The sequence below is a fragment of the Candoia aspera genome, chromosome 16, assembly GCF_035149785.1.
Source record: "Candoia aspera isolate rCanAsp1 chromosome 16, rCanAsp1.hap2, whole genome shotgun sequence".
Taxonomy (NCBI): Eukaryota; Metazoa; Chordata; class Lepidosauria; order Squamata; family Boidae; genus Candoia; species Candoia aspera.
In genome coordinates this window covers 9,638,242-9,782,420 of record NC_086168.1, presented here as the reverse complement: position 1 = coordinate 9,782,420, position 144,179 = coordinate 9,638,242, and the positions used below count along the sequence as shown (strand labels likewise).

General features: G+C 42.8%; 1 protein-coding gene across 2 annotated transcripts; it reads left to right on the top strand.

The window, feature by feature from the left end:
• The first annotated feature begins 49,970 nt into the window (after nt 1-49,970).
• On the top strand, nt 49,971-106,224 carry BRINP1 (BMP/retinoic acid inducible neural specific 1). Of its 2 annotated transcripts, XM_063316178.1 has the most exons (8): nt 49,971-50,464; nt 69,123-69,390; nt 85,609-85,799; nt 91,458-91,627; nt 94,063-94,168; nt 98,628-98,864; nt 99,216-99,438; nt 104,537-106,224. In XM_063316178.1, exons 2-8 carry the CDS (start codon nt 69,173-69,175, stop codon nt 105,675-105,677), a joined length of 2,286 nt encoding a protein of 761 aa, XP_063172248.1. In that variant the 5' UTR covers nt 49,971-50,464; nt 69,123-69,172; the 3' UTR covers nt 105,678-106,224. The 2 variants fall into 2 exon arrangements, with proteins under 2 accessions (XP_063172248.1, XP_063172249.1); XM_063316179.1 differs by lacking the exon at nt 49,971-50,464 and having other exon boundaries at nt 69,080-69,390.
• The last annotated feature ends 37,955 nt before the right edge of the window (nt 106,225-144,179 follow it).

Sequence of the window (144,179 nt, the reverse complement as noted above, 5' to 3'; positions counted from 1 at the left end):
GAAGTGTGGGAAGCTGGGGGGGTGGGGGACGGGGAGTACAGACTACAGGAGAGACAACTGTATAAGGAAAGACAGAATAATCTCACACACCTACCTCCATGAAGTGGAGCTCAGAATTGCTTCACAATCTACCTATAAACATTTCAACGTTTTTATCCTTTTGGAGAAAATTGAAATTGATTTTTGCCATCACATTGAGGAGGAATGATTAAAAAAAAATGCCGAAGAATATTTCTGCATAGCATTCATTTACATGTTATCTATACAGGTAGTCCTTGCTTGCCAACTGACTTGTTTAGCGACCATTCGAAGTTACAATGGTGTAAAAGAACAAACAAGTTTTGCGACTAGTCCTCATATTTACAACTAACACATGGAAGTAAAATAGCAAGTCGTAGTCACGTGATGTCTCAATTATGGCAGTGATTCACTTAACGACTGCATGGGAAGTGACATCATAAGCCCATCCCATTCACATGATTTTCTGCTCAGCGACCACGGCTCTTAGAGACAGGGTTGCTGGTCCCAATTGTGGTTGCTAAGTGAGGACTACCTGCATTGGAATGGAACAAGCTCAAAGCCAAAATTGGCAGAAGGGGTAGATTTGTGTTTTTTTCCACAGCAGTGTGTATGTGTATCCCTCCGGGGGGGGGGCATAGATAGAAGGAGCCTCCATCCAGTGACCAATTCCAGATATCAAGGATCATTAGACATTTGGTACTCACGGAGGTATCAGTCTATGGACCCTCTGTGGATAACCCCTAAGTCATTTTCCTGCAACTTTAATATTTAAATTGCAAAGTCATCCTTGTCAACCTGCCAATAACTTTGGCAGGAACCTGTCAGAAGGCTACCCCACCTGCATTCAGATCAAACTAGGCTCAATGACAATGACATGCTGAAGGGCTGGCATTTGGAAGGGCATGCTGAATCAGGACCTTTGATTGGAAAAAGGGCCTAATCATGATGGAGGAAGCTGATATGGCCAGGTGAACCCAGCTACTCAGCTGCTGTCATCTTGAGACTGCACTACACACTTGCCCCTTTCCTTTTGCAGAATAAATTATGTGCCTTGGGAGCAAGAGGAGAACTTTATTTAGTTCTTTTTGGTTGATTGGTTTCCCAAATCTGGAAAAAAACTGTCTTCTTCTCTGGACAACAGTTATCCTAATGAATTAGAGATCACCTAGGGCTCATTGATGGCATCGCCCACCAGGAATCACAGAAACCTGGTTAGTCCTTCACCCAGCAGGATAAAATAATAATAGGTATCCCAGTCAACTGGAGATCATGTAGGGCTCATTGACTCCTTCATCTACCAGAATGAACTGAAAATATTCCAGTGAAATGCTCACTGATCCTGTCCTCTGCTAGGGAGAACTAACAATCAGTTCACACAGTATCAACTGAAACAGGAATGTCTTAGAAAATACATTTATTTCCCTTTCTCTCTCTATCAAACTTGGAAAAGGCTGCTTTGCCCCAGAGAAACTGAGCTGAATTCTTGTTCACCCCCATCCCCCATTGTCACTGGTACCTGCAAGATTGGCTTTCCACAAAATGTGTGGAGAATTTCGGAAGACAGTTACGTTCACACCTAAGCAAAATGATAGCACAGTGTTGGCCAGCACAGTACAACCAGGTAAAAGAGTAGCTAAAATGTAGATGCAGCCATTAAAGGAGAAAATTCAAAGATCAGCTAATCCTGCGAATGACAGCTCCATCACATTAGCTATTTGTACAGAGGTATCATTTCCCGAATAGGGAAAAACACTCCTTCTGCCTCCTCCATCCTCTTTGATATTGTCCTCTTTGCCTGCTCATTAGAGACAGGGTTCCCACAACATGTTAAGCTTGATCAGTTTTAATCTTGCTTAATTTCTCAGCAGCATTATGTGCTGGGTGAACCCAGATCATTCTGGCTAATGTATGGTTGAAGGTAGTGTGTGAATCCAGACAGTGAGTTAACTCAGGGAACTGGTGAAATGCTACTTTAATCTTAGGAGTAGTCTTGCCCATATTGGTTTCTGATGTAGAGGAAAATGCATTTTGCTTGCTCTTGCAAGTATTGTGGGGGGACATTTGAAGGAGGATGCCAAACTCTAAAATAGGTCAAAGTGTGCTCATTCTGGACAGATGGGACTGTCTGCCTTCACAACAAACTGTATCTTGAGCACAGTCCCATATTCTTCAAACAGATGTAACATCCCCTAAAATAATGGCCCTTAGGAGCGGCTCATCATTCCAGTTTCTGGAAAGTAGCTGTCTTTATTTCAAAATTCATTTGGGAAAGGCTGTAGATAAAGAGAGTACGGTACCTGCTTTGAATGCAAATGTGTCTGAACAAATCCTTGACATCTGCAGTGAAAGGGATCTGAGGTTAGAAGGATGAGAAAGAGCGCCCAAGGTCTTATAAAATGATGGCTGCTATAAAAAGATGATGCCATGCAAAGTGGACCAGAGCTTAAAACTTCACACAGTGCAGAGATTTTCTCTTGGAATTCTCCATCCTGCTTTAAAGAGGAGAAACTTGATTGCAGCCCAGCACAGCAAGGTCCTCCTTTCTCATAGGGGAGGAAAACGCTATGCTCAGCCAAGCCGAGCTTCCATTTCTGACTTTTCCCTTCTTCTCCCCCAGGTCGAAAACAGGATCTGCAACTTCAAAACCTGAAACTTTGCCCATGTTACCTACCTTGGAATATCAAGTACATTATAGCATACAGGCGAAGAAAGGTGGATCATTGAGGCTAGGTGAGATGATCGAAAAACATCTACAATGCCTGGCTGAAATGAGGGTCACCCAGTAACCCAGCTTTCCATGGGGTACTATGATGGTTCAGAACTGTGGCTTTGGAAGAGGCAAACAGAATTTGGGAAGGAAGGGCTTCTGTGAGCTTCACTCATTTGCAGAGGAGCTTGAAGGCTGAGAAATTTCACATAACCCCTGAGTATGTCTACTAAAAAATGAAATAAAAATCCATTCCCTGTAATAACCTAGTTGATGCTTCATCTTTCTGTCTGTACTGCCCTTTATTAGTATTTTTTTAAGGACCAATTAGGGTTTGATTTGCCATTTCAAGGGACATGTGTAGATGTCAGATGGAGCTTGCGGGCTTTGTCATTCTCAGGATGCAGCAGAAGTTCAAGACCCAGCTTCCTTTGCACTCTATAGCCTCCATTTGCCTGTCCATCTCCATCTCCTCCTCTCCCTCCCCCCCCACCCCCAGGATTGCCATTCTGGTGAGTCACTCAGTGCCTGTCAGCTCCCCCAGCAATTACCAACACAGCCTTCTCTTGTCAAAGCTCTTAAGGTGGTCTCACGCTGGGATAAATAAGCTGCTTAGCAGCTTGGAAAGAAACGGTATTTAAACTTTTAATATCTTTTTTTAGCTCCTTTTCCTAGTATACCATTTCTCTTTGTGCCTGCCTGTGATCTCCTGAGGGACACCACAGTGTGGGCTGTCTCTTTCGTGTCTCAGTGGGAGAAAGTGGGTGGTGAACAAAATACGCCAGAAGGAGGGATGTGGTCCACCCCTGGTGCCTCTCTTGATTATCTCTGGAATAAAAGAAAATGATTTAAGGAACCATGGAGAGATTTCATGGAGGTGAGACGTTCTCCAGTTGAGTTGAAGCATGTTGTCAGGGCTTTGGGACAACTGCCGTGTCATGCTCATTCTCTAGAGGGGTTATTTTCAGAAGAAGCCCCTTATGTTAAAGAAGGAAGTTTCTCCTGGAAAAATCCATCCTACTGCAGTCATTTCTGATTCTGAACTAATATCCCAGCTTTAGGAAGTAGGCACACAAGGCTAGTTGAAGGTCTACCTAAGAAACAGAACTTTGAGTTCTGGATCATTCATGAGTACAGCTTTCTTCCTGAACAGGAAGTCTCAAAGGCAACTCTTGTTGGGCAGCAACTGGCTGTTAGGTGCGGAGGCATTCTGTGAACCAGCTTCAAGAGTCCAATCATTGGAAGATTGCTTCACTGGATTTTACCGATAAGCTTAATTCATCTGAGTAGCGTTAGCTAGGGCCTGGAATTAAAGTTTTTTTTATCTTTCTTTGGGGTCATCTAGTGGTTATCCAGACCTTGGTAGCCTTGACATGATAGCTCAGCAGTTCCCATAAGGTGCAAATACTCTAGCACTGTCAACTAATCCAGCCAAGTAACCATGAGTGATGATTTAGCCTAAACACCTAAGTTCCTTTGGAGCTAAAATAACTCTTCCCAGTTAGCCATGGCGACTGCCTGGACATGTCCCTGTGGTTTTCTGGGCAAGATTTTGGAAGTGTTTTGCCCTTGCCTTAACCATTACACCAAGGTAGCTTTCTTTTCACATCTTAGCTAGCGTTATCCTGGTTTTCTGTTAGGGACTCTTCTGGGTGAATGTCCATGAATACTGGATAATTTGTAGGTGTCTGGTCTCTCCTAGTCTTAAACTGATTGGGTTCTGCTTCCCCCTACACCCCCCGGCTCTGTTGCCTCTTCAGCGGAAGCTGCAACAACATCTGGTTATATATTTTATTATTTTATTTTCCCCACCACTTTTGTAAAACCACTTAAATGCCATCTTCCGACAATTGCCCACTGAAGAAAGAAATGAATAGGAACATTCCCACAGGGGTCCCTGTCTTAAATGAAGCCTTTGTTGTTCTAAATTGTTACTCAAAGCAGTACAAGCCTTTGAAAAACCTGCTGTGTTGCCGGAAACCCGCTGCCAAGGGTTTGGGGATTCAGAGCACCTCGCTGAAGCTTGCCAGCCCAACCTCTTCTTCTGGAGGTGGGAATTCTGCAGGTTCAGCAATGAGAATAACTAATTCCTCCAGACTTTCTTCTGTAGGGCAAGGAAGACAGTAATCTTATAGAGGGCTGTCACAGAAAGGGCAGGGCTAGATTTCTTAGCCCATTCTTTTCCCTGAAATGTTTTTTGGGTGGGAGGAGAGCTTTTAAAATTGTAATATACTTGCATTCAGCCAATCCAAGATTTAACACCTCTGTTCGATTTGATGGCTGGAAACGTTGCTGGGATATTGTGTGGCATTATTGGATGTTCTGCCATCAAATGGAGTAGCGCCATTGGGGGATAGTGGGAGCTCCCAAGGTTTGCAAGAACTAGGATCTACTTGCTAGCTGCTTGCAGAATTAACCCATTTTCCAGCTTTGCCCAACGCTTTCAGTGATGCACTAACCAACAGCCTGAATGTGCCCAACATCATTCCCCAAACCAACCAGGATTGAAACTAACAAGCTTATCAAGTTGCATGGTTGAGGCTACCAAGTCTTTTACTGACCTGGTTGAGTGTGTTGCTGGAATTCAGATGTTCTCTGTTTCCCCTCTCTCCCCCCACTTTCTATAGTTCCTATAGTGCAGCAATCTTGTGCACCCTGATGCACAACCAAAGGGGGCAATTGAGCAGGCCAAGGGTGAGCATCAAGGTCCTTGTTTTAGTATTTATGGATGTAATTGGGATTTCAGCAGTTGCTGGCAAACTGACAGTCAGCTTCTAACTAGGTGAATGAGAGACAGAAGTGACACCCTGACATATCCTGCTCACAATGCAGCCTGGCATTTCCACAGCATTTCCAATAATCCCTAACCTTCTGCTGACATCTCCAGTGTTTAATTGGAGACTGTGCCTGAATTCCAGCAACATCTGAATTCCAGCAACACACTCAACCAGGTCAGTAAAAGGAAGGACCCAGAAGGCTGTTGCACAGAGAAAGGACCCAGGGATGCCCGACCCAGCGGTTGGTTCCTCTTTCATCCTGAAGATATGGCCAAGGAAGTTGAGCAATTGTGGAGCATTGTACTCAGCCATCAATTTAGGATTTGGTTTTACCCCCCGCTCTGATGGGATCCCAGAGCAATACCAGGGTAGTAAGGCAATTCCTGTTCTTGGGATTAGCAGTGGAAGAGAAATATAGCAGGATGGGAAGGAGGAGGAGGAAGGGAAGGAGGAGAAAAGGAGACATACGTGCCAGCAATTGTGTGGGGCGTGTGGAAAAGCTGCAGTTGTACCTGGAGAAGGAGAAGACTGATTTTTTCCCCCCATTGAATATGGTGAGGGGAGGACTGTGGGACTACAGAACAATTCCTAGTCATCTAAGCCTTGCTGTGTCGCAGCACTGACTACCCAACTCTATTACAGTAAAGAAAACACACCCAACCAAATGATGCCCCACTTATTCAGGCTGTCAGCTCGGTGTCACAAGAAACGGATCATTTTGCTTCTTTCCATAAAAACAACAACAGCATACCAGAAAGTGTGGCTAGTGCTCTCTTATCCTCAGTGGCTGGGCTTCACAGCGAAATTGTGGTAAGAGAGGCAGTCAGGGGTCAGCTTCCCCTACATGAGAAAGTCTGGATGTATCTTCGAATCTTACAAAGCATCTCTGTGGATCAACAGAACGTGGCAGGGAACTTGCCTGTCTCCAGGAGTCTGAAAACAAGCTGCTGGTGTATTACGGTGTGATTGGGCCAGCCAGGACAAGATTCTCTTGAAGTTATGCAAATCACCAAAAGAAGATACAGATTTTATAAGGGAACTGCAAACCACACAGCATGAGAAAAGAGTAGGTGTCCAGTTAAGCCTCCAGTGCTATAAGGGACATTTGGAAGTATGAAAAGTCAGATTTTTTCCCCTTCCAGACTAGGATGCATGAGGCTAAAACCATCCGGCTTCCTTTCTTTCAGAGCTGAACCAAAGCACAATGTCGAAAAATAACGCACAAGCAGTCTGCTGTAAGTATTTATTCCCTTTGATGAATAGTCTGTTTTACTTCATTATTGCCTTCGCATCCTCTGACACTTTCAGCTGATTGAAGCCATTTTGAGAGTTTCTTGGAAAAGCTGACGTAGATGCTGTGCTTTTCCTGTGTTTCCCACCACAGAAATCTTCAACCAACCACATACTTCACCCATACTTTACTTGTCATGAATTCACCAAGTACCAAGGTGTGCCGAAGTCATGTCTACACATGAGATTCATGTGATCTAAGATCCAAATTGGCCACCAGAGATTCTGTTACTCATGAGGTCACCTCTGTTAAGCACAATCAGGTTTAGTGCTCGGCAAACACGAATGAGCTTGCACTGATATTTGGTTTTCCAAAGCTGTTTTCCAATGTTTCATAGACTGAAGAATAACCGCACACATGACTTTTTTAAAAGACAGATGGGGGAACCAGCATGCCTCCAGATGTTGCTGAACCATAACTCCCAGCAGCTCCAACCAGGAGGGCTGATGGTGAACAAAGCTGGGAGTTTTACTTCTGTAACATCTGGATGAGCGCAACCCACCTTTGTTCTAAAGTAAAAAAAAAATCAGTCTCTCATATCACTTATGAAATATAAAAATCAGCATTGACAACCCTGTGAGTAATATTAAGAAAGAAAAGAAGAACAAAAGGAAGGGAGGAGGGAGAGAAGAGAAGAGAAGGGAAGAAGGAAAGGAGATGAAGGAAAGGAGAAGAAGGAAGAAAGATGTAGCTTGGTGTGGGGAAGATATGGCCAGAATGCTTTTATTGTAGGATGGTCTGGAGCATTCAGCAAGTTATGCTCCTCCTTTCTGTTTTGTGGTGAACATGAGTTTAGGATGGTGTTGGGGAAGCATCAAGGGGATGGACCAAGGGTTAGATCTTTCCATCCACTGACTCACCTTTCCCTTCTTATCCTTCCAGCTGCTTAATAAATTCCTGTCTCAGTTGCCCCCCACCCTGGGCTTCTGTGTCCGCTGCATTCATTCAAAGCAGAGACCTCTGAGTGTCAAAACCAATCGATTTCCATGTTAGCCACCCACCCTGAGTGCCCTGCTCATTAGAAACAATTTACATGCCTCACATCAGTATGACAGCTGTAGTGAGGGATTTGTTTAGCTAATTCTGAGTAATGGAGAAGAGCAATTAACCACACTAACACTGATGATCCCTAGCACAGCAAGGTGAGGGCTTTGCATTATGGTATACACCTGTCGTGGTTGACTCTTGGGTCTTCCCTGTCCAGATCCCTGGGTCTCTGGCTGCCACTGAACAAGGAGTTCAGCATTATAATCACAGGCCTAGGATGTTAGAACAGGATCCTTGGTAAAAAGAAGGGGAAACGAAAACAGATGCTCTGCGCACACAGGATTATATTTTTGGAGCTCTCTGTGGTGCTGAAGCAACTGAAACATAGAGGCACCTGCCTTCATCCAAATGGTGATAACGAAAACTTCTGTTGCTGTGCACCGGGCCATGGATTCATCTCTCATTCTTATGTCAGTAACAAGGGTAAGGTGCAAAACTATTTCATTCAAAGGCAAAGACTTTCACTACAACAAAAACATGGCAGGAAATCACCCAAAGGTGCAAAAGACATAAAATAAAGGCATCGGGACTGGATCCAATTATTCTGCTTCCACGTGTAGTCAGTCATGGCATTTAAAAAGTTGGCCCTCCCAAATGAAATTAAAAGGTGAGGAAGCTGCTCCTTATGTCTTTGTTGCATTGTAAAGATTAAGGAACATTGGCATATGCTTTGCACAAATTATTTGGCTTCCTACTTCTACGACATGACCTACTGGTAGCATTTTAGAATCACACATAATTTTAAGCCACACGTTTCTTACGCTTTGGGCTATTTTTAAAGTGGGGAGTGATATACCCATGTTTTAAATACTTTAAAGATAGTCCTATGGCTAGAAGCATTCCATTACTTCTTAGGGAACCCGTTACCTTGTCAACCTGCTGATGTGAAGTCTAAAATTAAAAAAAACAAAAAACAAAAACTAACATCTCAACGTGACATAAATGACAGAGCCTGGGGGCTTCGTAATGTAGAGAGCACACAGACAGAAGCAATGTGTAATCAGTCCTAGTTGGGATGTCCCCATCCCAGGGGGAAGAAAAAAACTGAAGTTTTTGGGAATACTTGCCCAGTATTTGTGAATTTTCCAGAGGACTTATGGAGAGTTTTAGTATTATTATTCATTAAGGATAGGGACTGTCTCTGAGCTGGGCCAACACTCTATGGATATACAGCTTGACAAGTTTTGGCTGCTTCACCAAGTTATTTATTTATTTTATTTATTTATTCTTCAAACTTCTGTTACCGCCCATCTCCCCCAAGAAAGGGGGACTCTGGGTGGTTAAGTCATAGTTAGTTATGAACACCACCACTGCCTATGACAAATTTAAGTGCTGGCTAGTGTCTTAGTGTGTTGTGCTATGCCAGTGCCTTGTGTGAGCCAGAAAGCAGGTTTGGTAAGAAATCAGCTGAACACAGCCTAATTCTCAGGCCATGAGATGCAATCCTGGGTACACCAATCCTATCCAGAAATGTTGGCAATGAATCTGGAACTGGGACAGAAAGAATATCCCCTGCCACTAATAAGTTAAACCAGCAATAAACACCCAATAAATAATAACATTCTAAAGAAGTCAGACAGTAAAAATCAATGCTAGCAAAACTCCCTAAATTTCCCAAATCTCTGGTGCTGAATTTAAAGTCTGTGCAAGCGACTATCCACCCTCTGTTTTCATTTGTTTCTGAGCAAAACCCACTTGGGCCAAAAATAATGAATTCTGGAAATCCCAGTAAAGTCACACTCAGAGCTGAATAAAGCCCCAGCAGATCTTAGCACTGACTTAATTGGGTTAAGGTATCAGCCTTGAGCAAGAGACTTTAATTCAAAAATATTTGGGGGAGGGTGTCAGAGCAGTTTTGACTGTGTATAGCGAGATACACAGAAACAGAGTGAGAATGAAAGACAGCTTGTGATTCAAGGAGGGCAGAATTCTGAGTCATAGATGTTTTCCAGTCCAAGTTATTGGCATACTTTGCCCTCTGAATGATGAAGATGCCAAGCGGTTGGCACCATAGATACAGATCTCTCATGGTAGAAATCCCTAGCGGAGTGATGACTTCCTTTTTTTTTTTTTTGACACATGCCCTCACAATATATTGAAGGCATTGATGTGTGTTCCCAAAACATGGACAGTCGATAAATATGAAATAATAATTGATGATTAGGCAGGATAGATTAGAGAAAGAGGAGTGTCATGATGTAACTTGAGAGAGAGAGGTTAAAATATAATTGTACTTACAGCTGCTGTAAAGAATAGCCAAAGCTGCTACTTTATACCTTTATAGCTTTCTTTATATCGTTCTCTTTTTTCTACTTCCTTTTATTTATTTATTTATTTTTCTGATTGCAGTTTTAGCTTTTTCTGTTATTTCTCTTTCTTTTTCACTTTCTCTCTTCCATTTTATTTTTTTATTTATAAATTTATTCACCGCCCATCTCCCCCTCATGGGGGACTCTGGGTGGTTTAGTTCTTATTATTCCTTATTATATTATTTTAGTTCTTACTATTGCTGTTAAAACTTCCAATAAAAATTATGTCTCTATCTCTATCTCTACCTCTCTACTTCTCTACCTCTCTCTCTATAAATAGATAGATATAATATGAAATATGCAATAAGAATACGTTTCTGTTTTTTAATCTGAGTCTCAGGGTAGCATCCATCAGTTGACCTCAGTAGAAGTAGGGAAGGAATCAAGGTCTCTGCTTGCCATCAACTGCTACTTTTACTAAGCATAACTCCTCATCTGTGGCAAAGAGAGAGAAGAAAAGCTAAACACCCCTAGCCTTAGTTTTCTGTAATTACTGTTGCTAATGATTATCATTCAGCCTTGCCCTTCATTTTGTACCACATGGAAGACCATCTATCAAGCACAGAAGGTCTACAAAATCCAGACCATTCGCCATCACCGTTTGCAGCTCCCATTGGCCAGTTAGAAATGTCTGCTGCAGAATGGCCAATACACGTAACTGAGTCAGTTCCAACATAGCTGTCACATTTGGATGACAAACCAACCTTGGTTAGTGTGAACCGTGGCTGGAGTTTGTGTGGCTTGCTTTGCAGCTTTGCATTGTGCAAGCCAAGCCCTGTTTGCTTAGGTGTTGAATCAGTACATTGCACAAGCCAGAGGAAGGGTTTAATTCAGGAACCAGGCAAAATGTGGCGTGTGACACCAGTCGCTAAAGAGCGTGAAGGTGTAGGCTGCCTTTCTTTAACGTACCTTGACTCAGATTTGATATTGCCACTGCGGGCCAACCAATGTTGCTCTGGGAGTTTGGCCTAATTCGGCCTAATTCTGCACTTCTGTTTGCCTCTCAGAGGGAAACTGGATTTCAAAAGGGAGAAAGGCTACTGAATTCAATTTATGCTGTATTTTTTTAATACATTAAACTTAGTGTCATTTTTTGCTTCTGTTAAATGTTCTTTTATTAGAACTACCATATCTGGGCTGCAACAACATCTGTACAGACAGCAGGAAAAAGTGAGTTTCCTGTCTCTCTATGCTACCAGTATTATTTTTTATTTTATTATTCAAATCGGTGTGCCGCCTGACTCCCAATGTCTCTGGGCATTTCACAACAACTAAAACAAGGAAAATGTGATAATAACCAGATGGTGGTGGTGGTGGTGGTGGTGGTGGTGGTGATTGTATTGTGTTGTGTTGTTTTATTGTTTTGCTTTATGTACTTTTTATTGTATTGTTTTATTGTATTCTAATTCATATTTTATTTCTGTTTTATTGTAAACCACCCAGAGTCGCTCTCTGAGATGGGCGGTGACTAAATTTGATATATAAATAAATAAATAAACCCCTGAGGTCATCAATGCCTTTCCTGATTAAACTAAACAATCGAACAAATCAAAGACACGGTTGCTTTCGTCAGACGTAAGAACAAGACAAACGTTGCCAGCCGTGTTCCATTAGCATCGTGTGATAATTTCTCATTCATTTTTACAGACACTCCAATGAAATATTCTCCGAAAAGCATTAAACATTGCATGCAAATGAGGGCAGCAGTTCTCTTCCCCTCCCCTTAACAACAATTCATTATCTCTTGATAATATTTGTAAGTAGATCTGTCTTAGAGAAACATGCAGCGACAGGGAGAGGGAAAAACAACAAAACAAAAGAGAGCAAAACCCCAACAATCCTAAAACAAAGGCAAAAAAATGCAGAAGAAAAAAAATCTGCATAGGAATTAATTCTGAAGGAGTTTAATTTCCCTCTAGAGAATAACCAAGGGGAACTATCAAAGTCAAAATGCACTGATATGCTACTTTAGCCTACATTTGGCATCTCCCCCCTCCCCTTGCTCAAAGATGTGGATTTAATTCAAACAAATGCTGCCGATGGAACAGAAAGCATATTCAGGAGAAAGGGTAGGAGTTAAGTGGGAAAAAAAATCTATAGTTTACTAGGCATTTGTTATAGCAACGTAATGTTAGGAAATGAAAGAGCCCTATGCTCATACTTTCCAGTCTGCGTGGATTAGCTCTGCCACTGTAGGGATGGCAGAGGGCAATCTCTTATCTCGGGCATCTGTGGGATGTATTCTGTCTTTGCATGGAGCTGTCATGAGCACTGATGGTGAGCAGGAGGGGGCCCCTATCCAGGGGGGGAAACGCATGCGTAGTAGCGAGGAGTTGAGCTGTCATTCAAAGAGACCCAGAACAGACCCGCCTTGACTTTTGGGGTTTATCTGTCTGGGTTTTCCCACACTTCTTCAGTTTGGTAGGATTTTCTGTGTACTGTAGCAGTAATAAAATATTAGAGACCTATTCCTCGTCTCAGCATGGTTCCTGCTTGTCAGGACAGGACAACAGGTTCTTTACTCTCTCTATATAACTAACTAACTAACTAACTAACTAACTATATATATATATGGTAAGTTAGTTAGTTAGTTCGTTAGTTAGTTATACTGGGCATTGCTCACTTTTAGCCTAAGGTAATGCTTGATCCCAGCCCCCATGAATTGTGAGTCAAACCTTGGGGCTTAGCAATAGGTGTGAATCAAGTCACTGTGGCTGGCTCAACACATTATGCTTTAAAAAACCATGGCTGTCTGCAAGGGGAGAAGAGTATCCTACATCAGGGTCCTGGAAAACATACCCCATTCAGGCTCAGATGGGTGAAGGAGGGGTTTTCTCCTACACCTTATCATCCAGCACATGATATTGTTAGGACAGTAGGAAGCTCATCATTTCAGGAGAGAGAGAGGGAAATTTATGGCATCTCTGAAACTAACCCGTTTTATGTTATCATCAGATTTATGGATCTGGCTCACTAGTTCAGGACTTTTGCAATCTTCCCTCTCTGAAACAAGCGATGTGCCCTAGAGTTTACCACCCCTTCCTTCTTCTCACTTCCTGGTTGCCCCTTCTCATTTTTTTTCTCCCTGGCCTAGACAGGAAGTATCATCAAGCAACTTACTGATCCAATCAGACTTGCTCTGACCAAATCTTCCTGATCATGGTTAGCGACTGTAGTCTATCAGTTTGAGGTCATCTGGCTCTCTCTTCATTTAGGGCTTCTGATGCATCTGTTGGCCTTGATCTTTCCTCAGGTCCTGACTTTGATCTTTAGTTCTCCATCTCATCTGCTGCTTGTCCTCAGTAGTTTTGACTGAACTCCAGACAGATTGGTGGATGGGGTTGTGAGTAGGAGTGGGAAATGGCAGCTGGTAAAATTGGATGGTAGGTCTATTCTGTTGAAAATCTTATTAGTACAGTCAGATGGCAGAGTGTAAGGTTGTAGGGACAGGATTATATACATGTAATAGTGTTATTTTTATGGTGGTCATAAATATATCATCATGTATATTGGTTTTATAGCAGTGAAAGACTTTGTATTTCTAGGTGCGAAGATTACTGCAGATGCTGACTGCAGTCAGGAAATCAGAAGATGCTTAATTCTTGGGAGAAGAGCAATGACCAATCTCGATAAAATAGTTAAGAGCAGAGACATCACACTGACAACAAAGGCCCGCATAGTTAAAGCAATGGTGTTCCCTGTAGTAACATATGGCTGCGAGAGCTGGACCATAAGGAAGGCTGAGCGAAGGAAGATCGATGCTTTTGAACTGTGGTGTTGGAGGAAAATTCTGAGAGTGCCTTGGACTGCAAGAAGATCAAACCAGTCTGTACTCCAGGAAATAAAGCCAGACTGCTCACTTGAGGGAACGATATTAAAGGCAAAACTGAAATACTTTGGCCACATAATGAGAAGACAGGACAGCCTGGAGAAGATGCTGATGCTAGGGAGAGTGGAGGGCAAAAGGAAGAGGGGCCGCCCAAGGGCAAGGTGGATGGATGATATTCTAGAGGTGACGGACTCGTCCCTGGGGGAGCTGGGGGACTGACAGGAAGCTCTGGCGTGGACTAGTCCATGAAGTCATGAAGAGTTGGAAGCGACTAAATGAATAAACAACAATATTGGTTTTATAGCGTTGGAGTCTTTTCCATTTGTCTTTTAGCTTAAGTGTTAATTTTAACTGGAGTTGGACCAGGCTCTGGAGTGCAGCATGTTGTAAATAATTTCTTTGTCTCTTTTGTTTACTTGTATTCTTCAACCATGATTGCACATTTGCCCCATCACACCTAATTCCTGGCTTTCCAGGGATTATTGCTCAGTTTTTAAACAAGAGTCCTTCCTAACTTAAAATCTAGAACAGCCTTCCCCAAACTTGGCACCATCCACCAATGTATCTGGAGTTCAGTCAAAACTTCAGGTTTCTAAATTCTCAGCAGGGGTTGTGCTGTTTGTAGTAATCCAGGATTTCAGGTCCACCCATCTGGAAAGCAGGAAAAGCTGATTAAGATGTTCCTTCCATTCATTCCCATGAAATCACAGTGATGGCTAATGATGTGCCTCCTGGAGTTGAGGGTGCTCCATCACTGGAGGTTTTCAAGAAAAGATTGGACAACCATTTGTCTGAGATGATATAAGGATTCCTGCCTTGGGCAGGGGGTTGGACTAGAAGACCTCCAAGGTCCCTTCTAACCCTGTGATTCTGTGATTCTGTGATAAAGGAATCCAGAATGGATTTTTAGCAGAACAGATTGCTATAGTTCTTCAGGGGAGAACTGAATAGGATTGGCTAAATGTCAGTTTTGCTCTTGTCAAAATATTGCTATCCTATCCTAGGAAAGGAAGGAAGGAGGGAAGGAAGGAAGGAAGGAAGGAAGGAAGGGAGGGAGGGAGGGAGGGAGGGAGGGAGGGAAGGAAGGAAGGAAGGCAGGAAGGAAGGCAGGAAGGAAGGAAGGAAGGAGGGAGGGACTTGGAACATAATTTTTCAGTTGCAGTGTGCATGAAAAAGCCTACTATATAAAAAAGTATGTAGCAAACAATTACATCACAGGATTTTTCAAAACATTTTCTTGAAGAAATTATGTCATCAACGACATGCATTTGAAAAACTGATACCAAGCCTGTACTTGTTCGTGAAACTTTCAAATGAAAGTAGATCTGTATCTTTTTGCAGTTTTAAATTCCATAAACCAAAGGGGCGGGGGTGGTGGTGGTCAGAATGCTGCCCTACTGACACAGAGAGTAAAAAGAAATGGCTGTATGCTGATTCACACATCTCCACTGATGGTCTCCTTGGAATTCTCTGGCAATAATAATGACACGTCACTGAGTGAGGGAGGGGAATGTTAAGCAGCAAGGCAAAACTTTTGCAGAATGAAATTGTGCAAGTAAGCAAACCATCCTTCTTACAACAATGGAGAGAGGAAGAAGACAAAATGCATAAAAGGCCAAACAATATGGGGTGGGGAAAAGAAAGTGCATGCTTAAAAAAAAGGGTCAGGATAAATAGCATAAAGAAGAGGGGAAAGGAAGAGCAGTAGAGGGAGTCAGTGGAACTCATAGCACAGGGGAGGCTGAAAAACAAGGCCATGGAAATGAACAGAGTCCCTTTTCAGCAGCTGCTGCACAGCTTTTCTGACACTTTTAACATTGCCTCTGGCTGTGGAATCCACTTCTGCAATATCCTGGAGCAATCCCCCCCCAGGCGGCGTTCCTTCATCTTGCTGTCTACAGCTAACCCGGTTTTTCCAGACCTGCAAACCTTAGCGATGTGAGCGGACCCCCAAGAAGAGGCCGGATTTAATGAACAAGCATGAATACTTTGGGAAACTTTTCACAATGCCAGAAATGCTGTCTATAAACATACCAGGTGCATTGTCTTGCCGGAATGAATGAGTGAACAGTATTAGAAAATTGGCTTTCTTTCCTTCCTAGATCAAGTGGGAAGATGGGTTTCCTTTCTAGCAATGGTCCCTGTATGGCTCCTGGCCAGTAGGGGGCACTAAGATGTCATGAGAAAAAAAATAGTTACACCCAAGTTTATGTGGGGGGTAGGGAGGAAGTCAATAAAGAACCTAAGAAACTCTTAATGATGCTTAAGGAGTTAGATGCAACAAAGAAGCTTTAAATCTATGGAATTGTATCTGCTTTACATGCAGAAGGTCCTACATTCAATCCCCAGCACCTCCAGCAATAGAAAATTGGATCAGGTTGATGTCACCATTTGAACTGATTCAAGTCAGCTCTCCAATCTGATTTGAAGAATTGGTCCTGCTTGTCTAGCAGCAGGCCTTCCTAATTATTCAGACTGAATCATTGGCTCCCAATTTGATTTGACAAATCAATCTGATGAATTAAATCGTCAAAACTTGGCTGGATTGAGTGAGGAAGCTTTGCATGGCTCCCACTGATGACACAAAGCTAGGATCAATGCTCGGTCTGGTGCTTTGTGGAACATAGTGACCAGGAGACCAACATAGCTGGAGAAGTTGGAAGCTTGAAGCTATAGCAAAAACAAACCGGGGAGAGACTCTGTGGCTCTGTTCCCTCAACAGACATAACGCAACTTGTCACTGATCCAAACCAATGTTCTTACCAGTGGTACTAGCAGCATAAAGCCATACATCTTGGTAGCAGCTCTTCCTTCTGTTCCTCAAGGTTTTTCCTTCTGCCCATTACATCAGGTGACCTGAAACAGGCAATAAATCCTCCTGTAGGCAAAATACATGATCTAGTCACTGAGCAAGTCACTCTTTTGTCATCTTATATGGAAGGAATGGGAGAAAAAATAAAGGAAAACACAGACTCCTAATGAGATCTGGGGGAGAATTAAAAACAGATGGAATTAAGGATAGCACCATGGGAGTAGTAACTAGAGATGAACAATCATTCCAACTCCAGGAGGAACTTTTCAGACTTTCCAAATAATCCGGTCTCCCTCAGCTGCCAAATCAAATAGTTCTCATTTACTTAGTTTCCCCCTTGTAGGAGTCTGTGTCCCTTCCTCTCCTGGAACCCACTCTCCACCTCAGCTGTCCTGAAGCAGCTGATTTCTTGCAGGGAATACAGAAGAGCATAATTGGGATATAATTAATTGGAAGAATGGGTTGTTTTAAGTGTTTCCAATACCCCAGTCCCTATAATTATCTGCAGGAAACCTGTTCGTTAACAACCTCTGCTTGCAATACATGCTTGCAATGTGTGTTGACAATGCAAGATTCTTTTCTGAAAGGGTTGAGATAACAGGGGAACTCTCTTTGAGGTTGCACAGCTCTGTTTACTTCCTGGATTTGGGGAATCACTGAAGTAAAGCAAATGTTTCATTCCCCTGTCTCTTGAATAAATGTGTATTTTCTGGAATGGAAGCCAAAGCTAATGGGGAGCGGAGGGATATGAAGAAATGCCTTCATCACAAATCTTTTTGAGTAGAAGGAATAAAATCAAGTGCCTTGATTTTAGTTGGCTTTCATTTTCATGATTATTTGTGTGTCTCATTGTGTGAATTTTCCTCCCCAACAACCCATCTGGAGAGGCCATTCATGTTGTCCTTGAGTTTCATGATGGAAAACAGTTAGATTAGACATGAAATAAGTGGACAGATTAGACCTCAGTTCTCTTCTCTCTCTCATTTTTTTCTTTCAATTGTAAATCTTGCATTTGTAATATTGGAATAATAAATAACATTTTACTTTCTCTGTTCGTTGTAGGGCTAGACAAGGCTGGAGAATTTTGAATGTTCAGAGAGAACAATGTGTTTCTCCTTCTTCTCCTTCTCTCTCCTTCTCCTTCTCCTTCTCCTTCTCTCTCCTTCCCCTTCCCCTTCCCCTTCCCCTTATCTATCTTCTCCTTCTCCTTCTCCTTCTCTCTCCTTCCCCTTCCCCTTCCCCTTATCTATCTTCTCCTTCTCCTTCTCCTTCTCCATCAACATCATCCCTTCTTCTCCTTCTCCTTCTCCTTCTCTTTCTCCTTCTCCCCTTCTTCTCCCCTCCTTCTCTCTCCTTCTCTCTCCTTCTCCCCCTTCTCTCTCCTTCTCCTTCTCTCTCCTTCTTTCTTCTTCTCCTTCTCCCCTCCTTCTCCTTCTCCTTCTCTCTCCTTCTCCTTCTCCTTCCCCTTCCCCTTATCTATCTTCTCCTTCTTCTCCCCTCCTTCTCCTTCTCCTTCTCCTCCCTCCTTCTCCTTCTTTCCACTTAAAATGAGACCTGCCTCGCCTTGCTGAGCATTAGTAACACCACACCAGGAAGTGATGTGATATGCGTTCCAATAAACTTTCCTTTATGCTCCTTGAGTTCTTCCACTGCCTGGAACTACATCTGGTGACTCAGGTGGCTGGGTTTTATTGATGGAATACAGCAGGTGTCCTGGTTAGTATTGGGAGGGCACTGAGGTAGGGGAAGATTGGTTGGGACAGCCAGGGCACTGGACTGCAGAAGAATTCCTCCAAGAATCTCAGATCTTTCTCAGAAGGCCCAGCTGAAAGATCACCTATGTCCCTAAAACTGAAATCTCTTCCTACATGTATGTGTAAAAAACAATTTATGGACATATACTCTCAATGAATACTCCTCTTTTTGTTTTTGTGCTCATGGATTTGCATCAGTTTCTAAACCTTGGGAGAAGAGCAATGACACATCTCGATAAAATAGTTAAGAAATCACACTGACAACAAAGGTCCGCATAGTTAAAGCAATGGTGTTCCCCGTAGTAACATATGGCTGCGAGAGCTGGACCATAGGAGGCTGAGCGAAGGAAGATCGATGCTTTTGAACTCTGGTGTTGGAGGAAAATTCTGAGAGTGCCTTGGGACTGCAAGAAGATCCAACCAGTCCATCCTCCAGGAAATAAGGCCAGACTGCTCACTTGAGGGAACGATATTAAAGGCAAAACTGAAATACTTTGGCACATAATGGGAAGACAGGACACCCTGGAGAAGATGCTGATGCTGGGGAGAGTGGAGGGCAAAAGGAAGAGGGGCCAACCAAGGGCAAGGTGGACGGATGACATTCTAGAGGTGACGGACTCATCCCTGGGGGAGCTGAGGGTGGTGACGACCGACAGGAAGCTCTGGCGTGGGCTGGTCCACGAAGTCACGAAGAGTCGGAAGTGACTGAACGAATAAACAACAACAACATTCATCTTATTAATACTGTTGTGGATGTTGGCTATGGAGCTTTGTTTTTGTACATGATGACTGCAGCGAGATTATTGTATGTACAGAGGTGGAAAGATTCAGCACTCCCCATAATGGAGGAATGGTTGGTGAAGAGATCTCGCTGAGATGGCTAAAATGACTCCTTTGATCAGAGAAGAGACAACATCTAGGTTTATGGCTGACTGAAACGCCTTATGGACTTTTTTGTGTAAAACAGAAAAAAAAAACGGACTCATGATTATGGCTTTGATGATTAGACAGGATAGATTATAGAAGACAGTTGTGATGTAACCATAGGCTGAGAGGTAAATTTTATAAGTGCTGTAAAGAAGATCAGAAGCCACTTCTTTGTATCTTTTTTCTTTCTTTTCTATATTTTTCTTTTCTTTTCACTTACTCTTTGATTTCTTTCTTTCTCTTTACATTAGTTTTTATCTTGCTTTTTCAAAATCTTTAATGGAAACCATATTAAAAATACTGTGGTGGATGTTTTCTGGTTGTTTTGCAAAATAATAAAGTGGAAAACAAAATGTACGGATAACATTGAGAGAGTTATTGTGATCAGACAAGTGAGGATTCTTGCTTGCCTTCCTATGGTAGAAGACAGAGGAACAGCGGTGACCCTTTTAGAAGGATTAATCAAATTGTGGGCAATTAATAGATTTCCTTTGTATTCTATTTAAGAGCATTTCACCCTGCTTGTCAGCTGAAAAGGCTGCTGGAAAAGCTTAAAGGATTGTTTGTTTGTTTGTTTGTTTGTTGTAAAAGCATAAACGATCCTGACCTCAGACTTAGCATCAGAAAGACATAGCACAAAAGGAAACAGCAGTGAGGAGGGAAGAAGGTGCAGATGTTGCTAGGTGATGATTGAGGGAGAAAGAGTAATGACCATTTAAAAAATGTCTCACAATAGACTCAATGAAGTGATCACGTTTCGCCTTTCTTCCTCTGTTGGTCACATTTCATGAAGTGACTTGTACCACGCCATGGCCAGAATGATGCCAAGGATACTCACCAGCAGTTCATGACTTCTTAATTGTCTCAAAACTCCCCTTCCCTTCCCTTCCCTTCCCTTCCCTTCCCTTCCCTTCCCTTCCCTTCCCTTCCCTTCCCTCTTTCTTCTTCTTCTTTCTTTCTTTCTTTTCTTTCTTTCTTTCTTTCTTTCTTTCTTTCTTTCTTTCTTTCTTTCTTTCTTCCCCCTCCCTTCCTCCCTTCTCCCTTCCTCCCTTCTCTTCCCCCCTTTCTTTCTTTCTTTCTTTCTTTCTTTCTTTCTTTCTTTCTTCCTTTCTTCCTTTCTTTCCCCCTCCCCTCCCCTCCCTCCCTTCCTTTCCCCTTCCCCTTCCCCTCCCCCCCTCCCCTCCCCTCCCCCTCCTCCTCCCTCCCTCCCTCTCTTTCTTTCTTTCTTTCTTTCTTTCTTTCTTTTTTTCTGCAATAGCATGCTCTTCTCTAAAAATGATGGCAGGATCCTTAGCAAAAGGCTAAAGAATCATCTTAATCACATGCCCCTTTGGCAGCTCTCATTGATTACTCACTGGGCATGTGATTACATGAGTGATATTATCAAGGAGGCATCTGTTTTACTATGGTTGTGTTGCCTGCAAATGGAAGGGAAGAAAGCATTCTATTGGCATCATCCTTTCCAAGCCTGGAAGTACAAGTCAGCTTTGAAAATATGGACTTTTAGGCACCTCTTATCTTGACAATTAAGATAATTGTCTGAACTCTCCAATTCTTAGTTTCTTGGGTGTGACCCATAAAGATAGAATATTGAGAGAAAATTGGGAAAGGGGGCCTTCTCTTCTTCTTTTTATGGAGGATGAGATAGAGGAAAGAAATCTCAAAATTATCAGGGGAAAATACAGAATAATTTCAGTTTTTTTGTATGCTTCTACCCTATTTGGGTGGGCTTCTTCTATCTATTTATGCTGCCACTTTGCTGATTGTTTGGCTTTCTTTGCAGCAATGAGATTTCCTAAGCGTAGGCTACCCTTCTATTTTCATGCACGGCAAATGGATGCAATCTGTTGAACTCAGTCAGACTTCCCCCTCTGTCAATGTCATGGTAATTGAGGGGTTTGATATTTAACGTTTTGCATGCCTGTTGTTTATAAAATTGAGTAGTTGTTTAAGTAACATCAACTGCAACTCTAGGGTTTTTTCCAATGCGATTTTATTAACTCTTTCAAAGTTTCAGCTCTTCCTTTTGCCGTACCATGATCATGCTGACATGCACGAGGCCACCCTTATCACTGATGCAGCCACCCGTCCAACATGGATGCAGAGCTCAAAAGCTCACTAAAATAATGAAGTGTCTCCCAAGTAATTGAATCATGCAAGAGCACCGTGGTTCCTTGCCTTCCCTCCTCCATTCATTTTGTGAGCAAGGTTCAATCTTCCTTCATTAGCTGCACTGCCCTTGAAACAAGGTGGCCGTGGAAACTGGGTGCTGAGCAAAAGCTCTTAGCAATCTGATTAAATCTCCCCGGTGCAAATAGCCTTATCATGCAGTAATTTGAGTGTCCATGAACGTGATATTTTTTTAATTCTCTCTCTTATGCCAATGTATGTGTTAGACGGGTCCTCCTTGTGCTCTGGGTGGTTTCAAACAGGAGTGAAAAGGATGGAAGGAAATGAAGAGCTGAGGACATTACACTCCGCAGTGAGATGTAAGGCCATGCTCAAATGAGCTCTTGAAATTCTCCAACCTACCTCTAGGCTGAGAAACAGTGGGGGGAGGATTTAATAAATTTCCCCCAAGTTTTCCAGCAGGTCTTGAAGGACAACTCACCTTTATCCTCCCTCCCTCCCTGTGCAGATGTCACCATCACATGAATAGGAAGGAGGCTTTCCTACATGTCCAGTTCCTGGGACTACTCAGCATTGAACTCATGCTTCAAGATGCAGTGATAGAGAACTGCAAGTGTGGGAGAAGAGCTATGGAGAGGAAATGGCCTCCATCTTTCCAGGTCAGCTGTGCTTTTTACTTCCATTGACCCATGGACCCAGCCCTATGACATGGAACTTGATTCTCTTTCCTCCTTTGCAAATCGGGAGAAAAAAAAAAAACAACCCTTAAAAGCCACAACCTGGAGTAAGGGCATTCCAAATGCCATTGAAAATGTTAAGCCAAGAAACCCGCTTTTCCAAATCATGGGCATGTAGGTTTTGATATGACGAGAAATGTATCTTCCCCTCTCTATTTTGGCATGCTGCAGATCTCAGGAAATAATGAGGGAAGCAGTGGAAGCAGTACATGGGAAGAAGTTTCTACATTTACAGGCATTGTTTCAGCCTGCCTGTCTGCCTCCTCCTGGTGATTATGAAGATTTGATGGCAGCTGTTAAGGAGTCTCATCACATCTGCCAAGAATAAATCTGCCCTCCAGAGCATCTTATTCCCCTTACAGCCAGGAGCGCCATATCTTCCAGCAGAGTGGCTTTTGCTCTGCTGACAGCATCAGACATGGCCACATCACTCCAAACTACCACTGATGTCTCCTCCTGTCCACCAAAAGATGCTGAGATGGGCAGCTATAGAAATCAAATGAATGAATGAATGAATGAATGAATGAATGAATGATGGGAAAGGGTGCTCCTTCAGCACATGTAGCAGACATGCAGATGTGCACCCAGGGCTGGAGTTCAGATCCCCCAGAAAGATTCCTTTTGGAGGGACATAGCATATTCTAGCAGTGCAGATCCCGGTGTAGGACAGAGAGGTATAATTCCAGGCTAGCTCCCATCGTTCTCAGCATTCCAAACAACACACAGTTGGGAATAATGCTGCCTATAAAAGAAAGAACAAAAACAAATGTTGGGGGGTTCTTTTTAGGAACGTTGCTCCCTACCCTGCAGATAGAGATTTTTCTGATATTTGCAGAACTTTCTGACAGGATGGGATAAATTTGTCTCTGATCGATTTAGATTGGTTCTTAGATTCTTGCACGCAATCCTAGACCCTAAGCTTAGGTTGATGAACAGCAATGGCTGTGTTCACCCACCGTTCCATGCCCAAATAAATCTTATGGGTTAAAGGGATGGCTGAGTTCACACCATATGCAGAGATGATGTCTGGGTTCCTACAACAGGCTATCCTACAGAACACCCCAACTATTTTATCCCAGCCGAGTGAGTTGTCCACATGCACCCCTGAAAATGCACCTTTAAAGCCCTACATGGCATGGGACCAGGTTACCTGAGGGACCGCCTCTTCCCCATTACATCAACCCATCCCACCCGATCGTGCAGAGAGCGCATGCTATGGACCCTGTCTGTAAAAGAATTTCATCTGGCGGGGTCCAGGAAGCGGGCCTTCTCCACAGCAGCTCCCACCCTGTGGAACATGCTGCCCCCAGAGGTGAGATTGGCCTCATCGCTCCTGGCCTTTTGGCGGAGTCTGAAGACCTGGTTCTGCTGCCTCGCTTGGGTGGAGAGGGGAATAGAGCTACATGGGGATGGTTGTTATAGACCACTCCTCCCACACTTGGACTGTTTTAGATGTTTCATCGCTTGGATTTTTTATTCTTTCTTTTTATTTCTATTTAGAGTATTTTTACTGTATTTTATTTTTTGTATTATTCTGATGGTTTTAATCACTTGTTGTAAACCGCCCAGAGGCCTCCGACGGGAGGAGATGGGCGGGGATAAATTAGATAAATAAATAAAATAAAATAAAATGTTGATCGGCCTTGTGGCAAGAGCTGTGTCATATGAATGACTTGGTCAAATGTTCATTTTATGTTATTTATTTATTATTCAAATTTTGCTACCGCCCATCTCCCCCAAAAGAGGGACTCTGGGTGGTTTACAGTAAAATTAAGACTATAATGATAGACAATTAAGATCTTACAAAAACAAATTGCAAATATGTTGTTTGAATGAGAGTTTAAACCTTTCACACAGATACTCTCTTTCCACCATCACCGGTTGATTTTCTTTCTTTCTTTCTTTTTTTTGCCTGAAGGTTGATCTTCATCTACAAGGGAGAAGAGCAGTGAACAATCTCCTCATGGCTCTGCGAGAGACTGGTTCATAGTCCTGAACTGAATGCTGATGCCAAGCAAGTGTAAAAATGGCAACGCATGGTTAATATTGCAGAACATTCAGTGAAGCTGCTGCAAATAGAAACCTGCTCCTTTTTTTCCAGGGACTGAGGCATCTCACTTATCTGAATAATAAGAAACTCCTGTCCCATCCCCACCCCTGGCTGGTAGGAAAAGGAGGGTGAAAAAAAAAATCAACTTGCTGCTGGGGAGGAAAACTTACCACTCCAAAGGAAGCTTGGAATGTCCTGCTGGGTGAACATCTGCATTTTGCATTCATGGCAGCATTATTCTGGCATCCGTGTGTATCTTTATAAGTCATGAAATTTGACTGCTGCAATTCTCCCCCAGTGGGGCCTCCCATGACAGTTGTTCAGAGGGAGGAACTAGGGTTTGCCTATCATAGCTAGCTTCCTGGGGTGAACTTGGCAGGGCATGATCCAGAACCCAAGTTCACATCTGGTGTATAAAAACATGTGCTATCCCACCTCTGGCATGTAGGCGTAACAGGAGACAGGCAGGTGATAAAGACTTCCGCAGAGCAAGTATGATGAAATGCCACAAAGACCTTCATGGAAGTGAGTCTCTGCTCCGATGAATCTCCCCAATCCTTAAAATTTCAGCAGAAAATTGAGCCTGATCACCCCTGTCCCAAAATGATTTTTTTAAAAAAATACTTTGATACCACAATAAAGCTAATCAAAAAAGCAAATGAACCTAGCGGCAGAGTAATTGAAAAAGGGAGCACTATGAAAAGGTACATGGCGTAGCAGCAGAAGAGAAGGTGCTTTAAAGGATCAGTTTACACCCCTCCCCCTCAAAGAAATCTTGTTAATTATTTAGTGAACATTTATTTGATTTCCTTGGAAAAAGATTCCTTCTCCTCCTTCTTCTCCTTCTCCTTCTCCTTCTCCTTCTCCTTCTCCTTCTCCTTCTCCTTCTCCTCCTTCTCTTTCTCCTTCTCCTTCTCCATCAACATCATCCCTTCTTCTCCTTCTCCTTCTCCTTCTCCTCCTCCTCCTTCTCTTTCTCCTTCTCCTTCTCCATCAACATCATCCCTTCTTCTCCTTCTCTTTCTCCTTCTCCATCAACATCATCCCTTCTTCTCCTTCTCCTTCTCCTTCTCCATCAACATCATCCCTTCTTCTCCTTCTCCTTCTCCTTCTCCTTCTCCTTCTCCATAAACATCATCCCTTCTTCTCCTTCTCCTTCTCCTTCTCCTTCTCCTTCTCCTTCTCCTCCTCCTCCTCCTCCTCCTCCTCCTCCTCTCTTCCTCACCACTAATTTCAAAAGATGCAGCATTACAAACGTGTTTCTATTGGGATCATCCCATGAGCATTGAACCAACTTGACATTATTCAAAATATTTTATGTAGTGACATTGTCAAAGTTCAGGGAGAAGAGAGAAACAGTGATGTGAATTGTCTCAGTTCACAATGCTCAATTATATTATGAATTGAACCGCTTTGTTCTGGAAGACTTACTTCCTTTGTAATTAAAATCAAAATTATTACGGCTTATGGAATGTCTCTATTTTAAAGATCTCTTGGAAACACCTGCCTGCCTAGAGTGGTTCACCTCCAGGAAAGACTAACATGGCCATGGTAGTTCTTGTCCAGGAAACCATAGTTTTTTGTTTTGTTTTTTTACAAAATGTCATGCAGCTAGAAAAAAAAATTAGGGAGAAAATGAGAACAAATATCTCCATGGAGTCCTTGGTGCTCTCTGAGCTTGGCTGTTGGCTTGCAGATGTTTCATTATTCAACTAGGGAATGTCAACAGTGTGAGGGAGTGTGGAGTTTGCTCCCTGCTTATATACAGTAGCTTGCCCTGCCAGTGTTGGTGAGGGTGTGGGTTTCTCCTTGGTACTTCCTTGATTAGGGTATGGTTTTCTACTTAAAACACTCAGAAGCAGAAAACCCCACACTCCCTTGCACCAATGATGTCACCTAATCGGGTAATGAAACATCTGCAAGGAAGACCAAGCACAGAGAGTACCAAGGACTCCACAGTTCAACCCTGAGCTGCAGATATTCTCTATTGCAAATATCTCTGATATGTAAGTTTCTATGAATTAGGTATGTGTGGGTGATTCCTTTGTGCACACTGAAGTGGCAGAGTCCTGATATGCTTTGGCAACCCAGAAAGGCATAGCTCCAAAATATGCCACCACCTTTCTCCTCCTTGTTATCTTTATCATTCGGGGGGGGGGGGGGAGAGTTAAAAAAATTCCTCTAATAACTCAACCTCGATGTGCGCTCACTTGTCATATCTCCAAATCACAACCAGTAGCCACAGCCTTTTGAAAAATGAAGAGCAATAAAACTGTCAGCTCCAGAGACATCTGCCTGCACAGCAGAGTAGTCAAGAAATGGGACCTTTGGCAAAAGATTTCTCCTGAAGTCCTTGGGAATCAAAGCAATGTTCTTCTGTTGCTTTGTCAATGTTCTGGGTGGTTTTATACAAAAAAAAAAAAAAAAAGCCCACAAACACTCAAAAGGGAGATCATTGAGGGCAGCCATCTTGTTCTCCTGAGAAGCAAAAGTGCAAAGACTTTGCACATCCTAGTGATGGATGGATCTGATCATCAACAACCTGTTTTGCTATAGTGCCCCTTGCAGGCATAGAGGTTGGTGAGTTTATTAAGTGAATATATATCCCAATTATATCCTCAAAGATGAAGTTGCTCAACCACATGGAAAGGCAAAAAATGCCTTAGGAAGACTAGATGGTTCCCATAAAAATGTCTTCAGAGTGTTAGATGCTTAAATATTCTTTATGCAATTAGATCCATCTCTCTCTCTCTCTTTTAAAAAATGTAATTGCTGCCTAACCTGGATTGAAACTGGAAGAAAGGTAATAGCCAACGATATTTAACGAGTGTTTATGGTAGAGGATAACAGAGTGAGGGATATAACAGAAAGAGAATTAAAAGAGTGTCACTGCAATGTGGTTTACAACTTCCATATGGCTTTTCCTGCTCTGAGAAACTCTTAATTTAACAGACAAACATTCCAGAATGAAGGTTCGTGGCAAACATACAGCTGATGGTATAAATGTAAGAAATTTAGAAGACTTTCTGAAACAGACTGACTTAAATGTAGATGTTGCTACAGAAAGTAGCACTGCAGAACTATACTGAGATCACGTTCAATACTCTGGCATCAAGCCACCATCGGTTGAAAATTCTGGAAATTGAAACTCACACATCTGAAGGGCATCCAAGCTGGAAAGGATTGGTTAGGCAGTTGGTCTGACAGTCTTTTCCAACTGGACACTCTCCAGATGTGTGCGTTTCATTGCTCAGAATCCTCCATCTTGAATGGCCACTGTTGAGAATTCTGAGAACTACAACATGGCTAGCATGACATCTGGAGAGCTCCCAGTTAGAGAGAGCTCAAGTCCTCTGTTTTTAGGTTTGGAGCAGTGCTTCCTTGTTGACATGCAAGTTCAGATGGTGAACAGAGACCATCTCAATGCTAGCAAGGAAGAGAGTGCAAACATCAATATGGAATTATCCAACAGCTATAGGCCGATTATTATCTCCAATTTGTTTGCTGAAATTTAATGATTGTTGTGACATCTGTATAAGTAAGTGACAGAGACATTCGAAAAGTCCTGTAAATATGTTTTAATGCTCAAGTTTCATGTAATATACACTTCTAAATCTCACATTATATGGGAAATTATTTACACAACTTAGCATTTCATTACTAGCCGCCCTCCCTCCCTCCCTCCTCTCATAAAAATGGCACACCTGATAACAAAATAAGGGATCCAGGAAAAGTGGTGTGGCCTGATGGAAGAAATCTGGAGCCCCAAAACACTTGACCTGGATTATTGGTTGGAATTTGCAATGGCTACCTTAGACCATGGTGTGTTGAAAAGTCACAATTTAAGGTAAACTTAATCTCTACACACAGAGGGACGCGGTGGCGCTGCGGGTTAAACTGCTGAGCTGTCGATCGGAAGGTCGGCCATTCGAAACCGCGCGGCGGGGTGAGCTCCCGTTGCTCGTCCCAGCTCCTGCTCACCTAGCAGTTCGAAAACATGCAAATGTGAGTAGATCAATAGGTACCGCTTCGGTGGGAAGGTAACGGCGTTCCGAGTCGTCATGCCGGCCACATGACCCGGAAGTGTCCTATGGACAACGCCGGCTCCAAGGCTTTGAAACGGAGATGAGCACCGCCCCCTAGAGTCGGACTCGACTGGACTTTACGTCAAGGGAAACCTTTACCTTTACCTTTTAATCTCTACACATTGAAGGGCCATTGTGGCTATCAAGTCCAACTTCTGGCTCATGCAGAACCAGCTGAAAGCATCACTGACAGTTGGTTGCTGAGCCTTTTCTTGAACATGTCCAATGAGTGGACTTCATCACATCCTTAGGGCAGTTCCACTGTCCACTGTTAGCTGCTTTGGCTGTTAAGACATTTTTCTAATAGTCAGCTGGAAAGTGCTGACAAGATCCCTTGCTGTTGGCCAAGGTGGCAGTGATAGGAACTGAAGTCCAAAATATCTTGGAGCTGTACATAATATCAGGTTTAAGAATACTTCTGTGCTGTGAACAACACCTTACCTGTTTTCTCAAACTTTAGTATTTTGTCTTATAATTTCTCTCTCAAGAAGCACCAACAAAGGGAACCACTACCTAGATATTTGCTCACTGTATGCTGCCTCTGTGTTCATTGCCTGAAGACCGTAAATACATTCTGTCATGTTTACGATTATTGGCGATTTTGATTTGACGAATATTGATACAAAGCAACTGCGGGGACGGTATTAAATACATTAAACAACTTCAAATCCACACCTTTCCCTTGTTCCCCTTTAGATTTCATCCAGTATGAATCAATATTGGTTTAATAATTAATGTGCTTAAACATTTTTATGTATATTTTATGGGTAGATGGATCCATGCTTATTTTATCATGATGAAATATTTATTTTCAAGGGAATTGGAGAATGCTGTCATCCTGGCTTCTGATCACCCTTTTCGGTGGGACCTAAGGGGTGAATCTTCTAGACAAAACAAATACTTTTGCATTTCCTATGGCCTTCAACCAAGATCTTTCAACATGGGCCTAAAATGTTCGGAAAGAGAATTACGAGATTTGATTTGCTGGTGGAGACACCTGGCTTCATGTGGCATGGCACCAAAGAAACTCTTGTCCCAAAGAAAGTTAAGGATTCTGCTCTGCTGCTGATGGGAAACGATTAACTGAAATCACAGAACAAAAAGAGTAGAGAACTGGTGGAACAATTCGTAGGATATCTGCTCAGGAATCATTCAAAAATCCCTTGGCTTTTACTTTGCTCTGTTTATTTGATTTCATAATATCCTTCTGTTTATACAATCCTCAAGCCAGGGACTTTTAAAATAAATAAATAAATAAGTACAGAAGTACAAAAGTACAAGATACAAAGTAAAAAGAAGTGAATTACTTCCCTACCGACAAACTAAGATCACACACACACAAACACACACACATGCATACTGTACATAGACATACAGTATATATATGAATGAAAAACTGGCTGAAAAGAAGCCTCTTAGCTGATCTGTTAAAAGTGTTGAGAGAAGTGGACGCATGGAACTCTTAATGTTTCCATCCTCCTCAAATTTATACAAGAATGTTCTTCTTGGCCATGCTGCACATCATTTTATGTTTTGTTTCTGCATTGCTTATTTGAGTGGAAAGAAAGAGTCCATCAGAGAAGGCAGAGAAGGAGAAGAAGGAGAAGGAGAAGGAGGAGGAGAAGAAGAAGAATGAGGAGAAGAAGGAGAAGGAGAACAATCTTCCTTCTCCTTCTCCTTCTCCTCCTCCTCCTCCTCCTCCTCCTCCTTCTCCTTGTTTGTTCCACTTCTCAGACTATATCAAACCTCAGAGGAAAATAAGATGTGTAGCATTTCATTAAGTCTTTTTTGAGTCAAGTTTGATGACTTCATGAACACATTCATATAGTTTTCTTGGCAGCAATAAGGAAGTGGTTTGACATTGCCTTTTTCTGGGATGTCTTTCAACTTCCCAGTCTAGCCAGCAGTCCTGGAATTCCCTGGGGATCTTACATCCAAGAACTAACCCGTACTAACTGGGCTTGGTTTCCAAGGCCAGAAGGTGTGCCAGGTATTGTAGTCCCCAGGAGTCACTAACTTTATCCCATTGGCTAATAATGATCCAACTTCCCAAGTGTCAATGTTCGTGTAGCCAAAACAGCCATATCCTCACACTGACGCTTTCCATTCAGTTGCCAACAGAACAGTGCAAGATGATTGCCCAGTATAATAAAAGTCTCATTTATCTTCTGGGATGTTCCTCCAGCAAAATCATAAATAAAATAAAATAATAAAATATCCTGGGGGAGAGGACAGATCACTGTGAGAAAATTGAAGTATTTATTCACTAAAGGAAAGTCACGCTTTTGTTGACTCACCCTTCATTAAAGGACACACATTATTGCTGCTGTGTGTTAGCTGCTCGCCCAGAATTGAGGAGTTTCCTTGGTAGCTGGACGCCATCTGGAAGTGGAGAATTGGAGAGTGAAGGGACAAATTAGACATTATGTGGTTGAGAGAACATTTGATCTCCTGAAAGCAGTGAGAAGAAGTCTTGGTGGCTGCCTTTGCCCTTTAGAAAATCTAAGATCTTCCCAGTATTTTCCTAAGTGAGAAGGAAAGGCAACAAAGACAGAAATAGCTTGTGGGGTGGGGTGGGGTGGGGGAGCATCGCCCTAGAGCAAACAAGAGGCCTAGGTTTGGCGTTAGGGTTGGGTCAGGACTAATGTCTGAACAGTGACAGTAGCAGAGGGCTACAATTCTTTTAGCTCAGTAGCATCTGTGCCAAAGGTAACAACTTTGGGAGGGATGCTTAGGGTGTGGTACAGCTGCCCTCAACAAATTGACTGACGGGGGGGGGGGCTTTCCAGTTTACAAAATGGTTCCTAGGGATGGTTCAGCCTCAAAGGATTCATCTTTCAGGACGCAAACTGGAGTACTTGTCCTTTGGATCTCCCTTTGCCTTCTTGGCATCAGGGCAGATGGACTGCAGTTTGGGCTTTGGTCCCCCTTAACAATACCTATGGGACAACCGTGCGGGACAACTGGGTGGCCATGGAGCATTCCTGGAAATAAAAGGAGTGCCTTTGCATCCTGGTGCTGAAGGTGAGGCTGCAGCCAGCCAACACTCAAAGACAATATGACCAAGTGATATATTGGAGTTGCTTCTTTATTGCTGCGTGGTCCTGTCTCCCGAGGTCCACAGCTACTCTGGTTGCCCACATTTCAGTGAGTTTTCCCAAATCCTTTTTGCACTTGGCAAAGGAGGGCTGTCCAGAGGGGCTGCAGAGTGATGGGGTGATGTATAATAGGAGAAAAAAAAAATCAGCGACCATCTTTGCCACCATGCAACGCAATAAAATCACAAGAAAGTCCTGAAGGAATTCTAAAGCATTCCGGGAAAGAACGAAAAATAAAAAGCTGCTTTGCCGAGGAAGAAAACTTTTAGGAAATTGAAAGATGGATCACGGGCACAGCATTAACAATAATGTGCCATGGATTGGTAGGAACCGTAGATCACTTTTGGAGGATTTCAATTAACACCATTAGGAGGTGGGGGAAAGAATTTCCAATAAAATGCCTGATTCCACAAAGTCTTGCTAGTTATAAAGAGAGAGCTATAAATATCTTGGAAGTCTGCACAGTCAGGTTGCTGAGCTAGGGATAAATGAATTGACGGCCCAAAAGAGTGGGGAGGGAAAAGGATAAAGAATTATAACAAAATGTAGATAGGCTTTTGTGATTGTACCACCCACCGAATACAGGCTAGCATTAACATTAAACGTGCATGTGGTGAGTTGTGGTGTTTCCTGAGGCCATTACAAAGCTCCAGACCTTATTTTATGGAATTATGTTAGTGATAATTCTGTATGGGATGAGATTTATACAACAAAAAAAGGAAGAAAGAGGATGACAGTCGGAAAGGGTTTGGAAGATGCTGAATCTACAGGATTTTGGGATGTGAGGTTAAGTTGGGGACTTCTGGTGTCTACACTCCCTTATCCCGTGGGCATTTTGATAAAGCATCAGGATGAAAAATTTCAGCAACATGTACTGATCCTAGAAGACCTGTGGTGGTTCAGTAATTTTCCTTCTTTTATGTACGTTCTTGTCTGTGTGTGTGTGTGCGCGCGCACGTGCACGCACCTTTGAACTTTGGTGTTGGAGAAGAGTCCTAAGAATATGGTGGACAGCCAAGAAAACAAACAAATGGATCATCAAACAAATCAGCAGAGTTCTCAGTTAAAGCACAAATGACCAGGCTCAGATTATCCTTCTTTGGACACTTTATGTGAAGACCATCCTGGGATAGGTGGAAGGAAAGAGAAGAAGAGGGCAACCAAAAGCAAGGTGGGTGGACTCAGCCACAGTAGCAATGGGTGCACCATTGGAAGACCTAAAAGACCAGGTTAGTGGCAGGTCATCATGGAGAAAATCTATCTATCTGGCTGCTAAAAGTCAAAACTGACTTGATGGCACATAATCAATCAATCAATCAAATCATTAGTAGAATGTCCCTCAATTTATCCTAAAGCAACATTTAATGACAAATGTGGATTCTTAACTGTGGTTCGTGACATGTCTTTTGAACTGCTGGGATTTCTCATTAGCCTCGTCAATATCCATCTTGCAGTCACATTTTTGACCCAAGTCTTTGAATGAACCACCAGCTTCACTTGTGCAGAAACAAGGGTCGCGCTCTTTCTCTCTCATGCCTCCCCCATTTTTTGCAAGAGAGTTCTTTATCCTGGCTCCTAATGAAGAGATCCTGACCAGAAGCAATGTCCTGCTTGTCTTACCCTCTTGGGGCAGTCTTGGACCCTCTTTCATGGCAAATATTTTCCTATGAATTCCTCAGCTCAAGCTGGTCAGTGCCCTGAGTGATAGTTTTGGATTTTGGCTTGGATGGAGTTTCAGCCCTTCTTCTCTTCAGCAGATTGCCTGTGGTATCACAAACTAGCCAGTCTCAAGCTGGAGGCCAAACAAAAAACAAACAAAAAAATCTCCTCCAAATCTTTGGGCTCAGTAGACTTCAGAGATATATCTAGTTGGATAGACTAAATCTTCTCCCAGATGATTAGGCTGCCAGAGAACTGGGCAGAAGACAGAGTCTAGAGGCTATCCAAGAGTCAGCTGAATCAGGAAATCAGAATTCCCATTCAGAAAGCACATGAAAAGACAAAGCACAAATGAGACCAGAGCTTAAGAAGTCAATTCAAAGGTTCAGGGCAGGATTCAAGATAACTGGCCAAGTAGCACCCAACATAGTTTGCAGTGCTTTGGTTATTCCCAAATGAAGAACTTTATACAAGAGGCTTCAAGCCTCTATTCCATATATAGTCATCTAGTTCTGCTTAGGGTGTAGGGCTAACTTAGGAGTTGCAGTCACTCCCAAGGGGAATGCAATCTTGCACTTTAGCTCTTTGCAACCCTTGGATGCTTGGAAGTCATTCCAAGGTCTCTGAGGCAGATTCTGAAGCAGCAGGTCCCACCCTTACACAGACCCAATCCTTCCTTCCTAGAATTCTTTGACTTCTAAGCCCTCCCAGTCCCATCTCCTCCAAGGATAAGTCTTCTGTTGGGGCTATGACATAACTGATGTTCCTTCACAGGTCAGATGGTTGCATGGTGAAAGAGCTGGAAGAGAAGAAGACAGAAGGAACCAGACATGACACTACTTCCAAAGCACAGTTCTCTGACAATAACAGGAATCCAGTATTCCTTCTTTGTCCCCCTTCCCCACAAACCCCTCAGCTTTCATGACAATTTGTGATTTAGAATCCATCCTCAAATGCCAAATTATTAGCGCTGGGATCAGATCCAGTCAAATCACCAGTGTATAAACTGCATTTCAAATAAGGAAAAGAAGCGCTGATTGGAAATCTGAGACCATTTCCACGTCTCCCCCAGGCCAGGATATTTAATTTAAAATATACACAGAGTCAACCAACCCAACAGCCCAGCCAAAATTGCCTCTGTGTAGGGGAAAAAATGCAGCTCGTTATGTATTCTGGCCAATGTCAATTTATTTAAAAACCTAATAAGGTAATTTTCAGGGCAGCAGGAATGAGGTGAAGCCCTGGTATCTAAACTTTGCAGATGGAGCTGAGAGAGAGAGGGAGAGAGTCAGAGTTTTCTATCAGGTACAGAGATGATAGAAAGTGCCAAGTTTGACAAGTCACAACCCTCAGCCAGCTGCCTTGGCTAGCAATTGTGCTGTGACAGCAAACTGGAGGAAACTTCCTTGACCTGGACCTTCTTTTCTGGATTCCACTTTCTTGAGTAGTCAGAAATAGAATCATCATCATCCTGGGCCACCATCTCAAATCAAATCCATCTTTATTACCATCCTAGGCCAGCAAAGTTGCCACAACCTGACTTCTCGGTCTGCCAAGGTTTTCTTTCCCCAGTGAAAGTGACTTGCTTATTCTCAGGGTATTTGGAAGCTTCTTTTATTTTTGGGGAGTGGGTAGGCAGGGGGTGCTGTTTGTCTCCTGGTCTGCCACCACCACCCCATCCTACCCTGGTTCTGCAGCCTCCCTGGTTGCTGACATTTTCCAGTCAGGAAAGACCTCATGGGAGATCTCTTTTATGTCTCTCCCTGGGATTTAATGGAAGAGTAGCAGCCAGGGAGATTGCAGATTGCTGGAAAGATGACTGTACAGTGAAAGATAGGACATTCCAGCCTACTCCTTGGCCATAACAAAGTTGAGTGTTTGGTGGGTTTGACCTCATCCTTGCAAGCAGGATGCCAACAAAGGGCCTTCCTCTAACACCCCTGTTATTTCCCAAAATGAGTTTCCAGATGCCAGCTCAGCCTCTGCGCAATCGGAAAGCCTCAGTCCCTCTTCTGGCTAACCGGGGACGATAGTCCACCTACATACAGAGGACCAGAGGAAGCTCCAGTTCTTCTGCTAACCAGATCATTAAAACAAATGCCGTAATTACGCAAACCTTTTGCATCCAAGAGACCGAGGTGGGTTTTAATTAAGGTAATTATACTCAGCAGGACAAGCAATTTGGAGAGACATTTAATGGCTCAAGCTGACATACTACCTTTTCCAAAAGATGGTGCTGACAGTGCTGGCTGCTAGAATTGCTCAGTGTTGCAACTGGTCTCCTGAGAAGCTTAGACCCTTTCTTGACCCTCCCTGGGGTTTTGGTAGCCATTGTAAGATTCAAGCTGAAGCCCCTATACCTTCCAAATGTCATAATTGATCTAATGAACAGGGCAAAGCAAAAATAATTAAAAAGAAGAATGACCATTCCATTGGGGAAGTGTGGAAAAAAAAATTGTAAGGCAGAGAAATATAACTTTTCCAAGGCAGAGGGAAGAATTCTCAAAGAGAGGGGGGAAATACATTGGCTCTAAATTTAATACAGTGAAATCCAGAGGATATTTGCCATAGGTTTAGCAACCCTCCTCTTTTTTTTTTTTTCCTATCAAAAATGGCAATCCTATGTTGGTGGGAGAAGCAGTCCGTGCAACCTGCAATCTGGTGAGGCGGCCACAGAACTGGGAAATTGGACATCGTCCGTATGGTGGTGGCAACTGCCTCTACTCCATATCACTTGAGATCAGATAAGGGCAGAACTTCTCCCATGGAGGCCAGCCAGGGACATTGCTGAGTCAGAAGAGATATCATCTCATCTCATTTCATTTCATTTCATTTATTAAATTTATACACTGCCCATCTCACTGTAAAAGTGACTCTGGGTGGCTTACAAATAAGAGTTATAAAAACTATAAAAACACAAAAGATAGAAGAAGATAAAAGAGGTAAACTGAAAGGTGGAGAGAGTGTCTTAAGCCACCAACCATCCCCAGGGCTGCCTGCCACTGTTGGGTCCCCACACTAGTTGGCAGAGCCAGGTCTTGGTGCTCTTCCTGAGGGCCAGAAGAGTGAGGGCCAACCTCACCTCACAACCACAAGAATTTCCCCAACTCCAGGTGGAAAATAAGCTCAATGTCTTCAAAGCAGGAATGCAAAAAGAATTCCCAAGAAGGAGGTGGAAAATCCTAGTTGGGCCAGGGCGTCATACTCCATAGGTCCTGCCTGTAAGAGTTTAGAGATGATCTATGGAGCATCTCTCCTTCCTCTCCATGGCTGTGTTCCACTGATTCCTTCCCCCCACCTTTTTTTTTAATATTGCTGTTTATGATTATGAGGATATTTTAATGATAGTTGTTTGCTTATGGCTGTTACTACCCATGTGTTTTAATTGCCAGTAGGTAGCTCTGGGCCCATCAATGATACTTCTTATTTTTTTTTTGCTTTTGGCTACATATTATTACTGTTATGTGTTAATTTGGGGGTGGGTGTTCTTCCAATCATAGAATTCCTCCTGGAGAAGGAGAGAAAGAGGATATATTCCAAAATGCCTTAGTTCCAAGTGGGTTTCTTTCTTTCTTTCTTTCTTTCTTTCTTTCTTTCTTTCTTTCTTTCTTTCTTTCTTTCTTTCTTTCTTTCTTTCTTTCTTTCTTTCTTTTCCCAGGGTCATGGAAGGCTTTGTGGGGCGGAGGGAAAGTGGGAAATTTAATTAGAATGTTACCGAAGAGGGTTCTGAATTTTCCTAGCAATTAGCATTTCATTAAGGCAGTGAAATTGCATTTACCAGAATATGGGCACCACCTTCTCAAAAGCTTCTTTATTTTAAGATGCTGCCATGATTCATTGGCTACTCATTGCAGAGGTTTGGGTTAGATGGACAGCTTTTAAAAAGCTCATGTGTTGTCTATCTACCCTTTGGAATGGGGTTGCTGAATTCACAGGGACCCGACTGAAAACTCGTTGGGGGAAAAAAAAAACCTGTGCTGAGCGTTTGCTCAGAGGCACACTTCTACAGCCATAAAAACCACCCATTTGTACCAATGTTCTGCTTGTGGAGCATCCAAAACTATCTAATGGTGCTGCTCGTGCAACCGTGGCTCATTTTTAATTTTTTATTTGCAGCTACGAGGACTAGGACTTGATTTTTGTTGTTGTTGGTGGTGATGTTGGAAAGAAGAAGCCATGATGTGGTCCTCATGACAGATGGTGAATGGGAGCTGAACCCTTTCAGGCAAAGGATATCTGGAAGGCTTGTCCTTTGGGCCACTTCCTGTTCCTGCTTATTCAATCTAGAGTCAGATAATCCTCCAAATGGGCAAGATACAGTAGCTATTATCTTCTTTGAGAGATGATGCACCTGGGGGACTTGCACAGTCACTGTAGATCTCTGCACGCTTTTGCTTTTATCGTACTATTTGAGGACATGGGCTCAGCTTGGAGCTTGATCTGACTTGAACCGAACAGAGAAATATATGAGAGAAAGAGAGACACACACAGAGAGAAATGCCTTTCCTTGCTGTTGTGGCTCTCGTGGCATTGCTTCCTTGTCCTCAAGGTCAAAACTGATCATTTTCTGGGAGTTGAGAGCCATAGCCTTGGATCAGCAGAAGGAAAAATTGATTGCACTCCATTCAGCAGTAGATGGGAACGTTATTGATGTTATTCCTGACCATGGAGGCCAGTTTGGCTACCTCTTGCTTAGGGTGCCTCTCTATTCTCTCCTAAAGAAATATGGAGAGGATCTTGCACGGATTCTAGGCTTCCCGGATCCCTGAAAGCTGTGAAGTTTGAAAGGAGATCCCCTTTTTGAGGGGCGTAGTAGCAAGTGATACACTGTTTATATTTTTAGGTCCATTTTTTTTCTTGTGAACTCAGGGAAGCATGCAATGATTTAAAATCACAGTGGCATAAACACCATTCTTTTGAACAAAACTGCTGTGGCCATTATTACTACCATTATGTTATTTGCAAAACTATTGTTGCTGCTGTTATGCTGTCATAACCATCATCCATCCACTCATGTCTTACAGACAGAGTTCTGCCAAAATCAGTCTTGTAGTCTCCCTGGGAAATGAGACGTTAGTCTTTCTGCCTCATTTTCAGAGTTTCTTGGAGCTAATATGTTTGTTGCCCTTTCTTTGGGAGAATAAGAGAATAAGACCGAGGCTGACGACTGGATGGTTCTTTCATGGGCTGAGAAACCGGAAGTGTGCATCTCTCAAAAGAGTGGGACAGCAAGAATGTCAGGGCCAGCCTCGCTTCGCAATAAGACACAGACTCGCTTAATGGGTATTAAGGATTTCTGGTTTATTGGAATGATAGCTGACAGAACGAAAAATGGGAACGGGGTAGGTGGTGTGGGGGTGCCCCTTTTATACCCTCCTGTATTGCCCCGGGCTTCCCCACCCTGCTTTGACCTGATCCCTCTTGATGGGACCCTTGATGGCTGCCTGGGCGTTTTCCTGGTGTCTTCTTTTGTCTTCCCAGCGACGGTTGTGTCCTCCGGGGCACCAGGTGCGTCTTATCTTCGTTCCTCTGACGTCTTTCTTTTCAGCTGCCTATGGGTCCATGGGTGTGGGTGCTTTTGGGTGATTGTGTTAATCCCTGGTTTGATTATCTCCTTCCTCTTTTCCTTAATGCTCATGATCCACGTTGTGAGGCTCTTTGTGCCTTGCAACGAGGTCATGACAAAGAAGTCTTTTCCCTAGATGATCTAGTTGGTCAAATGGCTTCTAGCTGGAATAAGTAGTCCTGCAGTTACCCAGGGACCAAGCCATAAACATCTTATATTATTTATTGTAACTAGAAGATCAATATCAAGCACTGTGGTATGTGATTACATTGGCTATGTTGTGTTTTGATGGGCAGTTACAATAGAAACTTACGGATATTTATATTTCTGTGATGGTGGAAAGCATTGTTGTTTCTGTTAATTGCATTTCTATTGCTCTGCAGACCCCTTGGCTGCCCATTTTCTGATCTGAAAAAGCCCCATGAGAAGATTTGCCTCCCAAGATCTTCCCTTGAAACTTAATTGAAATGGAGGAAGCCATAGAGAGTGCAGAACCAACATAATCAAAGCGAGGAGACCCACATGGCTGCAAACAGAGGCACACCTCACAGTTATAGGAAGCTATAGACAAGGATTTCGTTCTCTGACCCCACCCCACCCCACCCCACTCCTTAACCTTGGCCCTTTGCTTAAATGTAAATTCTAGCCAAGTGAAATGAAACCAACGCATGGAGGTTCATGGAGTTTTCAAAACAGACACTTAAATCAAAGTTTGCTTAAATCAAAGTCCATGGTCAGGAACAAAATGCCTCTGGATTTCAGTCCTGGGGGGACAGATACCAAGAAGAGGTAGCTATTCTTGGAGACTGAAGTGAAGATCTCCTAGAATTTTGGCCCAATCCAGAAGGGCCCTTCTTAAGATCTTCCATTCTTTATTTGCCCCAAAAGGAGGAGATGCCCCATTTTGAATAATTGCAATATGATGAAAAAAAATCAAACACTTGCTGAATTCTCTCCTCCCAGTTCCTACCCATGAAAATGAATTCTTCAGTATTACAAAGGCAGCCGGAGGCTCTTGGAGAACAGGTGCTCAGTTGACCCCATAGTCACCTCTGCTTAATATATTGCATTTGCCTGGAGGGCTCTCTGATGCAGCCAATGTGTCTTCCTCATCCCATTTAAAAGAAGCAGAAAGAATGAGGAAGAGAGAGAGAGAGAAAGAGAGAGAGAACACAATCCTTGCTCTCTGTGGAAGAGAGGTAGATAGATTCATTGCTCAGAGATTTCTGCCTACAGCAAGGTTCTCTTCTTGCCTGCTTGGGCACTGAATCTAGGAGGCATTGACTTGTACACTGATGGTGAGAACTGGATGCCCTTTTACCCCACTGACCCTATGGGGGCTAGTGGAAAGTTCATGCCCCAAGAATCCCCCCCCCTTCCCTTTGGGTCTCTCACATCTTGGAAACTGCAGGGTGCATAGGATATATCTTTATTTTGGGCATTCTGGAATGGCGTATCCTTCAAGAGAGCCTAGATGGTGCAACGGTCTGTGGGAATGACCTTGGGAGACAGGTGGAAGAGTCACACACTGGACAACCTGCATGTAAAAGGTATCTCAGTCCACAGAAGGAGATGAGTTGTGGGGAGCCTTTCAGAAGGGACCCTCCCTAGTTTTTTTAGTATTCCTTATTGAGCTTCTTGTCTAGATGTCCTTGAAGGGCAAAGAGATTGAAAGGAGTCTTTGGGAATCAGGCAGGAGGGACCCCAACTAGAAGTGCTACATAGTGCAACGTATTGCAGCAGGTCCCACTTCCTCCTTTCATTTTCAGAGTCCTGGATGAAGGTGGCCAAAGGAAACCCTCACCTTGCTGCCTAGAATTCTTTTCTCCCTCCTCCCCAGATTCAAATCTGCCTTTAGTTGGGATCCTCAGGATGAGCCTCTCATGTTCTATGGTTTCCTCCCTCCCTGCAGGCTTAGAGTTTGTACTGAAGAAGTGAGGAATGTCTACCTTATTTATGTCTTCATCTTGTGTGGCCAATTAAGCCCAATCTACCTGTAGACAGCAGAGCTATCAGAAAGGCAGCAAGGGGAAACAGAGAGGCAGAGAAGGAAACACACCAATGGAGGAGTGAGATATTTCATTCAAGGTTGCAGGGTGGGGGGAAGAAGGGTGAAGGTCAAGAGAGACTCATTGCATTGCACTGATTAAAAAGTTGACAGCCATTCATTTTGTTTTATGAAATCGTCAATTGATCTGTGATCGCAGACTCCAATCAATGCTCAGAAAATAAGCAGCACAGGAAATCGGGCAGGATTAAAGTAGCTGAAGAAAGAGAAGAACGAGGTTTTGGAGAAGCAATTAATTATTCTCTGGAAAGGAACACACCACTTTCTAGTAACCCTCTCTTGCAGGACTTAGAAGAGACCGAGGTTCCTCTGTTCTGTTTTATAGCAAGGGTTATTTGTGAATAGATGCTACCAAGCAGATTGGACTTTCTAAAACCTTTATCATTGTGCCAATGAGGGATTTGTTACCTGAAATAAGGGAGAAAGGAGATGACTTTGAATCATGCATGGAGTGATTTCCCCAGTGAATAACCGTAAAAAGCCCTGACAAATTCCATTCCCATCAGTCTTCCTTTCAAAAATGTAAATGCTGCTCCCCAATCATCTCCTCCAACACCTACAGCTTTCCTGCTTGCCTGTTAAGAAAGAGGAATGCATTTGAGAAGAGAGACAGCTATGGATTTGTATATTCCCTGGAGAGATAAGAAACCCAGGAAGAGATGACATCATAAGGTATTTGAAAAGTCAGGGGAAGGGGTGGAATGCTGGTCTTGGCAGGAGTTCAAAGAAAGGTTGTGGAGATGCTTATCCACAGCCATAAAGAAGGCAACAAAGCCATTTATCAAGTGACCCAACCCATTTGGATGCAAGCAAGATTTAACAAGACCCTCTCCCAGAGGCATGAGGAAGAAGCCTCCGCACTTCTACTCCCAGCTGAGGCTCAGAGAACCCACCAGAGAGAGGTCAGCCAAGGAATGCCAAGGATGTCACCCATATATGAACCTCACCAGGAAAGTTTTGCTCTCTCCATTTTCAAAAACCCATGCATATAGTCCACCCTGGCTTTTTCTTTAAGCTATTAAGTCAGAACAGACCAGTGAAGCTTCTCAAGAGAATGGATGAGTTTGCAGATCCTACAGAGCCCTGATTGTAACTGCGGCATTGTGGACAAGGCGTGTCTTGTGAAGAAGACAATTTCGGTTTATTTTAATTAGCATGGTAAAATCAAACATGTCTTAGTGTGATATGTGAGCCAAAACAGGCCAGAACTCAGTAGGTTATTAGTGATGTGTCCACAAATGGTGGGTTCTGTTCCACTCCTCCAAATTCCCAGATCTTGTCTTCCTTTTGTCTGGGGATGTTGAGAGGGAATGGTCTTCACAAGAAAAGTTTGCCTGGGTTCCCCAGGCTTATGACACCCTCCTATGCATGCTTTTTCCAAGGCATATTCTACCAGGTCTAGCAGCTCAAGCAGCACCAAAGTCTTAGATGATCAGATGATTGGATTAATTGATCACAGAAGATTTGGATCCATTATTGATGTGTTTCTGCTGGCAGCTCTCTTTCAATGTTTGTTCTTTTTATAGGTCGATCTATATGCAAGGGACTAACAGAAAGAGGTTGCACTTTCTCCTGAGTGCCCTCTTATATAAAATTAGGTCTTATAATTTCATTCAAGCTCTCCCAGAGTTTGGAGGAGCGGAACAGAACCCATGATTTGTGGACACATCACTAATCACCTACTGAGTTCTGGCCTGTTTTGGATCTGGAAGTCCCTTCTTCGTTCTTCATATCTCACCAGGGTTCCATTTTATGATACGCGTGCACACACTTTTAAAAATCACTATGTTCTCCCCCCCCCCCCCAGGGCAAGATTGAAAAGCAAAACACACTAACTGCATGCTGTTGGAACTTCACCTTTAAAGCTACCTGCTGAAATAAATATCAGGTGTAAGAATACAGGGGGTATTTTTCTTCTTCGTCTTTTTTTTAAGGACTAAACACAGTTCAATTGAAATGTTTCTGGCTATATGGATGCTTCTCTCTACCACTGAGAAAAGTAATGTTAAGCCTGCTTGAAACAGGCAGAGGTTTCATTAAAAGGAGTTATAACAAATCAGTTATCAGATGTGTAAGGAATAACCCTTTTCAAATAAACCTGTTAAATAAATCCACAGTAAAGATAATTAGGTTAGCATTATGCCATCACAATAGGCCCTTATCCATCTGGGAAGCTTTAACAGTGGTGTAAGCTGCTTATATGTATAACAGGCAGAGTACGCAAGAAGGTAGATCTTTAAAGGAAGGAATTACAACACTTTTCCCCTTTGGCAAGCTTGGCCAGAAAGTGGCCGTCCAATATGTTAAAAATCTGAAGTGGCCCAGTCTGGTTCGCTGTGTGTGTGGATGGGCGCCGTTGTGTTGTGTTTGCCCACAGAGAAAATTATCCTCCAATGCAAGAATGAAGAGCTGAGATGGAGGCAGCAGAAGACACAATGGAAAGAAATTGCAGGAACACAGACTTCAAAGGAACATCAAGACAGAATTAGGCAGCTCTTTCGTCCCTGGAGCATAATTGTATGCTGTACTGGAAAAGCCTGTTTGGAGGCAATATAATGTAGAAATAAAGTTTTGCCAGAAAAAAAAAAAATCAAGAGGGAATCCACCTTTGGAAAGCCTCAGTGTGTGGAAGACAATGGGGAGAAAAAGATTGCCAGCAAAATACCTAATTTTGGGGCGGGGGGGGCGGGGATGGCTTTGATTATTTGCCTGACATCATGCAGATCATAGAGCAACCCAATCCAGAATCTTCTTCTGAGGCAGAAATAACCAGGCTTGAACTATCATGTTTTGGACTCATGATGGGAAGACCCAACTCCATCGAGAAGTCTGTAATACTGGGAAAGGTTGAAGAGAACAGAAGAAAGCCAGCAGCAAGGTGGATAAACTCAGTTATGACAGCAATACATACACCACTGAATGACCTAAAGGGCCAATTTAAGAGAGAATACCCTGAAGAGAATCTACAGTATGTTGTTGCTAAGAGTCAACATGGACTAGATGGCATTAACCAATCCATCAGTGACACCACTATTCCAAACAATAATATTCAGGGCAGAGCTGGAATATCTATCTCCAGCTGCCCAAAGATTATTAACCTTTAATTTTAGTTTCATTTTCCCAACTTTTTTTTTTTTGCATTACATATGAATTTTACTATTATCCTCTCTTAACTTAAGCAGCCAAATCTAATAGGTGCAACAATCCTTTGGGTAGGGATGCAGCCTTGGTGACTGCCTGCTATGTCATTGTTAAGATGAGATTGACCTCAAGAAAGCACAACCTCCTTCAACACCACAAACATGGTTTGATATATGGCAATTTGCAACAGAGCTGATTAGCCAGTGTATGATGATTGTGTCAATGTGGCTTTCTTTCACTGTTTAATTAATTTTTTTTCCTCCATCCCACTTCTATGTCTATTTTATGAGGTTATAAACTGAAGAAACTTGGCCTGAGCACCAAAAGTCTCTCAGCCTTGCTAAAGGTGTCATCCTAATAATGAATCTTGCTGAACTCAATGGAGCTAGATTTTCCCATTGTCATGGACCCCAGTTGAGATGTAGGGCCCCAGAAAAATATATTGCAAATGACCAAACCCTCATGGATTGTTGTTGTTCTGGCTTGAAAGATTTCAGGTGAGAGCATCAACATTGAGTGAATGTGGGGGTCTCATGGGACTTCTTCCATTTAAAAATGCATATAATAAATTAAGACTATTTCATACCAGGGTTCTAGGGGTGCCATTCAAGTGGGGGGGGGCAACTGTGGTTTAAAAATGTTTTAACAGTGGTCTGCTTTGGGGTATGGTAAGAAAGGTAAAGGTTTCCCTTGACATTAAGTCCAGTCGTGTCTGACTCTAGGGGGTGGTGCTCATCTCCGTTTCAAAGCTGAAGAGCCAGCGTTTGTCCAAAGACACTTCCTCCTTGGTCACGTGGCTGGCATGACTAAACAGATGCCATTACCTGCCTGCCGAAGTGGTGCCTATTAATCGACTCACATTGGCACATTTTCGAACTGCTCGGTTGGCAGGAGCTGGGACTAGCAACGGGAGCTCACCCCGTCACGCGGATTCGAACTGCCAACCCTCCCATCGGAAAGCTCAGCAGCTCAGCAGTTTAACCCGCAGCGCCACCGCGTCCCTACTTGGGGTATGGTATGGGACCCTGTATAGGATTGTGCTAGGTAAGATACAATCCCCAGATTTTGCATATTAATTTATTCTAAAATAACACTCAGTCCCCTCCTCTTTTAATTTGCAAATTGCTAGGGTTATGCCTCCTTTGTTATTTTTTTTCCCCCTGCAACGGTGGCTCACATCCGGCCAAATGTATCGATATGGCATAGTAAGCTGATGTTCGTGGAATGAACCCAGCATCGAGGCTGTATTATTTTCCCCCATGGAATTGCTTGCTAAAAGAAAAGTAGGGGGAAACACTTTTACAAAAGACAGAGCATGCACGAGAATAGCAACACAGTTTTTGGACGATCCAGTTTAATCCATTTTTAGCCTGTAATAAACTAGCAAGGCTGTTAGCAGCGTGGGGTGGCAGGGGATTGTGCATTCTTGGGGAAAAAAAGCCACCAGTGCAATTATTTTGGGATAAGAAATCCTGAAACTCTTATGGAGTTCCTATCTGTTTGCCTATTCCAAGGGCAAACAACGCTTAAAGGTAAGATTAAAAATCATTCTGTATTTCCCACTCTGTTCATTTGGGAATGATAAAAATCCTTTCCCTGTTGCAGTCCTCCCCATCCTAACATTTAAAAAATCATTTTCTTTGTACCTGGAACCTCTACTTTGCCTCCCTTCACTGTATGGGTTTCCCTTGACATGAAGTCCAGTCGTGTCCGACTCTAGGGGGCGGTGCTCGTCTCCGTTTCAAAGCCGAAGAGCCGGTGTTTGTCCAAAGACACTTCCTCTGTGGTCATGTGGCCAGCATGACTACACGGAACGCCGTTACCCGCCCGCCGAAGCGGTACCTATTAATCTACTCACATTGGCATGTTTTCGAACTGCTAGGTTGGCAGGAGCTGGGACTAGCAACGGGAGCTCACCCCGTCACGTGGATTCGAACCGCTGACCTTCCGATCGGCAAGCTTGGCAGCTCAGCGGTTTAACCTGCAGTGCCACCGCGTCCGCAGTCTTATATTAAGCTGACCTACAGGCCCAATATTGTTTCCTACAGTTGGCATAGTCCCTTCGGGGCAACGAAAGCAGGAATTGAGCCTATGCATGGAGATCAATGGTTATAGCTTTTCATTTTATGCAAGCCTGCAGGGTAGTGTGATGTTTGTTGTTGCATGGACTAGCTTCCTGCTGAAAATCTGCATTTTGCATGCAACCCCACCCTGCTCCCTTTTCTTTTAATGTGATGGAAAAATAACTTATTTCAATTTTTTTCCTCCCCAAAGGAGGAGAACGTTGTTGATAAATGGTCCAAAAAGTTTCTTCTCCTTTGAAAGCAATTTCAGGAACAAAATTTTCTTTTCCACTACATTGAAGGAACATAGATCCCCACCTCCCCAAAAGAAATAAAACCTCCACTTTTGCCATGTTGTTGATGATGATTGATTTATAATAGTAAACTATCAATTGAAATGGTTTATTCCCCTGTGTTTTTAAAGGTCACACTTCCACGTTGCATGCTAGGGCCCACATCGCTCTGTGAAGTTTAAGGAAGTTCTCTGTGGGAACTTAAGAAAGAATCTTAGAATCTTGATTGAAAAATGGCCAGTTGATTGGACAGCTTGCTGGTACCACTGATCTTATGAGGTAGCTATGATTAACAATAGGTATAGAGGGAAGACTTCTGTTATATAAGAATCTGGCCTTATCATGAGAAGTCCAAGGATGATTGTTGTTGTTTATTCGTTTAGTCACTTCCGACTCTTCGTGACTTCATGGACCAGCCCACGCCAGAGCTTCCTGTTGGTCATCGCCACACCCAGCTCCCCCAGGGACGAGTCCGTCACCTCTAGAATATCATCCATCCACCTTGCCCTTGGTCGGCCCCTCTTCCTTTTGCCCTCCACTCTCCCTAGCATCAGCGTCTTCTCCAGGCTGTCCTGTCTTCTCATTATGTGGCCAAAGTATTTCAGTTTTGCCTTTAATATTGTTCCCTCAAGTGAGCAGTCCGGCTTTATTTCCTGGAGGATGGACTGGTTTGATCTTCCTGCAGTCCAAGGCACTCTCAGAATTTTCCTCCAGCAGCACAGTTCAAAAGCATCCATCTTCCTTCTCTCAGCCTTCCTTATGGTCCAGCTCTCGCAGCCGCATTTTGGATGTTAAGCTGCCATCGCCTTCAAACTGAACTGGGTGGCAAAAGTTAACTTTTTAATTCAAGTTAATCATGGTGGAAATGGGTTAATACTTGGATGAAGATCACTGGGGAAGCCCTGTCCTGTAGGTTTTTTTTTTTTTTTAAAAGGGGGCTTGAGGGAGGCACCATCTTTTTGAATCTTCAGTATGTGAGTTTAGAAGACCACTGGTTCCATGGTAGCCTGCTGGAGCTGTCTGTGGTCCTGAAGATCATCCACCCAATGCAATGGCTGAGGAACGAACTTTCCGGGTAAAACAAGAGGGAGGAAGGTATGAGTTGCATGGCACAATGGCATCACGAAAGTGTGTACTTGGTTGCAAAGCTCAGAAAAGCATCATGGGCTCTCAAAGCTACCTTGATGTCCCCCATTTGCAGATTTTTTTTTAAAAAAAAATAAGAACAACAGACCTGTGAACATGTGTGAATGCATTAAAAGAAATGCAGATTTAAACCAGCCTTCCCTCCAGATGTGTTTTATGTCATTCTCAGCTTGCCTGCATTTAGCATGAAGGCTGGAAGCTCTGAGAGTTGAAGGTAGGAACATCTGAAGGGCAGCTGGGTGATAACTGATGGAAAGTGTTCCTTCCCCACATTTCTACTCCAGAGGGATCCACAGTGCAGATACCGATGGTCTGAGGCAAGCTGCCAAAATAGAATAAAACAGTACAACATTCCAAAGACAATAAGTGATAAATAATAATGCCACAAATGACATAGCAAAACCACAAGAGGCAGCAAAAACATCTAAACAAGGGTGAAAGGATGGTCTCTCGTTCCATTCATTTATTGTTCCAGTGATTCCCTCTGCCCTTTGTTTCACTCATTTTGAATTCTGGCATTATTAGGATAATTCCTAGCCTTAATTCCAGTATTGGGGTAAGCACAATAGGAGCTCAGATTCACACACACCCCTCCCAACTTCCTGTCTGTTGGAGGCATCCACGTCTCATCCATTTAGTTCATTCTTCATTCATTTTTACAACATAATACTTATTATCAGGTTTGTCCTGACAGAATCCTAAAGTTTACAGCTGCCTTCTGAGCTGTCGCAACCCCACCATAGCACTTTGCTCGAGAAATAAACACTCCACTTGATTCACTGCAAATTCATCTAGGAACAGAGAGGGGTAAAAATGAATAAGAAAAGGTATTTAAAGATCATTTCAAGGGGGCAATGATTGTCACTACAACCCCTTCAGTCAGCGAGTGAAAAGCTTCCAAAAGGTTATTCAATAAATTGAGGACAGAAATTCATAGAAAAGGGTTAATATTAAAAATATTGTTTTTATTTATGTTCAATTATTTTAATAGTTTTAAGCGGTCTCAGTAGATGGTTTTAATTGGTTGTGTATGCTGCCCAGAATCACTTTGTGTGAGATGGGCAGCCACATAAATTTGATAAAAAAATAAATAATCGTTCAGACTGAGCATTGGGTGAAACTGGACAGTCCCAGCACTTCGGAAGAACACAGCAAACTTTCCTTCATTGAAAGTCGTTAGGTAGAGCCTGGACAGGTGTTTGTGAGGTTACTCAAACTTGAAGCATTCTTTGATGAGCAACAGTTGGACTAGATAGTCTTCAGGGAGTCCTCCTTGGCTTTATAATCTTCATCAATTTCTAAAGGCATCCTTCAAGTTGAGGATAAGTCCTGGTGTCTTCATGAATGCGCATCTGTGTCATTTTCTTGGCAGAGCATGGAAGTGCCTTCTGAAAGCCTTCAGATGCTTTCTGACTTCCTGGTCTAGCCTACAGTCTTGAGATTCCCTGTAGTTTCCCATCCCATGACTAACCAGGCCTGAGTCAGCCAGGTACTGCCTTATCCCATTACCTCTCCTGCTGTGGTTTATCCCTCTTCAGACTTGGAAGCTGGGCCATCCAAAACAGATCAGGGCTCCCTTTCCAGCCCCTTTGAAATCAGTGAAGGATGTTGCTGCCATGACGAAGCGAAAGAGACATTTCTCTTCCCACCTCTACCGAAAAAGAAGGCAAGACAAGCAATTGCGTTGGGAACGAACCCTCCAAGCAGCGACGGTTAGCAGATGTCTAGAAGGTTGAGGAGAGAAAGATCTTCCGGCAGTACCAGCGGATGACTGGCTCCGGAAATGGATAGCCAGCGAACGGGATGGAGGCACAGAATCGCGGGGAAGACGACATAGGAGCGGAAAGAGGGCGAGGAAGAGTTAAGAGATGGAGCATAGAGTTAAGGGAACCCTTCTCCAACGGGCGACCTCCCATCTCCTCCAGCCGGAGGGCGCCAGTTGGAGGAAGGGAAGGGTTACTGCATGGGAATGGGAAGGCGAGAAATCTCCCTTGCTCTGGTAGACTCCCATCCGCCGGTTGTCAAACGCTCTTCTCCTTCACCGCCTTTAAAAGGAAACCTAATCCGCCCCTCTTCGCGGTCTGATTCTCGCCCCCCCCCACATTCCGTACCTACATATTTGAATCGCCTTCTGCCCCAACCCCCCTTTGCCCTAATAATGCCTTCAAACGGGGACGGAGCCCTCTCCGCCAAAATCCTGACTTGTTCCCCGCCTCTCGCCCCCATCAACCATTCATTCCCGGGGCCCCGCCCCCTCCGGACGCCCCTCCCCTCCCCTCCCCCCGGCGGCTCTTCCCCCACCGCTTTGGCTCCGTTCGATCGCCTGGATCCCTCCCCCCGACGCATCTCCCCCCTCCCCACCTTCCCCCCGCCCCCGTCTTCTCCTGTGCGGCTTGTGCGCCTTGCTTTCGCCCCCGGTGGCTGCGAGCTGATCCATCCGAGGAACGCAGGGAGGAGGAGGAGGAGGAGGAAGGGAAGAGAGGAGGAGGAAGACCCGTCGAAAGAGGACCTTTTAAAAAATAAAGCGATCCCGGCGATCGTCCTCCTTCCCGCTGAAAATCAGAAACCAGAACACCGTTTTTGAAAAATCCAGCCAGCCCCGAAGGGAAAACCGGGCGCAAAGAGGAGCGAGCGAGGGATTCTATCGGGTTTCTGTCTGAAGATCTCTCGAGGTCTCGATCTTTGTCAAACGTTGGCTCGGTTTCTGCGGGAGGGGTGGGGGGCTTTTCTTCCTTTTGAATGCCTGCCACCCGGAGCGAGGCGAGGGTTCCTTCCGTCCGAGCATGAAAAGGACTGCCAGACGCCCAGCCACCCGACGCCTGCAGCAGTCGCCCAGCGCCCACTATGCGCTCTGGATTGAGGGGGGCTTAGCTGCGCTCAAGTCCTGCCTCGCGAAGCGAATGAAAATCCCCGGCGGCCGCCACCTCTCCGCCAAAGAGGAGCGTTAATCCCCGGTAAGGGATCGAAAACCATTGTTATTCTGGATATTACTATTATTGTGGCCAGGCGCGTTGTGTTAGCTGGTGGCTCCACCGCAGTGTTAGCCAAGAGTCCCCGTTGTCTATTCCACGCTAAGGTTTTCTCTGCACCCACCAAACGTCCCCCCCACCCCAGCTTCAGCATTTCTTTCTCCGAGGTCTCCAATCGTCTCCTGCGAGCCCCCTTCCCCCGCGGAGTAGTTGTCTCCAGCTCCCGTCCAAGTCCTTTCCGGGGCTGTAGTGCGCAAAGGGTTAAGTAATGGGTGAATGTGCACAATCAGATAGGGACAGTGTGGGTCTGTGTGGGTCTGCCCCCTCTTGTTGGGGAAAACGTGTCTTCTTCTCCCCCCCCGTCCCCCCCCCCCCAGCTTTTCTCCAACTCGCATGCAGGTTGCTTTGCCGCACTCTGCTCTCCTGGTGAGCCAAGGGTTAAGCGGTTTCTCCGGGTGTATGTGTGTATGCACAATCACCAAGTACGGATGCAACACAGGTCTCCCTGTGCCCAGGCGTGCTTGCCCTGTCTTGAGGGACAAATCTGATTCACACGGGCGGGCGGGCGAGGGAACAAGGGGAAGCAAAGGTTAGATTGGGGACGTGTGCAGGGAAACGGCATCCAGATTATTCCTCCCTCCCTCCCTCCCTCCTTCCTTCCTGCGGGCTGGGGAAGATGGGGATTGTGGTCCACCATGTCTGGAGGGCACCAGGTTGGGACTGTTGGAACGTGTGGACCCGCACATCCGTTGCAGATTTAATTAGGTTAAGATCCCTATTGCTCGTCCTTTTCAAGGAGGTGAAACCTGGTGTGAGTATTTGCTGGAGGGGTGTGTGTGTTTAAGAGAGAGAGAGAGAGAGAAAGAGAGAGAGGACACCCATGTGTACTGCATAAAACTCCCCCCTGTACACAGTCATGTAAGGTGGGCCCTCATGGCAAGAACATGGCAGTATCATCGCCTCCCTCTTCCTCCAAAAGGGGGTCCCGGACAGAGACACGGATAAGAGTGCAAGATGGGGAGAAGATCGTCCCCAAGGCATTGGCGTCCTATCTTTTTAATACAGTACCCTGTTTCGCTTGTCGAACAGCAGTCCATAAAGCTGTTTATCCAAATCTCAGGATTTAAAAATTCATTGGCGGAGGGAAGGACTACCTCTGTTCCCCAACAGAACTGGGGAGAACAGTTAAAACTTGTTCTAAAATGAAGCTGGGGAGCCATTCTAACTGGAGGATCGAAAGAGGTCAGTGTTCACACGGAAAGCAAGACCGATCTGCGGGAGAGATGCTAGGAAGGGGTAGCGAAGCAACTCGACTTTATCTTGCTGATCGGTGCGGGAATTAGAAAAGGTGGGAAGTAGCCACCGGTGGGGTGGAAGTGGGATGCGTGTAGGTTGGCGGTGCTTCTCCCTGCAATAGAAGAAGGCTGCTGAGAAGCTGTCAAAAGACCCCGGATTTCTCCCCATGATTGCTAGCCAGAGGGGAAAAGTCCCAGAGGTGAGGCAGATCCTTCTTCTCGGATAGCAGCTAAACAGACTCTGAAGCGAGAAGGGGAGGCTGGAAGACTGGCGCCGTAGAGAAGCCACCGTTCAGCTAGTGGGAATTCCAAAAAATACATCTGCTTTTCTCCAGTGCACAACTCCAGGGCTGTCATAGGCACACACACTTGTGATCAGGCATTCACTTGGCAAACTGTGGCATTGGTCTGCCAGCCACTGTGCTGCACTACTCAGCCCCTTACACACGCCTGCAGGCACACACACAAGTATTCACAGAGCATCCCTTACTATCTCATGCTGCATACAAAGTGAGGGTTGTCTCTTTCCTGGCACACGACTGCTCTCTCTCCTTCTCTCTCTGATACACACTGACACACACACAGTTGGCAGGCTTGCTGTTGTTGTCACATGCACACATTGATGCATGCCCTGCTTGTTTCCACAGCCTCTTTTGTACTTTCTTTGATGTGGTGTGCATGGGTCTGTAGGCACCTACAGATGGACACACAGATGGACACACAGATGTGGCTGTTTGCTAGCTATGAGGATGGGGACCTCTTGACCACTTGGGTATTCACATGTATGTGAAAGAGAGACGGAAAAAGAGAAAATGACATTATTGCCTCTCTTCCATATACTTGCTAATTCTATTTTTGGACCACTGTGGCTTGAGTGGAACCTAAATACCCAAACTTTGCCTGGGCTTTTTCTTCACTTCCCACCAACATTACAAAAATCTTACTCACTTTTCTCCTCTCCCATATTGGTGTATTTATTTCTCTTTCCCAAGGGGATACAGAAATCTCTCTGATTATTCACCCTCCTTCTCAGAGCCCTAATGGCAGACGAAGTGTACATTCTTCGTTGCGTTCACGGCCGCACACCAATTTTCCCTCGTTCTTGCACAGGCAGCCTATGGCATCGGGAGGTTGCACATGCCGATCCGCACGGGCTCAGATTTGCTCAGTCTCCTTTCCCAAATGCATACAAACACACACAAGCACACACTTTGGGAGATCAGCCAGCCGGTTAGAAGAAGCTGTGGGAGCAGGAAGGAAGAGCGATAGGGCCATTCAAATCTGTGTAAGAGTCAGAAGGAACAGAATGGAAACGTGTGCCTCGAGAAAGCCTTCTGCTTTCTCTCCCGATGATGTGCCCTTCTCTTCTCCTCAGCTTTCTTCCAACTCTGAGCACACATGTCAGCAAAGACCTTCATCCACACCACTGCCCCAGACCTCATGGCTGGTCATGTTCTCATCAGTTCAAACCCAACTGCAGAGATTTGTCTCTTGTCTTTCACTGCACTTCCTGTTCCTAGATGGACATACGTACGTTTTATTCCAGCTATTGATCGTGTGCGAGTGTACATCTTTGTGTGTATCTGGTTTGGGCACTCTTTACCACCCAGCAGAAAATGCTGCACATACATTTTCTCTCTGTCCCCCCTCTCCCTTTTACTGCACTCTGCATGTTCTCAGAACTCAGCAATTTCTTTGCTACAGGAAGATGAAAACAAAATCCAGGAAACTGGGAGAAGCTGTAGGGGCCGAAAAGGGGCATGCTGAGTCCATTCAGATATGTGCCAGAGTTGGAATAAACAAGACGGGGACATGTGCTTTGAGAAATAGCTCAGAGACTGCAAGCGATGGGCAGAGGAAGAAGGAATCTTGTGCAGGATCTCTCGAGTGTGGCGGGGAAGTGTGTTGCACGCAAGAGAGCTTGGCTTTGCACCTTTGAAAAGGAGGCTGTGTGTTTGTGTGTGTGTGCGCGCGCACGCACAGCGGGTTGCGCTGCCTGTCTGCCTGCGCTGTTCACATTCCTGAGATGTGATATCTGAGGCTGATTTTCAGTTGGTTCCAAAACCGGAGTGGGGACGTATTCTGCCAAAAGAGGGAGAAATCAACATGACTTCAGCATAACTGAGGAGAGGGAAAAAAAATCAGTGTGGGGATACATGTGCAAGCAAGGAGGCAGAGATTTGAATGTGTTCCAGGAAGGGATGGAGGCTGTGCAAAAGGATCAGATTATATGTTTATACACTCCGTACATGTGTAGAAGAGCAAAATTGCTAGTTTTTCTTCTCAAGGCAGCTTCCAGGGGAAGAGGATGAGACAGGGCACGTCTTGTCTTGTATAAGTGTTTGTGGGTATGTGTGTCAGCTTCAAGTCTGGAGTGAGCGTAGTGTATTCATGAGGATGTTGTATGTACACTCACAAGCACCACCCTGAGTGTGTTTGCACCCTGCATACCAATTCCTCAGGAGCATCCAGTTCAAGCTCTACCTGGGAAATGGAACCAAACAGCTTCTTGTTTGGGATTTCTCAGCCCTGGCTGGTGGGAAAGTCATGACACCCATGTACGGCACACAGACTTAACTCTTCCTGTTTTTCTGGGGCCTTGTGAAGAGGCAGGGCAATTGCTTTCCAAGGCAAGAAATCAAGGGTTTCCAAAATGTTTCCTTGCAAAGCAATACCTGTGTAAAATAAATGCCACCCCCCGCCGCCCAGAGAAAGATGCACTCAGCATGGGTATTTTTGAATTCTCTTTTTTACGGATTTCCCTATTGCCTTCCCTTAAATCTTGCTTCTCAACCCCATTCTGATTTCCCAACACTCGACATTCCATACTACAGGATTGCTGGTAAATGACAAATTCATTCTTTTCTTCGGGTTCACATGGCTCGCCATATTTGCAGGTGTTTGGGATTCTCCCTGGGAGTTGAGAAGGAAGCTAACTTAATTTGGGGGGAGCCCTTTCCATCTGTGGGAACAAGTGTGCGGCGTTCATGTGCAATATGCCTCCCTGTTGTTTCCTTCTCACTTGTTCCTCAAAATCTGGACTGCTCACAGCATGGATGATACAGATTTGCAAAGGAGGGAGGGAGGGAGGGCTGGGCAGAAGGATCTTATAATGGCTCAATAAAGGGAGGATTGGGATGGATCAGGGGAATCATTTGGAAAAATGGGAATGCCCAAAAATACAATGGGGAAGTAGAAGTAAATTTAGGTACAGATTCTAGCAACAGTTGTACTCCCCCTTTTAGATAAACAACCATATATGAGTGTCTGTTGAATGCATTTGTTTCTTTATTTGAGTGCCTCTGGGGCAGTGTTGCCAAATAACCCTGATCTGATCTGCAGAAGAGCTTCTCTTAAGAACACAGCATCTCCCAGAAGGGGGAGCCCTAACTCTATTCCTGGGGGTCCTGGGAAAGATTTGCTGTTGCCAGCCTGTACACCAAAGTGATTCAAATTCTCCCTGGGTTTCGACCTGACAATGCTTTAGAAAGGAATACAGAGCAGGCTTAGTTGGTGACCAGCAAGGACTTTTGCTAAACTGCTGTGTTTTTTCATAACAGGGATGAGGAGTCACATTTGTGCCAACCTGGCAGTTTGTTTGTTTGTTTGTTTGTTTGTTTATTGTAGTGATTGCATGTTGCCTGAGTCATAGGAGTTCTATTCCTTTGAACAGAAAGGAAAAGATGAAGATCATTGACTTAGACTTTGCCCATTCCCTTCTCCTATTTTCTCCTATTTAGGCACCTCCAAACATCTCAAGAACTTCCATGAAGGTAACACCATAGAAATAGACTTCTCTTGCACCAGGAAGATCTATTCAGCCACCCTGTCTAATTGCTATCCATAGATTGTTCCTCTGTAGATGTTCCTCTCTTTTGTTTTGAAGGCAGCTAAGCCCTTGGTGAGGTGTAGGGAGTAAGAATGAGTTCACACTCAGTGTTCAAGTCATGGAGTGGGCTTCATGGAGCAAATCACAAGTGGCTGGGTTCAGAAGACCGGTTCACCCCTAACCAACAAAACCATAGGATTATTAAGCCCAACATGTCACCTAAGGTCTAACCACCTAGTTTACTTTGACTAGCCTGTTGGGTTTTGTGAGAAAGTCACCTGAAAGACAGCCCTTTCCTCCTCTTGTAAGTCTGAGATGATTCAGGTAGCTGAAATGCAAAAGTGAATAAAGCTTTTTTAGTCTCCATCATTACAAAGAGCTTACTGGCAATGTGCTTTCTTGGATGCTGACAAAACCCTGCACTCTCTGTTTGGCGATTCTGGATAGGATTCTCAGCTACAACTTCCATCACTCCCAACCGGCATGGGTTTAGCTTTGCTAACTGGACTCTGTGTGTGTGTGTGTGTGTGTGTGTGTGTGTGTGTGTGTGAATGGAACTGGGCATTAGGAAGGCAGCCCACATCTGGTCACTGACATGTTTATCAGGGGTTGGATTATCTTCCAGTATAAGCTGTTTCCTTAGGAATGGCTTTGGTTGGTGGTAAGTTTGCAATAGAAGATTTGAATTGGATTGGATTCAGCAGCCCTATCTTGCTGCTAAGAACTGAATCTCCGAGCTAAGATGGGATATAGCTTCTCTCTAGGGTTTATACCATGTTTGTGCATATGTATGATCATGTGCTTCCCAGGCTGCTATTCTGCATATCTGCCTCTGCTGCTGAGCTTTCTTTAGAACTGATGGAAACATGTCACTGGACATCTTTGTAGGGTTTTTTTCCCCCCCTTGGGTACAGTTAACTTAAAATCCAGCATCTGCTTTTTTATTTGGTAGAAGAGAACTTATGCTAAAGTGCCTTCTGGTAGAGAAGCAGAGCCTCCAGCAATATGCAGTTCTGTGGGAAAGATATTTTTGGCAGACGTTCCTGACCTGTGAATCTGGATGTGAAAAGAATGCCCTAGAATCAGAGCTGGATGGAACTGTTGGTCCAAACGCTTTCCTTGCTATGAGAAATTCAGAAATGTACCATTTCCAGCAGATGACTGTCCAGCCTGTGCATGACGTCTTTCAGCCCACAGAGGTCCCACCACCCTTTCAGGCCATTGATTGCATCAGCCAGTTGCTGTTACCATAAAAAAATCATAATCAGCTGCAATCTACTTTCCCATGATTTAAACCTAGTACATCTAATGGTACCTTCTGGAGCAGCAGAGAATGGTTTGATTTATAGATTGCGCTAAACCATAACATGATTTGTTTGACTTGGTCTTAGCATGTTGAATTAGCACTGTGGTTTGTACACCAAGGATTATGGCTTAGCTTGTGGAATGAACCCACCATTAAATCTCTGTCCCCTTTGGAGGAACAGTGGTTGACATATTTAATTAATTGTCCCATGTTCTTTCCAAGTATAGACTAAAGCAGGTTCTCTTTCTCTATCTATCTATCTATCTATCTATCTATCTATCTATCTATCTATCTATCTATCTATCTATCTATCTATTATCCTGCCTTATCTATTGGTGGTGGTCAAGACTGATGTACAGTCTTTCCCTCCTCCAGTTTTTCTCACCGCAACTACTCCTCTGTGGGATAGGTTGAGCTGACAGTGAATGAGACCTTCCAGAGCTCAGGGTGGCTTACACCTTCACTTTCCTGATCTTAGTCCTGTACTAATCCTGCAGTACCTTGAACTGGGCATAGATTTCCAGCTGCAGAATTTGGGATGGCATGTCAGGAGAATGTAGAATAACTATACACTGAGAGATAATAGGATAACATGGTGAATTTGAGGTCAATCATCCTGTTTTGGTCTATGACATCTGGATGACCTTAGATCAGCTGTACTTTGTCTCTTTGGAAGAAAATAATGGGGAAGCACTTGATCTCTACCAATACATTAAATCTTGGTCTAGAGCCATCAGAATAGAAGGCATACAAATGGTCTAAATAAGCATGTAAATAAACAAATACATAGAATTAAACATGACTCTGGGTATCTGAAAGCCAAACATCCCTCTTCTGTGTGAGAGCCAGTTTGGTCTAGTGGTTAAGGTGCTGGGCTAGAAACTAGGAGACTGTGAGTTCTAGTCCTGCCTTAGGCATGAAAGCCGGCTGGGTGACCTTGGGCCAGTCACTCCCTCTCAGCCCAAGAGCCAATCAGGTGTGGTATGAGAGTTCTAGTCCCGCCTTAGGCCTGAAAGCCAGCTGGGTGACCTTGGGCCAGTCACTCTCTCAGCCCAACTCACCTCACAGGGTTGTTGTTGTGGGGAAAATAGGAGGAGGAAGGAGTATTAGGTATGTTCCCTGCCTTGAGCTATTTATAAAAATAATAAAGGTGGGATAGTAAATAAATAAATAAATAAAATAGCACTCTTCAGAAGTTACTGCCTTCTAAGAAGAATCATTTCTACTGAAAATGATAGGTTAATAAAGGGCATCTCAATATCTCTACCAGGCTTTATTTTTATGCTGTGGCCTTTGAGATTTATTGAATAGGAGTGGAGTGAAATCCATATTTTGTTTTGTTTTGTTTTATGCTCTTTTAGACTGCTTTCAGTATATCTGAGCTAGCCTTTTGATTATTAAGAATATTGAATTAAGTTGCCAGCTCTGTCTTCCCATCGCACCTTTGCTCACTTCTGTATCTTCAATGCTCACATATATCTGCATCTAAATGCCATGAAAGGCTTTGCGTATAGAAGCAGAGTCCAAGACACATTAAGACCATTGGGTTGAAAGACATGGGAACATTTAATTTCAGGTGAGATGAATTTGATTTGGTTTATGGTAACTTCTCATGTACGAGGAATCGAAGCCTGCCTGGATGATTACTGAAGAGTTTTGAAAGACAGAAGAAAACAGCTTTTGAAATGGCATCTCCCTCTCATCCATGATAACCATGTCTATGAGTTTGCGATGAATTTTCAGGTTTTCTCTTCAGCCCCCTTGAGTTGATCCCCTTGATTATTCCTTTGCTACTTTCCTGGATTGGTTTCCTGGCAAATTCCTGTGTGCTATTCCATACCCTTAACCTAACATTCATTTTTTTTTCTTTTTGGTGAGGGAAGTCAGATGGAGTCTAGTTTTCTTAGCTGTTTATAAAAGCCCACTTGGAATTCACTTACACAGCCCATCTAGGTTGGTAATGGATGGCAGACAGGTTGTGGTATCTGACTCTGGCTCTGATGCAATTTTCAAGCACATGAGATAGTGCCAAAAAGACCTTAATTGCATCACTACTGGAGATGCTGAGATAGACAGCAGTTAGCAAAAGAAACGACTGCTGTGTAGATTTTTCCCCACCTTGCACTTCTAGTTAAGTGCTTCAGGGTGAAGTCATGCATGCTAGATAACTACCACTAACCACAGACATCAAATTACATTTGTTTCTTGTATTTATATTCTTCCTTTTTTGGAAACTCAAGTTGGGGTATATAAGGATCAGCTTATCCTGCAACAACAGCCCTGTGTTGTAGCTTGAGCTTATTGGCCAAAACCATTCAGTAAACTCCAGGACTGAGTTACTTGTATCCAGGTCTACTCCTACCCTTTGGAGTTGCTTTACCCAGGGAATTTCCAGTTGAATATTCGTATTAGATGAGCAAGAGTTCAAAGAGAAACTCTGTCGTTATTCCTTGGAATCAATCTTCAAGGAAGGACTAAAATGATTATAAGACAGTATTGGTTAAGATCGAAATAGTGTGACCATGGGATTGGAAAACATCCATCACTGCTTTCAGAAAATGTCTTCTTCTGAAGCCAACTTTCAGAGATAAAGATATAACTCATCTTTATCAGGTATCCAGAAGGATGTCATGGTTAATGGCTTCCTACACCTAAAGATCCAGCAAAACCAGTAGTGATGTTCCATCTGTCTAGGTACTATCACAAATCATCTAGTTTGCCAAGATGTGGCCTTCAGAAGTTTTGAGCTACAAGTCTCATAATCATTTGTTTTTGCCCATCTTTCTGGCTGACACTAATAAAAGATGCTGTTCAAAATATCTGAAGGACATCAGTAGACAAACTGAAGTATTATGGTAAGAAAAGCTGGCTCATCCCCATCTGTGGCTTGAAGCTAGTCAAGCAACAGTTGGGGATCCATAAGTAAATGTTGCATTAAATTCAGTTCTGCATATTGCTTGTCCCTACATGCCTCCAGAAGAGCCAGTTTGGTGTAGTGGTGAAGGCACCAGGCTAGAAACCGGGAGACCATGAGCTCTAGTCCTGCCTGAGGCACAAAGTCAGCTGGGTGACCTTGGCCAGTCACTCTCAGTCCTAGGAAGGAGGCAATGGCAAACGCTTCTGAAATCTTGCCAAGAAAACTGCAGGGACTAGTCCAGGCAGTCATCAAGAATTGGATATGATTGAACGGCAGGGGGAAAAAATGCCTCCAGCAAAGAATATATCCACCATATGTGGATTAATGTTCTAGTCCCCTAATATCCTCTTCAACAGTATTTATAAACTAGAATAGGCAGCCCAAATTTCTACATAGTCCTCAGTTGGGTGTCTTACTGGAAAAATGATTCTTCAATTATAGAAAGAGACATTCCTTTCAGGCCATTGTGAAATAATTGGACAATAGGCGTCTTTCTATCCTTTATGATAGCAATGATAAAAAGGTGCAATATCCATTTCTATGATCCTCCTCTTATTTTCCAAACTGGCATACGGCTTGAAAGAACACAAGCTTCTTAAAAAAAAGAACTGATTCTTTAAAAATAAATGGAAATAACTTGGGTGTCCAAAGACTTCATCACACAGGCCAGTGCTGTACGCTGAGCACCAGCTGAACATTTTTCATTGAAAAATGTTTTCACAGTCGCCCAATAAACATAAAATAACTTTTAAATGGGATTAATCAGGATAGATATTAATAATAAAAGAAGGTTTTGGCGTGAAGCTTCTGATTTGAAGAATGGCATGTCTTGGAGTGAACATCATGGATTATTTGCAGATAGTATCCCCTGTGAGGAGTCAGCATTACTGGAGTAAGCAGAGTTCCAATTAGTGTAGAATTCAAAGAGGTTGGCCGAAGAAACCATCTAAAATCATTGCTAGGTATTTCTTTTGTTAGTTTTTTAATGGCTGTTTATTAACTGCTGTACACTGATGTTCTTCTTATTGTCTTGTGCTCTACTCTGCTTGGTGCTCTTTCTACAAAATCTCTTAATACTTATTACTTATTGTAGACTTAAAAGGGATTTTGCAAATAACCAGTTCTCTGCCAAGTCCAGGAATGTTGTAACTGCAAATTCATCCCAGATATATAAGGCTATGACTGTGTGCCTGCAGTTGTTCAGGAGGATCGTAATCATAATGCCTGGCCATTAGCTGTGGTGGCTGGGGCTCCTGGGAGCTGCAGTATTCAACATCTGGTGGCCCCCAATTTGAAGTGATGACGTTCTTCAGATGAAGATGAGTTATTGCACGCATTTGCAAAGTAGAGAGAAATGCAATTAAAATATGTCAATATATCACTGAGTTGCTCCACAAGCCTAAATAAATGTTTAAAAATCATGATAGGATGTGTGTGTGTAGGTGTAGGGGTAAGGTGTAGGGGTGTGTGTGTGTATGTACACACACACACACACACACACACAAACACACAGAAATGAGTCATTTAGCCTTGAGGGCACACATTTAGGATTATGATGAGAAAGACAGAATTCTTTGAATGTGGAATGGAATGACGCCAAGCCCATTTGAAAATGGAACAAAAAAATGAAATGAAATGAATCCTTTTAAAGGGGAGAAAATGGATGTCTCAAAGAGCAGATGAATTCCCAGCCATAGAGGTCATGCAAGTGTCACAAGAATTAAATCCATAATGACTCAATGGCTCAATGCTGGTTAATTCCATTCGGCTTTCTGTAATTAAGGGAAACGGTTGTTGAGCCCTGTGCCACAGAGCAGAAGGAGATCCATTTCTGGGAATGAGCAGACAGAGGATTAACCAGGAGAAGGATGTTGGGTTGGTTTCCATGTTTTGTGTGTGCTGAAAGGAGATACACGGATTGCTGCTCAATTAGGTGGATGTACCTAAGGGAAGGACCCTTGATTTGGACATAGGCAGCTGTCATTTTAATCTAAAAAAATTCCAGGTAGAAAAATCATGACAGCAACAAAAATCTGACCGAACTGGGTTTGCAGGTCCTGCTAAGACACTGCTTGTTGGATTATGGTTTGTTAAATAAACCACCACTGCTGGGATGCATGTATCACACTAATCCATAAAACAACAAATCATGGGTTGTTGGGCTCACCTGCTATATTAACTTAAAATCAAATGAAGCTCCTTGCAGCTCAGGAGAAGGGGTTGTGCAAGCCAACATCAAGGGGGCAATCATTTCTCTATGTTCCTTTCCCTTGGCATTTGTTTTCAGGGATTTTTGATCTGTTAGATACCACTTTTCTTCAGGAGCTCAAGACAAATGTCATGGGGATTTCTTTTCATTTCATCCCCATAATAACTCTGTGAAATAGGTTGGGTCAAAGTGACACTGCCCCAAAGCCACTTTCCATGGCTAAGTGTGGATCATCCTCCCCAGCTCTAATAATGCTTTAACCACTATATCACAGTCCCCCTGCAAGAAATCAACTCTATAGCAATTCCATGTTTGAGACTTTGGAATTCTGTTGGTAGACTGGGAAGCAAACTCAGATCTGTTAGGAATGGGATAAAACAGGGTTTCTCAACCAGGGTTCTGTGGCACCCTAGGGCTCTGTGAGTGGTCATGAGGGGTTTCCTGGGAGATCATGACTTAGTTAAAAAAAAAATCAAATTTGGGCAACTTTACATTAAACAGTTAAGTTTCATTCTTTATTTTAGATAAAGAATACGGTTAATGAACATAGACAGGCCTACCCATGAAACGAAGATAGTAATTTTGTAACTTCTGGCCTATACTTGAGCCTGAATGTGCAGGGGATCCCCAGGGCCTGAAAAATATTTCAAGGGGTCCTCTGGGGTCAAAAGGTTGAGAAAGGCTGGGATAAAGTGTTTCTGTTTTAAGCCCAGTCCCAGTTAGGCATTGTTATTTAACTTGCTCATGGCTTCAATTATATTTTAGAGGATAAAATACATGTAGAAAGTTCCAAGTTCAATATATGGCCACTCTCGTAGAAAGGCCAGGCAGCAGTGATCTTGTCTCAGACCGCAGGAGAATTCCTGTCACTTAAAACTGACAATGCCAGCTTATTTTACATGGATGGGTGCCCTGATTTAATAGAAGGAGACATCTTATGCCATCAAGGTGAGTGTGAAAAAGACATGGCATCCTTTTGGTATGCTCCAGGTGTGATTGGGCTGAAGTTCCCAGACTTTTAATGCTCTTTCATTGCAGGTGGCTTCTGCCCAAACATTTTGCTTTGTAGCATTTTATTTGACCCCCCAAAAGTTTGCTATCTTGTGGCAGTAGATTACACAAATAACCACTGCAGTATGTTTAAAAAAGTCTTTTGGCTGTTCTGGTATTATTGACAATGATTGCTATTTCTCTTCCTTCATTTCCTTCCAAACATCTGCAGGACTAGCATTATCTTCCTTGTCCTCCTTTCTAGACAGCAGCTAAACCAAAGAGATCCAGGGAGGGGTAGTGCAAACAAATTCCAGACCATGCGAGTCATTTTGGCACAGCTCTGCTTTTGCATCCAGTTGTAATGAAGTGTCTGCTAGCATTAGCAGAATTAGCCAAAGGGATGGTTGGGGAAAGTTTCTATTGCAATACTGTTCAGAAGAAAGGGAAAGAGGAAGTACAAGATAGAGATGGACAGAGCAGATGGGGGACTAAGCAAAATTGGGAAAGGAACAGTTTGTAGGCACTGCCAGGTATGAACATGGCATTCCTTGATGAGATGCTTGTAAATACAGAGATAAGATGGCACTAAAGAAAGAGTGACCATCCCTTGTAGGTTATGGAAGTAGTGAGGAAATGCAGTGTAAAGGTGGGAGCTGCCAGAAGGTAGAAACAGGCACCTATGTCATTCAGGCTTTTTAGACAGAGGAGAGACGTTAGGGGCAAGTAGGAGAGAAGACTATTTCATATTAAATGTCATGGATGGGCAAGGTGGACAATGGAGCCTGTACAGTATATCAAGACTGGCACTCAATGTGTCCCATGCTTTGAGTCTCTACTGGTTGAAGCAACAGGAAAAAAACAACAACTGAGGCATATCCCCCAGCCCATTTCTTTTTAACACACTATTTGCTCTGCATGGCTGAAAAGCATCTGGAATCTGGAGACGTCTTCACGGGAATAACACCAGTTCAAACCCCAGACCCTTTCCCATTAATTCACACACACACACACACACCCATTTGCTGGCCATTGACGGAATAAACCGTATTTCAATTTCAATGTTTGAACACATCAATAAAACTCTATAGGGTTATCTGAAAGTAACCCGAAGGTCAGCAACATGGCGCAATATTGCCTTGGTGTTGATGTTCCTCAACAAGAAAGAGAAAATTGTGGTCTTACATTAATTTCTGTGGTCCATCTCCTAGTCTCTTTGGAATTAGTCACTTTGCTTAGATCTGCTGGAGGTTTTAGTTCAGCAAAAATAGCAGGGCCATAACTTTCCCAGGTCTGACGTATGTCTAGAGATGGTCAAGGACTTTTGTCTACAGGCTGAAGTTCATGGATCCAATTCTTCACTAAGGGGCAAGTTGGATGTAGTTAGGTTTGGGTCCTCTGAATCCTTGCAATGACACCTGTGTCCCAAAGAAAAGTAGCTTATCTCTTATTGAATGCTAGTATCAAATGGTGAGAGATATAACATTTTCTGCCTGAGTGCTCCTGGAGGAAAGGTGGAGAATAAATACAACTAAAGGCACTTTACTGTAGCTTTATAGACAGATACCCAAACAGGGTGCCATCCTGATTTCGGGAAGAGGAAGAACTTGCACTTAGCAAGCACCTTCTGTGTGCATGGTAAACTGAATATAGGGATGTTGGGAACTGGGGCAATCAATGTAATTCCATTCCCCTGCCTCCCCATGTCCAGCATGATGTCTCTATGCTGTGAACAGGAGGCTGAAAAGGATAGACTCTTAGACTCCATGCTATTGCAGGAACAGATCATGTCTTTCAAGGAACTAGTGTCTTCTGTGAAACGGAAAGCCACCGGACGGCTCTTTCTTGAGAATTTGTTGTCTGAAATTGACACTACAGATCTGCCTAATTATCTGAGGGTTTGGGTTGGCCTCAATAGGTTTCTGCATTAAGACATTCGAGCTCAAATTAGACACAAGTGTGAATATTCAACAAGACAGGGGATGCAGGTGTTCACAGCAAACCTGGCCTCATATGCTGGTAGGGAGCATGCTGCCATCTGGCCACCTGTACAAGATTCATCAAAGAATGACTACATGCATCCAAGATACTGCTGAGAATGCCTCTCTCCTTTTCCCAGGAAATGTTCCTCGGGCCAAGGACAGCTCAGAAGGGAAGAGAGGTAAAGCAGCTTGTGGGTCTGTTACCCTGATCTCTTGCTTCACTTCAATGCTAGGTTTTTGCAACCTCTCTCCAGTAAGGGGTTCTTTCAAAGACTCTTTCCCTGTTGATGACAGTGATGAATTCTCCATGCCTGGGATGACTTCTCAACCTTTCCATTCTTGTACTTCTGTTCTGAAGCAGCCCCACAATAGCCCTCACCTGTAAAAACAGGGAAAGCCAAGTTTGGCCATATCAGCTGTCAGGATAGATGATTTCATGGTAATCAAATATGTTTACTATTCATTTATTTAATGTACACTGCACTAAGTAGATTCAAGAATACTGGTTCAGGTTTGATGGGAAGAGCTGTGAATTCTAAACCCCCCAAAGGTTGTATCATTGAGTACTCTATTGAGGAATGAAATGGAGGGGATTGAAGCTATGGATTGAACCTATGATTGGATTCAAACATTTCCTCAGGCCATAGTTTATTGAAGAAATCAATAAAGGGATGGATTCTCACAGCTCACTAAATGAAAATCAGACACACTACACTGTGGTTGAGGGCAATGAACTCAGGCTACTTTTAATTCTCTACTTCATTTTTTGGCAAATCAGAGGTTGAGAACATTGGTCTAGATATTTTTATAAGCTCCCTTCAGCGACACCAAACATAATCAGTAACAAGGACACTGCAGTCCAACAAGGTCATCTAAAGTCTATGAAAACTCTAGTAATCTTAATCTTCTTTAAATAGAACAATCTCAGGCCAAAGTAAATGCCTTTAAATCCAGTGGGGTTATTTCCTAAGTAACAGTGGTGCATATATTTGGATATTATGGGCTATGCAACAGAATCAGAGTTGTTTCTATCTTTGGTAGTGTCAGATTACTCTTAAGGTCTTGACTTCCTGATAAAGTTATCCAAGTTTCTGGGTTCTCTTAGTCCTTTTTTGGAAAAGTTGTTCGTTGCAGAGAACACTTTAACTTATAATAGGGCTCCTGAACCTCTCATATTATGGCTTCGCTTGCAGACTCCAGGAACACTAGGGAACATTGATTGAACACTGAACCAAACTGACTCAAGTATAAAGTCTTTCTTTCAACTGGGATAGACCTTTCAAGCTCCAGGAGGTTGCAATTGTTTGAGGAGAGCAAGAATTGATAAGAATTGCCTCATTTCCACCTCTGCCCTCTGCTGCATCTCTCTGTCCCCTTCCATTTTCTACCAGCTACAGAGAGAGAAACAACAATTTTCAGCCTAGGATGGAAAAGAAAGGGCAGTGGGAGTTTGATTGATGAGGGATTTGTCTTGGAGACACTTCCCTCATTTGTTCTCTGTATCCCAATCTGCTGGAGGAGAAACCTAGAAGGTCAGCCTTGCTGTTTGAAGTTCAAAACTCTGTTCTAGACAGCCTGATCCCTTCTCTAGCTCAAATAATGTCAAATCCACCTCTGGATTTTGGCGCAATACATTCCTGTTGCTTAACCCTCTCTAGAGGACCTTCAATGCATGACAAATGCTGCACTTATGTATGTACGTAGGTGTTCCTTTGTACAAGACCCAGTAAATAAGTTGTCACGGCTGAAAAAGTTGTGTTTGGACAAGGAACGCCTGAGTTCAACTCAACTACAAATGTCTTTGGGCCAGTCTCTGAGCAGGGTCATGCATTACAATGAAAAGTAATCGGATGGGTTTTGGTTTGGTTTAGCCTGTTTTCCAAAGCCAGTCATGGTTTCTGAAAAGGTACAGAGACAGCTCCTTGCAATTGATTGATCTGCACTAAGCTTTCTGATTGAAACTGTTACATCTTTTTCTCTAATATAAAAAGGAGGGGGTGCCAACCTCAGGTAGCAGATGCTTTGGGAAGATGAAGTATTGAAGGATGGGGTGTGGGTGTTGCATCCCTTTACTACTATGCAACTTTTGGTGCAAAATATATCTTTCCCTTCTTCAGTCTAAGCTAGATTCCATTCTCACCATATTTAATCCATGTAACGGTGGACAAATCCCATGCCTGTCTTGGGGTAAGCTTTCTTTTCCCTGTCCTCAAGAAAAAAAAAAAAATCCCAACTTCTGGTAGCACAACGTTCTTAAGCATCCTTTAGGATGGGGCTCATTGAAGTAAAGTTTGTACACAACTCACTCGATGCTTCATTAGTTTGGACTTAGCATGTGGGCTGAACCCAACCTCTAATCGTTCAACCATGCTTCATGTCTTAATATGTTTCATAAAGCTGACCCGTTATGGTTTATTTAATGAATCATGCTGGAACCAACTCTGGTTTAGTGTGTTCTGTGGGCACAGCTTCCCACAAAGAGTTCCCTTTTGTTTCACTACTGTGGGCACAATTTAATATGTGGGAAGCACATCTCTATCTCAAGGATGTGGCTGGCAAATTTTTGACGTAGAACTTGATACTTAAAGTTTCCACCTTGTTTAGATGGGTTTATTTCAAAGTTGTTGTTGTTGTTATTACTTTTTTCATGCTTGGAAACCGAATGTGGGATGCTGCTGATCAAACTTGCTCACAGATTAATTATGTGCGAACTTACAAGTGCAAAGAGGCTTGTTTCATTATCGAGTTTTGTAATGTTTTGATTTCCCCCAACTCTAGCAGGAACACAGGTTGCATGGGGCCAGGGATGTGAAAGAACATCTTGTTTGCAAGGGAACAGATGTTGGAAAGCTGATGCAAGGTGTGAAAGGGAAGAGTGTAAAGTGGACAGAAAGTCTCTTGTGGGCCTTAACAGAAGGGAGACAAAATTGAAATGGGACATTTAAAGGGCTTAAAATAGCACTGTCTCTGGGTTGAAAGGCAGAACATCATCACAGAAGGGGAATATTCCAGCTGGATCATGCCAGATGTTCGCCAGGTCTTGCATTCATTAGCTCACACTATCCAATTGTTATTATTCAAGGGTATACTACCACTGGACACGGGGATTTCATAGCCACAGGAAAATTTATGCATCTTCCACAAATGTATTTATTTATTTAAGAATTGATGGGCTGCTTGTTCAGAACCCTGTTTTCTGAACAAGGTGGCTCGCAATCCTCAAATCCTCGAAGACAATTAAACAAATAATAAATAAATAAGTACAACACCTCATTCAGGTTGCACAGAATGGATTTTAATGTAAATTATGATCTCTTTTTCCTCCCACGTGCCCCCACTGAATCCGTAAAGCGGCTTACCCAAGAGCTTTGGCACAGCCACAGCTGCTTAGCCAAATCTGAAACTAGATCGTCTGATGACAAAACCCAGAGCATGGTGCTTAGCACATCACAAATCCTGACGTTGTCAGGAGTAACTTCCCACATCTTCTTTTTTGCATCGAGGTGCTCTTTTATGACACCCTCCATTCGTGCCCATGTGGCAGTCCACAAATCATAGACTTAATTACTCAACGCATTTACCTAATCACTTCTGACAATGTTTAATTGCCTTTTGTTTCTTAATTGCTTGATGCAGAGCTAACTTACTGCTAGTTTGTTAACTCAAAGATAAGCAATTCCAACTTCCACCTGAGTCCAGCCATAACTGTTTGGATTTGAATCTTTGAAGAGCCTCGTCTCCTTGTAAATAGCTTTGCCTATAAGCTTTGGAGTTTTCAAGTTGAACTCCAAGTTGTTCCTTCAAGGCTGAGTCCCAATTCTAAGCAGATACCCACCCCACTTTCATCCTTTCCTCTCCCCTTCGTTCACCACATCCACCTTCACAATCCAGAGTGTGATGCAGGAGTGATTGGGTTTGGTATGAGAATGGATTGAAACCAAAAACAGCTCCCCTAAAATTGCGTGGTGAATTGGGTTAGAGTTAATCCAGCAAAATACCATTACAAAGTTAAATTACTCTGCCTCTTGCACCTTTTTAACCCTTGAAATCTCTCCATCTGTCCTGTTTTTCTATTCCCCTTCTCTCCCCTTTCCTCTCCTCCTCTTTCCCTCCAGGACTCCACGGAATGGCGCAAGAATGAGAGGGAAAAGGCAGGCAGAAAAGCATGAACTGGAGGGTTGCTGAGTTCCTCTATTTCCTCTTTATATGGGACCATATAACTGTACACCCTTCCCACCAGGAGCCTGCTGTGACCAACCAACATGTCTCCAAGGAATTTGATTGGCTTATTTCAGACAGGGGGCCATTCCACCACTCACGGAGCTACTTATCCTTTGTGGAAAGACATCGTCAGGGATTTACAACCCGGTATAAAATATACAGGTAGGATGAGCAATGTACTAGTGCTTGCAAGATTGCCATCTTGAGATGCTATCACCGGTGGAATACGAGCCGGTGGTGTGATGTGTTGGAATAAATGTCACACGTGTTTCTTATCTGCTTGAGTAGAAATGCCATTTTAAGTTGTGGGCATTGATTGCTTTCTTTCACATTAGTCTGATCTTGGTTGGAAAACTGGATCTGCCGATGTCTGTTGCTTTAAGAAGGAGGCAGGTACATTGGAATGGGTTGTGGAAGACAGTGGGGAGATCAGGAGCATGCCAAAAAAAAAAAAATCTGTGGAAACACTGAAGACATTAATATATGTAATCTATCATAAGGAAGAGCTGTTACAGGCCAAGAATTTCTCCACTGCCTCCCAGGTGGGATAGGATACATGGATCTAAATTGAAGGAGACTAGATTTGAGTAGAACATTAGGATAATCCTCTTCTTTCAGCCAATGTGCATTTAATAAGACACTTTTAAAAAAATAATAATTGACCATTATCAGTCACATGTCTTACCATTATAGGTAGGACTGTCTGTGAATCCCAATTGTTGGCTGTAGACAGCCTATAAAAGTCCTACCGTATTTATGGTTCCATTAAAACATTCTTGCAGGTGACCTCCAGGGGGAAAAGCAGGCTTTCTGAATCAAAGGAGGTCTCCAAGGGGTTTTCTACAATTGTAAGTGTCTATTGTCACTACTATATCTTCCTCCATAACCCCCTATAACCCCAGCAGCCTAATTCCAGGATTGCTTGCTTCACAAGGATGCTTCCCTCTAAATCACAAGATTGATGAGGACTTGCTGTGATACAAAGTTGGGGGAAAAAAGATGTCTGGCTGATTTGCAGAAGATTGGCAAGCATTCCTGAGCTGATTGCTTAACTAATGTAGCAATAAAAACACTCTCTTTTATGCACACACATGTGCTGTATTGCTGAAAGAAGAGCATTAAGAGGTAATTTTGAGGGTAGGAAAGATTGTGAGTTCTAGTATTCAGAACAAATTCCAAGGTTCAGAATTCTTTTAGTTTTTAGTATATGTCTTCTGCATTAAGTTACCTTAGTTACATCTTCAGATTTTAGGACTCACACACAGCTACAGTGATCCCGAAGATTGAATTCTCTCTCTTCTTGCATGGAAGCATTTTATAGTTTCTGGGAATTCAAGACAGAATTTCAGAGATGTAATTTTATCTACTTGTGATTTGACTGATTTGATCTTTCAGATTTTATACGGGTATGTGGCTCCACCAAGATTAGATTCAGTTTGACAAATTGATTTGAACAGTCCATTCAAACTGCCAGAACCCATTGATTTGATTGGATAAAAGCATGTGCATAAGTCCTTCAAATCTTCAAATTGATTTGAAGGCCCCCAATTTGATCTGATGTAGCAAATCAATCTGGTGATTTGACCTGAAGGTATGGTATGAGGGAACTGCCCTTATGCTGAAAGTTCACATGAGTGAATTGCCCTCACACTGAAGCTTTGCATCACTCTGCTATTATATTATTACCTTTTAGGGTGTAATGCTTTTACATTTTTTTTTGTTAGTCCTCAGGCTTGTTTTATACTGTGAGGTGGTATCTCAGTGAATAAGCTACCTTGTGTATGAAATATGCAGATATTCAAATAAATGAAACAAACCTTTGATTTTCATACCCACCCCAACTTCCGGGTGAGTGGAAAATGTTTATGGCCAAAGCAAAGAAGAGGACCAGCCTTTGAGGGGGCTGTCAAACTGGTACAAGATACATAATGTTTTGGGTTACCAAATTCTTCTCAGCTTTAGGGTCAGTTGACAGTTTCTCTTCTAAAGTCATGGAAAGTCCAGAGACCTTGGTCACTAACTCAGCTTAAAATTTCATAGTGTTTCTCTTGTCAACCATCATGGAAAGGAGTTTGATTTTAATTGTGGATTTTAAAAAATTGTTTACACCTGGAGACAAGTTTGGTTTGCTTGTTTCTTGATCCCCACAACTTCTGGGGAGCCCACAGTGGAACCTTTGTAGTCAATTCCTCCATGCCAACTAAAGGTGTAATTAAAGGCAGACACAGGTCAAAAATCTTTCCCCCTCTTTCTATGTTTCTTTGTCTCTTGAATTCCTTATGATGGTTCAGGATGGTCCAAAGAACATTAATCTTGGCCAGCTTATTTTTTCAAAACACTCTCTAAAAAATGTATAGCACTTGGTCACTTGACAGCCACCTAATGCTGTCAAGATAAGCTGAAAATTTGAGATAGGCCCTCCTGGAATGGATGCAAAGTCTCCATTTGGATTTCCTTGATGGAGCAATATCTTTGCAATCTTTGAAGCCGGAAGAGGATGTTTCTTCTGGTCACACTGGGTAGTGACTCAAGGGAAAAGTATTTTGTTTCCTTATGGCACTGTGAGTCTCTTTTCTTCCTTAGCTTCTTCATTCAGTTGTTGCTATGGGGGGGGGGGGGATACAACACCGTGCATTTCACCCCTCCTCTCAGCATTTTCCTTCAATCTAAAGAAAGAAAATGTGCTTTTCAAATTACTTTCAAACAGAAAAGACTTTTCATGAAATGCTCAGAGGTATGCTATCCCGAAATTTGCCTCTTGCTTCTCAAAAGTTTTCTTCTCCTGAGAAAAAAAAAAGCCTTAAAAAAAAATCTTATTCTCAAGGTGCTTGAGAATTGCTTTCAAATTTCTGTTGGGGATGTTTTTATAGCTGATTTTATTGCTGGAAGCATCAGAGGAAGCTGCTGTTCTTTTCACTTAAAAGGTCTTTCTGTCAGTGAGAGATATTCTGACTGGGCTGTCCACACTTAACAATCCTAAATAATAACAACAACAACAATAAATCACCATCAGTCAATTGCAAAAGGCAGCTTTACTTGGAACAGCTTACATCCAGCAAAGATACCTTTAATATTATTAAACAACATTAGCCTATCCCAGGTCCTTGGGAAGGACTCAATAGGTGGACAAAAATGCCAAATCCAGTCTAAACGTCTGGCTGACTATGTGATCAACCATAATGTATTAATGAAAGCATCAGAAACCAGGGGAGGCTGTTCTGTGCAAGCCTGGTGAACCATGGGGGTCTTCAGTAAAACAGGGTTAAATAAGCTATAGTGTGACATACTAATCCATCTAGTCTCAGTATCAGGGAAGAAATTATAATGAAGCAAAATCAAAACCAATACAGTAGGGTTTCCTGGAAAATTGCATGGTGTGCAGGAGTTTTGTCTCTGTCTGAGAAGCAGCCTTTTCCCCTGTGTTGTAATTGGCTGGCTAAATAACAGTTAGGGCTGATTTAATTATAATTATAATGAAAGGGTAGGGAGAGACATTTTTCCCCTCCCTTTATGGTTTAAAATTACTTATTTCGCAGAGTTGTGTGTGTGTGTGTGTTCTAAAACCATTTCATGGCACATAACCTCTCCGTATTCCCAAAATAGAAGGAATGAAGACATTTGTAAGAGCAGATCGAAGATATTTACTAAAATCAGAAAAAAAACTGTGTTGCACAAAGATGGGTGCATTCATTTCCCATTTTTATGTGGGATGTTAACACACTAATTTACAGGCTTTGCACTGCTTGACAGGGTGAAGTAATTGGGAGTGAACTGGATATTGCAAGAGACATATTTCATTGCGGTGGGATATAAATGTAATCAGTCCATTTAGGAACAATCCCACTGGAGCAGATGAGCCATTCTAATCCAGGTCAACCAAGGGCTCAAAGTTTTGTTTCGTTTTTAATTAATTTATTAAATTTGCATGTTGCCTGACTCCCACCAGCTCTGGGCAACCCACAGCTGCTGACAAACACCTCCTTTGCAGCTGACTACTATTTCTAGATTCTCTGGAATAAAAAAAGAGGAAGCTTACGTGCCCAAAATGGAAGCGTTGGTCCCTGCATCATCTCTGATTACCAGAATGCTTCTGGGGCCCTGAAGCCCATTTCTCCTCTGGCCATGCTTTTACGTTCTTTTCTTCCCGCCCTTTCAAGGCAGGAGCCAATCAGCTCGCCCTTTGATCACCGCCTATCAGCCGATCCTGTTTTTTTCTTTTTAGGTTTCCCGCCGAGTTGAGCTCTGCAGCTTTTTCCCCGCTGTTTCTGCTGAGCTCCCCCTCCTTCCACTCAAAGTCAGACTGCCTTCTGACAAGTTCATGGGAACTTTCAAATTTTAAAGTAAGGTTATATTAAAATGATGGGACGGTCTCAAAATGTTAAAAAGATGGGACTGTCCCATTCAAAACAGGAGGTATGGTCAGCCTACTTCTCTCAGCTATTTTTGAGGCCATCCACAACTTGCTCAAGAAGGGGCCCACCAGCCCAGATAGGTTGCCCACTCCTGACATAATCCAACTTCTTTGATGACCCTTCTTACCTTAAAGAACCTTTTTAAAAATACAAAATCAGGTGGCATGAAAAGTCTGGAGATTTTAAAGAAGGTGTTTGGGGGGAACTGCCTCCCCTCCTTTCCCTTGGCAAGTTGCAAGAGAGCAACAGTATCACATCACAGAGATGATTCATTTATTCCTCCTCTTCAGCTCACTGCTAACGCTTGCAGTTCTCCTTTTCCACTTGAAATTTCACTCTTTACCTTTTCTACAAGCTCTAAGCTCTCCTCAGCCTGTTTGAAACCAAAAAGCTTTCTTCCATTGGCCGCCTGCTGCTGCATCCAATTGCTAATTTGCATACTGTACCTTGTTTTTGTGGCAATTTCCCTGGAGCCCTCACTGAGAGGGAACATGGACATGACACATTAGAATTGAGTCGTTTCCACTGGAAAGCCTCAGTGATAAACCCCAGCGTCAAAGCTGCGTGACTAGCATAAAGCAAGCCATGGGCTTTTCTGGGGCTTGGAGACAGACTTCGTAAAGCTGCTGGGTGAAGCCAGTTTAGTGGCCTGCTGGAACCACTGAAATGGAGCAGAGCTTAAAACACAGCTGAGAAGCTGGCACAGAAGAAGAAAATTATCTTAGATAGCTTCACTGAGCATGTCAGAGAAACACAGGCTATTGATCTTACACACTCAGCCCTCCCAAGCATAAAGAATCACACGCTTAGACAGATTAGGTTAAGAAGTAAAATAATTTCTTACTGACTTTATTCTTCGTTGCTCTGTTACATCCATCTTGGTTGAAAAGATGAAATTCCTTTGTCCTTCTTTTCTTTCTAAATACTTAGTTTGTCCTAAACCCTCAGCCCTCTTTGCTGCCAAGGGCCATGTGGAAGAAAGGGGCAGAATTCTTCATCAAGGCTCGAGCACATGGCCCTGATGAACAAAGAGCAGAGCAGCATGCTTGCTTCTCCCTGGGTGGAAGAAGGAGAGAAGAGAGAGAGGGGAAGTGGGAGTGGCAACAAAAAGCTTCCTCAGAGTTGCATTGTGGGATAACTCAATTTACATGCTAATTCACATGCTAATGAGGCATGCTGGATTTGCCAGGACTTCCAACAGTGGGAAGATGGCCTGTTCTCTTTTAAACTGACCCCTGTGTCTGCAATAGATTTCCCAGCATGTTCTTCAAGCTGGTGATGGTTCCCACCTCCGTTTTGCCTGGACTATCTGGTACTACTTCAGAAGTGAAGCTGAGGCTGTTGTTTAAGAATGTATTATTTCTACATTTTGTAGAAAGAGGTGTGTGTGTGTGTATGAGTGTGTGTGTGTAAGAGAGAGAGAGAGAGAAAGAGAGATGCCACAGCATTCCTCCCCTGCACTCTCATTTTGCTACTGATAAAACAAGGAACCTCACAATATTAAAAAAAGGTAGGAGGATTCTGCCTTTGGGCATCCTTGAAATGAGTCAACCAGTTTCCTGTTTCTCAGATAACTGTGTGCATTGGGATGCAGTGCTTTGAAGGTCTGCATTTTGAGATTAGAAACTACCTTTGGATATGTGAACCTTAGGCTAAAGTGTTAGAGAGGGCATGCCATTTTAAGAGAAATGCTGCTGTCTTTCCTCCATTGACACCAGTGTTCAGGAAACAGGAGTCTCCAAGGACTTAAAACAACTCTTAGAATTCTATCTGAATGGATCGGTGTCTTGAATGAGGGTTGATTCCTGTGAAAACTTAAAGATATGCATTTGGAAGTCTGCATATTCCTGTGCTCAGTTCCTGAGATCCATAGAAAGAGGAGGAACATGAGGACTTGTTATGCATGTGTAGGCACCCGACAGCCATATCAAATTACCTTCCAGGCAATGGAATCAATGTAGGAGCTTGGAAATGCTAATGCTGCAATGCTGCTTTGCAAAGCTAGTGCCTTTCTTTCACTTATGCAAGCTGTTTTGAACTAGGAGCTCAGCAGGAAAAGAAGAATTAGGCTCCCTCTGGAATTGTAGCCATCTCTGCACTGCCAATATGTCAGGTGTTTGGGTCTAAGAGGAGGGCTATGGGGACATCCAGATGTGGATTCAAGTGAGGACGGGACATTGTGAATCAGTCATGAAGGGGCCTTCAGGGTCAAATCTGAAAACCCAGCATTAACTCCCATTCCATTCCAATGTGCACGGCCAGCGGCAAGAGATGATGGGTGCCACAGCCCATGAGCATCTGGAGGTCACCAAGTTGCCCATCCTTGAAAGACAGATTTGTGGTCATCCACCAAGGCCGTTCAGATCTTCTGACTTACTTCAGGAGAAGCTAAATGCCGCATTGTGGAGTCAACCATTCTTCGCAAGTGTGGACATTTTGTACCCCCAAAATTGCATTGTTGATCAATGTGGGGAAAGAAGAGGAGAGGAGGTTCTGGATGGCACAGGGACAGCAAGCAGGGGAGGAAAGCAGTTGTATAGGATTTATTTAGCACATACTCACTTTCCCTTCCTGCCTGGCACTCTTTTATTCCCCTGATCCATCATGTGAGCTGGAGAATGATGCATCCAGCATATCTGCAGGACACCAATCTGAAAAAGACTGATCTCTGTGATCCACACAAGTAATGGATGATTATTAGATTGTTGCATAGTGAGTTAAGAATGACGCCTAATGATTTTTTGCTAGGGATGCTTTTCACGTTGCTCTTCTATGTTTGTGAAATCTCCTTACCTTTGCGCCCACTGATTTTTCAGTTCTTCAGCTTTGCACTGCAGCATGGCTGAAGGCACTCCTTCTGGACATGCCAGTGAGTTTCATCGCAGAGCAGTGAATCCCAGTTCCTCTGAAGTTCCAGAGAACAAGTTTGCTGGATGCCTTGCATAATACATCACTAGGAATAGGAGATGTTTCTTTCATGTAACTGCATTCTGAGAACAAAAGAGACAAAGGGCATGGAGGCTGGAAGCAAGACTAGAGTAGGATGTTTGAAAGCATCGGAGATCCTGAGTAGGAAGATAATATGCAAGAACGGGAGAGCATATGGGTACACGTGGCATGACGTGAACTGGATTTCATTACTTATGTGTCCCAATTCCCACCATCTATTCATCTGCTCACAAGGCACGGTATTGTTTCACACCAGATGTCAGCAAGTTGGCAACCTTAAGCCTGCCAGCACAGCAGCCCACAAACTTTTGGGATTTGGGGGGAGGGGGGAACTGGTATGAAACTGTAGCATGACCCCCATGGTAGGCTGAAAACAATGACGAAAGAGGAGGAAGTCCTTCCCTGGCTCCTTCTAATAAACATGAGGAAAGAAATGCAGTATCCTACCCCTGCCCACGTTTGTGGGGGCACCACACTCATGTTACACTAATTCCCACCCACAGCAGCCCTTACTATCCCAGATTAAAAATGTTAAGTGTGGTTTCCACCCACCAACTGGCTGTCTACCCATGTTCTATAGAATGCAATGACTGTTTTGTTGACATAATCAAACATGAGACCTTGATGACAATGATGATGCCCTGCTTATGCCCAGATTATAATTTCTTCATGAAAAATTCTGGAGGCATTGCTTAGACATTTCACAAAGTATCTATCACAAGGCATTTCCCAACTTCAAAGAGAAATTGTTCTCTCTGTATTTGCAGGAACACCTGGCCTCTGCATGTCTCCCTGCTGCTGCTGTTTTAATTGCCAGAATTGGATATTTTCTTCTTGTTCACATTCTGATCTTTTCCAGCCTTCTTCAGCATCTTCAGCCTTTCCAGATCATCCCAGTTAGGCCTGGAGACTGTTAGATAGGGTCAGCCTTGCTCTCGGTTGAAGATTTCAGTAAGATTTTAAAGGACAGACATCTTTTGTACAAACCAGTTTCAGGATTCTAATGTTAAGCAAAATTCATTATTTGTTTTAATCTGAAGTTTGGTTTTCTAAAGAGGTGACGCACCACCACCTGCCAAAATGGTTATGCAGGTGAACTAAGGAATGATTGTGCATGATGCTAAGAATTAACTTCCAAGCCAGATGCCGGTTCCTACATATCAAAGTGTCTTCTCTTTCTGTAATCTCAATAATTTCCTCTGTGACTCTTCCCCCTTCCTTGTTCTCATGCTATTCCCAGAAGTTTGGGGACAACCCATTTCCCTCTAGAAGAACTTGTTTCCCACAAGACCCTAGACTGGGTTTTCTGAGAAGGGTACAGTAACTTAAGCATCATATAGTTGTTTGATTGCTTATGACTACCACTGATATAGCCGAATGCCTTAGAATATCTTCAATATGCAAAGAAGGTTTGTCAGGATAATGAGCTCAAGTTCCTAATGAGAGATGTGAAGGTTCTCTCCATTCCTCTCCAGATCTTCACATCTCTACCTGATAAGAATAGCATGGGTTTTCTAATCTTGCCTAGAATATGTGAGTGAGGTAGACATGGATTGCCTCAGGGAGAAAGCTGGGAGAAAAGTTGAATTGACAGAGAGAGGCATTAGAAAGAAAAGGAATGATTTGGGTCATGATTTCAACCAAAGTTGCTGAGGGCATAGTCTCTGCTTTCTTTCTGCAAATTGCCATCGTATATGCATTGGACAACTGAGGCAAAGGGGTGCTATGCTGGAATTTATACTGAATAGGGAAGAACTTCCTTTCCTCAAGGAAATCTTAGAGGCACCAGCTACTTCCAACATAGCACCCCTGTGCCTCAGTCATCCAATGTTTGCTCTTTTATTTTCCCCTACTAAATTTACCCCAGTCGCAGTCTTCTCCAATCTTGTGTTCTTGGTTATTGTTGGCCAAAAACAACAATCATCCTTAGATGGATGGAGATAAACATTGCTATAAATCAGCAATAACTGCAGAGCCTAGTTTGGGAACGGCTGCTGAGAGTTATTCCTGGAGATAGTCCTTTCTCTCAGGCCTACTCAGCAACTGATCTCCAGCAGACAGCAAGTCACCATCAAAAAGGTGAAATCGATTATAGTTCTTTTTATTTTTATTTATCCACTGCACTTCAGCCTGAAAGAGTAAAAGTTCCAGTACCTGCCTCCTAGCTTATACCACATGGAAGGAGGAAAAGGAGGATAAAATAATACTGACACTCGTTCTTAATGTTTTGGGGTTACTATCATGAAAATTACCATGGCATTGAGTTGCTCAGATGAAAAATCTCCATTAAAATATAACTTAATCCTTTGGGACTATTTGGGAAGTTCTGCTTTGCTTTTGGTTTATCCCCCAAGGTTCAGCCGAACCTCGTTTGATAATTCTTACTTTCTTGTGGATTTGTGATGACCGGTTAAATCATTGAGCATCAGCTCTCTTATTGTTTCCAGTGTTCGCACCTGTAAGCTGCCTTGAGGATAAAGCCTTTGCAGATCTAGAGTGTGAGATGAATATTTTTCACAAGTGCATAAATATTAAGATTTATTTACACCCCCTCCCCCCAAATGATGGATGGTGCTTGGTTTCTCCCCATAGAGGTCCTTCAAAAAAGCACATCTGGGCTTTTAAACCATGTGTCATTTTTGGTGGTGTTCCAAGATAATTCCCCATGGGTTTTGCTTCAAGGAACTCCATTCCGAGGCAGCAGTGCAAAAAAATATTGACAGCATGTGTAATAATTGCAAGGGAGTTCTTCATGCTGCTTGGGTGAGTCTTTGCAGGATCGGAAGCAGAGCAGAGCAGACAGGAGAGACATCAGATCATAGCACATTGAAATTCCTAGATTCCAACCCTTTTGATAATGTGTGAGTTAAGTGCCCCTAACTTCATTTCAGAGTTCAGTGGCAGCTCAGGGAAAGAAAGCTGTCAGAATCTTCCCAGTTTAAGTTCTGCAAGGGATTGGGGAATTGTTTACTTGACAGGGTTTAAAAATCGGTGGGCACCAGCACTGAAGACTGCCTCCTGAACCGATCCCCAAATAGGAACAGATTGGAAAGTTAAAGGAACGGTGTGGACGGAAGCAAATGTTCCATGATGCCAGCCAGGTGGAGAAGCTGACATTGTTAAGGAAAAGTTCTGAGACCAGAAGAGATAAGGAGGTGTAAGATGAAAGCAGGAGGGTTTGTGAAAACGGAAGAAGTTACTCAAGATAAATAGTGGATTGGAAAGCTGAGAAACAGGGATAAATTTGACACATGGAGGGGAAGGAAGATGGAATGGGAAGAAAGCATCCATGACAAGCAGGCAGAACAGAGAAGAAAATGTGCTATGGATAGTCCAATTATCACATAGCAAGATGTTTGTGCTGTCCTGAATGGCATTCTCTTAGCCAACTGCCAGACCTGGGAAGCACAATGCCAGAAAGCAGCCATTTCTAATTTAGGTTTTATCGTTCACCCCACCCCATAAAAGCACGTCTGCTAGAGTAGCTTGCTGGTCTCAGCAGTCAGAGAATCTTGCCCACCCCGCCCCACCGCCACAAAAAATAATAAAATTAAAAACGACCCAGAAAGAAAATGAGGTGGGGAGGGAGAAAAAACCAATAAAGATAGCTGCTCCCCAGCCTTCAGTTTCCATCTGAAGCCAGCGACAAATCTATGCTTCTATGTCTAATACATTTTCAGGCCATTGAAGGAAATAGATACAGCTGTGAACTCCAGAAATAAACATATTACACAGGAGAAATTCTTCCCCATGCTTACCCAAATGTATCCAATTTTATCCTGCCCTTCTTATAGCAAGTTCAGAGCAGCATGCGTGCTGGGTGAGCTGTTGGGCTTCACCAGAGGTAATTTATCTTTCTTTCTCACCCATATATGCAAAGAGAAAAGAAGCTGCAGATTTGCATAAAATATGCATGTACATCTCTCTCTCTTCCTCTCTCTCCACCCACACCTTAAATGTGTTATGCATAACTGGTGGTGAAGTGATGGTCTGTCCATTGGTAAAATTCCAGGTGATATCTTGGTTTTAAGATCAGAGAATGGGCTTGTTCTTGAGCCATCCCAAGCAATGCTATGTTACTTATGAGTAACATCACTGTCAAATAATATCTCTTCTCTTGTCATTTAAAATATCCAATCTCTGTGTCTGTTTGCTGTGTCCCTTTATAGCATTTTATTGGGGTCAAACATCCATTCCTCCTACCATAGGTTTCCTTCCTTCCTTCCTTCCTTCCTTCCTTCCTTCCTTCCTTCCTTCCTTCCTTCCTTCCTTCCTTCCTCCCTTCCTTTCTTCCTCCCTCCCTCCCTCCCTCCCTTCCTTCCTCCTCCTCCTCCTTGCCAAATTGATCTATCTATCTATCTATCTATCTATCTATCTATCTATCTATCTATCTATCTATCTATCTATCTATCTGTAAATTCCAGCAGATCAGCAGCTTCTTATGGAGAGAGAAAAGGTCACTGGGAAAGAAGCAAGGAGTGAGTCAGGTGGGTGGGAGAAATAAGATATCATTTAGAAGTTCTGGCAGTAATACATACAGAGCATGGGGGTGGAGAGTCTGCCCAAGGGAGAATATCTTTTGAAAATATCTGTTGAGAAAAGCTCATAATGGCAAAGTGTGCCTGCAATACAGAATGCGTATCTTCAGAGAAATATTTAATATAGTTGGCTAGAGATGAAGGGAATGTGGGAAGAAGAACAGAAGAAGTCTGCCCTCATGGTGGATTCCAGCAGGGGAGGATGTAGCCATCAATACAAAAAGGCAAAGTTGGCACCACTACAGAAAAGCAATGCCACCTTGCCTCAGCTCCCTGAACCTCCCAACAGTGTGGGATTTTCCTTCTCTACTGCTGGAACTATCCAATAAGAACGCATGTTGAAGGTCACCTCAAATCCATCTCCTTTTAGAAAACTACTGCTCAGTCAGCATTTCCAAAAGTTTGTCATTTGGCCTGCATTCTCTGTTCCTGATTCTAATAATGATAACAACCATGTTAATTGTGGTTGACAATGATGATGAACCACCATGATCATCATCTTCTTCTTCTCCTTCCTTCTCCATCATCCCTCCTCCTCCTCCTCATCCCTGCCAAATATTTTTATTTGGTAAAGGCTTTTGATGTACAAAATAAAAGCAAAAATCTGCATCAACATTGCATCCGAAGCGTCACAGTTACATCCATGCCATCAAAGCTCATCTTGAAGTTTATCTCTCACCTGTTTACTTCCCCTGTTTGTTATGTGTGGTTAAGCATAACTCTTCAGGAAATGTCTCCACAGAAGAAATGGGTTTTGAGCATCTCAATATGTCAAAATAGACAGCTGCACATTCATCACAACATATTTGTTTATTGTTTATTTTATTATCTTGCTGCAGGGTTTTTTTTACCCTGCACTTCTCTGAGAGACAAGGTGGCTTCCTATTACTAATAGAAATCAAATGCTTCTGCTGAACATTTTGAAACTGTGCAGAATCTGCCACTGATTCCAAAATAGACGGTTTTGTTTATTTTCCTTGTTTATTTCTTCCTTTGGTAATATCACTGCTTTCTGAATCTTGAAGAATCTTCTATAGGCAGCTCCAAATAGAGTTATATACTTTTCAGCTAAGTGGGGAAAAATGGGATAGCCAACAAAGCATTGAAATGTAGAGAGCTCCTTGTCAGGGTTTTTAAATCTGATTTCTTAAGTCTTCTTCCCCTGTGAAAGAGGCTTCTGTCCTTCTGCCTCATCCTGAGGATGTTTCATTAGATGTGGAGCTGATTTGTATCACCACAAGTTGAACAATGGTGGTCTCTGGACACCCTTCTTCCTATCACTAGGCAGCCTTCTTGGTTGACACTGTCTGAATGGAAGTGTGTGGAGTCAAGAAAGTTGTCAACTGCTCCAAAAAGGGTTTACAGTGACAGATAGGGACTCTCCAACATGTCTTTGTCATGCATGCTGTCCATGCTAAGTGCAAGAAACCCACACTTCCTCCTGTAAGAATTGCACCCACCGTTTCTTCTTCCAAAAGTTATTTGCGAGCCATTTCCTTCCCATCCAACTGAATTTAGAGTGAGTAAAGGTGGGGGGAAGGCAATGTTGAATTTTGTTTTCATCATCACATTAAAAGAAGGCCTTCATTCCTTTTCACCTTCTTTCTGATCTGACCTCTGTGGGCCAACCTGAAGCTGGGAAGCCAGTCCACCCCACCCTGCCATGGCAATGTTAAATGCAGCAGCTCAGAAGCACAAGAAGCTGACCCAGCAGCAAAGGAGTGAAGCTAGGAATAGAAAAAATGTTGATGTGAGCATGTATGGAAAAAGCCACCAGCTGACAGATCAGGTGGTGGGTGGCACAGAGCAGATGGTGTCCCTTGAGGGATCTTGGAATGCCTGAATAATAAGCAGGAAGAAGGAGCAAGGGCAACTGAAAACGTCAGATTGTGCCAGAGGACTTGGTGGCAAACAACTGACTGAAACTCAGCCTTTCTATCTACCTATCTTCCGAAGTGCCACCTTGTTTTGTTTTTAGTTTTTAGCTTGCATATTATGTCTTAATTTCTTTTCTCTTCCACTTCTCTTCTAAGCTTATTCCTTCTTCCCCTGTGCCCTCTGGCCTCCACATTGAGTTGAAGAGGATGGTTAGAAGCACATGTATGCCCTGGAGGTCTCCCATACTGATCCTTGTCCTGTGCTTTGAACCTCATCCTTCTTTCTCAGCATTTTCCCACTTCTCTGCCCAGCGCTAACAAGCATCCTGATAGCCTCTGGTGACTTTTTCCTTTATTTATTTTTGGGGAAAATAATCTGTATTTCCTCTGCCTTGTGCTCATTAGTCAAGTCTGCCTTTGGGTGAAATAGATATTTATCACCTTTTGCTCCATTTCAAAAGCAGGACAAATTCCTTTTCCTTTGGGGGCCAAATGGTTCCCCCATGGCTTAGTACTGGAATCACATCAAAATGGTTTTCTGCAACTCCCCCCTCCCCTGCTCTTTTCCTTCAAATCTGATGGAAAAGAATTTGCTATCAAGAAAGCATTGGTGCATTTTAGGGGATGAAGTGCCCAAGTGGTGCATGTGAATGCCCTGCCTGTCACTGAAAGAGGATGCCATTCAATGCCCTGCCTGTCATCAAGTTGGATGACTCTCTCCAGCATTCTGGAGCATCTCTGGCTCCCCACACCCCAGTTTAACCTCAAGGGAAGACAACCACAGGAAACTCTTCCCCAGAGGACCTTTCCCAAAATGGAAAGTTGGATGACTGTGTTGCGAAAGAGAGTGGGTTTATGCAAAAGAAGAAAAAAACAGCCCCCCCACCACCCTGCAATCTTCCACTGAATAAAGCAAGCTTGAAGGCCCTAATTAAAAAAAAATGAATTTTATCCCCTGGAGATGAACATTAAAAGAAGAACAGGAAACTGTTTCTTCCTCAGGGGAAGAAAACATTTGTATCACCCCTCTAGCAGCTGCTCACCACCAGGAAGCCTAGATTCACAGTCTTATTAACCAGATTTATTGACAGCCAAAAAAGGGTTAAGTTACAGAATCTTGGAAACCGGAGAAGTACACTTCAGCATCCCATTTATCAGTAAGTTTGTCAGGGTGGACATTCTTTGATCCTCTTGTTGACTGCTTGACATGGGAAGATGTTCCAGCCACCCTCCTCTTCTTTGTGGAGGTTCATTACATTTTGGGAAATGGGTGGACATTTTTTGATAAACAGTCCATCTTACTCTTGGACCCATTTGGTTGGGACTTTTCTTCATTCCAAAGCTAAGGCAAAGTCCAGAGAATCATTAGAGAGGAGCAATGATGGCTGAAATAAAGCCAGGGAAAATATCTTTATTTCCCCTTTTAAGTGGTTGCCAGTTGTGTCGATGAGGGTTTTTTACTTTTATTGTTACAATTATTCATTTATGTTAATTCTGGGCATCTGGACAACAAAGGTGCAAGATTCACAATATCATTGGTAGCATGGATTTATGCAAAATCTCTTGGAACCCACTTCCCATATTGGAAAGCTAAGATGCATATTTTTATGCAGCCTTCTCCAAGTAGCATCTTCCAGTTACAAACGTTTGAATTTTCAGCCAGTATGGTTGGTACGTTTCCCACACCCTCAACTGAGATTTAAATATTGGGGAGGCCAGGAAAGTCGTAGAAACAGGAAGAACAAAGGGGAAAAAATGAAATAGAATAATAGAAGCAGATAACATTTCAGGGAGGAGAAATACCTTTCATGTCACATATTGGAAAGAGAAATGAGCAGTAACTGTCACATTTGAATTCTCTGGGGGCGGGGTGGAATATTTTCTGCTGCAAGTTGTTTAGTGTTGCAGACTTCCTTTTATTTCCAGTTTTTGATTGGGATGACTTTTTGATCCAAGAAAGAGAATCATTTCAAGGAAACACTGACATTTATACGAGGAGGGAACCTGTGGAACTTTTTTTTTAGAGGGAGAAGTTTTCTCTTTTGACCCACCTCTAATACTGTTCATGTCTGGGGGCATGAAAAAGGAAGAGGGGAGGAAGAGATGCAGGGCTCTGTCAACACATCTTTGCAATGCATGTGTGGATGGTGGTGATTCCTATGTTAAGAGCAAAAAGTGAAGCAAAATCAGCCATATAATATATTGTCCCACGTCATGATCATCCTGAAAGGTTTATATTCAGTGGATCCATGTTGGCTCTCATTTTTCCATTGATGAAATACAGCAGTCAGTTTTGCAGGGATGTTACTAGGATGAATGTAATGTGCTGTTCAGTGGGTTTTTCTCTCCTTATTTATGTCAGATCGTGTCCTTCCGCTGAAATAACCTCTTTCCATCTCCTCCTTTTCCTTTTTGTTTCCCCCTTCCTTTCCTCCCCAGATCTTTTAGAAGAAGCCACAGAAATGTAACTTCAGAATACCTGGCAGAACATCTCATGAGGTCCCGCCTGCCCTCCATTTCCCTCCTGACCATCTCCTCATTGACCCACCTTTCCCACCCCAATTCAAAGCCTCATCCATATTGTGTTACTGTCTTGTTGTTCAGGGAGTTTGCCCGTTGGAAGGTGAGGAACACTGCCATCGAGCGGAGAGACCTGCTCCAGAACCCTGTCCCCTTGATGCCCGAGTTCCAGAGAAGCATACGCCTGCTGGGCAGGAGACCTACAACACAGCAGTTCATTGATGCCATCATCAAAAAATACGGCACCCACATCCTCATCTCTGCCACCTTAGGAGGTAGGTGGTGGTGGTGGGCTCCGCTCTTGTTTCAGGACTTGTATGTGGCAACCTTTCTGACTCATTCATGCCTTGGGCTCAGCCTGGCATTTAGAAATACAGCCCACAACATTCCACCTTCCCTCGTGGTCAGCTGAATGGTGCTGATTCGCAGAACATTGGTGAACATCCTATTGACTTTGAAGGAAGTGGTGGGCTCATCTGAAGTTGCACAACTACAGTGCTCAAGGTCCCTTCATATTCCCCAGTCTGGCTGGGGTCGCTGAGAATTGGTTTCTATGCTTGCTTGAAAGCAGTGGTGCACAGCCCCAACCCCCAAGCTGCCTATGATCAACACTCCCCCACCCCAAACTGTGACTTTCAGCCCTCCAAATGTTGACACCCAGTTACTATGTTTAAAATTTGACAGAAGGGGAAGATCATGAAATACATAGGGTATAATGGCTTTAACCCTGTTTAATTACTGAACTGTGATTTTAATTAATTTTCAGTTAGATTAACCACCCCTCATTGTAAATGTAACTTGTCAATTTCTTGACCCTGGTCTGCCCCCCTTTTTGAAGTATGTCCCCCAGCTCATCATTCAAGGTCTGTTGGGTCTCCCTGGTTGCACACTGCTGGTTGAAAAATGAAATGGACAGGGTAGAAGGAGAGAAGCTAATTGCAAGGGGATCAGTAATGTGTTTAAACTGGTTTGGAAAATACATTTTGTCTTAGAATAATAAGACTCAGATTTCGGTTCATCGACCACAAAGTTTCAAGTTATTTTGGAGATGTTTTAATCCCTTGAGGACAGTTGTGAGAACAACACAAAGTTCAGCATTTTTGTGGTGTCCAATATTGCTGGAAGTTAATGCATCTTAGCTGTCCCAGTCTGTGAATTAATGCTGAATATTCATTTTTCTTGCCTTGCCTTGAACATCAGATTTAGTTTGGCCCTTATATTTTATAATTCTAAGACAAAAGGTAATACTTTTTAAAATATTTATACTTTCTGCAGGAAATGGGGAAAATCCCTTGAGGGCACTTTTTAACATGGTGTCTAGGAGGTATCGAAGTAACGAAACAGGTATCGATTTCAAAAGAGGAGATGTGGAAGTATTTTCATTACTTCTTGAAGTTTAAAAGTTGTATTGACTAGGGCTGAGGCTCACATCTGTTCTGCTGGCATTTCACTGCTTTTCGAAAGAAGCATCTCGGCTGACATGCTATCACCTTCTCATTTTCTCACTTCCAAAATTTGCAAAAGTTGATACAGACAACTGCACATACATGCATGTAAGAGTCCAAAGCCATGTGAAGAATGCCTGGTTATGTGAAGCTGCTTGCATAAATATGTACACTAGACGAAGCCAAATGTCAGGTTGTTAACTTAGAAGAAAGTCTGAAGCAAATGCTCCTAAATTCTCAGAGTAAACTTAATTTTAAAAAAAAATCAGACATTCTGCAGCTTTGTTATATATTTAAAGCTTCCCCTATCTTTTTTTGCTGCCTCATTGTTCGGCTTTCTGGTTTGTGACTGTGTGCAACTTCACCAGTACTGTTTTTCTTCCTAATCAAAAGGATCGAAACCTAGCTGAACAAAGAGGCAAAAATCTATTCCATTTGCAAGCTAACTGGAAATCAGAAGGCATCTGAGCATATGCAGAGGCCCTTTGCATGCCAGTCTTGTCCCTGAAGAGCACTGTAAGACAGGAATGGAAATGAGGGGTTCCTAGGGATCAGATAGATCCCAGAACATTTTGAGTCCACAAACAGATTTACCTACTAAGGTTGCAATTATGTACCTGCTTAACTGTGAGTTAGATCCACTGAATGAAACATCATTTTGAACAAAAAGGCACAGGAGAAATGTTGAGAAACCAGATTGAGTTTTCTTCCTTTTCATTTTCTCCCACCACCTGGGCGGGTTGTCCCTCGCATTTCCAAATAATGCAGACCTTTTGACGATGAAATATATTTTTAATTTTGCCTGGGACCACTGGTGAATTATTCACCACGTGCTTTTACGCGCTCCTGTTTTTATGACACTCCGCTTTAAAATATGCACAGGCTTGGAATGAGAGTGAGCAGCTGATGGTGGTACTAAGCATTCCATCAGCTCTGATGCAGGAAGAACGGGGAGGGAACGATGCCAGGAAAACAGCCCAGGAGGAAAGATTTGTCTTGACAGCAGTAACAGAGGAAGACGGCCCCAAGGATCTCTCCCAGGAGCATGTATTGTTCATGAGTGAGAGTATTTTCCTATTTGGAGATGTCAATCTCATCACACTGCCCCAGCAGCTCACCTTGGATGCTCAGCTGATCAATCAATTTCAGGAAGGCAATAGTTGCAATGGCTCCTTAAAATTAAGTGCGCGTGCACACACACACACACACACACACACAAGAAAGTGGGGAGCGTATTCCAACCAATCTGGAAATCATTGGCCTGTGAGTCATTGGTTCCTGTTTTTCAGCACCAGCTTTTGAACTATGCTCGCCTGTCAGAGATGTTGATCTGAGCAGTATTAGTGCTACATCCCAAGCTGTGGTTGGCTTGGTTGCATCCTTCTTCATAGTTCTCCATGATGCAAGAATAGTGGCACAGAGTGCAGATTAGAACAGGTAGAAATCTAGGTTCTAACCTCTCTAGCCACAATTTGAGCAGTGCTCATCTAAGTTGATGTACGGATTCTCCTGGTGGATCTACTTCTGGACATAGTCAAGGACCTAACTGGTTTAGCATCTATACCAAGTCACCTTACAACTTGTGCCTTTCTAATGAGGTCTGTGTTCAAGCTTAGTTGTGCACAAATTGCAATCCTGCCTTAACCAAGATAGCATTCCATGCCTTAAAAACCTCTTATTTGGAATATTGCGGGTGTACCTTCGAGTCAACTGTGTACCTTCGAGTCAACCTAGCAGTTCGAAAACATGCAAATGTGAGTAGATCAATAGGCATTGCTTTGGCGGGCAGGTAACGGCATTCCGTGTAGTCATGCCGGCCACATGACTGCGGAAGTGTCTTCAGACAAACGCCAGCTCTTCGGCTTTGAAACGGAGATGAGCACCGCCCCCTAGAGTCGGACACGGCTGGACTTAATGTCAAGGGAAACCTTTACCTTCACCTTCACCTTCACCTTCACCTTCACCTTTACCTTTACCTTTACCTTTACCTTTACCTTTACCTTTACCTTTACCTTTACCTTACCTTTGAGTCACTGTTGACTCCTGGCAACTGCCTGGACAAATCCCTGCAGTTTTCTTGGCAAGATTTTGGAAGTGGTTTGCCATTGCCTGCTTCCTAGGGCTGAGAGAGAAGGACTGGCCCAAGGTCACCCAGCTGGCTTCATGCCAAAGGAGGGACTAGGAGCTGGTGCCTTAACCACTGCATCAAACTGACTCTCTCTGCGATATTTGGAATATTGCAAATACTATATCTGGGGCTAGCCTTGAAGGTAGTTTGGATGTTGCCATTGGGGTAGGACACAACTGCCTAAATATTAAGTGAGGGAGATAAATATGACTGCATAATGCTCTAGTGGTTGTCTATGAGCTATTGGTTTAGGCTTGCCCCCTCCTCACCCATATACTTCGGAATCTGGTTCCTATTTTGATGTTCACACCAAAGATTTCTAAATTCTGAAATGCATTCTGCCCAGGTCTCATGTGACTTTTCCTATAATGTACCCCCCACCCCTTTCTATTGTATAAACAGCAGCTGGTGGGAACACTCTGACCAGCTGCTACTTGCTTCTAATGGAAGTAGGCTTGGTAATGGTGGAGGTAGCTTATAAACAGGAAGCCTTGAAAATGTTTTGGGGTTGGGAAGCCCACTTTGTCGTGGCCCATCCAACTGTCTCAGCTTAATCTGAACCTCTCCATGCACCTGTCATCCCAGAGCCAATAAAATGGCTCTCTGTTTTTAGTTTCTACCTGAAGATACTATGCCAAGTGATTCCTAGGGGTGCTAATTCTGGAGGCTGGAGTAGGCAGAGCTGAGAGCTAATTTGCATGGAATACCCCAAAGGCAAGATGACTTTGAATGTTTTAATAAATGAGAAATTAGGACTTAATAATGCAGTGAAAATCTATTAACCCTTCTTGATTGCTGTGGCTGTCTTTTTAATTTTTTTTCTGGGCAATGTTTTGCGCATTCTACTCAAATTTTTTGCAGTTGCGCATTGGAGATGCACTCACCACTTTAACACCCTGTTTCTCCAGTGTTCAGTGTTTCTCATACACACAGTTCTCTGCATCTCCATTATTGGTCACCAAAAGCTACATTTGAACTCCCCTTTGATATGCAGGAGTTAACGGTTAGCTCATAGACTGAGAATACATAATGCCATTACAGTAACACATGGCTTTTTCAACTTGTCCATTCAAGGTGGATTTTGTCTGATCTGCATAGGAACAATAGCAATAACATTAATAACTTTGGAGCCCCTGGATCCACCTTGAAGTTGGTGGGCGCCCACCCTGATGTTTAGGAACGGTGTTTAGGAAGGGTGTAAAAACAGCGCTGTAATTGTCAATGTTGGGATTGAGCCCCTGTGGGTGTTGTTATTTAATTTGTTTTCACTGTTTAATTTACAGTTGCTGTGCTTTTTGTTTTTATGCAGTAAATTGCCAGAAACTGTTCCAGAATACAACACTATAGAATTGTATACACAAATAAATAAATAATAAAGCAATCTAATTGCAGCAGGAATAAGAAAATACTTCATTCTGTAGTTGAAGTACCCTTAGCCATGTCCTGGTGTGTGTGTGTGTGTGTTCTTGTGTCTGTCTGTCTACTCTATCTATCTATCTATCTATCTATCTATCTATCTATCTATCTCCATCCATCCATCCATCCATCCATCCATCCATCAGCTATCAGCTATCTATCATCATTGATTGTCCTATTTCTGCAAATGTTTTGAGGGGAAAAGCCCTCTGTTCTGCTATTACCAGGTTGTGATTACTGTGCCATGTCACCAGAACAAAATTAATTATTCCCTAATGACAAGTGTGTTAGACCAACAGAAGATTTCCCCCATGGTGTTGGCACGGGCTGAAACACCCTAATTGGACATTGCTGAATCTGATCCAAATGAATCCTGAAAATATATTCAAAGACTTTTGTGCTGGAAATGTCATATTATCCCCTTTTAAAGCCTTTGCTTTTAACATATACATGTTTGTTCAACGCCCTTTATGTCTTCATTTTTGGATTTATTTTATTTTATGATGAAGAGGTGCAAGGAATTATGAACTGAGAATAGAACAGAGCTGGGGATGGGGATGACTGCCAAGATATTAAGGCCCTGAGCCTAATGTTTAGATTGGTTCTTGATGATGGACAAATTCTAGGACTTTTCAAGGAAATTTTGTCAGTTTGGCATGGAAGATGTATCAGCCTTGATTTCTTCTGGTCTCAAAAGCAAGGTGGCATGGCTTGAAATGCCATTGATTGATAAGGTATAAAATGGCTGCAACTCAAATCATAAGGCTTTATAGCCTATGCAGTGCAAACTGCATATTTTTTTCATCTGTTGGCACCTGCAATAATTTCAGTGCAGTGACTGACCCTGATCTTCCATCCTTCCTTTCTCTCTTTCCTTCCCTCTCTCTTTTTTCCTCCCTCCCTCCCTTTATGCCTACTACTTCATCTTTTTGGTCCCTCATTAGGAGAGGAGGCCTTGACCATGTACATGGACAAAAGCCGACTTGACCGAAAGTCAGGCAATGCCACCCAAAGTGTTGAGTCCCTTCACCAGCTTGCCTCCTCATATTTTGTGGACCGGGATGGAACTATGAGGCGTCTTCATGAGATCCAGATCTCTACAGGAGCGATCAAGGTATAGCTTGGTTTGCAAACATGGGCTGGTTTGAGAAAAGGTGGTATAGGAAAACCAGATCCTGGGAAAGGCAATTTTCCTTTTCTTTTTCTTTTTTTAAAATCTTGCTCCCACCACCCTGATGTCAGTTCCTAGTTTCTCTCCCATCACCTCAATGCATACATGAAGTCTAGATGTTCTGGTTAATTGCAAGCCTGTGAACACACTCTGGATATTTTGGAGGTGCCCCTGATTGTGCCCAAGTTAGATGTTGATCTTCTCATCTAGAACTTGGCAAGCATTTCACCCCAACACCCATAAATCATCTGAAATCTTGTGATTCCCAAATTTCATGATTCCACAATGATCAGATTCTCATGACATTGGAAAGTTCATGAGTAGCAACCATTTTTTTTTTTTAAAAAAAACGTTGCTTAACTTGTTATAAAAATATTCAGTTTAATTTAATTTGGGGAGGGGCACCATTCTGGCCCTGTTATGGCACTGATTGCTGTGCTATCTATACCTAATTTCATCTGAGAAATGTCAGAGGATAGATAGCAAAATCCGATTCAGCAGGAGGTGGAAAATTAAGCATGGGGATAAGGAAGTGGTGGCAAAGGACTGCAGGAGTAGCTAGCAATCAGTATGCTTAGAGAGTGGCAATGTTGAAAGCCATCTCTCATCCCTGGGCATCCTTTTCTCTTGCAGACCTCCTTAGAAGTCTCTTAAATGACTCTTTGATGTGTGAGTGGTCAGAAAGTACAAGGTACCTAGACAAAAAAAGCCTCAGAGTTTGAAATGCTCCACAACACAGTGCATAGGATGGGATAATGGCAGGGGCAAAGGTCTTCTGAGAGATTGAAAACAATCGAGTTGCACTGGGAAAGAGAGGGGAAAAGGATTTGGACCTTCTTAGCAATTGACCTACAAAATTGTGGTTGGAAGAGATTTCCAAAAAGGTTTGGCCTTTGTCATCTTATTGTAGGTCAATAAGCCCATCTGTTCCCCCCCCACCCCACCAAGGCCAAGAGGACTTGAAGGTGCCAGAGAGATGTTCTAAAAGCATCTAATGTTTGGGAAGAGGGGAGTTAGGTGCATTTCAACTGTTGATGTATAAGGTTTGAAGGTAGACACATTCCTTGCCATCTTGCACTGCAAAAGAAAATGGAGCTTATTCCATTCAAGATACACATTTCCCAACATTCTCAAAAGCAACATGATGGTGGTTAGAAGCATGCCCACATCTTAAATGTATCCCAACTCAACTAGCACAACATACTGTGCGTGGTTCCCATTCCATATGGCCAACAACAACCTTGTTAGGAACAGTAAGGTTCAGAGAAGGAGAGCAAGGTGGTCCCAAGTTTTCTGGTGAATTTTATGACCAAGTGTGTCTAGACAGAGGCTGAACCAGAACTTCCTTATCATAATTTGGTATTTGAAGCCAAAGATGCAGACAAGCATTCTTCTGCCACAAGGAGAATGATCCACTTGGAAATTATCTGTAGAGGACCAAAAGTTGGTGGGTGGAATTTAAACAACAATGGGCAGGGGAAGAGCTAAATATGGGACTGTTGTTCCCTTCCTCTCTTTCCCATTCTCCTTTCCCACCCTTATTTCACTTTCCATCAAACCATCTCCTAGGACTGCTTGCCAAGGTCATTGAAATCAACTCAAGGGTTACAGTTTGCCCAACATTGCTCCAGACCATTTGTGCCCTCCTGGCCCCTTCCTGATGTTTGACATGACAACCCTCATCACCCTGGCTTTTCTAGCTGAGGATAACAGGCTTTGTAGTCCAATTAGCTCATGGGCCCAAGATGGAGGAGGAGGAGAAGATGATTTAATCTTAGGCATCAGAAGATCACAGTTCACCTGTTTCTGGGCACTGTTGAGAGATGAGGGTGGAAAAAAAAGTAAGGTTCTGGGAAATGTTTTTTCCTTTCTAAAGTCTTTGAAATGGAGATGCACAGCATCAGACCAGGAATCTTTGTTGGCAAAGAGTACCATGTGTGTGTGTTTGTGTGTGTGTGCATCTTTAAGTCAGTGTTGACTCCTGGGGACTGCCTGGACAAGTCTCTGCAGTTTTCTTGGCAAGATTTCAGAAGTGGTTTGTCCTTGCCTCCTTGTTCCCAGGGCTGAGAGAGAGAGACTGGTGCAAAGTCACCCAGCTGGCTTTGTTCCTAAGGCAGGTCTAGAAGTCACGGCCCCCTGGTTTCTAATTTGGTGCCTTAACTTCTACACCACACTGGTACTAAAGAGTACCATAGCCTTCCTTTTTAAGTCTGCAGCTAGGCACTTCTTCTGTTGCCCACCTGCCTGTCCAAGCCTGGGTCTTCTTCCGGTCTTGGTCCCATCCTGCCCATCCTGCTCTCCTAGTTGTTCTCTCACTGCTCCGCCTTCCCTTCTACAAGGCAGCTGCTATGGTTTCACTTCCTTTTCATCTGCTCCAGGTCACCGAAACGCGGACAGGCCCGCTGGGCTGTAACAGTTATGACAATCTGGACTCTGTGAGTTCTGTCCTTCTGCAAAGCACAGAGAGCAAACTCCATCTTCAAGGTAAGGGAAGAAGGGCAAGAAAGGCTCAGCTGCCTAGACACGGTGGCGGTTGTTTGTCATCACTGCCTTGTCTCCACTCAGTTCCACCTCTATCATTTCCAAATTGTTTTAAGAAACTCTATCCAGGTGAGATGTGGGAGGCATAAATTGTGGGCTACGTCCCCTTGCTGGCATAACTCTTGCACTCTACTTAGAATTTATTTACAGCCAAATCTCGCCTCTAAGTCATTGCTCTATTCTTGTTCAGCAGAAGAAGGAAGCAGTGAAATTGAGTGTGGCGCAGGAGATCCCTTGCCTTCCTCTTCCAAGTTAATGTTCTCTTTGCAATCTTCCCCCAGATATATAGACACCATCTTACCATGGGACAACGGTGTGGAGTAGTCACGCATGTGCACGTGGAACCCAATGTTCTTTCTTGATTTTTGCTGGTTTGCCTGTTTTTTGCCTCCTCCTGCTTTCCTTGAGTATCTGGTTATATTATTAAATCATTGGCGCATGACAATGTATGAGGAACAGTGGAAGTATCTGTAGGTTGAGTTGTGGCAACTGGATTTCTTTCTTTTTGGTAGAAACGTTTCGCTGCTTCTCCAAACAGCTTCTTCAGTCTGGGCAAAGGTTGGTGAGAGAGGGGTTAAGGAATCCATCCATGCCAAAGTGGAAAATCCTTCCCACAACAGAGGCGGAGGCCTCAGACACAACTTGTCCCCCATTTTTCATGCTGCTCTGTCATCACTCCCCAGGAAGATTAAGACCACCAGGAAGGCCACTCTTAATGATCCACTTGGGGATGAACAAAGGATCCAGGAGTAAGACACCCCGAGGACAATCCACACCTCCATGGCACAATTAACAAGCCATTCAGGGGTAGGGACAATGCAGCCACCATGGAAGACATGTATGGGGTCCCCTCACCTACCTTTGCCCAGACTGAAGAAGCTGCTTGGACAAGCAGCGAAACATTTCAACCAAAAGGAAGGAAATCCAGTTGCCATGACTCAACTGACAGACAATTCCACCTGGATGACTGAGAACCTTCATCAAAACAGTGGAAGTAGTATTTTATGCAGCTTCTTGACAGAAAGTCAAACACCTCCAACTTGTTCTGGACCATGAAAGCAAAATCAGTCCAAATAACTGAGAGGAATTGCAACTTTTATCTAAAATCGAGGGTGTGTGTGCAAGTGTGTGCATAGTCCTGTTCCTTCTTCCTGCCTTCCGCATGCTTTCCAACTGAAAATAATGGATGTTGGTGAGTTGGAGTCACTATTATTTTATCACCATGATTGCTGGCAGTAGCTTGCACTTGGTTGGAAAACTGATCAGAGGGGACTTAAGTTGTGATCCATAATCTGCAGCCCTATAAATACTTACTAACGAGGAAGTTACCCAGCAGCTGGGAAGGCAAAGGTTTCTACTAATTATTCTGAGATGCACCTTCTAGATGGTGGAGCGAGTGGAAAAATGAAGAAGGTGAAGGCATACTTTTAAAGGTCACTGGTAATGAGAAGACTTGTTTTTTCCCTGTCTCCAGCTGAGAAGCTTCCATCATTCTTCTCTATATACTTTTGACTGAGATGGAATCACACTATTGGTTGACTTCAATTCCAGACTCCAGTTCTGGACATCACACTTACAGAAGGATCCAGGCAAACTGGAGCAGGTTCAGATGTGCATGAGATTAAGGGAGCTGGGTATGTTTAGCCTTAAGAAAAGCTGATGAGAGGGAGGATTTAGGAGAACATTCTTCAAGTATCAGAAAGGGTATCACGTAGAAGAAAGTCCCAACTGGATAACGCACAGAAGAATGATTTTAAGTTACAGGGAGGCAGGATTCAGTTAAAGGTTAGGAACAAATTCCTAATGGTAAAATTGTTTGACAGGGAACCAGTTACCAAGGGAGGTGATATGTTCCTCTTCACTGGAGGAGTTCAAGCAGAGGCTCAGCAGCCACCTGTCATGGAGCTCTGAATTTGGATTCTTGCATTCAGCTGGAGACTGGACTAGCTGACCTCAACTACCTCTTCCAGCCTTAGACTTTTGTAATAACCTGGCTAGTGTCACCCTCAAGTTCACTGATTCCATCCCTGATGTCTCTTAAGTCTGCTTGTAAGGGACTTGGACCAAAATTCATTTGGGGGCCCTCTTCAAATGGTTGAGTGCAGCTTTTGATCACCATTACAACCTTGCCATTTTGCATCCCTGCAGAACAATGCCCAAGGCCACAAAATGGTAAGGCAGTCAAAGATGCCATCACTTTGTCAAGTTCTCCAAATTATGCTGCTCCCTTTAGATAAAGTTCCCAAAACAGGTTCTGAGCCCCCCCCCCCATCCTTTTTTTCCTTCTGTGCCCAAAATACCACTTCTACTGATTGGGGACCACTGTGATATCTTCTCTGCTGAAAATTAGGTCAAAGAAAACAAGATAATTCCCAGCCAGGGGACAGAGAGTTTTTATTCTGATGGGCATCCCTTAAAGACAGTGACTTGACTTTTTCTAATTCCAAGTTGCCATGGATGATGCTATAAATGGAACTTGTTACCAAGGATTCTGCTATACTGTATATGTGCATCTTCATAAGTGATCTCCCTCTTTGTGATTCTAACCCCCTACATCAGCCTTTCTCAACCTTTTGACCCTGGAGGAACCCTTGAAATATTTCTCAGGCCTTGGGGAACCCCTGCACATTCAGGCTCAAACAGAGGCCAGAAGTTACATAATTATTATATTCATTTCCTGGGTAGGCCTGTCTATATGCATGAACAGTCTTCTTAAACTAAAAATAAAGAATGAAACTTGCCTCTTTAATGTGAAGTTGCCCAAATTTGAAATATATTTTTTTTAAAATAAATTGTGATCTCCCAGGGAACCCCTAGGGACCTCTCACAGAACCCGAGGGTGCCACGGAACCCTGGTTGAGAAACCCTGCCCTACAAGCTAGAAAACCCTCGCCTCCCCATCAGTTAAATGTTTTCCCCAATCAACATGTTATGTTTGGTAGCTACACATTGTATTTGTCCAGCTATCAGCAGATTCTTCTTACCTTCTACTTCTTTGTCCTCCTGCCCCGACAATCCCCCAAGAGATGAGGGTTCTCCTTTGTCTTCCTTTCTAAAAATTCTCTGAACTTCTACATACTTTGGGGTTAACCTGAGCAGGCTGATAATCCTCTTCCTAGAGGCATTCACAAATGGAGTTCTTCATCAGAAGGAGTATTTTTTAAAATTCATTTACATTCACATCCTCCAAAGAGATCAAACAAACACATATGGCATGCTGAGAGTTTAGATTAGATGGAATAATAACTCCTCAGCATCCAGTACTGTCATGAAGCCAGATCCAAGGCAGGACAATATTTACTTTCTCGTTTTAAGTAAGTGAAGAGTAGTGAATCATACCCAGCAAGTACATCATCCTAGTTTTGATAAGCAAGTTGAAATTGTGTAACAGTTCACCGTGTGTTTGTTCAAGGCCTGCTGGTGGGGCAGTAAAGTGAATTGCGGCCTTCTGGCTCAGCTCTGTATGGTTAAACTCTTCATCCAGGTATTAATAAACCCCCTCCTTCAGACAAGATCCCAACTCCTGTATGAGACGGTGACTTTCTTCTCACCTTTGCATTACTTTGTTGTTCCCTTCTGCTCCAGTGATGTTTGTCAAGTGAAATCAGGAGGAATTGAAGTCCTATAAATGGAGAAGTAATTAGTGATGCTCCGGTTTTAGGCTGCTTTATCAGCCACTCTGAGATCTAGGCCTGCATCTGGCTGAGTGAGACGCACACAGAAACGTTTCAGGGATCCTTGGGAAGGCTGTGTTTTCTGCACTCCTTGTTTGCCATCCTTGGGTACACCCTGGAAACTGATCAGCTTTGACAAGCTGAGCTTCCCAAATGTGAGGAAACAGCTGCAGAGACGCTGCGTGCCCCAGGCTGTTCAGTTGAAACTGCCGGCTTGAACAGAAACATGGATTGCTGAATGACTGCATGGAAGCCATTTGTGCAAACCAGTGATGTCCACTTAGCCTTTGAAAGAAGGGGAAGTTTGCTTCTTGCAGTGACCTTGCAAACGTTCTTTTCAGTTTAGCTTCTGGGACACGTGAAATAGCAAAATGGCAGCTGGATGGTGGCACTCATAGTCTGCAAACTGAGAGACTGTGTTCTCACAATACCTTCAACCAGATCAGACAAACACCTCACAAATGCATTCAGACAACAAGCTCCCATTTGGTTAGTACTTAATTAGAGCTTTCTGGATGTGTGGTTTAGCATGTTATGTCAACCCTGCCTGTTGGACTCTTTATGGTTCCGTATTATTGTGCAAACTTCAAGAGTAGGTGAGTTTTCCCATAACGCAGGTTAAGCATGAAATGCAAAGCCAGCCATGGTGACTGTGCTGGAGAAGCCAGGGGGGAATCTTTCCTTGCCCTATTTTGATTTTCCTTCCTTCCTTCATTTCTTTCCTTTAGGTCTCCAGGTCATCTTTCCTCAGTATTTACAAGAGAAATTTGTGCAGTCAGCATTGAGTTATATCATGTGCAATGGAGAGGGAGAATATATTTGCCGAGACAGTCAGTGTGGATGTCAGTGTGCTGAAGAATTCCCCCAGTGCAATTGCCCCATCACCGACATCCAGATAATGGAATATACCTTGGCCAACATGGCCAAATCTTGGACAGAGGCCTACAAAGATCTAGAGAATTCAGGTAATGGAGGGAGAACGGCAAGGGTGTTTTAGTGGAATTACACAGTAAGTGGCTTTATACCCAGTCAAATTAGCCCTGTATCTTCCTCTTTGGATGTTGTCAAGTCTCCACTGCTCAGGAAGAGGTCTTTCCCAGCACCTGCAGGGATTCCTTGAACTGGAGATCCTGGGCATTGAGCCTTGGACTTTCTACATGGGATGTGGATACTGAACTCCAGTTCCGTTCTCATGAAGACACATATACACAATATTCTATGGTGGGAAAAAAATAGAATCTACGATTTCTCCCACCAAAGGATCCATTCTTGGATTTATGTTTATATATATTTGTTGATGTGCATGTATTTCCCAGATGAATTTAAGTCCTTCATGAAGAAACTACCTAACAACCATTTCCTGACCATTGGGAGCATCCATCAGCACTGGGGAAATGACTGGGACCTTCAGAACCGCTATAAGATCTTGCAGAGTTCTATGGAGGCCCAGCGCCAGAAGATCCAACGCACTGCCCGTAAACTTTTTGGCCTCAGCATCCGTTGTCGGCACAATCCTAACCACCAGCTGCCTAGGGAAAGGTACGGTTCCTCTGTTTTTAGCTGGTGTATGTGTGTATGTGTGTGATGTGCATTGTGTGTATTACATCCATTGTCTGCTTGACCCAGTGATGAGTCTGTTGGGACAATATCTCCTAGTTGTGATAATGTGAGCCCAACATTGTCAATTAGTGTCCCCAGGTGAAGAACTTTCCATTTTAATATTGTATTCTCAAGATTTGTTCATGTGTGGGTTTCTCTGAACTCATTTTAGTTTTGCTTAGGGGTGGGAAGCCAGGGAAGCTGTAAAGCCTCTAGAGAGATGATGATACAAAGAAAAACAGCTTGCACCCACACCAGTCCATGAGAATTTTATCATGTTTGTTTTCTCCTTTGGGAAGAAAGAGAGAAAAAAACATGCTGCTACTTCCCTAAAACTGAATGAAAGTGATTGGAGGAGAAATGCAATAAAGTATTTCCCACCACAGGAGGTTACTGGTGGTGCAGTGTTGTTTAGAAACATAGATTATTCTCTGGTGATTTACCAGGTAACTGTTGAAGATGTCCCAAAACGTTGGATTGTAAAAGGAAGGGCACAATACTGCCCTTCACATTTTTTAAATTGTCAATGTTCTCTGAAGAATACACATCTTCCATCGTGTGCTAAAAGTACCTGATGTTAGCACAGAAAATATATAAAAAGCTGCTGAGAGTTGTAATGGCTACATGTGGGTAGAATCCTATTTTTGATCCATCACTTAGGGATTAAGAGCCTAGAAGCTGTGCCTAGTGTTTCTCCAGCCAAGTGTTCCTCCAAAGCTTTTAGAGAGATAAATATTTTGCATTTCATTCTGACTAAGGGAATATGGAAAAAACAACAACCAGTGGAGAATCCCATCTTCAGTGAGCTCTGTCAAATGTAGATGGGACAACATTCGGAGTAGAAGTGGAGGTTTTCAATGTTGGTGTATCTAGTTAGTTCAAGTCCACACCATCAAGCATATGAGCATTTTCCTTTATGTTTGGCATACTGTAGTTTCAACAAATCAGACTCTGGATGTGTGGGGCCATGTCTATTCGCTGGATAGAAAAAGAATAAGGGGAAAAAAATGTTTTGTGGAGTCCTTGGTGCTCTCTGAGCTTGGTGGTTTGCTTGAAGACATTTCATTACCCAACTAGGTAGTATCATCGGTGCAAAGGAGTGTGGTTTTGCTCCCTGCTTATATACAGTAGCTTGCCCTGCCAGTGTTTTTCCTGGTGACATTTTGCCTGGTGAACCTCCATCTGTATGAGAAATGGGCTCTTGGAAAGAAAGAGATTGGTGGGAGAGCACGCAGGATGAGAAGGAACGGAGCTCACTTCATAGAGGACTCCTCTGTGACATCAGACAGCTGAGCTACTGGGTTGACAAGAGATGGTGAAGGAACTTTTGGTGGGAATGCAGGAACTGCCTTTTATGGAGGCACAGGCTTAAGTCCAACCAGACCAGTATGGTCGACACTAATTGACAGTTCTCCAGGAGGGATGGGTAGCCTTTGATTGAAGTTCTAGAGCAGGTGTTGGCTTAGGAGCTAGACCTTAAAACAGAACCTAGGACTTTCTGTGTGCAAAGCAGGTGTTTTTATCATAAAATGACAGCCCTTCCCAGATCAACTGACAGCCACTTCAGTGTAGTGGTTAAGGTGCTGGTCTAGAATCCAGTTCTGCTCCTTCATTAGGAATGAAAGCCAGTCAAATGACATAACCAGTTCTGTGAATGCATCTACTAGATTTTTCCTGACCTGATTAAGTGTATGGTGAGAACACAGCCTAGGTATAAGCAGATAACCTAATAGCATCCAGGCTGAAGAAGGTTATGGGTTAGGTCCTAACAATCAAACACTGATTGGCAAAAGTCTATGTGGTTTTTCTCCCCCAGAAACACAGACTAAATTTTGCAACCTGGTTCCCAATGCACCCCCTCCCCATCTTTGCCACAGATCTGGCACAAGGTTACCAAATATTCCTTGCACCAAATTAGACCAAAGAAAGCTCCCTCCTGAGGCAATTTTTGGCTGTCTGAATGCCCTGGAAAGAGACAGCAGCATTTAATATGTGCGACAGCCTTCAAAAAGATAGAGTGGTTATATTAACAGCATGAGATTTTCTGTCCCATTCACAAAGGTCTAATAGAAATAGCATGTTCTATATTCAATTATGGCCTAAAGCAACACACTGACACTCAACTACCCTTAACGGAAATGAAGGCAAATAGAAGAAGGGAAAGCTGAAAGAGAAACTTGCATTCAGCCAGCGTTAATGGCTCAGAAAGGCATGAGTCCCTTAAAAAAAAAAAAATCTTTCCACTTTTATTTGTTTCTGCTTTTTTCTTTTTTTTTGCACATCTAGATTTTTGTTTGCAAAACAAGCCCCATCCATGCCTTAATTAAAAACAAAGCCAGAGGTGACTCGAATGGAAAAGGGAAGCAAGCTGGGGATTTGTTTCCCTTTTTGCTGACCTGGTTTTGTAATTTCTGAATGAGAAGCACGGCATGACTTACAAGGCTAAGCAACTGACTGGAGGAAGCAACGGATTGAAGGGGCTGGCCTATATATGTGAAAAACCATTCCTCCCCCCCTCCCCCCAGGGATGCACAGGCAGCTGTTGCAAACAGATGAAAAGCTGAGAAATGGTAGGATGAGATGGTGGCCCAAAGTTCAGATCAGATCTAATAGACCAGCAGGGTTGGGAATAATTCCTAATTTCACTTAGGCACATATAATCAGACTTCGGAGACCCTTGGGAAAGCGATGTAGACATTTGGTGTGTTGTGGAGTGAAGCTGCTCTGCTTTTTGCATTTTTTACCAGGAGAAGTCTAGAAACTTCCATGCCCATCATTCACCTGGGTGGGTGGCTCTTTTAGATCAGAAAGGGGCAGAGGAAGAATCCCAGTTAAAATGTACCATTTTGTACATGAGAGAAACATTAAACAAGGAGTTAAGGCATCAGTTTAACTGGCCAGAGCTGACCTTTAAAAGTAATTATAGTCAGAAATACTAGCCTAGAATGGAGGTTACAAAAAAGCATTTCAGGAGAAGGCAGTGGTAACCCATTTCTTGATCGTTGCTAAGAAAACGATGTGGCACTATGATCTTCACGGGATAAGCACGAGTAGAGCTTGACTTGAAGGTGATTTTACCTTCTCATCAAGTTACTTAGCTTTGGAGAACACAATCTGAACTGCATTTAGGATTAAATTAAAAGGAGTTTTGGTTGCCTCCCTGCCCACCTGGACTTTTCTCCCATGATAAACCATCCGTATGAACTCCTTTGTGCAAACCACTTAAGGGAATCTTGATCTTAACTGTATTCAATGTACCTAATTATAATTAATCCAGTTCTTCTTAGATTTGAGATAGTTGCAGACACCAGGTTGGGAAAGCTAATTAACATGATGGGGAGCCAGCACCCTTGTCATGAACCCACTTCTCTTACAGCACGGCTATAAACCTTCTAAATAGATCTACCGAGTTCTTGGTCTGGTTTTCTGGATGCTACACCCATTCTCTCTCATCCCCACCCTGCTCTGTTTTTCTCCTCCCTCCTTTGGGTGCCTTTATTTTGTTCCCATGATGTCTCAGTATTACTTTTTATTATTAATCGTTCAAGATATAATCAAGGCACATAATGCAGAATATAAGACCGATAGAATACAAGTCTAAAAAAAGAAACAGGAAAAGCGATAATGGTACAGGCCTAAGCAAAAAAGCGTATCAGACCAGTGGCTTCTGACCTTTTCCAACGCAGGTATAAAAGTTGTAAAAGTCTCTTACTATTAATTAAACATTTAGTAATATTGTATCGCTAAAATCGAACCATCCAGTCATCAGAACCTAAAATCAAGACTTTATTCTTTTGTGTTACAAGCAAATAGTCCAAGAGCAGCTTCCAGATGGGGATGGATCTAGTTACAGTGTTCTCTCTTATCAGTGCTGTCAGTTTGGCCATTTGTGCCAATTCCATCAATTTATTCATCCAGTCCTCCATTGAGAGAATTTGTGCATTCTTTCATCTTTGAGCATATAAGAGTCTTGCTGCTGTTATCATGCATAAGAACAGAGTTCCATGTTGCTTTTCAAGCTGTTGGTCCATCCAAACCCAAGAGAAACAGCTCCAGCTTCAATTGTAAGTTCACTTTAAGAATCTTTGAATAATACTACATATTTGGTTCCAGGATTTCTTAGTTTTTCCACAAGTCCACCATAAATGACAGAAAGTTCCTTCCCCCTGTGAGCATTTCCAACAGACATTTGATACCCCATTATACATTTTAGATGGCTAACCATGATGTCCTTTTTAATGCTGTTTTTGATACCTCATTATTATTCCAGGGTTAAGCCATTTCACTGGTCCAGCCCTGAGAGCCTTTCTGTAGTGACTTCTCTTGATCTAGAGAGATGGCACCCTAGTTCCTCATTAGTAAGTGTTACTGCATGACCATGGCACCACCAGGAACTCTCAGCCTTTGGAAACAATTGATGTGTTCATTAGTGGGAGGCACACTGGGAGAAAAGAAGCATGGAGAGGCAAAAAAGGATCTGAAGATGGGAAGGGTGGAGAGTGCAGAGAAGCATTTCTGGAGTACTGCAGGTCATCTCTTTTAGGCTAGGTTCAGCTGGAGTTCTAGTGGTGGAAATGCTGTAGCAGAGGTAGAATTCTTGAACCTTGCTTGAAGTTCTAAAGCAAGAGGGGGCAACCTGTGGTTGAAACTCTACAAAAGAGTCCCCTAGAATTGGGTGGCCAATAAATTTAAAGAAACAAATAAGAAGAACCGGAAAACATCTGGTTGAAGGTCTACAGTAGTGGTGGTCAACCTTTCAATTTTATGGAGCCATCCATAACTCTGCAAGGAACAGGAGGTCCAGAGTGGGTAGGAACATAACATGCTTATGGGTGGTGATCTGAGAACCTGGGCAGGGTTATAATGGAAGAGGTGATTCTGCAGAAAGTCATGTTTTAGTTGATTATAAAATGAGTAATTGAGCTGGGGAAACTGCTCTTGTGTTAACCCAGCTGTTGAGTTTTCTCAAAGTGCTAGAAATGTAAGTTTGTCGATTATAAGAGACAGCCTTTTATAGTCTATGCTTTCTTAATTGTAGGACAATCCAGCAGTGGCTCTCTCGAGTCCAGTCTTTGCTCTACTGCAATGAGAATGGGTTCTGGGGGACCTTTCTGGAGAGTCAACGGAGCTGTGTCTGCCATGGGAGCACCAGCCTGTGCCAACGGCCAATCCCATGCATCATTGGAGGCAACAACAGCTGTGCCATGTGTAGCTTGGCCAACATCTCTCTCTGTGGCTCATGCAACAAGGGCTACCGCCTCTCTCGGGGTCGCTGTGAGCCCCAGAATGTGGACTCTGAGCGCAGTGAGCAGTTCATCAGCTTCGAGACAGATTTGGACTTCCAGGACCTGGAGCTGAAATACCTCCTGCAAAAGATGGATTCTCGCCTGTATGTTCACACAACTTTCATCAGCAACGAGATCCGCCTGGACACTTTCTTTGACCCTAGGTGGCGCAGGCGCATGTCCCTTACCTTAAAGAGCAACAAGAACCGGATGGACTTCATCCACATGGTAATTGGGATCTCCATGCGCATCTGCCAGATGCGCAACAGTAGCCTGGACCCCATGTTCTTTGTCTACGTTAACCCTTTCAGTGGGAGCCACTCAGAAGGCTGGAACATGCCGTTTGGAGAGTTGGGCTACCCCCGTTGGGAGAAAATCCGCCTGCAGAACAGCCAGTGCTACAACTGGACTCTCTTGCTGGGCAACCGGTGGAAAACATTTTTTGAGACTGTCCACATCTACCTACGTAGCCGGACTCGGTTGCCCTCCTTGATGCGCAATGAGACTGGCCAAGGGCCTGTGGACCTTTCTGATCCAAACAAGCGCCAGTTCTACATCAAAATTTCGGACATTCAAGTGTTTGGATACAGCTTGCGCTTCAACGCTGATCTGTTGCGCAGCGCTGTGCAACAAGTCAACCAGTCGTACACACAAGGCGGGCAGTTTTACTCCTCTTCCTCTGTCATGTTACTGATGTTGGATATACGGGACCGAATCAACAGATTGGCACCCCCAGTAGCGCCTGGCAAACCCCAGCTGGATCTCTTCTCTTGTATGCTCAAACACCGTCTGAAACTGACCAACACTGAGATCATCCGTGTGAACCACGCATTGGATTTGTACAACACCGAGATCCTCAAACAGTCAGATCAGATGACAGCCAAACTCTGCTAACCCCAATTTTATGTACTTATGTATACAAACTAATCCTTTTGCTGTAAACATACACACACAAAAACAAAGGAAAACAACCAACATTTAAAAAAAAAAGAGGAAAAAGATTTAAACAAAAAGATTTTAAAAAAAGTGAAATGTAATCAATATATAAAAGAGTGGGAGGGGCGAGGAGGTCATCATTCCTTGGGAAATGAAGAGAAATTTGTTTGAGCAGCCATGTAACTGAGATGAGCATATTTTGTTGCTCCTGTAATCACAAAAAAAAGAAAAGAAAAAAAAAGAGGTCAGGATGTGAATTTCTGTAAGGTTATTATTGCTCAGTAGACTTTTGAAGCTTCAGAGTCGGGTAGGGAAAAGATGTGGAAACGGTTCTTTTGTGATCTCCTGTATGTTACTGTAAAGATTTCAGCTATGCAGGTGCCAAATAGAAGACGATAAAGGGATAGAGTGTGGAAGAGAGAAAATTCTGTGAACATGTACAAAGAATTGCCATTTCTCCTGGTGGGGGTTAATGGCCAAAGATAAAAGATATTTCTTTTGTGAAGTGTTATAGCAGTTTTATTCTGAATCATTTTTCTGCCATCCTGAGATGAAGCTGTTTTTTATTGCCGTTCTGAGATGAAGGAGGCAAATTGTGATCATGTTGCTAGACTGTGCAATAATCTGTTTAAAAAGAAGGAAAATTTGAGTTAGGGCTATGTGCTGATCTGATTTGGAGACAGTGCTATTGAGTTTCCAAACGGAATTGACTTTCTGAATCAGATTGATTCAGTATAAATTATCTCACTGAATTGGTTGCTCCTGAATTGGTCCCTCAGTTTGATGGCCTTTTTCACATGCACAGAAGGGCTTTTTTTTTTTCCCCTAAGCAAGTTGATTTTCCCAATCAGATTGTTTTAATTTGATTATTAGATCTGAAAATGCAGATTGAATTGATACAGAAGCAAACTGAGGCAAACTGCATTGTTGCATTAGTTTTTCCAATTTGTTCCTAGTTTGTGGTATAATCTGAGGTCAACCACTTTCCCATGAATGTTTTTCTATCACTAGAAATATGGAGGATCTATTCTCACCTCAGTGATATGATCCTAAAGGTGTATGGAAGTAAAACTCATGCAGTTAAACACAAAACCACCGATATGCATAGCAAACCATGATATCAAAATCACAACACATAGATGAAGAGGCAATGGTGTGATGTCCTTGTGTCAGGATGTCTCATGTGATTTCATAAATGATGGCATGTGTGTGATGTCATCATGAAGATGTCATTGTTTGATTCCCCCTGCCTCCCACAGATGCCCTTGACTTACACATGTCTATTTTTTTTTCAGTGACAATGATGTCCCAGCAAGCAGCATAGATTTTTCTCCTTGATTCCAAGTGTGTGTAAGTCCTGGTAGATGATGATGTCTGAAGGAAAGAGCATGGTCAACAGTGAGATGATGGCATTATCTGAACACCCTTATCAGTGTTCTTTCTTTATAGAGCATTAATGTGCTAGTCTAGTGTTGCAGTTTCTTGACAAGGACCTATGTAGCCTTTGCAGCAATATGGAAGCAAATATGCCCATTTCTTCCTTTGCTTCTATCCAATGATTTCCTAGGCACCACATCAAACCTACCTCCACATCTCCATCCAGAATCCTTCTCCCACATTTCTTTGCTTCTGGGTTTTGTTGGGTCCAGATAATTTTTTAAATTTTCCCCTTCCATGGCCTTACAACCTGCTTGTTTCTTCTTCTTATCTTTCTGGTAGGACTGGAGGACATATCCATAATTGTACATAACTGACATCATGGGTGGGGGTACTTTGCCAAGTGAATTAAGTTGCCAAGCACTCACATGAGCTGGCATTTCCTTCCACTCTTGGTACAAATGACTGCCCAGCAAATTCGTAAGTATCTATTTGACCAACCATCAACAAGTCCATTCTCCAGTTGGCCAAGAATGAGAAAATATTTGAGTTTGATTAGTGTGAATGCTCAGGGAAGAGGATGTTGTTCTAAATCAGGCTTATAGAAAAAAAAGGTCTGCCTTCTGTTTCTTGTTTTATTTGATTTATCTCCATATTAAAGGAGCCATTGGCTACCTCCTAGAACTATGCAGTGGATAAAAACCTCTGAAAGCAAATATCGTTTTGTGGACTGCAGTAGGGCATCACAGAGGGGAATGAAAATATAGAATCCTTAGAACCATTATTCATTTTTATTCAGCTTTAAGGTTGCGGCGTTTTTCAAACATTATGTAAAAACCCATCTAGGTGACTATAAAAAGACTGACGCAGTAAGACAAATTTTCGGTTCCCGAATCGTAGCAGGAGAGTTTGACCCAAGATCACCAACTGTTATGAAAGATTTCCAGTCTTTGAAGAATAGAAAAAGAAAATTTGATCTCCATGGTTTGGCAAAGCCTGGTCAGATCAGGGATTCTTTGGCTTTTCGGTCTCCAGTGCTGGCTACCTAACACTGGGTAACACACAACCTCTGGCTTCCTGTAAGTTATTCAGCATGATGGATGGGCTTGCACAGGAAAGTGGGTATGTGCATGGCAGAGCCAGACTACCAGATCTGGTCTGCAAAAATCCAGAGAACCACTACAGAGTAGCAAACGTCCTAGTAGCCATCGAGATTTTTGCAAGCCAAATCTAGCAGACCTAAGGCCAAATGATATGGTGCCAGCTGTACAATATACAGCTGTTGGGTGGCAGTGGGATGATGAGAAATGAAGTCCAATCCAGCTGTAAATATTTCGCCATTTAGTCTACAACTACCCCCTCCTTGACAGTCCGTGCAAGAGATCAGCCCTTCATGTCAGGTCTCTCAACAGATCTCCATCTATCCACCAACTACTTACCTACCTATATCAATCCATTGCAGGATGATGCCTTCTTCATTGAAGACTATGGATCATGGACTACTACCATGGCCCAGTGCAAGTTGGCAGATAGATGTGTTTTGACTTCCCAGGCTCAGACTGAGAGAAAGTGACTGGCTTGAACTCATCCAGCTGGCTTCCATGGCTAAGGGAGGCCTAGAATCTGGGTATTCCCTCTCTTAGTTCACCACCTTAAGCACTACAACCACACTGGGGTGAATTCTCTCTGATTCAATTACTCTCTAGCTGGCTGTGTGCAGGAGCAAGTGCATCTTATTGGTATGTTGATGCTAAAGCAGCCAAGGATGTTGAATGCCCCCTCAGAGAAGGCCTGAGAGTGATGCCTGAGGTTACCATGGAAATGAGAGGAGATCTTTAATTAGCTGTTACATGAAATTCTTGGGAAGGGCTATAGAGGAGAGTTGGGGATTGTGGCAACTGTAGCCCTCCTTCACCAGTTTCTTCTCTAATTTTGCTGAAAACGACAGCAGCATTCACTCTAGCTGCTTAACCAGACTGCTGAAGAGGAGATGACCTTTCTTTCAGTGTAGAATCCACCTGGATCACCAGAGCTGATCCAGGTTAAAGGTCCTGCAGAGGGAAACTAAACATTTAATGATGGGTGGAAAAACACCTCATCCATATCAGTGGAACTCATACATAAGGTAGCTGAATTCCATGGTAGACTGGTTGTCGCTGGAGAAGGGGTCCTACATGCAAAGGATTTTCACGAGATCTCAACTTGATGGGCGGCTTGTCCACCTGTCAGCTTGTTCATGTCAGCAAACCACAAACAAGTGAAACACATCTTTCAGTTCCAAGAAGACAGAGCAAAGAAGGTTGATGGCGACTGCAAGAACTGCTTTTCCCAGTGCTATCCAACTCATGTGCAGGGGAAGCTACTCAAACTATCAATGATTCTTTTCTCCACATTCCGGGCCAGGAGGTCATGGTTCTCCACATCAGTGGAGATGAGAGAGGAACACCCATGACAATTCCCAAACCACCCAGACATTCTATCCAAGGCTCGCCAATGCACCCAGACCCAGTGTAGCTACGGTGGTATGCCTGGAAATTAAACACAGCAATTCCTGAATACAGATTTCCAGGTTCAGTTGTAACGACTACCTTGGCGTCAAAGTGACAGCCACCACCAAGAGCTGTCAGTGGGCTTGGTGCACTTCTAATTGGTGATGCAAAGACAAAAGCCTGTGGCATTTGCATTAAGGGTCCATAGCTTGGAGGGGCTTCCTGCAGATGGGGCAGAAGAGGAGGCTAACAGTGGAAGAGGAGGCTATCACTGACAAGCAACCATCTTGAATGGACAAGGGACACAGTGTTCAGTCCAGATCTGTGCATCCTTCTTAGAAGTGCTCACCTTCTCTCACCTCTGGTTTACTCACTGTTTTCTTACATGGGACTTATCTTTGGAATTAGGACCTTACTACAAACATGCTAGTCAGCTTTCCATGAACATCCTCACCTGGAATTCAGCCTTCTTGGTAGGCTTATCTTTGATCTGGAGGGCTGGGGAGCCAGGGGTATCTTGAACTGGGGGGGTGGATTTATGCCAGATGTCTATTTCAAGCCCAAAGTCAATTCCAAATTGCACTGAGCATGAAAGCTTGTGCTGACCAAACCTCATTCTCTGGCTTGCTAGAGGTGTGCAGGTGTCTGAGCCTCTACCTGAAGCATACAAGGTTTGCCTCCTACAAGCAGGACATCTGGAAAAAGAGTTTTTCCACTCCAGAAATAGCAGTTCTCTTGGAGAATCACTGCCTGGCATACACAACCAGTCAGAGGCAGCCTCCTTTCCTGCTCACAGCACACCATGGAAGTGTTGGTGGGGACTATGTTAATGCACCTATTCACAGGAACCACCATTAATAGACTTTTGGATGGGTCTCTCTGGACAGAGCCATCTAACTTTATAAAACATTATAGAGCACAGATGTCTGCTACCTACTTGGTTCAAACTCCCCTAGCCCTACCTACCTGTGCCATCCAGAAAAGAAAAGTGCCTCTTGGGGAAAATGTGTGTGTGTGTGTGCGCGCGCACCTTTGAGTCCTGGTGACTGCCTGGACGAGTCCCTGAAGTTTTCTTGGCAAGATTTCAGAAGTGGTTTGCCATTGCCTCTTTCCTAGGGCTGAGAAACAGTGACTGGCCCAAGGCAGGACTAGAACTCACAGCCTCCTGGTTTCTAGCCTGATGCTTTAACCACTACACCAAATTGGCTCTCAAGGAAAATAGAGGAATTGTTTAACTGCCAGGGAGCTGCCAGCCATGGTAAAAGTCCATGATCTAGTCTGGTCAGCTGTTCAATTGCTACTTTTAAGAGAAGTCAATTTCCTGCTCAGTTTTCTGCTTGGCCCATCAATCTGTCTATTCCTATTTGTGAGCCTGACCTAATTCTGTCACTGCAGAATAAATTTGTCTTAACACTTAGGGTTTTACTGTGAGATAACTGCATTATTATGTAGGCAAGTGTATAATAAGCCGCTTATACAATACACATGAAAATCTCATATGTACACTTCTGACATCAGATAAATTATGAGGGCTGAGACAGCTGGAAAATCAGACGGACCATGTGTCGAAAAAATTCCTGCTCCTATAGGAGGCATTTAAAAGTTGGATCTTTCCCTCCCCCACTCACCATGGATTTCCTGATGGCTCATTAAAGTTTCATAGGGAGACAAATTGCCCAAGTCTGGCATAAGGATAGCTTCTGACATTCTTCTCATCCTGATTTCTGCTCAGCTTGAAGCCACTTTCAATGCCTACAAGCAGCAATGTGGTTGTGGGCAACTACAGACCAGTTTTAGTATTGTTGAAGATCCATTTATTACTGTTGAAGTAAACAGCAGCACACTGGCACATCGATGCTGGCTATGCATTTGACAGCATGTACAACTCACAGTATTGTTGTTTGCCTGAAGATATCTCACAGCTAATTTAAAAAAAAAGTTTTGAAAAGCCATCCTGAAGTTCACTTTGCAGAAGGACCCACAATGAAGGAAAGGAATCCAAAGGAGCAATGTGACTAGCATATCTAAGGACCATGTAGGAAGGGAGGAATGGTTAGAAAATGAAACTTTAAAAGACCCAGAACCACAGAGGTATGCATTTTCTTTTAAGGGAAGAAAAATGTGCAATTTATTCTCTAAACCTGTAAAATTGGCTTATTTCCCTGAAGCCTAACTACTGATTTGATCTCCTCATGAAACCCCCATTGCTGAACAACCCTTTTCTAGTATCTTTAATGCAGATACTGTAGATTTCAGACCAGTAATACCACATGGGTCACATTTACCCTGCTGCTCATCTTTTCTTTACAAGCAATGTGGGGGGGGGGGAGGGAAGCAAATATGGAGATATTGATATCTCACTTGGAGTCTTCAATTGCTTTTCTGTCCTTCTTGGAGGCTTCTCAGAAAATAGCTGTTTGTTGTGCAGTCCAGAAATCTTGCTTGGGATAAAGCTGCATTTGGCCAACACAAGCAAAGCCCAAATAAAGTCAAAGATCATGGTGTTGGTGTACTCACTGGTTGGAAAGAACCATCAGTTAAAGGGTGAGGAACAGGTAGGTTCCATTCTTACAATACACTTACCCAGGCTTCTGAATTAACATTTTGTGGGTTTTGCATATTACGTAGAGTCATAAACTTACCAAACAGTTAGGAATCACAGAATTCATTCAGCCTGTGGCAGAAGATGACAGTTGATGGAGTTTCCACTTTTTGATGGAGCCCAAGGCTCAGCTCACAGGGGACTAGCATCCTACTGCTCAGCTGAAATGTTCCCAGTGTTAAAGAGATCTAGATTTTTTCTCTTTGACCTTAGGACCTAAGAAGAAGTCTACAAGGGTGGCATCACATTAGGATGCTGAACTAAATTAGGGCCACCAGAATTCCAAATGGCAACCAAAACATTTTAGTCCAGATTTTTGCAGCCCCAGTCTAAACAAAGAGACCCTATCTGAGTCAGCACAGCTCCAGTATAAGGCCTCTGAACAAAGACTTTCTACTATCAAACTGTCCAGGGGGGGGGGAAATGCTACAGAATCACAGGCTTAGGTTGAGTCACTAATGCAATACAATGTCTAACAGGACTAATGGGAACATTGTTCTCAGATCTAAAGGGAGGTTACAGTAGAAACCCAGACAATCTTTTCAAACTGGCAGATTAACTTCTGGGAAGATTGGTTTCAAGTGGAAATGTTACGTTTATGTGAATGCATTTTAAACATTTAATCCAGTTGTTGTTCTAAAGAATGCACAGGTTGGCAATCTAAACCCCTCCAAAGATTAAGACTACAAGAAGAAAGACAGAGCAAAAGAAACAGAGCAATCTATCAATCTATCAATCTATCGATCAGTCAGTCAGTCAGTCAGTCAGTCAGTCAGTCAGTCTATCTGTCTGTCTGTCTGTCTGTCTGTCTGTCTATCATCCATCCATTTCCAGGACTTATATGGCTGCCTATCTCATACACTGACTCTAGGTGGCTCACAACAATTCATAAAACATAGTTGAAAATGTACCCTTTCCCCCAGGCACCAGCCCAAACATCCTCACAGCAAAACCCCCACCCCAGCCCAATGCTTGTGGGAAGAGCCAGGTCTTCACAGACCTCTGGAAGGCTAAAAGGGCAGGGTTCCCCCTGATCTCCAGTGGGAGGCTGTTCCAAAGGACTGGGGCAGCCACTGAGAAGGTGCACCTCCAAGGTCCCATCGAATGACAACATTTAAGGGAGGGGACCTGGAACTCACCCACCCTATCTAACCTAGTAGGCTGGGCAGATACCCTAAGGGAGAGGCAGTCCCACAAGTAACCTTGTCCTGTGCTATGTAGGGCCTTAAAGGTGATAACCAGCACCTTGAATTACACCTGGACAGCGAATGGAAGCCAGGGCAGCTCATGCAGCACTGGTGTTACTCAGGTGAACTGTGGGACACCAAAACTGTGTGTGCCACTAAATTCTTGGCCAGTTGCAGCTTCTGGATGGTCTTCAAGGGCAGCCCCATGAACAGCATGTTGCAGTAATCCAAACAGGAGGTGACTAAGGCATGGGTAACTGTGAACAAGGCCAGGAATGGGCACAATTGACACACAAGGTGGATTTGTGCAAAGGTCCCCTTGGCCACGGCTGCCACCTGCTCTTCCAGCAGGAGCTTGAGTCCAAGAGGACCCCCAAATTGCACATCAGATCTGTACGGGGGGTGTTGCCCCATCCAGAGTCAGAGATGTCAACTCTTCTGACCCCAGGGGGCCCAAAACCCACAATCACACCATCTTGCTAGGGTTGAGTTGCAGCAAGTTTCTCCCCATCGAAACCCTTTCAGCCTCCAGGCACTGAGCCACACCTGAAGAGCATCACTTTGAACAGCACCACAAATCACTATCTGAACCCTTCATTCTCCCCTCAGAGATGGAATATTGTATTCCCTTTAAAATAGTGCTGCGCCAAGTCACTGGACACATTTGCAACCTCTTCCCAGCTTCATTTTGTTTATTAGTTCTACTCAGTCCAGTATACACAAAGCCAGGAATCCAGTGTAGAAATAAAACATTCATATACTAAAAAAAAAACAGGACGATAATAAGATTAGGGTCATAGCTTCCCTTCTTGAGTAGATACTATTCTAGTATTTCAGTGTGTCTGTACGTGGTTATGGCTGGTGTCTGTATATATTTAAAGTGTCCCTAAAATAAAGAATAATGACTCTGCTTTGCAGAGAATATTGCCTAAATGAACCAAATTAAGCTGTCTTTGCATGTTTATCGCCATTTAAGGGGGGGGACTGAATCAGTTAGAGAAAATGGGATATAATTTGGAAAATCATTCATGAACAAGAGATAAAATCTATTTCCCCTAAATGCTGAATAAAATTTACTGAAAGCACAGAGTTAATCCTCAGTATTGGATATGGATAGAGGTGTTTGCATCTGTCAATAATATTTAGTTCTATTTTCTGAAGAATGCCATTATGGTTAATGTCTGCAATATGTTTCACCAGCTCATCCTACCTAGTAGAGACAGCTTTTTCTATAGAATTGACCAGCGGAGTCACTTCCCACCACTATCTGGATGATCTCTGGCTGATTCTGAACCCTGTAACTCCTTGGGCTACAGATTTGGGGTCTCATTTGTTTCAGATTAAGGACCTCTATTGAACCTCGGTGTTGATGGTAAGCCCAGTTCACTTGAATTGCCTATTCTCTTGAGCCAATTAGCTCTTGATAGCTTTCCATACTTCTGGATTTCTAACTGTCTTGGTGCTTCACCTCAAATGATTACATTACGAAACCCCCTTGGTTGCCTTTCAAGAAAGACTGTAACATTTTCTAGAATGTATATGGAACTCTGCTTTATTGTGGGCTTGTTTTTATATCCGTATTTTTAGGCAGTCTCTTAGACAATAATTCTCATAAATTGTCTTCTATTTTGTACAGCAGGAAGAAAACACAAAGACCACCTCTTTTCAGTGAAAGCAAGGTACCAGGCCTCTAAATAGGATTCCCTCCAGATGGGTTGTTGATAATGGGACTTGTGGTCCAAAACAACTGGAGAACAGCAGTTTGGGGAAGCCTGACTTCTGTACTCAACATGTTGTTGTTTATTCGTTCAGTCGCTTCTGGCTCTTTGTGACTTCATGGACCAGCCAACGCCACAGCTTCCTGTTGGTTGTCAACACCCCCAGCTCCCCCAGGGACGAGTCCGGCACCTCTAGAATGTCATCCATCCACCTTGCCCTTGGTCGGCCCCTCTTCCTTTTGCCTTCCACTCTCCCCAGCATCAGCATCTTCTCCAGGGTGTCCTGTCTTCTCATTATGTGGCCAGAGTATTTCAGTTTTGCCTTTAATATCACTCCCTCAAGTCAGCAGTCTGGCTTTATTTCCTGGAGGATGGACTGGTTTGATCTTCTTGCAGTCCAGGGCACTCTCAGAATTTTCCTCCAACACCAAAAAGTGTGTCGTGGTTTTTATCATTGCCTCTACCTGTTTTTGAAAAATCTTTGAGGGTTGCATTACCATGATAAAATGAGTATATTATTTTAATTTAAAATCAGTGGGGGAGCATCAATGAAATATATACAGTATATACAGTATATACTTATTCCTGTAACCTGTTTTATCAGATTTTCTGGAGATGGCTGCATTCTCACAAAGGTTGCTTAGTGCTAACCCCAGTAATATTTCTTGTTCTCTTTCCCATTATTTTTTTAGTTTAGTGTGTGGTGCAAACCCAGGTCAGTTTATCGTTCAGCAGATTGTGTGAACCCCCAAATGGGAAAAATTCAGCCATACAGTAGATTATGTGAGTATAACGATTGCATGGAGGAAATAATGGAGTATATTTGGCATCCACTTGTGTGAAAATTGACTCAAATATTCATAACGGCCATACTCCAAATTGTCCATTCAGAGAGACCAGTGTTCACACTTTATTTTAAAATGGGGGGGGGGACTTTTTAAGAGAATTTGCACCAGTGGAATTCCTTTGCTTTTCTCTCCTGCCTTTTCTCCACAGCACAACATGGAAGATACCCTCAGAGTGTACAACTCATAAATACGGATAGACAGCTGGGTAGACAAACAGATTGTTTTGTGTGAAGGCACTTTGTTCCTTCTGGAATTTCTTTTTCTGGGCCCAGCATGCTTGAAGGTCAAATCAGAAAGAGCTAGGAATTGGATTTTATTTTTGGAATTAGGTACCAGTTACAATTTTACATCCCTAATGGGAAGAAGGAGATAGTCCAAAGGGCTGATGGTAGCTGCAGATTAACCCCCCCACACACACACATTGTTCAAAATATTCAAATCCGCCCTACGTATGTATTCTAGAGTTTTGCAAATTAAGCTTGGAATGCACAGCCCTGATTTGGTGGAGGCTTCAAGTTTGAAAGGATCACACCTTCTCTAACAGGTCAATGGCTTTGTGAATTGTAGAGCTATATTAAAGCTGGAGATAGTCAGCACCCTGCCTAGATGTCAAAGGCAGGCAAGAGAGATGGATAAAATGCTATTACTCAGAGACAGATTGGGGTGTGCAGCCAGGAATGTGAAGGAAAGATCAGTCAGAAGAAGAAGAAAAACCAATTGCAGTGGGTATGACTCTTCTCTCAATGAATAAAAAAGATGGCAAAGCCAGAAGAATAACGCACCATCAGTTCAGCTGTATGTCATATCTTTGAACTGGAGCATAAGCTGTGTAGAGCCTTTCATAATATTTTTTTCCAGGGAAATTTAAATATAGTTCTAAGAGAAAATAACTCCTTTTAACAGAAATAGCATTGTCAAGACAACAGCATGTATGACAGCGAAGCAAACAGTAAAACTGCCATCCTGGATTTTAGCACACAGCATCTTCTCAATACTAATTTGAAGGTCAAATGAATCAAATGCCTGAGAAAAATTAAAATGCCTTAACCGAAGGCTGAAAATATAATGTTGGGCACCTTTCTCCTTGGGGAAGGTCTGTCTCGGTGGCTGTCTTAAAAAGAACCTCCTCATCTTTAAAATATCTGTTTCTAAATGTATTTGCCCTCAGAAGTTGCTTTTCTAGAAAGACGTTTGACTTTCCCTTCCAGCTGACAACTGGGCCATAACTTCAAGTAACAGGATCATGTCTAAACAATTCTGATAGGACATTTGGCAGGAAAGTAAAAGATCAACGTCTTTTGTATTGAAATTGGCAAAGACTTAATTTCTGAAGAACTGCTATTGTCCGTGAGTGTGTGTGTGTGTGTGTGTGTGTGTGTGTGTGTGTGTGAGAGAGAGAGAGAGAGAGAGAGAGAGAGAGAGAGAGAGAGAGAGAGAGAGAGAGAGAGAGAGAATTAAGATTAGCATAAGGCAGCATAGCGGTTCATTAACCACACTTCTACATTTTTTCTTGGACCAACTCGCTCTCTTTCTCCCACCTCTTTTTTTGGTTTGGTCTCCAAACCAATGATGATCAAATCTAACAGAGGCTTCTTCCAAGAAACAAAATCTTATGTAACCTTCTAAAAGTGGACGCTTAAAAGCAGGAACAGGAATCAAGACAGCAGGTAATAAAGCCTTCCATTTATTTCTTTGTCAGCCTCCAGATTCAGTTTCTTATGTTCCATTCTTCTGAATCATTTCATATGTCATGAAAAGATCTCTCTGAAAGATGAAACAGCCTCTAGCTTGAATAACATCCAACCTCTGGAATATTAACCTCTGGAGTCTATAGAATTATTCTTGCCTAAAGGGTTCCAACATCTTCCAGCATTGAAGGAGAGTAGGATGAGGGTCCCTGGGGTGGAGGAGGAGAATGAGAATGAGATCCAGTGATTAGGATCCTATTTCCTGATGTGCTGAGAAAGGGTGTGGAGACTGATGTCAATGGAATGGAAATGGTCATGGGAAAGGCACTTCTGTTACTCATGGGAGAGGAACAGAAACTAAGAGGAACATATGTTTGAGGTGGGACATGGCTCAGTAACCAGGTACACGTTCTGCTCAACGTGTACCTGGTTACTGACATCTCAGTTTTAACCCTTCAGACACAATGGGCTTGAAACCTTGGAAAAATGCATACCTTAAATCTTAATGATCTGGCTACATGGGACAAGAGGAAATATTTAGGAAATAGCTTTGTACATTCCTAAAATACGTCCTATAGACTTCAGTTAGATTTAGCCCCATATCAATGTTTATAGAACCCGAAGTAAGCATAGGAGAACCGTGTGAGGTCACAAGCTTAAACACTGCAACTAGAGAGCAAAATTCATTGGAAAGAAGAGGACCAACTTCTGAGTAGGCATGTTTAGGATTGTGCAGTGCCGAGTGCAACTCTATGCACATCTAGATGAGAGATCTGTTGAAAACATGGTGGCATGTCCTTTCAATACATGGTGGCATGTCCTTTCAATACATGGTGGCAAGTCCTTTCAATTCATGGTGGCAAGTCCTTTCAATTCATGGTGGCATGTCCTTTCAATACGTGGTGGCATGTCCTTTCAATACGTGGTGGCATGTCCTTTCAATTCGTGGTGGCATGTCCTTTCAATATGTGGTGGCATGTCCTTTCAATACATGGTGGCATGTCCTTTCAATACATGGTGGCATGTCCTTTCAATTCATGGTGGCATGTCCTTTCAATATGTGGTGGCATGTCCTTTCAATACATGGTGGCATGTCCTTTCAATTCATGGTGGCAAGTCCTTTCAATTCATGGTGGCATGTCCTTTCAATTCATGGGGTTATATTGCATCTCTCTCTCTCTCTTTTATATTTAGGGGAAGGTACCATATGATCAGTGGACGATAGCAACAGACTGATGTAGGTAATTGAGGCATCTTACCACTGACACTTACTGCTCATTTCCTTCTAGACCACCACACTTTTCTTGAGGAAAGGTGCTCTCTTCAATGTCGTGAAGGAGAATGCCTCCCTTCTGATAACACACCAAGTAAGTGACATCATGCTGGTAACACATATTATTAGTCAGTGAAGTATACAGCCCATGCTTCTTCAAGAGAAGAATGCTACCCACATTCCTGCTGTCTTTAAAAACCCACCATTTCTGGACTATCTCATCTCTAATGCCCCATTTCTGTTGACAACTGGATTGTGTCTGTTTTCAATGTGTCTATCACAGGACGAGCTATTTTATTCACTTCTCTGTCTCTTTCTCTCTGTGTGTGTTTTAACAGAACTGAAGAAGACAACTGAGGTAGCAGCTTTTCTTGCCTCTCATTCATTATCCTGGCAGGCAAGGCTCCAGTTCTCAACTGTATGACACAGTGAGATAAGTTGCAACAATAGAAATCTAAACAATTAAACTGCAGCCTCTAGGTGTCTGAAAGTCATGATCCCAATGTTTTCACACTTTGCTGCCAACATTAGGGGTGAGGCTGAATTTCGTCATTCCAGGGGCAAAATCTGTCTGTCTCTCCCCCTGCAGATAGTCAGTTTCTAAATTCCAACGATCTGTAACAGATGATTACAATTTTTCGATGGGCTTTTGGTCCGTTGCACCTTCTTCTACCTAGCCAGCCAGAGGGGTGGGCATCAGTTTAATAGGGCTCTATAAATCAGGTCTGATTTGGTTTTTTACATTGATTCCATTCAAAAACCTGGTTTAATTCAGTGCTCCTATTCAATTCAAGAAGCCAAACTGAAGCGCTGGATTATGGTTGAACTGGTTTTTTGCTTCAGCTCCAAAAAGTTGGCCTTCTGCTCATGTTCTCATCCAAATAAAATTAGATCGTTCAACCCAGTGTTGAGCCAGGTTTGATGCAACAAAGCTTTGTTTTTTTCCTAAAATTTAGCATCTCATTTTCATAGGATGGATGGATGGATGGTATAACTGATAACCAACACGGTATTGTTACAAGGGGTTTTCTTTTCCTTTCCTTCCTCATGCCTTTTTAATTTTTTTTGGTGGCATTATCTATCTCAGACAGACAGAATAGTGTGAACATAAACATACACACAGAGACACAACATCCACCCTTCTGATATGCTGTAAGTCAATCAAAATCCAAAATTAGTGGATTAAGTACCAACCTAAAGAAGTCACATCACTTTTTAAGGAGATGTACAGACACGGGTGCTGAGGAAAGGTGAACATGCATGGAGAGAGATTAAAAAAAAGAACAGTTTAAATCCCACTAATATATTTGTAGGCCACAAACCCCTATTCAGGATATAAAAGAGAAGCAGTTGAGGTGGACTAAATTAAATTTCCCTGTTTGCTAGATGGCACATAATATTTTTATGGGCCTCCTATGTGCCAAAGCACTCAAGACAATTCAGCATATTTTTTTGGGGGGGGGGGGGGGCTAGAAAAAACAAGAAGTCTCATGGCACCTTAAAATTATATATATATATATATATATATATATATATATATCATTTTTTGTAGGAATAAGTCTGCTTCACCAGATATATGGAGTACAATTCTAACAGAAAAAAAAAGTAATAAAAAAAAGTTGTTGGATAGACTAACTAAAAGTTAACAACAGAAAGAAGGAAATCCTGGTCTGTAATTTTTTATAGGATGAATTGGAACCAAAAAGGAGGATTTTTTCTTTTCTTTTTAACATTCAGAAAGCTTTGGAAATAGATTTTTACCCCCTCTTTTCCTGATATTGCCTTGGTGTCTTATTAGCAAACACAAAACTCCCATCATTTTTTTCCCCCTTGGCTGCGTGTGCCCTTAAATTGTGCAATTAAGATAATGTGTGATAAAAATCAGCTGGCATGTCTGGAGAAAGAGGAGGTGGGCAAAAGAGGACTGTGGCTCATAATTTTTCTGAATAAACCACATTGAGATACTGCCTTTAAGTTCACAATGTGGCTATGTCAGGGGAGAAAATAAAATGTTATGCTGATAAGACCCAGTAATGAGTTGAACCCTAGGTTGTATTCAGCATCTTGAAAAGAGAATAGAAGCCTGGAAGGATCAAGAAACCAAGGCAAGGAAAATACAAAGCCTCATGGGAAATTCCTAAAGATTCCTTACCTGTCTGAGATGTTCTAAACAGACCTGGTCAAAAAAAAGTCTACCAGTATTTGACCATATTATGATGCATACACAGCTGTGAAAACATCTGCTGAGTTTTCCTTCCTTCCTTCCTTCCTTCCTTCCTTCCTTCCTTCCTTCCTTCCTTCCTTCCTTCCTTCCTTCCTTCCTTCCTTCCTTCTTTTCAGTGTAATGGAAAAGAAATAAAAGAGAGAAGGGACTCATATACCTCACTGGGACCTATCAGGACCAAGACAGAACACATTTTTACAAATCGTTAATATCCAGTCCCCATCTAGAGCATGGATTGAAGGAATGCAAGAAGTCTTATTGTTATCAGTGAGGAGAACTGGAATAACAAATTAAAAATAAAAGCATGCTGAAACCTGGCCATTGAGGAAAGCAAGCAATGTGCAAAGCCTTCAAAAGCAGATTTTCCATTGGGTGAAAAATAATAAATATTATCAATGATCCCACCCAACAGGCTTTCTTACTCTGTGGTTTCAGAAATGAACTATTAATTTGAGCCTCTGCATCTACAGTCCTTTTCAAATGTTCCATTTCTGTATGAAGAGCCAGTGAGAATTAAACCATCCACCATTCCTGGAATGGAGATGTTGTCTATGGTAAAATGTGTTTGCCTTTCATTAAAAACAATCCTGGCATTTGTTATGTCTTTTGCTTTTATTGATGAATTGTATAGCAGCAAACTCCATCCATTTCCAAGGCCCTTTAATAGCAGTTTTCCTTCAGCTTTGTCTAATGTTCCATCATAGTTATTATCTCTCATGGATATGTATTGTTATTGTATCCAACAGATTTTTAAAAGTCAAGGGCACCTTATAAATGAACAATGGGGGCAGTGTTGTTGTTGTTGTTGTTTTAGAGTACCTTCCTGCATGAAAAAAGTCCTCCGTAACTAGAACTGAGCTGAGATTTCTCAAATGGCATCCTCAGAGGCTTTTCTCCTTCTCATTTACTGAGAGCCATTAGCAAAGCATGTCTTCCCTGATATTCTCCACTGTTTGGAAAGGTAGAGTTTGCCGCCAAGCCCCACTCAAAAACCCAGAACGACATTGGTTTGTGGGTAATGCAAAATGGCCACCAAGTCCACCCCACTCAGTTCCTCTGCCTCACATAGTTTGTAAAAAAGTTGTAAAAGAGCCTGCAAAAAATCTCTTTGCCCTCATCTCTGCAGTTGGTAGCACAGATGTCCATCTCATCCTACTAGTGATTTGGCTGCCCACTTCTTCAACTTTTCTCTGCATCTATCTACAATCACTCATGCTGATCTATCTTCTCTGTCCATACACCTGTCTTCCATCCTCACCCCATCCACACACCTAGCTTCAGCACCAGCTAGTGGTACAGTGAAACTTGATTTTCCTTGCCTACAGGGTGATGGAAGTGGATGTCTTTTTTCTCCCCACTTAGCAGAGAAGAAAGTGAGTTTCAGTGGTGGAAAGGTAATCAAGATGCTTTTGATCAGAGCCTCATGGGCTCATGGGGCCATTAGCAGCTGAGGAATCCAAGTTGACAACTTCCTGTGAACTGATAAACCACTGGGCTGATCCAATCTTATGTTCTTGCAACAAATCTAGCCTGGAAAAGTTCCAGAGTGTTCAGAGCTGGACATTGTTTTGAGAGATAATGGTGGCACTGTCAGAAAGAGGGGAGCCTTTGATATGTTACTGTGAAAGTGGATGACTCACTGTGGTTCTCCACTGGAAGCTTCTTGACTTTTACATGAGAATGATATCCCCAGATGTGTGCCTGGGTCTTATCAGCTTCCTACAATTGGGCTTTTCAACAGGGACATCTATCCATCTTGAAAATGCCCATCATGTTGTTGAAAGCAGCAAGCTGACTTCACTCAGCAAGATGGTCAAGGACAACTTTTCACTTATAAATTGCTGCCTTCACACTTGTCAGGATCCAAGATTCTAGCTGATGTCCCAGGGTCAGTGGCAGCGAAACGAAGTATGACGCTTTGTTTTTTTTCTATAAGCAGGCTGCCGAAAATGGTTAAGCGAGCTACCTGCTGAATGAAAGACAACCCCTCCTTCACCCTTCCCAATACATTATCCCTCCGTTTTTCTTCTCATTGCAACAGAGCACTTTCCCAGTAATTTATCATCTTTGCACTCATTTGTTTCCCTCTGGAACTTCTTCTAGACACTTCACTGGTGACCTGTGGCAGTGAAGAGGGACAGCACCCAATTTTTAAGCTGCATTATCTACCCGTCAGTGATAAATTGGTTTACTTTGGGCTGAGAGGGAGAAAGAAAGAAAATTTGGTTTTGATTTTAATTCAAAGCTGGAAGCAATGCAGGACCTCAGCTGGTTTGGAAGTTGTATGTTCTGTATGGTACACATTATGTGTATGACCAACTGTCCCTTTGTTCCAGGAACTCAGGTTCATGCAGGTGGACTTCTGCCCCTCCTTGTCTCCTCCCAACATCCCTCTGACAGAGGCCAAAAGATCACGATCAACATGTTGAGCTTTATGACTGCCTGAGATTCGAACTAGGAGAAGGGAGTTCACAAGTTCTAGGCTAACACACTAACCCCTACCATATATCCCCTCTGGAAACTGATGCCTATTCAAGTCTACAGAGACCATGGGAGGTGAATCGTGCCGCACATCCTCCAAAGACTGTCTCATCAGATCTGTTGGAGATTGCTAACTTAGTTTCATTCAAATCATGTTCCTCCATGGCTGAGATCAGTCAACAGAAAAAGGATCCCAGTAGGCCTGAATGAGTTGCCAAGACTCTCAGTCACACAGTTGTGCATCTTTTCTCTTGTCACCTTGGAGCACATCCTTCAGTGATGCTGGGGGCTCACTGCACATCTTTCAGTTGCCTAGTTACCAGGGTAGGACATGATAAATGCTTGGTGATGGGCCAGCTGTTTTGCCCAGCTTCACACAACATAGCCTACTGTGTCCTTCTTGGTCTATACCCTTTCTTCTTCCTCTTCTTCTTCCTCTTCTCCTCCTTCAATCATCACTTCCTTCTCTGTGCCCTATACTCAAGGACTTCTCTTTACTCCTGTTCCAGAGCTTAGAAAATCAGATTTATTAACCAGAACAAATGCTGCAATTATGTTGGTGATTTGACGATATGTTGAAAATAAACAACAATGGTTTATATTATACGCTATTTGGCTTCAGCAAAACCCAGTATTTGAGATTGCACCATATGTTTGAGGTGAGGTTCAAATCCCACTTTGCCTTTGGCCTGGATCCCACCTTCATCTGTTTACACTGAGCTGCAAAATTTGTCAGCATTCATAATCCTCATTGGACTGGAACATAAGTTTGTCCAGCTTGGAATGTGTTGATATTTTATGGGCTGAGAAGTTTATCATCAGCTTAGAATTTAAGGATAAATCTGGCACTTGTGCATAATCAGAATTCAGGAAGAATGCCTTATTCCTCCTCATGAGGAGTAACTCAGTCCCTTTGTTAAAAGTCCTGTTCATTTTGGTGACATCCTATAAACTACCAAGTCTTGAGATGTAGCGAAAGAGATTATTATCTTGGCTCACTGCAGATCACAAAAACGGTACTGTAGCTATTAATTTTTATTTATATTTACTGCATGTACATCCCACTCTGAAATCTTACATGGCGTTGGAAAATAATGTGAAAAAGGGACAGCAAAATAACCAAGGCAATTTGGAGGCAAAATATTCCCCAACATATGTTTATGCAGCCTCCTAGGATAAGATTTCATTTTTAAAAAGCAAGCTTTTGCTTTTAAGCCATCTACAGTGTTTGGATAATCATGTAGCGATAGCTGGATTCCTAATTATTTCTATTTTCCTTCTAAATTTTTCACACTCACCAATTAAATGGACAGAGACTATGAAAGCAACAGGACAAGAATAAACAGCCATCTGCTAAAATGACAAGCAAAGGCAGTTTGGACAATAAATTAGAAATTAATGTTTGGGCAATACATTAAAAATTAAGCCTTCCAGAAGTCCTAAGGAAGGGGAACGTAAATATTTTGGAAGTTCTTAAAAAAAACAGAAAGAAAAAAAATGGTCTAGCTTCCCAGTGTGATGACAAATCAAGCATGACCTCACGAGTAGATTTTAATTTCCAGTTAAGGGAATGGGCAGGGCTCATATAGACGTGGTTCAGAGTACTGGAGGCTTTCATGAGTTAAAATCAGCCCCTGCCATCAAGTCATGGACTGTCAGCTCCAAAAAGATTTCCCTCACAAGAATGACACATGGGAAGATCAACCTGACCCACCTAAGAAATTTCCCACTTAACCTTCTCTTGTTTTCCAACCGAGACAAAAACAAGAACTGGACAATTTTGGAACATCTAAACCTGAGGAGCAGTTGAGATGATGACAACTATATCTATAGTTGTTTATGGTCCATAGATCAGTGATTCCTGGGCAGAGCAGCTATGCCCATGTCCCCAGGGAAGATGATTAAGGTCCTATTCCTGTACACTGCTTTTCCTCCAATCCAGCACGGATTGTCACCAAAGCTGTAAAACCACTATCCTGGCCCAGCTCAAGTGCAAATCAACTAGAAAATATTTTATCCTCCCCACTGCCAGAGCCTAAAGCATCCAGATGAATATGTGCTTAACTATTTATAATTGACCTTTGCACAAAAGAACATGAAATTTTTATAGCCCAAAGCTTCATTTATTAACTTTACTGGAGTGTAAAATATTGCTGTTTGCTATAAATTTAAAGCAGGACAAACAATATATATGCTAATTAGCGGCATCACAGCCATTCAGCGTGGATCTGCTCGCTGGCCATTTCCAAGAGGCAAAAATGGAGGAAAAGAAAGGGAGAGGAGGAGTAAAAAGCAAAATGACAATTGAGTTGTTTGATGCTCTCTCTTCAAACAGGGTGGTGAATTAATGGTGTTTGTTATACCAGGTCCATTTCCTTTCCATTTCCTCCACAAATTAGCCCAGATAACATGCTGTGTCCCTGGGAGAAAGACTCATGAACAGCCTGCTGAGTTGCACCTGCAAACTCCGGAGATTGTTCCAATCACTTTTCCCTCTTTAGTCTGGTTATGTTTTTTGTGTCTACTTCCACTCCCACATCATCCTCTTCGTAATTTCTTTGTTTATGGCCACTTCAGATCTTAATCCATTCAACCTTTTGATCCAAGGAACGTCCCATCAATGGATCATCTGTCTCCATGGCAATTAACCTGGTACCGCCATTCCAGTGTCATCTCTCCCAAATCCCACGTTTCCTGAAATGATGGGAGAATGATTTTCAAGGCAGGCCACTGGCTTTCCTGTCAACTCACATGGTCTGAAAGGTTAAGCAAGCATCCCAAAAGTTGGTATAGGAAGCTGTAGATTATTGAACAGCATAACCAGTTCTCCTAAACTCAGAATGGTTCTATCAGGCTGTTTAACTCAACCAGTTTCCCCAAAGTTTTCTTCCCCTGAGAAATAAGCTTCCCTTTTCCACTCATTGCGCTTGACAGTTCCTGGAGACCATGCCTTTGAGTTCTCTGTTCCAAAGCAGGGATGGGTATTACTTCCTTCTGTTACATAGCTCCACATTACTCTGGAACCTTGCTGGCCCTCCTCAGTTCTGGATCTGAAAAATGTCCAAGAAGGAATTCCCTTGTGATGTCTTCCCGTAGGTTTTTGGGCATGTGGGAAAGCAGAGAGGCTGTCAGTTAAACACTCCTCGCACACTCTTCTGCCGTTTTGTAGGAATTTATTTGTGGAACTTATCTGTGGATAAGTTCAGCTAGGAAAGAGGGACAGGCCCATAGTTAGTTACTGAGTCAGTTCCAGCATCCAAGTCTTCCCAATCCAAGTGTACAGGGTCTTAACCAGAAAACTGCCTTGGCTTCTAAGAGGAAATACTGGAACCCCATGCCTGATTTATTTGAATTTCAGAGACAGTTACTTCTTTGGAAAAAAAATCCCATGGAGGAGGAAGAGAAGGAGAAAGGAAGAGGAGGAGGAGGAGACGACTAACCATTTTCAACACAACGTTATACCCATAAAGCTGCTCTCAAAAGTCCTCACTATTTATAAAAACAGAGTGTTAATTCTGGAAATATTGCTTATACTTTTCTGCTCACACCACCATGTACGTATCAAAGTACCAGATGGCGAACAACCGTGAGATATTGGGAAATGTTTGGGCTATGACTGCTCCAGGACACCCAGCTGACTCACGGCGAAGTCTGCAATTTTCAGAAGCTTGAGGCCTCCTTCTCACACCAGGAAGGTAAACTTAAACAACTGAGTCACACTCATTTGGAAAGCACTTGGCTGTGTAATTTTGCTCATTGACAGAGGCATCTGCCTCAATTGGAAAGCACAAAAGGGGGAAAGCCATAGGAAGGCACACAGCAACCAATCAAAATTAGATGGTTCCTGCATGCCAACTCAAAGCAGAAATGCAACAATGAGACTTCCTGCAGGCCCACATCCAGACTGGGAAAATATCCATGGCTGTGCATCTTGCAACCAGGAGCGTCTGCAATGGATGGTGGGTTAAAAGGTCAAGGTGGTGTCTGCAAAATCAAAGCGCCCACCACTGCAGGTACCACAGAGTTCAGCCTCTCCTCCACCCAAGCAATGTTTTACAGTGAAGAGTTTAACTATGGGACTGTGGTACAATGGCAGAGCACATCACATGCAAAAGGTTGCAATTTCAATATATGGCCCTTCCACAGATGGCTGATAGCTTCTGCTTGAAACTCTGGAAAGTGGCTAAAAAGCTGTGCACCGAAGGGTCCAACGGTGTGAACATGTCCAGAAAGCCAGGTTCTCCTGTTCTGGTGCTTCAGGAATTTCCAACATTGATTCAGGAGCTAGACCAGGGAAGTTTGAGATGTGGGCGCTCCCACAAAAGGACACCCATGGATGATGATATTTGAGGAGGGCACCTGTCACTGCTTTCACCTTCCAGGAGGTGGTCTATCATCCTAGCTACCCAACAGGGGCCCTTTGTGGTTCAGAGGCATTCTAAGGGGGAAAAACGGAAGCTTAGAGCTGGTGATTTACTTAGTTTGGAATATTCACATCAGCAGACTAAGACAGCTTCTGTCTGGCCAGTAAAACACCACCCTAAAACAAATGGATATTCAGATACAAGAGCACCATTCTTTGGCACTGTAAGCAGAAATCATAATGCAAGTAGGGTTTGTAAGAAACCATGAAAGGGCAACCTATGGTTGCTTTCACACCACCTGCATAACCTAGTTACTGAAAGAAATAGTACATTATGCTAATTTCACAGCTAGGTCTTTATCTGACCTAGTTAACACAGCTAGTGTGGAATCAGATGGATGCCAACCGCTGACAGCCCCTTAGTCAATCTTGGAACCTAAATTAGCTCAGGCCTGGAATAATTCCTAGAGGCCCCAGGAATTCCCCGGGAAAAAGTGCCAACTGGGAAGTGGAAAGACCTCCTTGAAGAAGACAATACTTCCAATGTGGTCCTGCTGTCAGCAGGAGGAGAGCGCAACCCAAGGAAGTCTTTACATCTGAATCAGCAAGGACAACTTCCTAATGATGAAGTTGATGATGATTTAGCAGAGTTTGCATCCTCACATCAAGAGCTTCAGGCTCCGATTAGATTTGTAGAGGTGGCTCCTCTCAAAGGGTTAAGTGCCTTTCTTTGAAATGTTCACCAGAACAAGCGCTGTATCATGCAATGAAATGACTGTTAGATACTCTTTCTTATAAATGAAGTGTTCTATGTGCTACCTCCCCCCACCCCCATCCTGCCCGATTATTCTCTTGCAAATGTTAAATGCATTTTGCTAAAAAACCTCCTGCTCCCTCTTTCCTGGAGAATAATACTTACTCCTGCTGTGAAGCTGGCATGGCATATTTTAAATAGAAACAGAAACAATTAACAAAATAGTTAATTGCTTGGAGAAAGAGAGGGAAAAAAGAGAGAGCAAGGGAGGGAAGCAAACCCATCAATCTCCTGGAGTGTGTGCAAGCTAGCCCCCTCCCCTCTCCCCCACCTACTCAAAACCAACAACAAACAATGGCTTTGGATTTAATGATTCTCCCCCCCATCTGTTTGTTTTCATTAATTTTAATCAATTTTTAAAAGAACACAAATAATACAGCCAAACAGCCCTGCAGCATTTTCCAATTTTCTAAAATGTCCCCGCTGGAGAAATTGTAACTCTTGTTTCAAGCCCAAGCAGGATAATGAGAAAGATTGGGCCTGATCTTGGATGGGTGTGTAAGAGTGTGAGTGTGCATGTATGTATGTGCTGCGGCAGTGATATAGAAAGGTTTGAATCAGCAGTTGCATTGATCTGGCACATAACAGCAGAGAAAGTCTGCTGTGGCATTCACAACTGACTTCAAAGCCAGGTAGAATGGAAGGCTTTGAAGACATCTTTGCAAAGAAGATCAGAAATATCCTTGTTGCCTCCAATTCACTCTGGGGACCACTGCAAAAACCAGCATTGTTCTCCAGACCCCTGTATGGTTTGGGACCATATGGAACAAATCCACTGATGTTCACCAAAAGCCCTTCCCTCTGATATTTGGAGGGTGATGGCGAGAGAGAGAGAGAGAGAAAAGGCATTCTTGATAGTTCAAATGGAATTCTTGCAAAAGGCACGAAAGGTGTCCAAAATGAATTGAATTAGCTTGTAACCCTGTGCAGGATTGGTTTTTTTTTAAAAAAATTACTTATTCTCCTTCAGTTCAGGGGAAAAGAACTTACTACCTATCACCTGTCCACTGGAGAGGTCTTCCTCCAAGGATGAAAAACCTCTTCACCTGGCGCTTTTAGGGGAAGCAATGCAAAGGTTGCCTCCATGGTGTTGGGGCTCAACCAAAAGATTGTAGGACCTACCTATGGTGCTCACTTCCTCCCCCCCCCCCCGCAATAATTGAAGATTTGGAACAGGGTGAATGGAAATCCATAAACGTGCTTGTACATAGCACACGTCTCTTTGGGAATGATGCTGTTCTGCTGAAGTAGACTTCTGCCCAGGCAATTCCTGATGAACATTTGGGTGAAGATTTTGATGCATAAATGCTTCCAGGTTAGCACAGATTGGTGCTGAAACAACATAGTCCATTGTTTTTTATTGCTCTTTTGATTTATTTATGCTTCTGTTATCCTCAGACATAAACTTCTTGAAAGATGACATGGTCTTGCTTGCTTCATTTCTGCTGCATTACACTTGTTGACCAGTCTGGTCTGACCTATCCCTGCCCTTGTCATCTTCACCCAAACCTGAAAAAAGACCGTTGCAAAGGAGAATAAACTTTCGGTGAAATTCTCAAGGGTATGGCAGGGGATTTTCACACTTCTCTTAATTTCAAGGCAGCTCAGGGGTGTGCCTGAGTGTCCTGCTTTTAGTGCACAGTCACACAATCAGTCCTCCATCTGTGGCATCTTAGCTTTCAACTAAATTTCAGGAGAAGACATTAGATGGGGAACCCTCCCCGGGGTCTTTTTCTGATTGGGAAGAAAGCTAGGGAACCTTCAAAATGATGGAGAATTGGGAAACAGGAAAATATTTCTCCAAGGATCTACAGCCTCCTTAGCTTCACCCACTTTCAGTCAATCCTGAGGGATGACACATTTAGGGAACACCACTCAGTAGCATTTTCTTCTCCACTGCTTCAATATAGGAAGTGCCAACTCACCACCAAAATACGTTTAAAAATTGCTGTGAGAATGAGAGAGAAACAGAACCTTCAGGAGACTGTGAGGTTTTTTTGCTCAGAATTAGAAATAACTGGTCAAGACATGTTGGTTTTCCAATTCATTTGGGAAGACTTAGACCAAGATATGCACAGCAGAGGCACAGGAAAGAGGAGGTGAGATAATTATTAAACAATCTTGCATGTACTCAGCCCACTATACCAGAAAGCTGTTCCTAATGTTGCATTTTGACATTTTGGAAGACATTTCCCCCCCTGAAATCTAATTAGCATTTTGGAACTGAAATTACAACACCTTCCTCCATTCTTCCCCAACTGGCATATTTAAAATGTTAACGTTTTGATCTGAATGCTTTCTTTTTTTAAATTATTAATATTTCACACAACCTACATCAAATTAGTCATCCCCTTAGCCAGAGCATTTTACACCCCCATCTGCCACCTACTTTAGGCTGACTCCCCCAAAAGACCTTAAGCTGTTGATGTGAGTTTTGATCTGATCTGAACAGTCAAAATATTGTCAAATTTGTAAAGAACAAAGCCTGGATAACAAAGTTAGGATGTGATGTATCAATATACAGAGGGACTGAATGTGTACAATAAACTTAACTTGGTTACCAAATAAATCTGTTTCCTGGGTTTGCACAATTAGTTGAGCCATCCAAATGGGTTGGGTTTCCACAACATGATCAGAAACAACAAAACCACCTCTAACCAAAGGTAAAACTGGTCTGATTTTACCATATTGACTGAATGCGTCTGCTGGGTCTTTAACCAACTTAGTTATATATGTTGTGCAAATCCAGACAATGAGAATCGGGACGATACAGCATGACAATCAAACACATTGCTGAAACAACATCTGCCCACCCATTTTTATATGTTGGCCATGCCTTTCTTCCAGCATCTGGCTGAAGTCCAAGTTTACTTTCTGCTAAATGTTAACATGTTTGCTTGATTCAACTTAACTTGTCAGGTGAATCCAGATATTATAATTCACAATTGCACTTAAATGGTTGTTCATTATTTGTGGCAGCAGTATATATCTCTTTGCGGGGAGATGGGCGGTAATAGAAATTTGAACAGTAAATAAATAAACAAATAAATATTTCCTTAAATCATCCTTTGGCTCAATCCCTATAGATCTACCAAAACTTGCTAAGACTTTTGTTTGGGTTGTAATTAAACAGGAAGCTATTCAATAATATTTAAGTATTACACAATAGGGGTCGTCATTACATAATCAGGGTCTCATTAAAACTGAAACTAATTCAATTCAAATTTGGTTGAAACTTAAATTAACGTAACTGAAGTATATACTGTAGCTGTAGTCCTTCTGACTCCCCTATTGCTTCATCCTGTCTGGTTTATTTTTGGAACGCAAGTTTATTTTATTTATTTATTTATCTATCAAATGTTATCACTGCCCACCTCCCTCCCAAGGAGGGACCCTGGGCAGTTTACAATAAAATAGAATTAAAAATCGAAACAGTTACAAATACAATAAAAACCATAAAAATAAGAACGTAATGGAATCGAGATGGGCGAGAGTCCTTTATCAGACCGTGAGTGTAGTCGGTCCATTGGAAGTCACTCTAGGGTGCTAGCCATCCCCAAGTACAGCTGTTCCCCCTTCCATTCCAAGCCTGCTGGCAAAACCAGGTCTTTAATCTTTTTCGAAAGTCCAGGAGAGAGGTGGCTTGTCTCATCTCTGGGGGAAGGTTGTTTATTTATTTATTTTATTTATTTTTCAAATTTCTTTTACCACCCATGTCTCCCAAAAGGGGGGCTCTGGGCGATTTACAGTAAAATCAAAACTAAAAAAATATAAATTACAATATAACAGACCAATAAATAAAGATAAAGTAGATATAAAATCCAAGAGGTGAAGATCTTATTTGTTGGGGAGAGATCTATGGTACTAGCCACCCCCAAGAAGAACTGGTGCCCCTCCCACCCCAGGCGATGTTCCAAAGGGTGGGAGCTACTGCAGAGAAGGCATGCTCCCGAGACCCCACTAGGTGGAATTCTTTTATGGATGGGGTCCATAACATGCCCTCCCTGCATGACCGGTTCTTGGCATGCTGGCCTAAGATCCAATTTTTGCTTGGCCTGAAGGAGGTTGTATATTCCTGGTTTATGGATGATGATCTATGAACCCAACCCTTTGTTGTTTAGTTAGCCAATCAAAGAAATCCTGGCTTGGTGGGATGAGTGAATTTTTGGACAGTGCTTAGATGGTGTTCCTGTTTCCATTTTGTTTAATCTTTAGAATGGCTCCATTCATGCAACCAGCCAATTAATGATCACCTTGGGGAGACAAGGATGTGACCGCTTCAGCAGTCCAAAACATGACTCATTCTATTTTTAAGCTGTTACTTAGGGCATAACCCCGCTGAGTATGAGGTTAGTTTCTATCATGTACCTGTCAGATAAAGAAAAAGGAGATCTGTTAATTTATTCTCTGATCTTCTTACATCCAAATCTCTTCCAAATTCACTAGAAGCACTAATTGTGATGGTAAGCTTAAGTATTTTGGATGGGTAAGGGCAAGAGTAATCAGAGAGGAACCTGATGCTTGGAAAAATCAAAGGCCATCAAAAAAAAAAAAAAGCCATTAAGGGAAAAGGCTCCTGTTTTTTCTTTCTAGCAAACCATTTAACACCTAATGGGTTCTTCTCCCATTCTTGTTCATAGCCCATCATCTATTGGCTTCTCGTTGACTTAACCAGCATGTGGATTACAGGACAAATCAGCCACAAGTTTATTGCTGTGCCGCCTTGCAGAAGCATCAGAAAGGTTTAATTAATTAATTTACATGTGAAAAGGAAGACAAAATGGAAGACAACCCAAAGATCACAAAACTGCCGTGAAATAATAAAACATTCCCCTCCCCGCTGGTATTCATTTTGGCAAACAGAACTACAATGCTGTTTTGCAATAGCAACACTTATTACAAATGTCATGGGTCTATTAATGTTTTCGGAGCACTCAAGACCCAAAGCATTGGTAGGCGAGCAAAGGGGAAAATCTGAATAACTCCACAAGATTAGAAACAATTTTTTTTCCCCCATGAAATTAAATCAGATTCAAAAGTCTGAGAATGTGGCATGAGATTTTATACAAGCTTTAAAAAGAGCAACCTTACTGGGAATAAAATAGATGGGCCCATTTGATAAGCCAGTGCCACCTATCCATTATGATGCTAAAGAAGCTAGCTATCATTAAAAAAAAAAAGGAGAATGTAAGTCAGGCAAAACCTGATCTGAACGTTCATTTTCAATGGGCTGTCCAGTTCAGATGCCTGAAAAACAATCCAAGTTACATTGGATTTCCAAATCAAGATATTGACTCAGACTAGAATTTCAAATCAGTTTGAAAAGAGAGAGAAATATTACGCACGTAGAAGCCATATGGATCAATTCAAAGGCATCTGTTTCAATTCAATATTTGAACCAACTTACCAATTAAATAAATGGATTTAAATATTCAACTGAAAAAAAAAAGGTCTTATCTTAATCAAATGCCTGGAGAAGGTGGGCTTACTGCTACACAGTCAGTACAGAGAGTGACTTTCAAGTATCACTGAATGGATCACTGAGTTTCAGGACAGAGTATCTATAAAGTATAACTGAGATAGATACTATCAAGCTGACATCCCCGGTTTCCATGCTTCTGTGCCAGGAATGTCAGCTTGATAGTATCTATTGCCTCTGTATCTCAATCTTCATTTCTCCTGGGAATTTAAATCTAAAAGTTACTGGCTTCCTGAGAGTTGCCAAAAGAGCTTAAGTGTCATTCTGATCAACATCTGGTGCCAGCACTCTGCAAATAATAACAACAGCAACAACAATATTAAAATAAGTCATGTCAACTCAGTTGATACAAATGTGGACATTTATTTATTTATAAATTTATTCACCACCCATCTCCCCCTCATGGGGGACTCTGGGCGGTTTACAATAAAAGCCTATCTTTACTTTCCAGACTGAGCCATCTAGGCTGCATCAGTGATATCATCAGGGTAGACAATTGGGAGAGAAATCCAGATGAAAAAGGGGGCAACTGGTCTGAAAATCTGGCCAACATGTAGATTCTTCCTATAGTTCTTTGATCCAGGTGTTACTCTGTGCCATTGCAGGGCAAGCTGAAAGTTTACCAAATACTCTTGGTAGATAGTTGGGGAATATTTTCTTGAGCATAGGTAACACTCTCAAAAGGATTTTCCAAAAATGGTCAGTCTTGTCTGTTTGTTTATTTATTTATCAAATTTTGCCACCACCCATCTCCCCCCAAGGTCTTTATTCATGCCCACCTTCACATTGTTTTTGTTTTCATCCTCTTTTTCTTCTCAAAACAGCCTAGAATAGTAGGAAGATTTGTAATGCAGGAAGTTGATCAACCATCAACACTAAGACAGTCTCCCATAAAGCAAAGGTGATCTGAACAACAAAAGTGCAATTAAAACAAAGTCCCTTGGAAAGAAGGCTGTTCTGAAGCAGCACTTGCCCTCCATGTTTCTGGTGAACCAGCATGTTCTGTGTTGCCATGCAAAATTAAACATTGTGAGGTCAACCTACTGTAGCTTTCTTCCAGGAGAGTGTTCATAAGTCATGACCACCACTAAGAAGGCTCTGTGGGCCAGACTACAGGTAGCAATTAATTTTTAAGCCTACAAATGTTCTCAGCTGAGCAAGCTAATATTCTAAACTCACTGAGCTTGAACCTCATTGACATCACTCTTTTCTCAGAGGAGTAAATTAAACAGATAGAAGCACATTGTCATATCAGTGGCTTTAAATGCGAGGAAATCTTTGGCCTGGAGCTCTTTCTCTCTGCTCCCCCCACAACCCCAGCTTCACTAACCCATGTTTCTCTTTGCCATGTTTTCATCTCATACGCTAGAAGAGATTTGCTGGGAATAAGTCGGCTCAAAATGTCTGCACCTCCATCCTTAACAATAGCAGCAGTATTTTTTTTTTTCCTTCTAAGTAATTCGGTTGGAGGACTCCTTGAGGGGCTGCTGAGCATCTTAGAGGCAAGAGGGAGGGGTGGGACCTGAAGGAGGCTGGCAAATTTTATTTGTGTCACTATCAGGATGACTTCTCTCGGGAATCCCAATTACTGCTCAACCTAAGAAGTGTAAATTCATATCTGCAAACTCCACTCATCTCTGTAGATGAACTCATCAGTGCCTTGGGGGAGCAGGTCCTATTAAAAAAGGATGCAAAACAGGATGGAGACTGAACCCCCAGGAGCAGGAAACACTATACTTTAAATCAGGAAGAAAAGGCTTCTCCTCTGTCTGTTCTCCTCCCTGCCATGATGCTGACCTTCCTCTTCTCTTGGATTAATAACAACAATGGCTATTTCTGTGTCAGACCAATCGGAGCAAGCTGCTTTGGGGAGAGAAGTGGGGCAGGAGAATCAGAAGACTTTGAAGATGTAAGCCAGGTGGAAGTGTGAGCCTGCTGACTCGCAAAGCATTGGCTTCATGCTGGGTTGAGATGCCAAGTTGCTCGCTACTTGAGTGGGTTAGACCATGGCCCAGGATGTACCCAGGACGCTTGGGGGCAGGGGGGGGGGGAGCTGTGCCGGAGACAATTGACAGCCTGAGGAAATTTGCATAACTTAGAACATCTAAATCTATAGATAGATAGAAGCACACACATCGACGACGCTGAGTCAATTTCCATCCTTCCACTTAAAAAAAACAATACAGGATTGTACTGTACAACCCATGGGTTCACTTTCACTGAAAAATAACTTTCCAGCTGTAAGGTTCTGGCAAACCCTAAACTAAACCTGAGACTCTCAACGCCGGAAATAGAGACTCCAGGCAGAGGCTTCAGAAAACTAACAGCTCTTTATTTGGCCAAGTAAAGCAGCCGGGTGGACGATCCAGCGGCACAAGCAGCAACCTGCTCGGTGGAAGCCACACCCAGAGACAAAAGTGTTCAGTTTTTATACAGCTTACATTCGATTAAGCCAATCACCTGGTGCCAACACTGAACATTATCTTATATGGACAACTTATACATTTCCTTGTTTCCAGTAGGGGAAGTTCTTTCCAGCCCCCCCCCCTCCACTCTTCTTCCCCCTTCCCCCTTCCCCCTTCCCCCTTCCCCCTTCCCCCTTCCCCCAATCCTTGTAACCTCCAGTCCTTGCACAGGCGTATTACAAAAGTGAGATGACAGTAATTAGGCTAACTGTCTTCCCTTCACAGCCTTCATAGTTTTCAGAAAAAAGAAAAAAGGCTGAATTATATAGGAATACTGCTTGAGCTAATGATCGTCAAGAATGGCACCATCTCTCCAAGGTCTTCTTCAGGAGTCAGGCTGCTTTGCCCTATTTTGAGAAAAAGGGTATTGGATCCAAAGAATATCAGTATGGAAAGCTTGGGTTCTATAACTCAGCTGTGGCCCTTCCTTTAGAAGCACAGTATGATTCCAGCCCTCATCGTTCAGTTGTTCACAATTCTGTTGGTTATTAAAACCCATTATTTTCTTTCACACAATTACTGTTCCCTCCTCACCCTTATTTTACAGCTGTAATCCTTATAAAATCAAAACAGAGCCATGGGGTACCTTTAAAACTAAGTCTTGCTGATTTCTTACATCACATAAACACATCAGCTGTCCTTGATTCTTATTTTGTGAAGGTTATCTCTTCCATCATCTAGGCCAGGAACTTAATTACCCTTTTAAATGATCACTGGAATGCATAAGCACAAAACAACTTTTTGGAAGGGTGATACACAAACAGACCAGCATATACACAGTACATATACAGTACATATACACACAGATATTCTCTTTCTCAATGGGTTGCCACAAAACAGCTTAATCCATCCCACTCCATAGCTGTCCCCCACCACCACCTTTGAGATTAAAATTCTGTGCAACCAGAGGGGTTAATATGTTTCACAATGAATTTTGATTGATCAAACATGATTAGTAGCTTATGAATATGGATGAGATTTTGAAAAACAAAAAGAAGTTTAGAAAGCTCCCCTCCTTTAAAAATTAATTTACATCCACAAGACCAAGAGCTGCAGCTGGTGTGAAAATAAGAAGGAGTGGAGTTGGTTGAGTAAGATGGAGAAAGTTGGAGAAGACAAGAGAAATTAAACAGAATGAAACAATGTCTTTGCTGTCATACCAGAGAGCTAAGATATCAAAGCTGGCTGCAAATGAGCTTTCAAAATTCTCTACAAAACCTTTGGGGAGAGAAATTGGGTAGAAGATTTTTCCAAGTTTCTCCAAATTTCAGATAGCAAGTAAAACTAGGGTGTTGCAGGTTTGCAGAGAAAGGAATTGTCAATGAGTGAAAGACAAGACCCTCAAGACACTTCCTGGTAATTGCATCACTAGGAGTCCATACTCGATGGTAAGAATATTCTTCTCCTTGAAATAATTTTTAAAGTGAATTCTGTACAATTCAACTGAATCAGAACAGGCAGGGAAAAGTGCAGGAAAATTTCTCTGGCCAGCACTGGTCTCAAATATTCATGGGTCCAGTGGGCCTTGACTAAGCTAAATATGTGGTTGGATGAAATCTCTAGGCTTTAAGTTAAATGAAGATAGATTAGTTGAATGGTAGAAGCAACTAAGAATATATAGATTTGCTCTGATCCAATTTGAAATGACAGTTGGAACTGATTAGGAAAATCAGTTCAGAGCATTGACCTGGGTGAGTTGGGTTTTCCAATTCAACAGTTCGCTCAAACTGCTTTCAGATCAAAATTCTTGATCAAAGCTTTGCATAGCCCTAGGAGAAATATCTTGATGGTAAGATCAGGATGAAGATAGGTTCCTTCAAACTGATCTTACCATCAAGATATTTCTCCTAAGGCTGCACAGAGTTGCAGATACGTAGTCACCAAAATGTTTAAGGGCAGGGCAACCATCTGGAAAGAGATTCTAACTTCTGCTGTGAGCATGCAGCATGGCCAAGGTTCAGTCCTACGAATCTCCATCAGGAAGAGCCTTTGAAAAGAATGATGGGTGCCTTTATTACATTGCACAGCCAGTAGTAGTCAATCCTTGGTTAAATGGATGTCTCCTATGATCCCAAATTCCTACAGCCAAGAAAACGGAGCTTGTTCACATTTTCAAACATGGGAGCAATAAAATACATGCAACTGGATGTTCTTGTAGATCTTCTGGCAGAGCTATTCCTGGAGTCCACCAAGATCTAGATGACAACTAACATCAGGAGGACAGAGGCTCACTAGTGCTGAGGTTGTAGTTTCCCATGGCTTTAAGTCACAGATGTACAGGGTTTGTGCCAAGGATCACATTCCATCTGTCAAAACTGAGCAGGGCAGAAGCTAAAGATTAAATTTAAACATCCACCAACTTACAATATAATTAGGAACCCACTGCTTGCCTCTGGTTCATTTGCTAGACCAGATCCAATTCATTCTTACATGGGTAAATAAATGCATCAACTATTCAGAAATAGCCTGCACTTCAGCTTGAAAAACCATCCTTTTCTCACATTAATGAATACAATTTGGCTGCAGATTGTATTTGTTTATAATGTCTGGGAGGTGTCTGGAGGCTGTCCTCAAAAGCCACATGGATGTGAAATTGGATGTTTTCAAGTCTGCGCATCCCAAATAAGACAGGTTTCAAAACAGAGATTAAAGTTATAAAGCAAAATTTAAATCTAAAAGTGATTGTGTTACTTATGTGGCATTATGCTGATTATGGTAATCACTGTATGAAATAGGCAGTTTTAATGTCTGATCACATTATACTCCCCTCCATGCCAAATGCTGTTTGATGTGCTAATGATTCTCAATATGTGGGCATTTGGGTGTGCATCTTTATGTGCATTATATATGCAGGCAGAGACAGAGAACATTTGTGTGTATACTCTGGGTTTAATCATGGCTGAGCATGTGTAAGAAAACTTTAATGTATTGACTACGTAGGTTTCTGAAGCTGGAGTTGCCAAAGAGGGATGATGATGATGATGTTTCCATTTTGAGTAACCCGTTTGACTTGTAATTGGAAATCATCGAGGCCATATCAGTTTCAGCCAAGATCCAGGAATCATCTGGTACCAATAAATGGCCTTTCCTTCTTTCATTTCACCCTTTAGATCCTGACACAATGCCAACCTGTATCTGTTTGATAAGGGAACCTTGAGTCTCACTTCTTGAAGAATTCCGAGTCCAAGAAAGAACAAGAAGGTGACAATGAATAGGAAACTGCAAGAAAACCCATTTTAACTGTCTGTTTTCTGAGTTCTGAATGGGTGATGGCTGGCTGTTGAGGTCCTTCATCTGGGAATTCTAATGCCTGAGATTTTCTGAAAGTAGTTGAATGACGCCAGACAAATTCTGATACCGGACCAGGTAATTTATGATTTTAGTGATGCCTCTAAATCATTTCTTACTTTAGACTGTTATTAGATCAGCAAGTCAGTCTTCTCCTAATCAGCTCTCACTCCCTCTTGGAGAAAATTGGATCTTACGCATGGATGATTTTAGCCCAGGTTAAAATATTCATAGACTGAATCAATCTGAAATCCTTTGGGAGTCTGTCAGAGGATTCACCTCATTTGAAGAGTGAATTGTGTTGGTGTAAACTAGGTTTAGTGAGATTTCCTTTTTTTTCCGAATGTCTCCCACTTTTAATTTGTTTCCCTTACTGTTTGCTCTTTCTCTGCACTTTGCATAATGTTGTGTGTCCCAAAAGGGAATACTATGGTGGGTATGAATATATGCATATGCGTATATTCTTTAAAGTTCTGTTTTCATCTGATTGTAATCAAACTTTGGCAGCGTTGTACAAATACTCTCCCTATCTTAAAGAGAGGCCTCCCCTTCTCTCTAAAAAACCCAACCAGTTGAAAGTTCATTTATTTTAAAATATTTGCAGTTCCATTTTTGCAGGAGGAGGGAAACAATCTTATAAAATCGTTATTCACCAGAATGCCAACTGCCACACCCTTTCCTCCCCAGCTGCATATTGCTAAATCCCTGCCTGAAAATATTCAGAATGTTGAGTACATCAAATCTAAGGTTGAGTCCTCTCAAAGTTGACTGCAAACTCAACTCCAAATTTGAACGAGCTGTGGACTGTGGTTGGAAAACAATCTTCTTCTTCCTCTTCCTTCTTTTCTCATTTCAGCCACAACAAGACCATCTAGTCTTCTCAACTGTGCTCTCTTCTGCACACACAAATGCACAAAGAAAGAAGTTAATGAATGGGTGAAAAAAGAAGAAAAATGGGAAGGCAACCAACAAGTTGTACTTGGAAAGCAATTGCCTCGTGTTAAACTTCACACTCGGAGGTCAGCCAGAACATGGGAATATGATTTGCTTATTAAGAGCTGGAAAGAACACAAAAAGAAGCAGGTGCTGCTAATTTTTTCCTGGAAGACGAAAGCAGATGAGATAAATTTAGAGAAAGGGCAACACAACCACAAAACCTCAACTACACATGGCATTTGAGAGAAGCCGGGGAAAGCTGTCGTATTTTTCCAACCAGAAATGTCACGTGCTGGCAGAAGAGAGACTCTAAGTTGAAAAGGATCTCTGGGTTTGGATCTTGAAAAGTGGGGACCCACTGGCAAGTGGGGAGGGGGGTGCTTCCCAGTTCTGAGGGTGGGATCTGATGGGGTAAGCTAAAACTTAAGGAGCATTGTTGCAGGATGTTGCACAATGCCATCAGCGTGCATAGCTTCAGTTTCACAGGTACAGAAGTCCTTCAACGTGCAGGGGGGTGGGCTTGTTTATCACTTCTGCAACTCTTTAAAGGAAGTTATGTCTTTCTCAGTTTGAAGATGGATGCCCTCTCTAGTTGTAGCATAATCCGGGGGGGGGGGGATGAGCTATGTTGGGTTTAAGGAGTTGCAGGCAGGGGATATACTATTATCCTTTTGTCTTTGAACCCAAAATTCTGTCCATCTGCATATACAGTAGTCCATCAGGTTTGAAGAAGACATCTGTGAACAAGGAGGTGGCTCTGCAGTCCCAGTCTGGAAGCACAGAGTCTAGCACAGTAGGGACACTGGCATTCCATTGTTGTGGTATCTCTGGGTGTTAGTCTGTGATGCCACTCAGTTTTCTATCAGTTTTTGGCGGCACTGGTCTTCCAAGCCAGTGGGGGCTTCGTAGCACAGGGCTTGCCAATGGATTCTGTCAGCAGCCACAGCTTCTAGTTCCCTTGGTTGAATGTCACAGTGGTGTAGGGTTCTTTCACAGCATCTTCATAACTCTTGTGTGGATGACCTCGAGGTCTCTGCCCAGACTCCAGTAGGCTATACAGCAGCTGGTGAGGCATATGGTGGTTATCCATTCTGATGGCGTGTCCCACCCACTGCATCTGGGCTCGGATAATCAGAAACTCAATGCTGGTGGACTCTGCGTGGTCCAGGACCTTCAGATTGGAGACATGGTCTTGCCAACAAATGCCAAGGATGGAGCAGAGAATGTCATGTGAAATTTATCCAGTTGTTTCATGTGCCTTTGGTACAGAGTCCAGGACTCACATCCATATAGGAGAGAAGAGTAATAATAGCAGAGTAATAATACAAGAGTAATAACGCCAGTAGCCCAAGTGAATGATGTTTCTTTCAAAATATGCATTTTAAGACATGCTTACAATAATCAAAGTCTTACAAAATCTCACCAGTTTAGTTGACTGTGATGTACTTATTTCAAGTTTAAACAAATTGAAGAAATCTGGCAATGTTTCTACACCGCCCCAGTTCAACCACTTTGAGCAGAGGTCTCTCTATCTTGCAAAATGGGACATTTCTAATTTTATGCACATGAGCATACCCACACACCCACACACACATCCAGTGGGTGCTGGACGTCTAAGAATGGTTAATGAGGTGGTGACTTTTTTTTTTCCTGATGCCCAGGAGTTCCCATGGCATCATACCACCCTAGAGGAATATTTCTCTGCCAGCTTCTTGGCAGAGGATGGGGTGGATAAGGTAAATAAGGAGTTAGGGCAAAATTGGAAAATCATTGTGGAGCTTTGACGCTGACCAACATCTGAACAGAGACCGGTGTCTCTTTCTTTTAAAAATGGGTTGCAGTTGCCAACCGCTCATTCCAACTGCCCATGTGAAAAATGAGTTTGAGTTTTGCCTGAAATACCTTGCCACCACCCTGGTTGGAAATTGGCTGCCTTTGGCTGACTTTTAAAGCCTAGAACAAAAAGAGGGAAAGAAAGGCAAGTGGCAAGGCAAAAATAGCTCCTTGGATGTGAACAGTGCTCATTTGCAGCACAATATAATTCAGGTCAACTTCATTTGCCTCTTTCATTCAAGGGATATTTAAAATAAGGAACCATGAGCCATTCACATTAATCTAGTTAGTGGTGCCTTTATATTTTGAAGGATGAAGTTCTGCATTCTGTTTCTCCCTCCCTTTCCTTCTTCCCTTTTTAAACTTGGGTTGAACAAGATAAGTCTGTTGGCCAGGGATGCAATAGTCATTCATTCATTCATTCATTGACTCACTCACTCACTCAGTTTGTATGGCTGCCCATCTCAGCAAGTGGACTTGAGGGCCATGTTCAACCCCCAGAGGGGGTTGCCCAGCCTCCAGAGTTTGCATCCCACAAAGACAAGGAGGGAAGTTCTTAAATAGGAAGAGCCATTGCATTTTATTAATTCAATACCAACCTTTCGGTTCCTTATCTGAGAGGGCATTTTCCCCACCACACAACCCTTAATTGAAGATGAAATCAAATTCTAGGTAGATTTGGTGCTAGACTTGCCCAATTTTCTTCTCCCATCTTCCCCATCTACTTTTCAGAGTGGGTCCTCCAGCATACCATTGAAGGCTGAGTGTGATCCTGAGGCTGGAAAAAAATAAAAAATAAAGTAAAACTCACCCCCAGTGTTATCCGTTTGCTAGTCAGATTTAGATCAGTCCACCAAGGAGCAAAAAGCTCTGTTGAATCATTACAGGTTCCCATGCATTTTCATCCCCCCAACTAAAATCTTCAGCAAAGGATCATTACCTTGTCGTGGTGCTGGAGCTTGAGCACCTCAATGATGCCATGAGCTAAACTGTGAAGGGCCACCCAAGATGGTCAGACTAAATGTGATCCCTGGGGAAGGTAATGGCAACCCACCCCAGTATTCTTGCCGTGAAAACCAAATGGATCAGTACAACCAGAGATATGTTGGTATACCATTGGAAGATGAGACCCCCAGGTCGGAAGATGGTCAAAATGCTACTGGGGAGGAACAGAGGATGAGCTCAACTAGCCCCAGATGTGATGACGCAGCTAGCTCAAAGCCGAAAGGATGGCTAGCGGCCGACAGTGCTGGTGGTGAACGGCGAATCCGATGTTCTAAGGATCAACACACCATTGGAACCTGGAATGTAAGATCTATGAGCCAGGGCAAATTGGATGTGGTTATTGGTGAGATGTCAAGTTTAAAGATAGACATTTTGGGCGTCAGTGAACTG

Excerpts from the sequence above, each read along its gene's own strand:
- BRINP1 (XM_063316178.1), top strand. The coding sequence starts at position 69,173 with ATGAACTGGAGGGTTGCTGAGTTCCTCTATTTCCTCTTTATATGGGAC. Across the intron at positions 98,865-99,215 it reads CAAAGATCTAGAGAATTCAG|ATGAATTTAAGTCCTTCATG; the intron begins GTAATGGAGGGA and ends TGTATTTCCCAG. Across the intron at positions 99,439-104,536 it reads CACCAGCTGCCTAGGGAAAG|GACAATCCAGCAGTGGCTCT; the intron begins GTACGGTTCCTC and ends TCTTAATTGTAG.